This window comes from Myxocyprinus asiaticus, chromosome 48 (genome assembly GCF_019703515.2).
Source record: "Myxocyprinus asiaticus isolate MX2 ecotype Aquarium Trade chromosome 48, UBuf_Myxa_2, whole genome shotgun sequence".
Lineage (NCBI taxonomy): Eukaryota > Metazoa > Chordata > Actinopteri > Cypriniformes > Catostomidae > Myxocyprinus > Myxocyprinus asiaticus.
In genome coordinates, this window is record NC_059391.1 from 23,865,816 (window position 1) to 23,972,863 (window position 107,048).

Consider the following 107,048-nt stretch of genomic DNA (forward strand, 5'->3'; position numbering starts at 1 on the left):
TGTTTTGGATGGAACATACTGTATTGAAACATTATCATTATTAGTCCAGAGACACCCCAAATACAAACAATAGATCTTAGTCATAGCAGTGCCATCTTTGAACTGGAACGAGGCTGTGAGGGATAGATGTACGATCTCTTTAATGGGCTGTACTGCAGTTTAAAGTGTTTTTGGATCGTTCCGCTTACAAAACATTGAAAAATATCTTTCCAAGAACATTCAGGAGACAAAAAATCTAGACAACATTGTGAAAAATCAGAGGGGATCTAGGAGCTTTATACAGATTTGTTCCGTGGCTGCCTCGTTTTTATTTCCGTTCAAATCAAAGATGGCGCTATATTGTGACTATGAGTCTATGGATGATGCATTTATTAATTTAATCATAACTAAAACAATTATGCATTAGATAACTCAGAACCAAAAGTGTCTTGAAGTATAATTACAAGGTTAGTGAAACTAAAATGAAGCTTACTTAACAAAAGTTTGTAATTGAAAATAATATTAGCCTATATGGTGACGTTACAAAAAATTGTTTTAGAGGCAGAGTAAGTTATTACATTTTCATGAGATATGTTATTTTTCCTTTGCAATAACGTGCACCGATCATTTTAACCTCTACAGACCACTAGAGGGAACTATAGAAAAGGACTTCTAATATTGAGCAAGATGAGTCAATAGAAATAAAAAAAAAATATAGAAGATTGCGGCTTCCCTAAGCCAAAACTATAATTCAGAATATATATATATACAGTTGAAGTCAGAAGTTTACATACACCTTAGCCAAATACATTTAAACTCAGTTTTTCACAATTCCTGACACTGAATCGTAGAAAACATTCCCTGTCTTAGGTCAGTTAGGATCACTACTTTATTTTTAAGAATGTGAAATGTCAGAATAATAGTACAGATAATTATTTATTTCAGCTTTATTAATTTCATCACATTCCCAGTGGGTCAGAAGTTCACATACACTTTGTTAGTATTTGGTAGCATTGCCTTTAGATTGTTTAACTTGGGTCAAACTTTTTGGGTAGCATTCCACAAGCTTCTCACAATAAGTTGCTGGAATTTTGTCCCATTCCTCCAGACAGAACTGGTGTAACTGAGACAGGTTTGTAGACCTCCTTGCTCGCACAGGCTTTTTCAGTTCTGCCCACAAATTTTCTATCGGATTGAGATCAGGGCTTTGTGATGGCCACTCCAATACCTTTACTTTGTTGTCCTTAAGCCATTTAGCCACAACTTTGGAGGTATGCTTGGGGTCATCATCCGTTTGCAAGACCCATTTGCGACCGAGATTTAACTTCCTGGCTGATGTCTTGAGATGTTGCTTCAATATATCCACATAAGTTTCCATCCTCATGATGCCATCTATTTTGTGAAGTGCACCAGTCCCTCCTGCAGTAAAGCATCTCCCACAACATGATGCTGCCACCCCCATGCTTCACGGTTGGGATGGTGTTCTTTGGCTTGCAAGCCTCACAATTTTTAACAATGGTCATTGTGGCCAAACAGTTCAATTTTTGTTTCATCAGACCAGAGGACATTTCGCCAGAAAGTAAGATCTTTGTCCCTGTATGCACTTGCAAACTGTAGTCTGTCTTTTTTATGCCGATTTTGGAGCTGTAGCTTCTTCCTTGCTGAGCAGCCTTTCAGGTTATGTCGATATAGGACTCGTTTTACTGTGGATATAGATATTTGTCTACTTGTTTCCTCCAGTATCTTCACAAGGTCCTTTGCTGTTGTTCTGGGATTGATTTGCACTTTTCACACCAAACTACGTTCATCTCTATGTGACAGAACGCGTCTCCTTCCTGAGCGGTATGATGGATGCGTGGTCCCATGGTGTTTATGCTTGCGTACTATTGTTTGTACAGATGAATGTGGTACCTTCAGGCGTTTGGAAATTGCTCCCAAATTGCTGTTTTTTTATGTATTTATTTATTTTTTTGAGGTCTTGGCTGATTTCTTTTGATTTTCCAATGATGTCAAGCAAAGAGGTGCTGAGTTTGAAGGTAGGCCTTAAAATACATCCACAGGTACACCTCTAATTCAGTACACCTCATATCAGAGCTAATTGGCCAATTGTCTAAAGGCTTAACATAATTTTCTGGAATTTTCCAATCTGCTTAAAGGCACAGTTAACTTATGTAAACTTCTGTCCCACTGGAATTGTGATATAGTCAATTAAAAGTGAAACAATCTGTCTGTAAACAATTGTTGGAAAAATTACTTGTGTCATGCACAACGTAAATGTTCTAAATGACTTGCCAAAACTTGGCTAATATGAAATCTGTGGAGTGGTTAAAACATTTGTTTGAATGACTAACCTAAGTGTAAACTTAAACTTCTGACTTCAACTGTATAAAAAATAAGATAAATATCCCCTCAGCATTCTATTGCAAACATGACAGAACGTTTACAGTCAAATACTCTGTTAAATGTTATTTCCAGAAATTGTGATTTCACCAAAGCATTAACATTGGAATGAAAATGCTGAGAAATCTTTGATATTGCTTTCAGTTGCAATTACTTGAGTCCATCACCTGTAGCTCTTCGTTTCTCTGGGTAACTTTGTTGCTTTATGATGTATGAAAACAGAGACAGTATTCTACATCATTGCAGTCTGGCACACTCAAGTGGGGTTGGCAGAACAATTCCCAGCTGGCATGTGCAAGGAGAGGGGACATATGATTTAATTACAAATGTATGAGAGGGAATAACCCATTTTATTTAGGAATATGGAATCTGAACAGCTGTTACTGTGAAAGCTTCTAGAATTGTGAGATTTTATAACCAGTACATGGGTGAAATAAAGCAAGAAGAAAATAACACATCGAGAAAGAGAGTAAAAACAAATTGGAGTCATAACATTTTAATAAACTTTCATAAAATTTTAATACAGTACATTAAATGTTTCAATTTATTTCCCCTAATAATATGTTGGATGATGCATCATGATCCTGTACATACCAAACTCATCTCTAAATATGTTACAATTTATCTGTAAATGAACACTGTTCTTAAGGGGGGCATTTTTCCCTAATCTTTGCAGTGATTCGTTCACAACCTTAGTTATGGAATGGGTAGGGTTGTACTAAGCAATGAAGAAACTAATGAGTAAATGTGTGTGACACTGCACATCACAGTTTTAAAGTACAATATAAATAAAGAATCACAATATTACTGTATTGCGAGTTGCGACCCAGATATCGTATTGTATTACCAGGTCCCTGCTGATTTCCACCTGCTCTAGTGTTAATGTGTTTACCATGTATTGTGTAAGTGGGTTGAAAGCTCTTTCTCCATTTGACATTATCAAAACAGTAAATAAACTAAAGTAAAATAAGAATATTGTTCATTATAAGTTCATATCAGTTATTGCATTAATGTTAACAAATAACCTTCTTGTCTCAGCTAGCACATGGATACCTCTGAGATGTATGTACGTGTGCTATCTGGGGTGTGACCATGAAATTTGATCTTAGTCAAGACTGTCATTGTTTAATAGTAACAGGTTTATCTGGGTGGTAATTTTTACCTTGTGAGGTAAATGAGTGTGTCCCTGTACCAAAACTGTCCTATTTACAGTTCATTGGGGTAGAATATCCCTCCCATATGCCAAATCGAAAATGAAAATGATCAGCATTCTACTGCATGCCCTGGAGGGTCCATCCCAGACAACGTAAAACCACTCTGGCATTGTATAAATGCTTCCTGGGCTTGTGGCCTCAAATACTAATTAATTCCAGGTGATGGTTGCAGTAACTAACACTAACCCGGTCTGAGGAGACCTGTGTCATCTGTTTAACACCACAACAAGATCCCTTGTGTGCATCTTGTATACAGTGCCTTTTATCTGCCATCAAGCCTGGCATCACAAGCTCCAACAGTAAGAACATGTACCATTGCAGGGAAGCATTATACAAATACCAACAGTGTTTGTTGTCAAGAGGATGCATAGTCACAACCTGAAGAGATACATAAGCCATTTAACTTTAATTCATTGATTGTACCTGTTGCTGTTAAGTTAGGCCTAACTAGCATTGGTCATACATTGAGCCATTGTCAACCTCATAATGTGACAGCAATCAATGGGGCAATGATGACTAAACATTCCAGGGACAAATAAGGATGAGATGGCCCTTATAACACTTGCATAAAAATGCCATTGATCAATTCAACTAAAGGCAAGTTTTCAAAACAGATGCATAATGATATGATTCACCTGGACTGAATTCAGTTTTTCAGTATTACAATAAACTCAGTTATACTAAATAAGTTTTGTTGCAGAGCTGTTTAACACCAGTTTTTATCAAAATACTTATATATAAAATCTCAAAGTTCCATTTGAAGGAATATTCCAGCTTCAGTACAAAATAACCTCAATCAGTAGCATTTGTGGCATAATGTTGATTACCACCAAAAAAAATAATAAATAAAAATAAAAAAAAAAACAACTCATCCCTCCTTTTCTCCAAAGAATTGAGGTTACAGTGAGACACTTACAATAAAAGTAAATGGGGCCATTTTTTGGAGGGTTTAAAGGGGCAGAAATGTGAAGCTTAGAATTTTATCAAAACGCTTACAGTAATTTAGCTGTAAATCGTAGTTTTTTTACTGGATTTATGACATTACGGTGTCATGGCAAGTTGTAAAATTGGATGTAACTTTACACAATAAAGGTTAGTAAGCAATTTCATCACACTAAAATCACGTTAATATGCATATTGTTTACATCTTATGGCTATAATTTTTAAAGTATTTTAACTTACAGATTGGCGCCATTCACTTCCATTGTAAGTGCCTCGCTGTAACCATATTTTTTGCTTTTTTTTTTTTTAAAGGAGGGACGAGTCAAAATTATTTGTGTGGTAATCAACATTATGCGACAAATGCTGTAAATTGAACTTAACTTGTACTGAACCCGGAATATCCCTTTAAGATAAATAAGCATTATTTTAAAGGTGCAGGAAGCTATTTTTTTTCATGGAAAAAAATGCAAAAACATGTCCTACTCCCTTAAAGATATTACTTAAATAAGTGTCCTGAGATATCTCACTGGTCTCTGTGACAGCTGTAGACTTTGTAAACAGCAAACAAAAATAAGTCAGCCAAAAGCGGACACTGACACTTTTCACCTGTCAATCATTTTGCTTGTTCTCAAAGAGTTGTATTTGAAGCAGATCATGAGGCTATGAATCGATTCATAAAGTTTGTCAGTTGAGGGAGCTGTTGTGCAACTGTTGAATCTGACAGCCACAGGAACAAACAATGCTGCTCTTTTGCTGGTTTTGGTCTCAAAATTTTCTTTGAAGGGCGGGGTTTTGGAATGAGGGGGCATGGCTAATTCAACGGCTCAGTCAAGTGAAAGATTCAGAACGCTAAAATCGCTTACAGCACCTTTAACTTAAATGTGGTATTAAGCAAGATGTATGTGGTGACACCAACTTTTTTCTTTTTAAAAGTTAACTTTAATTAAAGTCCCTCCGCTTGGCAAGTCAGTGCAGTAGCAGCCATTTTTGTAACACCCCCCGGGCTGCTTTTTTCCATGTAGGTAAGAGGCATAAGTACAGCTCCTGTCTTCTGAATGAGGATAGACCAAAATCTCCAAGACGGTAAGATGACATTCAATAACATTCAAATTAGCAGTCAAATCTGACCAAAATGGCTATATATTTAGCTTCTTCAGCTCACAATACACATAAAAATAGTATTTTTCAGGCTAAATTTTCTTTTTCAGAATGTATCTTTTTTCCATACAATAAAGTGAATGGTGAACTCTCGCTTTAATATCTCCATTTAATATCTAATAAATTGGTAAATGAATTTAGTAAAATAACTATTTCATAAACTAAGTTTCTCTAAGCAATCACCTGAATCCAAACCCAGCCTCTGTCTTTCTGCCTGTGGTAGGTAATGGAGTAAAATACAAAAATCTCTCCCTATCCATAAGCCCTGGACATGGAGGCAGACGGATGGCTCAGCAGAAGAACTCAATCACCCTACGGGCTTCGAAAACTATAAAACAAAAGGATGCAGTCAGAGCAGAAACATGCAACTCTGCAGATCACTAAACATTTATGTAAATGCTCAATGGGGAGAGGAAATAGTCTGATTAAGCAGAATGTGCCCCTCTCCTCACAATGTATTGCCCCTGGGGGTTACACGTTTACCCTTTGTCAAAACCACAGTCAATTACATGGGGAAACGGTGGTGTATATCAAAAGTAGGCAGCAAGTCTACATGCACCTTACAAGAAAAACATTAAATTACAAAATAGCATTGACTAGAAAGTTCTCCATCTCACTCATACAGACAGACACTTGCTCCATCAAATCAATCAGTAACAACAAGTTTATTCAGCCCACTAACATGATGGCCACTGAGTGACGCAAATGCCTAAAGACAGAAAAAAGGTTACCAGAGTGTGACAAATAACATACACAGTACGTAGCACATGTGAGTACACCATGTACCAGTTATTTTACTCAAAACTGGAGGTTTAAACCTCTAGTTGCTTGGAATAATTACCTCCTCCAGCAAAAGCATCAAAATTAACTGTCTCAAAGGGGAAATATACAATGCTAAGGATCACATAGCATTCATGGAAGTACTCAACAGAGAGGGGAAATGGTCGGTTGAAGCTGGGCACAATGTACTGACCCTTGGGAGTTACACCTTCACTTAGTCAAATTTCTTAGTTACTAAAATCAATTACAACGCAAAACAGTAGAAGGTCCACAGTCTCGCTCTTGCATACAGGCACTTAATCTGTCAAATCAATCAGTAACAACGAGACCATTCAGCCCAATAACATCCAGGGTGGCCAGCGTGTCCACAGTGCCAATGCCTGAAGAAAGAAAATGGTTACCAAGCATGACAGACAACTCCAGATCTAAAAATACAATTTATAGCCAGTTTCTCAATATGACACACCTTTTCAGGTTCTCCTGGAAAGTTTCTGCCTCGTAAGTCAACATTCAACATGTGCATGCATTCACTTGATTTCCTTCAGAACAAAATTGGGCAATTTATTCATTTAATTAATGTGTTTTCAAATAACTGAATACATAAATGAAACAGAAAATATATATACACTCATAGCAACTTCTGAGATGCATTTCCCAAGAAATGAAGTAGCTGATCAGCTTGTAGCTGGTTACGTTATTAGATAGCTAGTTAGGCTAGCCCAAGTTTTTTTTTCTTGCAAGCTTAAGAAATATTCTTCGTAAAACGTGCGCAAAATGCATACAAACTCAGTTTTACAGTCAATGTTCACAATTACATCTTAATGGTGAAGTGTGTAACATTTTCCAATGTTAAAATTATTTCTCCATTTCTGTTTGTTTGAGCATCCTGACTAGCTCAACGTAGCAATGTTGGCTAAACCAGTGGCGTGTGTTTGGGGTGGGACTATCTATTTGTTGAGTTGGTCCAATGGGAAACCTGTTTGAAACATTATTTCAAATCAAATCAAATCAAATCAAATCACTTTATTGTCACACAGCCATATACACAAGTGCAATGGTGTGTGAAATTCTTGGGTGCAGTTCCGATCAACATAGCAGTCGTGACAGTGATGAGACATACGCCAATCTACAATAAACATCAAATTAACACAACACAATTTAAACATCTGTTATACATAATTAAACTCGACTTAAAACATCAAATTAACACAGCACAATTTAAACATCTGTTATACATAATTACACAACTTAAAACATCAAATTAACACAACACAATTTAAACATCTGTTATACACAATTACACTCAACAATATACAATAATAACATACATTGCACAGTATACAATATGCTGTTTTTGTTTTTTTTTTGTTTTTTTTTTTTACTATATAGATACTATATAGATACACATTATTCAATAAAAGTTCCATTTGCAGTCTTTTTTCCAATTTTGCAGTTCCATTTGGTGTCGACAGTGTTGCAGAAATATATATATATATATATATATATATATATATATATATATATATATATATATTGCATATCAATGCTTCCGAGCAGTATACTACTGTTAAGAACAGTATACTACAATTTCTGCAGTATATAGTATGTATACTGCACAGCATGTAATTTTTCGTATACATACATGGAATACCTGGATGATCTACCATATTTGCCAAAATGGGAAGTATACAACAGAGCTCATTGTGCGCAATACTCAGGCACCCACACAACCCCCCACCGCAAAGTAGCGGTCAGATTCACCCAGCGCACTTTTACATAAAAAAAAAAATTAAAAAAACGTGGACGGGTGCAAAAATGCATTCAGTGTTAAAGGTCCTTTATGATGCTAAATCGAAACGATGCACTCTTGCTGAACGAAATGTTTATCCGAGTGGCTCAATACACAGGTGCACTGAAATCAAACCCTTTCACCAATCACAGAGCAGCGTCATCAATTAAAACATGCGCCATGATGACTGATAATCCCTTGACACTATTTTGTCGTTAATGGGACCTATTTTCCTGAAAGGGCGAGGAATGGCGTGGCAGACACACCTCCGCGCTCCCGAGGCGCTTAAAAGTGGCACTAATGCGCGTCCACATCTTTTAACAGCATCACTAGGCTACTGTATTGCCAACCTGCAGACATGGGGGGCTGCATGGACTGCATATGGAACAGCTGCAACGGGCCAAAGAATACGAATCTGAAATGGAGTTTACCTGCCGTGTGTTTCGTCTGGCAGTTGGCAATGATCATTCTTTTTGGGGTGTTTGTGCGTTATAACGAGGAGTCAGATACTCACTGGGTTGATGTCAGAAAGAAGCAAAATATCACAAGTGATATTGAGAATGACTTCTACTTCAGATATCCCAGTAAGTGTTTTTTATTTATTTATTTATTTATTTATTTTTTATTTTTTTTATATTTTTTATGTGTACTATAATTTACTTTAACCTACCTAATTTTAATTAAATACTTTTAAGGATGTAACGACATAGTATTTGGTGTAGGGGGTGTACTTACCTACTGTTGAAACGGGATACTGGTACTGTTACTTAATTGCATTTCAAAGAAAAAATAAAAATCATACTTTCTATTCAACTATCTATCTGGGAAGCAGCTCTATTGAAAATGCTGACGCAGTATACTTAAAATCAACTTAAAATATGTTTGAGATGAGAACAATTCTATTGCGTAAAGTCCATGTGAAATTCAAAACAGTCATCAAAAAGTGATTAAATTATGAAATGTTCAAATGGACTCAATGTGCAATGTGATTTTTACTGCTTGCTCAATTAACTCAATTAAAATGGGCTAAGACAACACAATTCTTTAACAATTGGTCTCGACTTAATTTTATTGTGTACAATCTATCTAGGTTTATTTTATCCAATTGTGTTGGGACTATGTGAATACTATTTGTTGCTTCAATGTATTGCTGAAACCAAACAGGGGATTTACATTTCCCAGCATACTTTGCTCTGTACTAATTGAGAGTAAATTTTGAAATGTAAGTGTTATATACATTTCTTATTTAAGTAAAATGAAGTAGCATACTTGATAGTGTTTAATATTTTGTAATGTTAGTATTTAGGAGTTTCTGTTGGATATTCATGTTGAATATTTTTGGAGGTTACCTTTGTGGGAAAAGAGTGGATCTAATGGTTAGGTCTAGGATGTGTAAGTAATTGTCAAATTTTTAGTGTGCATTGCTTTTCTCATGAAGCAAATATTGAGGGAGCATACAAAGTCAATCATTCTGACTGACATATTCTCTACATGGTGTAATGTTATTCTGGTTTTCTCTGTCTTAGAATTATATAACCTTACATCTGTGAGCATCACATTTCTCCTGCTACACATGTAAAAATGCATACACCCTTATACACATGGGACTGAAGTCTTTTTGCTGCAAATATGACAGGTGGAAAGAGGTTGTTTGCTCTTGATTATGTAAGGATCGGTAGCCTTTGTCTGCTTTAGAATCTTCTGAAGGTGTGGTTGAATTCTTCTGTCATACAAAGATCTAGGGTCTTCAGGTCAGACTTCCCTCTGTTCAAGTGTGATCTTAGACCCAAGTCTAAAATGACAGGTGGTGTGTGAACTCCCAAACTATTGTTGGGGGACATATCAAATATCATTGAATGCTGTGCAACTGTCCTGGTTGAGGTGTGACTGTCACCTCCGATATGGCCAGAACAAGTTGGTTGGAGCGCATCTGTTTTTAATTACATCTCTTACTCCTAGTAGTAAGCTAAAGGGACATGGCATAGGGTGACGGGTCATTAGGGTGATTACGGAAATCAAACCCCGATCCAACAAGGGCACTAAAAACAGGGTGGGGTGTTCTATATAAACAGTGAATTGTGTTGATACTGTATGCTTGATGCAGCTCAAAAGCAGTGTTCATTAGCTGTGAGATTTGATACAGCTTAATGTGACCTGAAAACATATGTATCACACTTGATTTCGAGTTACTTGGCACAAAAATTGGCCTTCGTGTAAACATGCTCTATACAACTTTATAAGACTTAATTAATCCAGGCAGCAGGGCATATGGAATGAAGTCTTAGTTGCCTTTTCATACTAGCCTGTACCTGGTCTCTGGAGTTTGGTAACTTCTGTCCTGAATCCTGTAATTTGGTTATGAATGATTTCAAGGTGACTCATCATGTCAGGGCAGTATGAAAGGACAAATTGCTTATGAAGTTGTCAGTTTCTGGAAGAGATTTTATGGTAACAATGGCCATCAGGTCTTTGATGCTGTGCTAATAAGGGCTTGTTCACAAACCACAGCAATGTCTGTTGTCATTTAGCTTTTACGCAAGCAATTTAGTGGTGTCACCAGCATCAAAATGTCCTTGTGTTGTGTTGGTGTTATCTGTTTCCATTATGGGAGAATGCCCAGAACATCTTCACAGTAACCAGCCCAACATATTTCTGTTCTAAAATGTATGTATCATTAATTTTCAGCTCTGTTACATGTTAGTCTACTTTGCTGCTGCTTTGACCTCCATTATGTCACCAAAAGGCTCAGATTACATGTATCATTTGTGATCTACTAGAACGCAACACATTTTTCCATAGATTTGAGGGTGATGCAACTGGACTTTTGTTGTAGAATCATGTTCTTTTTGTCTCCAAACTCCCATGAAAGTAAAAAGACATAAAACTCCCATTTTGATTTCAAGTAATCTAAATGCTACTGCACTCCTAAAGTTGACTGATACATGCATTCAAAATTTGAGTCTTTCTCTTCTGGGAAAACTGAACAAAAAATGATGACTCTTGCACTATACAAATTTTGTCCAATAAAATACTCTCAAGATTGAGAATGTCCCTCCCCCTAATACCACCTGTAACCGATTAGCAAGTAGCAAATCTTGGTTCATGGCTGACTAACTGAAGGCTGTTGTCTTGCCCAAGTGTATGTTTCAATAGGAAGTACATCAACACAGGAAAGAAAATTGTGCTCATCAAGGAATTTGATAGGATTTTAAGGATACTTCCAACAATATTTTGTAATTGTTGGTCTGGTAAAGGTAAAAAAATGCCCTCTACATTCTTCACTATGGTATTTCTTTGAATTGGTAATGAACAGGTTTTCTAAGGGCTTCTCTTCCAATGTGATCAGCAGCCATATCACCCTGCAGCTCTCGCATGGTTTCCCACTGAAGCTAAGCAGGGTTGAGCCTGGTCAGTACCTGGATGGCAGACCTCCTGGGAAAACTAAAGTTGCTGCTGGAAGAGGAGTTAGTGAGGCCAGCAGGGGGTGCTCACCCTGCAGTTTGTGTGGGTCCTAACACCCCAGTATAGTGATGGGGACACTATACTGTAAAAAGCCTCATCTTTTGGATGAGACATTAAACTGAGGTCCTGACTCTGTGGTCATTAAAAAAAATCCCTGAGCACTTCTTGTAAAGAGTAGGGGGTGTAAACCGGTGTCCTGACCAAATTCCCCCATTGGCCCTTACCAATCATGGCCTCCTAATAATCCCTCTCCATTAATTGGCTGTATCGCTGTCCTCTCTCCTCTCCACCAATAGCTGGTGTGTGTGGTGAGTGTACTGGTGCACTATGGCTGCTGTCAATCATCCAGGTGGATGTTGCACACTGGTGGTGGTTGAGGAGAGTCCCCTGTTCACTGTGTAAAGTATAGTGTCAGAAAAGCGCTATATAAATGTAACGTTCATTCATTCATCTAAAAGTCATCTAAATAAACACATTGCCTCTCTGCAAATTGCAATTATATTGAAACTGATCATTTGGATTTTTTTATTTTTTGCTAAATCTGCAGGTTTCCAGGATGTCCATGTCATGATCTTTGTGGGCTTTGGGTTTCTAATGACCTTCTTGAAGCGCTACAGTTTTGGAGCCGTTGGATTCAACTTCCTCATTGCAGCTTTCGGCATCCAATGGGCTCTTCTGATGCAAGGCTGGTTCCATTCGCTGGATTACACTGATGGAAAGATCAAGATTGGTATTGAAAAGTATGTTGACTCTGGAGGTAGACAATATATTGGTTTTACAGATTAATCCATGCCGATAGTTGCTTTCGGAACTAATGGTTATTGGCAAAAATCTTTGCAGGTAGTTGCAGATTGCTTTTTTTTTTATTATTTATATTCCTTTGTGTTCTTCTGTGGTCATCACTGGTGGATTGTTGAAAAAAAATGGAAGTGAGGGCATGCAAAGGATAATGCGACCGTATCTAAACGTACCCTGTCAACACATACATTGTGTCTCCAACTTCATATCTTGTGAATAATAATAATAATAAGCCTTATTCCAAATATATGGGTTAGGATTAACACGTACTGATTACGGTACCCTGCCCGGCCCCCCCGTGAATAAAATCCTGGCACTGCCACTGGTGCCCGGTGTGTTTCGGCCTTGTTTATAAACTCAGCAAAAAAAAGAAACGTCCTCTCACTTTCAATTGCTTTTATTTTCAGCAAACTTAACATGTGTAAATATTTGTATGAACATAAAAAGATTCAATAACTAAAGACATAATCTGAACAAGTTTCACAGACATGTGACTAACAGAAATGGAATAATGTGTCCCTGAACAAAGGAGGGGGGGGGGTCAAGATCAAAAGTAACAGTCAGTATCTGGTGTGGCCACCAGCTGCATTAAATACTGCAGTGCGTCTCCTCCTCATGGACTGCACCATATTTGCCAGTTCTTGCTGTGAGATGTTACCCCACTCTTCCACCAAGGCACTTGCAAGTTCCCGGACATTTCTGGGGGGAATGGCCCTAACCTTCTGGGATTGAGATCCAGGCTCTTCGCTGGCCATGGCAGAACAATGACATTCCTGTCTTGCAGGAAATCATGTACAGAACGAGCAGTATGGCTGGTGGCATTGTCATGCTGGAGGGTCATGTCAGAATGAGCCTGCAGGAAGGGTACCACATGAGGAAGGAGGATGTCTTCCCTGTAACGCAATGACAACAAGCTTGATGATGCTGTGACACACCGCCCCAGACTATGACGGACCCTCCACCTCCAAATCGATCCCGCTCCAGAGTACAGGCCTCGGTGTAACACTCATTCCTTCGATGATAAACGCAAGTCTGACCATCACCCCTGTGAGACAAAACCGTAACTCATCAGTGAAGAGCGCTTTTTGCCAGTCCTGTCTGGTCCAGCGAAGGTGAGTTTGTGCCCATAGGCGACGTTGTTGCCGGTGATGTCTGGTAAGGACCTGCCTTATGACAGGCCTACAAGCCCTCAGTCTAGCCTCTCTCAGCCTATTGCGGACAGTCTGAGCACTGATGGAGGGATTATGCGTTCCTGGTGTAACTCAGGCAGATGTTGTTGCCATCCTGTACCTGTCCTGCAGGTGTGATATTCGGATGTACTGATCCTGTGCAGGTGTTGTTACACGTGATCTGCCACTGCGAGGACGATCAGCTGTCCTTCCTGCCTCACTGCAGTGCTGTCTTAGGCATCTCACAGTATGGACATTGTAATTTATTGCCTTGGCCACATCTGCAGTCCTCATGCCTCCATGCAGCATGCCTAAGGCACGTTCACGCAGATGAGCAGGGACCCTGGGCATCTTTCTTTTGTTTTTCACAGTAGAAAGGTCTTTTCTGATAAATGGCTTCATATGATCCTTAAAAGACTTTGATCATGCAAAAAAAAAAAAAAAAAAAGTCTTAAGGATAGTGATAATATGAAGCCATTTATCATCACATAGTTGTTTGGCTCCTTTTTAAATCATAATGATAACAGAAATCACCCAAATGGCCTGATCAAAAGTTTACATACCCTTGAATGTTTGGCCTTGTTACAGACACACAAGGTGACACATACGTTTAAAATGGCAATTAAAGGTTAATTTCCCACACCTGTGGCTTTTTAAATTGCAATTAGTGTGTGTATATATCGTCAATGAGTTTGTTAGCTCTCACGTGGATGCACTAAGCAGGCTAGATACTGAGCCATGGGGAGGAGAAAAGAACTGTCAAAAGACCTGCGTAACAAGGTAATGGAACTTTATAAAGATGGAAAAGGATATAAAAAAAATATCCAAAGCCTTGAAAATGCCAGTCAGTACTGTTCAATCACTTAAGTGGAAAATTCAGGGATCTCTTGATGCCAAGGTCAGGTAGACCAAGAAAGATTTCAGCCACAACTGCCAGAAGAATTGTTCGGGATCCAAAGAAAAACCCACAGGTATCCTCAGGAGAAATACAGGCTGCTCTGGAAAAAGACGGTGTGGTTGTTTCAAGGAGTAATGATCGGCCCTATTTTCAAAATCAATGTCAAGATTTCACAATTTCTGTCAGGGTATGCAAACTTTTGAGCACAACTGTATATGTAGTCATTATACATAGTAGTTTAAAAAGGTCTTCATTCACAGATGTGACATCCACAACGAGAGTTAAGAAATGTGTGATGCAGCAGTTTCCTTCAGGATCAAAGCACATGTTTAATTATTACAGGCAACATGAAGTGGTGTAGTTCCAAAAATTTACTGTAAACCCTTTAGCCTCATGAAAAATGAACAGAACAACATTTACCAGTATTTAAGAAATTGTTCGTTTTCGGTTTTAGTTTTCGCTCCTTGAACCATTTTTTAGTCCCTGGATTTAGATTGATCAGGTTAGCCTGTACTTTCGCTCTCCTTGAACTTGCTGAGCTACCTCTTAAATCTGTTCTAGATTAAAGCTACAGTACATTTCAAAACATTTTAAATTTCACTGCAGAAAGGCAACAAATTCTGACATAGGTGTAGATCTAGATTATTTCTAGTGCTCCCATTTGTTTTTGCCAACCTGGTCTCATAAAACCACGTTACTATACCTACATTTTTTGAAGAAAAAAAAATTGTGGCTCGTTGTGCGTACAGCATGCATTTCTGCAGTTTCCTGGTAAAAGGAACAGTAGAGGCGCTACAGCAACAATAACTTCTGCTGGTTTACTTGTGTTAGGAAATAGATGATCAGTTTATAAACACATTTCACTCTCTATGTAGATTCCTCTACACAAAGTTAATGCATCTCATTCTGTGTTCAGTCTGATCAATGCAGATTTCTGTGTGGCGGGGTGTCTGATCGCGTACGGCGCTGTGCTGGGGAAGGTCAGCCCAGTTCAGCTGTTGGTGATGACCCTGTTTGGTGTCACGCTGTTTGCTATTGAAGAATACATCATTCTAAACCTCCTTCATGTGAGTCTAATCACTGGTTTACTTTCATCTGGCTTTGGTTATACTCCCAATATGCTCAGTTATAGATAAAGACCACAAAAGCAAGAGCTTGGTTTGCTGGAATAAGTTGGGGGGGGGGGGGGGGTGTGTGCGCGCACGTAAAAATTATATATATCATAATAAATTATGTAGCACTGGCAGCATATTCACTGAAGGCATATTTGTTCAATGACTTAATCCCTGTTAGGCCAAAGATGCTGGTGGCTCCATGGTGATCCACACCTTTGGTGCTTATTATGGTCTGTCCATATCATGGGTTCTGTATCGGCCGAATTTGGATAAAAGCAAACGCATGAACGGATCTGTCTACCACTCCGATCTGTTCGCCATGATCGGTAAGAGTCCTTTACATCTTGCAAATTTAGAGAGCTAGCTTGTTATGGTACGATATAACACTTTGAATGTATAATATTAAGTTAAACTACTAAATGACTACTGTAGAATCCATACAGTTTGCTCCATTATATATGGATAAGGGCACAAAGTAAAACAAAAGATACAAAAATGAATTGTAGTCTCGTTGAAAGTTGCAAAATTGGATGCATAAACTGATAATTTGATTACATCACCTGGATTACATTACATTAAGTTTTTGGTGTGAAATGTTTTTATGCAGGCACCCTGTTCCTGTGGATGTTCTGGCCCAGTTTCAACTCGGCCATTGCTGATCATGGAGACGGTCAGCACAGAGCTGCCATCAACACTTACCTTGCTTTGGCCTCCACCGTCCTGACAACCGTCGCCATATCCAGCATGTTTGAGAAAACAGGGAAACTGGACATGGTAAATGTCCCATCATGTTCATGTCAGATTTCCAAAACCATTTGATGTGGTGTGATCATTGCAAAAAATAGTTTTCATACTGTTTTTTTTTTTTTTCGTTTTCAAGTAAAAATATCAAAACATCCTTAAAATAAATTTACGTGAAGCAGAATTACAAGATATTAAGTATTGTTTTCAGAGAAATCTGAAGAAAAATTCTCATTTACTCACCCGCAATCTCAGATGTGCATGACTTTTTCTTCTGCTGAACACAAATGAAGATTTATTTATTTTTTTTATTATTATTTTTAGAAGAATATCTCAGTGCTGTAAGTCCATACAGTATGATGCAAGTGAATAGTGACAAACTTTGAAGCTCCAAAAAGCACAGAGGCAGCCTAAAAGTAATCCATTAGACTCCAGTGGCTTAATCCATGTCTCTGAGGTGATCCAGTCAGTTTGGGTGAGAACGGACCAAAATGTAACTATTTCATTGTACATGCCGTGATGCTATTGCCATCTTTAGGCATAATCATGATTTCAAGCTCGATTACACTTAGAGTACTTGATGCATGCACAGAGTGCTAGATGGCGCTATAGGAAGCGCATTTGAGCTTGAAATCATGATCGGTAAGGAGACTGCTGATGTTAGATTTATAGTGAAAAGGGATTTGCATTTCGGTCTCGTTTCAGAAAACATGAATAAAAAAAACTGGAGTCTTATTGATTACTTTTATGCTGCCTTTGTGTGTTTTTTTTTTTTTTTTTTTTTTTAAACCATTCACTTGTATGGACCTACAGAGCTAAAATATTCTTCAAAAAAATCTGTGTTCAGAAGAAGAAAGTTAAACACATCTGAGTTGGCATGAGGGTGAGTAAATGAGAGATTTTTCACTTTGGGGAGAAAAAAAAAATCCAATTTAGGTTAATTTAAAATAAACTTGTTTTACCCTTTTGAATTAAGGTTGTTACCCCATTAGCAAATTGTTTTTGTTCTCGTTTTAAGCATAACGCTAAATTTGGTGAGATTTGTCTGAAAACATAGCTTCATATTTTCTCATTTTGCTTCTCAAATCCATTTTATCTGCTTTATTTAATGCAGATAAAATGGATAAAGTATCAGTGTTTGACTGGTCTGTGAAGTTATTTTCAAGCCATATATATATTTTTTTTTTTAGGAGAATTAACTGTATTCAGAAAGCCAATTCAGTTGCAATTTGGACCCATTTTGGAAATGCATGGTTTAATTTGAAACCAATTTCCTTCATTTTAAATGGAATCATCCCAGTCCTACTGGAGGCTGAAGCTTTTGTTAAACCAGTCATTGTTCAATAGTCTAAAACTCTGTTTCTCCTTCCAGGTTCATATCCAGAATTCTACTCTGGCAGGTGGAGTTGCTGTAGGAACAGCAGCTGAATTTATGCTGATGCCATATGGTTCTTTGATCGTGGGTTTCTTTTGTGGAATTGTGTCCACACTGGGCTACATTTATTTATCAGTGAGTCTTTAACTTTCAGAGATTGTTTCAGTTATTTCTCCCAGACAATATTTTTGTTATGCTATCTGTGTTGCTTCAGTAGTGGATAGATCTGGAACATTGTAGTTACAGTAAAAACGTAGTTTCTTTGAGGTGAAGTGTTCAGAAATGTTCTTGTCTATGTCCCTCAGCCATTCTTGGAGGAGAAACTGAAGATTCAAGACACCTGTGGCATCCATAACCTGCACGCCATGCCAGGGGTTATTGGAGGAATTGTAGGCGCCATCTCGGCTGCTGCTGCCAGCAATACAGTTTATGGGGAGTTAGGGTGAGTCCGACAACACTAAAGAGTACAACCTTGATATTATAAGGCATTATACATTTAAGATGGCAGTAGTGTTTAAAGGGATAGTTCACCCAAAAATTAAAATTCACTCATTTACTCACCCTCATGCCATCTCGGATGTGTATGACTGTCTTTCTTCAGCAGAACACAAAAGAAGATTATTAGAAAAAATCTCATCTTTGTAGGTCCATACAATGCAAGTGAATGGTGATTTAGACATTTTGTAGCTCCAAAAAATCACAAAGGAAACCTAGAAGTAATCCATAAGACTCCAGTGTTTAAATCCATATCTTCAGAAGCGATATAATAGGTGTGGGTGAGAAACGGAACAATATTTAAGTCCTTTTTTTACTCAATCTCTACTTCAACTTTCACTTTCAGATGTGAAAGTGAAACTAAACAGGCATCACATGTTACTTTCAGGCATAAAAGTGAAAGTGGATATTTAGAGTTTAAAAAAAAAAGTCCACACTTATTAAATTGCTTTGAAGATATAGTGGTGGCCAAAAATATTGGCACCCTTGGTAAATATGAGCAAAGAAGGCTGTGGAAAAAAAAAAAAATCTGCATGGTTTATCCTTTTGATCTTTCATTCAAAACATTTACAAAAATCGAACCTTTTAATTGAAGTAAAACAATTGAAACAGGAAATCTCATTATTAAATATTTTTCTCAAATGCACTGGCCGTAATTATTGGCACCCTTTTATTCAATACTTTTTGCAACCTCCCTTTGCCAAGACAACAGCTCCGAGTCTTCTCTTATAATGCCTAATGAGGTTGGAGAACACCTGGCAAGGGATCTGAGACCATTCCTCCATACAGAATCTCTCAAGATCCTTTGAATTCAGAGGTCCATGTTGGTGGACTCTCCTTTTCAGTTCACCCCACAGGTTTTCTATGGGGTTCAGGTCAGGGGACTGGGATGGCCATAACAGAACCTTGATTTTGTGGTCAGTGAACCATTTTTGTGTTGATTTTGATGTTTGTTTTGGATCATTGTCCTGCTGGAAGATCCAATCAGGCCCCATTGTAAGCTTTCTGGCAGAGGCAGTCGGGGGTTTTTTTTTATTTTTTTTATCTGTTGGTATTTGATGGTCCATGATGCCATGTATCTGAACAAGATGTCCAGGACCTCTGGCAGAAAAACAGCCCCACAACATTAAAGATCCAGCACCACATTTAACTGTGGGCATTGGGTACTTCATCTCTGTGTGCGCCAAACCCATCTCTGGTGTTTGCTGCCAAAAAGCTCTTTTGTTTAATCTGACCATAGAACCTGGTCGCATTTGAAGTTCCAGTAGTGTCTGGCAAACTGAAGATGCTCGAGTTTGTTGGATTTTTTTTTTTTTTTTTTTTTTTCTTGAAACCCTCCCAAACAACTTGTGATGTCTTTTATTTATTTATTTTTTAGACTTTCTGACCCCAAGACCCAACTAATTTCTGCAATTCTCCAGCTGTGATCCTTGGATATACTTTGGCCACTTGAACCATCCTCGCTGTGCGTGGAGACAATATAGACACATCCTTTTCCAGGCCGATTGGAACTTGTTAATTATTGCCCTGATGGTAGAAATGGGCATTTTCAATGCTTTGGCTATTTTCTTATAGCCACTTTCCATTTTGTGGAGCTCAACAACCTTTTGTGGAACATCAGAACTATATTCTTTAGTCTAACCCACTGTGATTTGATGATTAAGGGAATTTGGCCTGTGTGTTACCTCATATTTAAACCCCTGTGAAACAGGAAGTCATTGCTGAAGAATTTCATGTTCCTAGTCACCCATGTGCACTAAAAAATTTAAAATATGAATGGGAATATACTTCAGATATATTTTACTCAAACATTTCTAGGGGTGCCAGTAATTGTGACCAGTGTGTTTTGGAGAAAAATATTTATTTGATAATGAGATTTCCCCTGTTTTAATTGTTCAATTAGAGGTTACATTTTTGTAAATTGTTTTGAATGAAAGATCAAAAGGATAAACTATGCTAATTTATTTATTTTATTCACAGCCGCCTTTGCTCATATTTACCAAGGGTGCCAATTTTTTTTGCCCACCACTGTATGGATTTAACCACTGGAGTCTTATGGATCACTTATGTTTTCTTTTATGTGTTTTTTTTGGAGCTTCTGAGTTCTGGTCACCATTCACTTGCATTGGATGGACCTACAAAGCTGAGATATTTTTCTAAGAATCTTTACACATCTGGGATGGCATGAGGGTGAGTAAATGAGAGAATTTTTATCTAATTTTACCCTTTAAGTTCTCAAGTGATTAGTTGAAAAGTTCCTTGTATTATTTGGAAACAGGAAAAAAAGATGAAAGAAATATGCTTTAAATTCTTAAAGGACACTGGAATGTTCAGATAAGACTCCTTTAGCCAGATCTTAAATCATCTGCTTTGGGACGAGGATGACAACCAGCTTGCTCACTGCAACATTTCAATGATTTTGTCCATTTGGTAGGTTGCAAAATACATTTGACTTCATGGGGGATTTTTCAAAACGGGTGCCCACCATCCAGGGTGGCTACCAAGCAGCAGGACTATGCGTGGCCTTATGTTTTGGAATCGGAGGTGGCATATTTGTTGGTAAGTAAGTGGAGTGTTTTCAGAGATAAGCATGGCTTAAATATAACATGATGTCTTCCTTTTATGTGCTACATTACACAATACAATAAGCTTGACGATCTAAAGGGCTTTGTTGCAGTTGTTTGTAAATCCATGTTGTTTGGCAGGTGTATCGTTTGTAACCTGAAAACTAGTGGACACAATGTCAGTCCACCTACAAAATTGATTTTCTATTGGCTCGACTTGCACAAATACACCAGATCTGCATCTGTCGCTAATTACCACGATTTCAGTTTGCGCATGTTGGCTCAGTGTGGAAAATGGCACACTTTATCATGTTGCCATAATCGTATTGTTATACCAATAGGCTTGGTTCTGAAGCTTCCCATCTGGGGCGACCCTGCAGATGAAAACTGCTTTGATGACGAGATCTACTGGGAGGTGAGATATGCGATGGTTTATCAAGAGTGTTATTAGACCTTTTTAAAAATAAAAACGCTGTTTTACTTTCAGGGCAAAACTTAATGTAACTTTTTGTAGTGCATTTTTTATTTTCTTGCTTTGAAGTACTATATCCCAATTTTTTTCATGGCTGCCTATACAAATGAGTGGACATGAAACGTTAGCGTAAGTTGAAATTAATTTTAGTATGTGATAGAGACATTAAAGGAATATTCCAGGTTCAATACAAGTTAAGCACAATCGACGGCATTTGTGGTGTAAAATTGATTACCACAGAAAAATTTATTTGACTGGTCCCTCCTTTTCCTTAAAGCAAAAATCTGGGTTACGGCAAGGCTCTTACAATGGAAGTGAATGAGACCAGTCCATTAACATTAAAATGCTCACTGTTTTGAAACTATATTCACAAGGCATAACCAACGTGTGTGAACATAATTTTAGTGTGATTTAAAATTGCTTTAACCTTTTCTGTGTAAAGTTGTCCAGTTTGGCAACTTTGCCATGATAACGTAACATCGTAAACCCTGAAACGACTGTAAAAATGATAATTTAAACAAATGTACAGCTCTGTTAATACCAGAGAGTATTTTGCAGAGATGTGCCACTTCTATTTAAATGAATGGGACAAATTGGAACGGTCAACGGTTGTAGAAGGGAAGTCCCGCCTTACAGTTAAAAGAGCCAATCACCTTACACTTACAATCACCTACAGACATTGCCTGTCAATCAACTCGAGAACACGCATGCGCATTATCTATACAAGCCAGGTTTTTTCTTAGCATAATATGAAGTAAAGAATCGCAATTTATGATACCAGTGAAGTCAGATTTTATTGCTGACTTGAAATTGATCGGAATCTTGACCAACTCTGCTTTTGTCTAGTTAATTTGTATAAATGTTTCTGTCACTAATAACTGCAGGTTCCTGAGGATGAAGAAAGCGTTCCTCCCATTATGTCCTACAACAATCACGTGATCTCCAACAAACACGCAGACATGTGAGTACTGCTACAACACAATGACCCAATAGTTTACAATGGGATGCAGGTCTTGTACGGTTATTTCTGCTCTTAGTGGTTTTATGTAAACTCTCTTGATAACTTAAAATCGTATCTGCAAATTGCTATTTACCATGATAGGAATAAACACCAGGGGGCGCACGGGCACTCAAATGTGAATCCTGCTTTTAAGCCATTAAAGACGTCTGTTGTCTTGAGGCAGGCGTGATAAGTACACTTAAATACGTATTCATTTAAATCTATTAGTTTAAAGTATTGGTACCTGACGAAGAAACGGAAATCCATAAACTGTTGGAAAAAATCATAATCGAGTAATCGTAGATGACTGTGATTGGTCCATCCTGACAAGCGCTGAGAAAAGTTACGACGTGACGCTGCTGATGTGCTGCTTTGGCATACCTGCTTTATACCTGAATAATGACATTTAACAGCTATTTAACTAAATGTATCGTGAAGATTTAAATAGTCGTTATTTAGATCCAAATAACGCCCATTCTGCATCAGAGCACGTTTAAGGTGAGGGTTGTAATACTCCTCTCTGCCACAAGGTGTCGCAAGGGGACCGCGGGGATCTAAATCTAATTGAAAACTGACCGTATCATACGGTTTCTCTTTCTCTAGCAGAGCAGAGACGAGCTTCGTGGAGCAGCGTTAACACAGACGGGAATGGTGTGACGCGTGTCTTTGGGAAGACGTCTGCTTTTGTGTTGCTTTCCCAACAAAATTCACTACCGGCCAAAATTGAAATGAAAATGACATTTTCTTTTTGATTTTCACGAAGCACAAATCCACAACTGGATGACATGGATTTACATTTTATTTTACCCAATTTGAAATGTAAATATCCGTTTAATATATTTGCATATTGCTGACTAACAATCAGTCAGAAGTAGCCTATAAAGGAGGGAAAAGAATGTGATTTTCTCTAAACCTTGAAACGGTTACATTTGTCATTTTTAGCTATAGTATATAGAACAAAATTAATTTTACATGTGTTCATTTAAGCATTTGTTATTCAAGCATTTTGATAATTGTAAACTTTTTATAAACTGTAGAAATTGTTTGTCTTTATATCTTAGGTTAGTAAAAGCACATTGTATCTGCCTTTCATATTGTAGACAAGAAATGTTCACATTGTTTAACAGCAAAATTCTGTAATCTGATGTTTCCCCATAGTTTAATTGCTTCCATGTCAGTCAGCATGTATGCATACATATCTGAGTAAAACGTCGGTCATATTTTATTAGTGTTTTAACATAAATTATTCCAAACAAGAACAATGTGCAATATCTGTATGTAAATGTTCCTACATGCTTTTACCTTTTTCTCCAGTATTGTACCATACTTGTTTTGTTGATCTTTGTGTGTTTTCTTTATTGTAAGATTGTTAAAAATAAGAAACTGCTATTAAGTGCCTTTCTAATGCCAGATTAAATTGTTGAAATTATTCTTACATTTAATTGAAGATGCAATCATTTTTCCTCCCACAACTCTATGCTTATTTGCATCCAATTTAGATTATTATAGCATGAAGATGGAGAAAAAAAAAATACACTTTTTTTTTTTTTTTTTTTTTATAATGGTCATGTAGTCTGTTTAGTGATGCAATAATATAGGTTAGTCAATATATGTTAAGTGCACTTTTATCAGAATTTGCACAGTTACATTTTCCAGCCACCAAAAAAAGCAATTAACATAACAGAGCCCTATATGCAAGAAAGGACAACATCTCTTTTTGCATAACTCATTTTTCCAAACCACATGCTTGAACCTCTTTGGCCGGAGACCATCTTTTTGTCCCTTGTGGGCTCATGGTGGGGTAAAAGGTTGTGACATTTGCTTGTCTGGGATCAATTGGAAGATGTTGGAGGTGACCATGCCACATGTCTGACTCCCTTAACAGCAAGAAAAAACTGATAACTGCTTGTCAGAGGTCAAAGGGTAAATGCATGCTACAGGTGAATGTATTTGACAGTACAAGGCATTTAAAATCTAAACAACATGCAGTATATTTACACATTTGTAAAACCGCAGAAAATGGATTATGCACTTTATGTACTGGTGTACATGTGACATTTAAAGAAAAGTTCACATTTATAGTAAGTAAAACAAATAAATGAAACCTCTACACTGCCAAAAGTTTGGACGCACTTAAAACTAAACCTTGAAGCATAAGCTTTAGATTGCTCAAATCTTTATCAGTTTTGCACAAATAAAAGTTGTGCATGTGTAGCCTATTTAGTTAAATATTTGTAGTAATGGATGAGTTGGACTGCATAGGAAGAGCAGGCAACATGGGAACTCCTTCAACAGTTTAAAATGCATCCCAGGATGCAACTTATGAAGTTGGTCGCTACATAATTCCCATACTTCAATTTGTGTTATTGGTATTACAATTTTGATGACTATAATTTCTATTTACCACATTTTAGACTAATAGAACCGAATGAGTAGAAGTGTCAACTTGTGACACCTAGTCCCAAATGAGGCATAAGATAGTTTTCCTGTCTGCAGCACTGTACACCGGCATTCGCTATGGGAAGTGTGTGACATACTGAAATCTTCTCTCCCTTCTCAGCGAAGAACATAAGGTACAAACAAACGTTCCAATTAACTGCTTTCGGGTTCCTGCAGAGGAACCCGGGAACACCTTCCTTCTATTTGCACTCACACACCCCTTCTCGGCATTCAGATCGCTCGCTCTCCATTGTCCCTTCCCTGCAGGCCTTTCACGGCTAATGTATATTCATTTACCACTTAAAGGACAAACACGGCACCCTGTTAAAACTAAATCAAGCTCCATTCATGACATGATCCTTTTTGCCGGGCTCAAAGGGCCCCAGTCCGAGGGGTGCCCTGACCCTGAAGACACAGAGCAGGGATAGATTGAAGGAGAGGTGGGGTAGACAAAGGGAGTGGGTGGATTTGATCATATAGCCCTCCTAAAAAAAAAAACCAGCACTGTCTGCCTTGTCGGTGATTAAACCAACCAATGGTGGACACAGCGAGGACGACGGCGGGAATTCAGAGGAGGCGTGCTGGAGATTAAAATATGTCACGCCCATTCAGAGAGACTGGGATAAAAGAATAAAGGAGCATTATAGGAGGGAATGAAGGAATAGAGGGAGAAGTCTTTTCATGGCTGATGACTGATTGCCTGTGTTTTGATTGACAGGCAGTGTTGAGCTGAAGGTGGGAAAGTTGGAGAGGGTTTCTTGGTGGGGTTGATGTTGAGCTGTGAGAAATAAAGATTAGGACATTGTGTGTGAGAAGAGAGGCTTCGGTAAGAATATGCACGCCTGTAATTAGCCGTGACCAGTCGTGAGGGCCCTCAAAGCACTTTGAATATTAAAATGCATATGAGAATGTGGAATTACATGTGTGTATTATGCGAATGAGAAATGATGGTCAGTATGATATTCTCATTTAGGCAATATGACAAAAATGTACAGTGTGTATTCATCATTTTATATGTTGACTTTCATTTTCACTGATTTAAATTTAAATCATTGTACAACAGCGGGTTTTCTACTTAGTAAAAAATGACTGCATTACTGTAATGAGAATCATCACTAAAAACAAGGGGAATAGTAAAAGCAAAACGTATTGATGCGTTACGATAATGAGAATTGATGGGTAAAATGTGCTTAAATGTCCTGAAATAATGTCACAATGCAAAACATCTTTATGGTCATAAAAACGGGTTTCGTTTTCTTTGTGCAAAATGTAATTTTTTCCGCATTGATTTACGGTTAAACATGACTGGGACATTTTCTTGACCGGTTTTTAGAGTCACCCAAGCACACTTTCCAAGCAAAACATTGTTTTCAAAAAAAGACATTTGTATGTTTTTGAAACTATAAAACAATAGAGACCAAACAAGCTTTCTTTGGTTGTCAAATGTTAGTGGAACATGCAAAGTGTGGACCATTTTTTTTATTGTGATGAACTACACGTGGTTACTCTGCTAGGACATCTGTGTGAACTTTAAAGGGAAATGGCTTCATACATCCACTAAAAATTACTTTGGGACCAGCTGGTTAAAAGTAATTGCAAAAATGGCTAGAAAAGTTTTAGCATCAAATTGTTTGCAGATGTCACTTGGTTTGAGGTTTTGTTATCTTAATGCAATAAAATGAAATGCATTTTAAGTGTGGCTTAAATATCCAGATACTGTGGGTGATTGTAAATGTGGCATTTACAGTATATAAATACATGACATAAATCTGTCTTTTTTGTTTTTTTGTGATGGTAATATACAAATACCTTTACCTTACATTTACATATATCTTTAAAGGGAAAGTTCATTTACTCACCCTCATGCCATCCCAGATGTGTATGACTTTCTTTCTTCTGCAGAACACAAAGATTTTTAGAAGAATATCTCAGATCTGTAAGTGTATGGTGATCAGACCTTTGTAGCTCCAGAAATCACATATGGATTACTTTTATGTTTCATTTAAGACTCCAGTGGTTAAATCCATATCTACAGAAGCAATATAATAGGTGTGGGTGAGAATGTAAAAATAATGTAAGTCCTTTTTTTTTTTTTTTAACTCTAAATCTCCACTTTCACTTTTATATCTGAAAGTTAAAGTGGAGATTTAGAGTAAATAAGGACTTAAATAGAGTTCTGTTTCTCACCCACACCTATTACATCACTTGTGAAGATATGGATTTAAACATTGGAGTGTTATGTATTACTTTTGTTTCCTTTGTGATTTTTGGAGCTGTAAAGGTCTGATCACCATTCACTTGCACTGTATGGACCTACAGAGCTGAGATATTTTTCTAATAATCTTCATTTGTGTTCTGATGATGAAATAAAGTCATATACACATCTGGGATGGCATGAGGGTGAGTATATGATGAGAATTATTCCTTTAATGTTACATTTAAAACGTTTTCCTACTGTTTTTCTGGTGGTGTCATGTATAGAGTGTAGGAAAGCAATAAACAACCTCACGTTGTGAGGTACAGAGTGTTTCTGTGCTGTACCCTCATAAACCAGCTTTTAAGTACATGCTAAGGTCCATAAACATGTTTACAAAGGGGCCAAACTAATCTTACTCTGTCCCCAGTCTTAAATGAACCAGTTTGTATTGTACAGTTTGCATTGAATAGCCTGTTGTTGTTATTATTATTATTATGGGATGTTGCCATAAAGACAAGTGCTGTAAAACCGTTTACTGACCATTGTGCATGCTTCACATTAAGATGCAGCTCTTCAGGGTTGATTCTGGCCGAAGCACATATGGGTGTGTTTTAACAGAGTATGGATTCCAGGTCATTTACTAGGGTATAGTTGTGTATTATGTTGGCATACTATTATTCAACAGACTTGGGTTAGGGTTTTTTTTTTCGAGGTTTTTTTGTTTTGTTGTTGTTGCTGATTTTAGTTACTATTTACATTTACAGTTACCTAAATGTTTTATGTATAGGCCTACAACAGCATTATATTGGACAATGATCACCCTGTCCTCTAGATATCGGCACTGGCCACAGAAAACAAAAAAAAAAACAATTTTTTTTTTTTTGTCTACTAATTATTTACCTTTACATTTTATTATAATACATATTATTGTTTTATGTATAGGCCTACAGTATGTCAGCATTATATCAGCCATTGGCCACCCTAGCCTCTAGATATCGGTATCAGCATTGGCCATTTGAAAAACCATATTGTTCTACTAATTATTTACATTTAATCTAATACATGCAACTATTTATAGGCCTAGGTCAGGATTATATTGGCCAATGGCCAGCCTGCCCTCTAGATATAGGCAGTGTCCATTGAAAATCCCATACCAGCATATCAACAATTTTTTACATTTAATCTTTTAGCATTTCCTATTTATTTCCCACTATTTCCTACTTTTCGTTTTAGAGAGGATTAACAATTTGAATAACTGGATAGGCCTACTTTACCTTTTTTTTGTGTGTGTGTGTTTTGTGTTGTGAAGTTTCTTAGAAGGCAACCTAAATTTGCTAAACTAGACCCTTTCTTATTTCTTATTGAGTGTGTAAAATATCACAAACCTTTCAGTTAATTTTGTAAACTCAGGATTTGACTGTTTTATTTATTTATTTGTTTAATGGCCTCCTCCAGTCCTTCTCATCTCATTGCTGACACTCCCCCTCCAGCTTGTCATAATTGGTGACCCACTGCCGGCTGTGCGCCTCGCACACTCCAGGTATCCGGTGACTCAAAGGTCGGTAAGTGCCCCTGTCAGCACACCGCGGTGAGGAACAAGAGATTAGCCCTAATCCAATCCACCCAGTGTACCCACCTCCCCTTCTCCTTCTTGCTCAGAGGAGGAGCCGTGGCTTTCAGGTCAGCATTGGAATCCCTACCCTAAAAAGAACCCCTCGGCAACTCACCAGAAGGAAAAAAAAAAACTCTTTAAACCCGTCTGAACTGGCTGGTGGTCTTTTCAATGGCGCTCTCTGTGGACAAAGCTCTTTTCACAGGAAAGGCCGAATAAATGAGGAGGATGCCACCGCAGATGTCTTGAGACGTCTCTGTTTGCGTTTAATTGACGCAAGGCTGCACGCTCGGTTGAGTACAGTGACTTGATGGAACCTGTCTGGTCCAGACCAGAGGCTGTTTACTAAAAGTCTGGTGCATTGTGTGACCTGAAGATGGTGTAGATGACACATTTCCCATTATGCTCCGTCATGCCCACAGACATCCATTTCAGGGTATCCATTTGTCAACAGTCTGGGCACTGCCTCTGTGGCACAGTGTTGTAATACTCTATATGTGGGAAATCTCCAGCCCTCCTGAAATGATACGATTTAAAAGCGTGATGTAAAAGATTCGGTTGAAGGAACCATTTTCAATTTATTTAAATGAATTATAGGCTACAAAGCGGCTAAAAGCATCCCTTATGGAAAATGTGTTTTTCTGGTTGCAAAAGGTGTCAAGACTGAAAAAAGAAAACCATTCTTTTTATTGAATATTGATAAAGCAACAATTTGTGTGAAATGATGATATAAGGTGTTATATATATATATTATTATTTTTATTTTTTTATTTTTTTATTATTATTATTTTAAAGGTGGCAAAGGGGGCCTTTAACCCCATGTAGTGGCAATATAGTTATAGGGCAAAATTTGTCAACTTGTGCAAATTCCTTTGAGACAGCAAGATGTGTTTTTGTGAATTGTCTTTTTTTTTTTTTTTTTTTTTTTGAGTACCAAATTAAGATAATGCTTATTCAAAATAACCGTTACAGAAAAAGGTGCACCATTTTCTGGTCATATTTGGCATTTAATAACATCTCTAGTATTCTATAATCAAGTGAATATCCATTGTGATTGGATCTGCCAATGTGAGCCCACTTTGAGCATTTTTCATAAATCTATTTGCCTCACTTGAGATAAACAATGTGTTTTATGAGGGCCTTTAGCCCCTGCCAAAAGGGAGACATTACACCAAATACTGTTGTCACTTGTTAGTTACTGAAATTTTCAGTTATCAGTTATTGATTGCATCAGCTTGAACAAAACTGAAAATGACCAAGTATTTCGTCTCAAAATAAATTTGATAATCTTATGGATTATCGTTAGCTACGTAAATTTGCAACATTTTCAAAGTTATTAAATGTTAGATCAAATTACCTCAAAATCAACCTTTAGACATTGCCCTCCAAATCTGCAATGGGTCTTCAAAATACAGTCTGTCTGTAGTGCATCATGCTTGTTTACACAGCATTGTGTGTTGCATTAAACAGAGGAGTCTTGACAAAATAAGTATGACTTGATTTTGAGTAATTCAAAGTTTGGTTCCAAACGCTCTTAGTTAGAAACACATGAAGGTATTTAAAAAGATGCTAATTAGACATGTCAAGTAAAAAAGTAAAGGAAAAAAAAACATAAGTACAGCACCTGTTGCAAATGCAAATACTGCATTGAATGGGCACATTTAGTGTGATTGGAATATCTGCAGAATTATCAAGCATTTTAAACTTGTATTTATATATTTAGCACATTTGCAAGTTATAATGAGAGTTTCTGTTGTTTTTTTCAAACAATCTTTTTGTGTGGCATGCAGTTTTAAATTCTCCTCCAAAGCTTTTCCTTGAATTGAATTGCTCCTTTTGAACCTACTAAGAGAACAGCTGTAAAAGTAAATGTAAAATTTGTTCTTAATAAATGATATATAAAAGAAAACCTTAATAAATTTGTTTTACATAATTTTTATCACTTAAAACTGGAAATCTATTGACATGATTAACATTTTAATAGAATTTTGGAAAGCAAAACAGTTAAACTGATTAAAAAATTTTACCAGAATTTATCAGTGTACACATCTGTTTAAAATACTTTGACCATGCAACATGATCATATCAGGAGAAATAATGGAGAAACAAGACCATTTACTGAAACATCAAGCATATTCTTTCTTCAAAATCTACATTGAATATTAAAAAAAGATGTACTGTAAAAGTATTTATAATGAATACATTTGAAGATGGAGGAAAAAACAGTAACAATCATAAAGAAGGTGTGAAACTCAAGTGCATCCAGTAGAGAATCTTATTTTGTAACTTTACATAATTTTGTTACCTTATTTTTCTACACCAGCTAAGAGGTGAGAAGAAATGATTACTGTGTGAGACAGGTCATGCTTAACACATCAATTATTACTCTGTGACCACCCATAAGATGAATGTTTGATAATCTATGAGAAAAACTGTAATATTATGGTTTACCATTTAGAAATATCACTATAGTTATTTTATTTTCAAATGTCATGAATACATTTAGCTCATTTGCCATAGTGTGTCTGTTTTTTTGTATTTGCTTTTCTGTTCCCCATGTGTTTGTGTATGCAGATCACACTCGTTCTGTCTGGCCCCCATGCCCAGGGCCCAGAGTTAGGGCCGTCTCACACAGACTTTGGGATATATGGGTACCGCATTGTCCCAAACATGTCTCTTCTATCCTGCCTACCCAGACGTGTTCTAGGACTGTCTGGATCGGTTTTCCCAGACAGTCACCCTCTCTACAGGGGCTGAGAGATTCATGACCCCCTTTTCCATGACAGCTCTTCAGACAGCAAGGGTCAGAGGTCAAGACCAGCTGTCACTTTACCCCACAGCACAGAGTCAATATTGCATTATAGTCACAAATAAGGGATGAAGGAATGCAGACGTGCATTCCTTGGGATACCTCATCAGAGAGGCACTACATACAAATGTTATTTTCATTTATATTCAGGAAAAAAAGGGTGTGAATTAAAACTAGACAGAAAATCGTCATTATTTTTTTTGGTGCAAATAATCAATGCAATGCATGAATATATATTTTCTACCTTTTATATGATGCATCAAAAAATCTGAATGAATTTTTTGTGTGTGTGTGTTCTTTTAAAAAGTTTCAAATTGGCACATAATTGCATGTAAAAACTATAAATGATGTATATTTAATGCTTAGCCTATTATTATGATTTTAAAGAGTTCTGAAATGACAGAACACTTCCTCTGGGACAGATGTCTCTAAGGTGAAGTTCAAGTCCAAAGTCCTTCAATTGTCTGACACAAACTTTTGTTCAGTGAAAGTGCAAAAGTCTCAGAAAGTGGCATGTAAAATGAACATTTACTGTGATAGCTTTCTTATGCATGACACTAATAAATGAACACATACTGTATACAATTAAATAAATGTATAAACTGGTTTGTAATTGCTTTGAAAGTTTATGATGTAAAAAAAATAAAATAATATTAATTCAGTAAAGTTAAATAATGGGCATTAGGGACAGTATTTGAGGAAAGAAAATGAAAGTGTTTTTAATTTTCTTCACACTAAACTTGACACATATAGGCCAATATGTTTGTGCATGCCCTGCTAAAGTCACATGAGTCTTTGAAAGTAGACATATCAAATCAACACCTGGTATTTTTTTTAATTTTTTTTTGTCTTAATGATATTATGTAGTTATGTATTTCCCTTTTGCATCTTTTCTACATTTTTCTTCTTTTTTCTTTTCATTCTTTTCTTTATAGTTGCCATTAATTATAAGTATTTTATAATTATTCTTCTGAAAAAAGTACTATCATCATTCAAATATGTATGGTTGCCAACTTGCCATAATTTATTTATTTATTTATTTTACATTATTTCTACAAATTACTTCTTGATCAGTCCTGATGTAATTGAATGGGAAAGAATGGTAAGGCTTGAGCTGGAATAATTCTGTATGTGAGGAGATAAACTAAATAATAATAATAATAATAATAATAATACTTGCCTAATAATAATGTGAAGAGAAATATAAAACAGATGAAAATTAAACGGAAAAGGAAATTAAACTTGGAAATCGCTGAAAGTCATTGATTTCGATAGTTCACACTTTTTTTGCATCTTAATTCGTTCGTTTTGATAATTATAAAAATAGTTTAATAATCTGAATGACGTTCTATTGAGTTAAGACAAACTTTACAATGGATCAAGTTTAAATAGAAAATCCCTACACTTTCTGACGACCATTCTTCTCTTTAATAAAACACTTATAGCAGGTAAATAAGTAAAATAAGTAATAATATTAGCCACAATTTATTCAAACATAAATTCACAAATTTGTAAAAAAAATAAATAAAAATAAATAAAAAATAAATAAATAAAAAGCCCATTTAACAGTCACGTTTTGTTGTTTCAAAACAACCTTAATTGTGTCAAAAGATGCAAAAGAATCTGATATGAAATCACACTTCACATTTTGTAAACAATATATTTCTTATTAAAGTTCTATGGGATCATTTGGGTTTTGGATAGCCTTTTCAGAACATTTTATTTTACAGAACATTTTGAATTTATTTGGTGTATTTCTGTGTGCTGTTAATTATAATCCCGCGTAACTATATTATAAAAAGCATGCGAGACTCCGTAAATGAACAAATAAACACATCAAAGCACTGACCTGCGGTCACATCTCTTCATTAAGAAATTTGCCACCGGCGGACCCTCGCGCACATCATCACACCAGCAGCGCACAATAGAGACGTGCGTTCTTGCGCTCTGATTGGTCGCTCCACAACACAGCGCTGAGACGAGGCTCTGATTGGTCACTGTGCAGTCGACGTCACTGCAGGAGAGCACATACTGGGCAGGAAGCTGAGGGCTGGTACCAAACCTGCGCGAGCAGACAGAGTGATCGCGCGTCAGCATCACGAGCATCACCATAATCAATATAATCAATGGTTTGGAGAGTTTACCACCTGTTGTAAATGCATATAGTTTCAAGAAAGAGTAGAACGCGAAATAGAAAGGAGAACAAATTCCAGTAATGTGTGATCTTAAGGGAGCAGATATAGGGAGCAAAGGAGACATTGTGGATTACAGACGTGCTGCATGTTGCAATGCATCGATACATTATGTGAGTTCCATGTGCAGTGCAGGGGGATGCTGATGGTGATCCACGTTGTTTGGATGGAGGGTTTTAAGAGGTAGGTTATACACTCTTACACAACTATAGATATGACATGTCTTTTGTTTCCAGAACAGTCAATTTGAATGAGAAAATTCAGAGGAAAAAAAGAGGTGGATTTATTATAGTCTCTAAAGGCGACCTATTTGAGACCTGTTTCTAAGCATGACTTTTTTTTTATTATTATTATTTATTTATTTATTTTTGTTGTCCTTATAACAATTTAATTAATGCTACTGGACAACCACTATTATAAATATACCTTAAAATATATTATTCGACCTCAAAAAGAGCATATACCCAATGTGTATCGGTCATCGTTGACCGTTTTGCCAATGTGATTTAACCCTCATGTGCCTTATTCTCTCGTACATGAAAGCAATAGGCTATCCTGCATATTGATATTAATCATCATATTTTAGCCTATAAATTAAATAGAACAAAGTAGTGGTATAAGTAAAATAAGTAAAAATAATAAAAGTAGACATATATATATATATATATATATGTCTTATTACAAAGTCATATATAAGTCCATATTCTAAAAATAAGATTTTATAGAAAGTAGGCTAGTTTTATTTATGTATGGTTTGTGCTCTTGACGAAAGCCACACATCAGTAGACAATGAGAATAAAGTTTGCACAGAGTCTTTAGTTTACATTATAGATTACAATATATGTCACTCTAAGACAAAGTGCATCAACTCATGGATTCTATTCAAACTGCACTTTATGCATAATGCAGGAGTCGGTGGTGTATTAAATTATCATTTAAATTTTACTACAATGAGTCATTGTATTTGATGTAATGGTGAGTTGGAGGGAAACGAGTGTATGAGTTTAAAACTTTTGGAAATGTGGGACAGAGTGTGTAGCACACCAAATCAGCTTTTATATATTTAAAAGCAGATTATTTTCAAGACATGTATCTGAAATTATGGTGTCTGTTGCTGTTACATTCGCGGTTTGTTGTGTGGTATTTATTGTATTTTACACTGATTAACAGACGAACTTTATTTCGTATTACAGGAATTGCCAGTATAGCTACATTTCTTTTGAGATTATTTTGTTATAAAAAAGATGAATTTTATTTCATTTTAGAATAATAAAATAATAATCATAATAATAATAGGCCTAATAGTAATAATAATAATAATAATAATAATAAATAATAATTATTATAGTAATAAAAATATTAAAAGCCTAATAATTTAGTTTATTTACATACTATAATAATAATAATAATTATTATTATTATTATTATGATTATTATTATTAGGCCTATTATTATTATTATTAGTAGTAGTAGTAGTAGTATTGTTAGGCCTATTATTATTATTATTATTATTATTAGGCCTATTATTATTATTATTATTATTATTATTATTAGGCCTATTATTATTATTATTATTATTGTAAAAAATAACTTGTTTGAATGACAGTAAGGTAACCGTGGCCTACTATTTAGCAAAGAGGCTATATTAAATTGTTTGAATTCAGATATTACTATTTTCATATTTTATCGGAAGCTTTTTTAAGCTATATGACGCATCTGCAAATTCACCTGCACGTGTTTGTGCGTTTTTTTCTCCCTTTTGCTTGTTATTTTTTTTCTCTTGACTTAATTGTGTTTGTGTTGTTTGTCGATAACTACATTTACGAAGTGTTTGTGATTTATTCATAGATATGTGACGGCAGTTATAACATCAAAAACACATATGTACCCACAATGGGGCCTTATAACGCGTTTATGAGGGTTGGTTTCTCTCTTTGGTTATCTAGCTGTATGAGTTATAACACATTTCATAAAGCTAGATAACCGAAAGTAGAAATAATTCTCAAAATCTGCTGAAATTGTCACTCAAGTCTGAAAGAAGCCAGAACTTTACTTCAGGTAAATTCATTCATTCATTCAGTTTAAATTTTTTATTGTAAAAATCAAGTCACATTCAAACCAAAATGTTTGTTTAGGTTGTGATTCATGTGTCTGAATGTGTGTTAATGCACAAAACATGTTTCTCATGTTGCCATTAGTAACTAGCAGTCAGCATCCTGCTATAGGCGGCTGTTTAAATGCAGAACATAACATTAATATTTATATATTTTTTCTTTTTTCATAATTTGTATTGAGAATGTATTTCTTTTCTCGTGCCAATCAATTTAAAAAAATCAGACTAATACAATTAGTAACAAAATTATGCAGTGCTTTAAAAACATTTTATAACATGTTTTCCTATCTCAAATCCAAAAGAGCCCAATTGTGTTGATTTGCAGTTATGTCCTCAAGTGTATTGTGATCATATTCTCAGGTGAAGGAGATTACATTTTGGCCGATGAGATACTCTCTAGCTCTGCAAACAAAAGAGGCACTTGAGGGCTATTTGTTAGGGTCTGTAGCCCAAAGGGGGGCCTTTGGATTGTCCTGTATTCCTATTTAGACGCTTTGTGCTGGATTTCCCTGTGTGAAAGACAGAAACAATGCTAGCAGTACAAACATTCATTCTCTGTATACAGGGAAGTAGCCTATCATTGCAGGAAACCAGTGGTTCCATGTACAAGGCTACATTTAATTCTTTTGAAAACCCTTGTGATAGGATAGAAACCCATTGTAGTGGGGAAATAGACCCTCGCCGATTGGTTAGATTCAATGAAGTGGATTTATTATTGCTTTAAGACATTTCTGCAGTTTTTCCTGGATTAGACTGGAAGATTTAGCTGTAAAATGGAGACTTGTGCACATAGGCTTCCATAATCTGTCATGCAGACACATGCATCTTCAAAAACATCAGCAAATCAGTAGCTTGTTCTAGCCTCTCAGTTTAAGGATATTCCTTTGAAAAGCACAGCTGATTTACTTTAAAATTGCACTGTAGTGTTGCCAGATTCAGTTTAGATTCAGTCCAAAAGTGAATTAGGAAAATGTTTTAGTGTAAATGTGTTGTCAATATGAATTTGCAGTTACAGAGGAAAGCTACTGGGATAATTTTGTAAAATGTATTCCTATGCTCAAAATCAGATGTTCACATAATATATATATATATATATATTAATAATAATAGTAAATTATAATTCTGTTGAAAATGTTTTCACAGTTACACACAAGAATGAACTGACTAGTATATGAGGGGAAAAAAACTATTCAGTTGAGCTAGCTTGAAACAAACCAAAATTATTAAAAAAAATAATTTTTTGAAATGCTGCTTTTTTCATGTTCATTCATCCTTCTTGCTTCTTGCCATTTATGGTTCTCACTCACTTATTCCCTCTCTCCTTTCTTACAGTGTGCTTATTTCCATCCACAATATGGCACAATAAAGTAACAACAAGGGCACAGCCATCAGAGATCAGAGAGAGAGAGAGAAAGAGACTTGGAGGAACATGGCAGCCTCCATTTGCTACATCTTTCCTTCTCCGCCTACCCAGAAACTCCCAGTGCCATCTGTGCCCCTGTGGGGTGCAGGAGAGAATCCATGCCAGTGCCAGCAGCGACGAAACCCTTGAGTTCCGGCGCCAAGACAGACGACATAGGGAGGCCATCTTGACGGAGATCTTAAACGAGAAGCTAAGATGGCTGGACTGGCACATGAGGTGAGTTGCATCATGTCTTTTTTTATTTGAGTGTGTATGTGTGTGTGTTTATGGGGATATTATGGCTCCCTTAATTTGCCCCCCTTGCTTCTAGTCTATCTGATCTTAGCACACTAATTAGTGAGAGGGTTTTGGCGGGGCTTGGCGAGGAAAGGGAGGAGGGGGGGTAGAGAAAATAAATGAACTAGCAATGACTGTAGCAGCGACTACCATCTTCCTTTGTTAAGGCTGAACTGTGGCTAATATATTAACAGAGATCTCACCATCTTCGTTAAGGGCTAAATTCAGTTGATTCATTGCCAAAAAATTAAGATTGACTCTAAAATCACTGATAAACAATTTTTGTCTCATTGTGCCCCATAAGAGTAGCAGTTTGCAATAAAATTATGAAAAAATTTAATTAGGCATTTTATGACTAAATGAACCCAAAAAAGGACAATTCTGTTATCATTTACTCACCACTCACTCACATTTTCCAAGCACCTTGTTGGTTTTGTGAAGTTGCTCCAGAATTATAATTAATAATTATAATTAATTAATTAATTTTATTTATTTATCACACATTATACATTTGCACATATACAGTGAAATTCTTTTTTTCACATATCCCAGCTAAGCTGGGGTCAGAGTGCAGGGTCAGCCATGATGCGGCGCATCTACATCATTTACTCACCCTCCAAAACCTTTTAATGACTTTTTTATGCAGTGCCTTAGTCACCAGTCACTTTCATTCTATGGAAAAAAAGATGCAATGAGAGTTCATGGTGATTGAGGCTGACAGTCCCTAATAACATGTCCTTTTGTGTTCTATGTTAGAAAGAAGGTCGTACGGGTTTGGAACAACATGAGGGTGAGTAATTGAAGACAGAATTTTCTTTCCCTTTCATTTATTGTGCTAGCTTAATTTGAAGCCTACATCGAAAGTTTTATTTGAGTTTTTTTTTTTTTTTTACAGTGAAAGCATTCATATTAAATCCAGATGATGTGATGAATGTGATGTTTAGGTACCTAGAAAAGAACAGGAGAATGTTAAATGATGATGTGCTCATCTCTTCTTGTTTGTCTCCTCACTATTCCCCACAAACAGAAAATTGCGCTTCTGTACCAGGCTTATTTACAATTCAAATCTTTTCCTTAAAGCAAATTGTTTGTAGCTGAGGATGGATAATGAGGGAGGGAATCAAAAGGGAGAAAATAACGAAACGAGGGCTGCTAATGAGAGGCACTAAGCTAAGATCCTCTTGACACAGTCGCAGTGAATGGGAGTGAGGGCTAGTGGCATGTTTAAAGACACAGGAAGCACTATCCCACTATCTCTTCTTGTGGGCTTCTGCAATGAATCCTGTTGCTTTCTTCAGGAATTATATGTCTTTTCATACATCCAAAAGTTTCAGAATCATAATTCAGAATCAGAATCTGAATTAAAAGTGGATCAAATGGAGGAACTGTTATAAAAAAATGAATAAATGCTTGAAATAATGAGTGCATGCATGAATGAATTAATGCATGAATAGACATCAATAATTTTTTTATTTCTTTAAAAAACATTAATGCATTAGTATGCACTTAAATAATGGATAATCCAACATAGTCACATGACAACTCGGAATAATTTGTACAAGGTGGCGAAATTGTAAGATATCATATGACTTGCATACTGACCAACCAATTAACAAATACAATTACAAATCCATACAATAAAGGCATCACATTTTATCTAACCTCCTATCTAACACTTTATTTTAAGAAATGAAATGTCTGTGAACAAATTTTGTTTTTCATTTCATATTTATTAATAGAATACAAATGATATCGGTAACCTATAAACACTTTCCTTGTCTTGTTCCAAACACCAATGTTTTTGTTTTCTTTCGTCATACACAAAAGTTATTTTCCTATAAAAAAACATGGTTAGGTTTAGCTTTGGGTTAGGGGTTAGGCTTAGGAAAAATCATATTAGTACAGTCAGTTAGTTCTATTAGAGTAAAAGTCATACATTTTTGATTTTGTATGATTTCGCCAACTTGTACTATTATTACGACTTGTCATGAGACAGGGTTGGAAGAAATACATACTGTATATAACTCAGACTACTATCTCTTGCCAAATCCACAAGAATATTCAGTAATTGTGTAGTTGACATCAAAAACGTTGGTAGGTTGACATGTCCTATACAGTACTCCATATAAACAATAGTAAACAGCTTTTCTAACTCTTTTATAAATATTATAGTATGCATCCAGGTTTTATGACCTCATATTAATTGAGAGACTAAATGCAATATTTGTACTTGTAAAAATTCATTTGTCTCACACACACCAACCACAGGACCATTTAAATGAGCTAGTGAAGGCAATTTTAGGTGATTCAAATGGTCAAAACTTTTAAAGTAATGGTAATCAACCAGAACAGTGAAAATATACACTTTCCCTTATAAATTTTAATCTAAAATCTTCATGATAATAATAAAAAAGCACGGACATATTATGCGTCAACAACCCCATTACAAGTAGTTGTCAAATTCACAGTATATTCATGTTGCTGTACGGCTTTCACACAGACACTATGCAGTTTTCCAAACAGCATGGCTCACACCCCCCTCACTCAGGCCCTGGCAAAAACGGCACGGCATACCCCTGGCAATCTGGCTCGAGGTTTTATGAAACGCAGATAGAGAGAGAGGGCGAGGTTGGTAAGTGGGCTGCTGTGGGGCCAGGGACCGGCAGCTGCAGCATGCCTGCCTTTAATGAACAGAACGTGGTGTCGGCCATTAATATTCTGCCCAGCTCGCGGCTGGTCCCTCTCTCTCAATGGAGGCCCCCTCCTTTATAAAGAGCTCCTGCTTTCCCACCATTGTCAGGGGCGCTGCAGCATTAGCAGAGAGGGGGTAGGGTGGGAAACACCGATGCAGACCAGACACCACCAGATGCCAAAGACACAAGACGGTTATGCAGATCTCAGAGCCTTTGTGTGCCAGAGTGTGTGTTTGTGTGTCCAGGGGTGTGTATGTTTATAGACGGAGGCTGTAAGCCACCTGATCATCTTAATTAATACGTGTCTGGGTGAGATGCAGATGTAAACGTGCAAAGTGTGTGATATGATGTCATTTATATGTAGAGCACACAATGTACACTCTACTTTGAAGGTTCTTTTCAATGCTGTACTGCATTGTTTCATTCAGGTCGGGTCTTGCGCTCAGATTTAGTGTAATTAAAAATTTTTCCTTTATTAATGGATTCTAGTTTAAAAGGCACCCTTCAGAGCATCACATTAAATTATAAATTATTAAATAAAACTTAACAGAAAACTATTAAATATTTTCAGCAGATATAAAAAGTTTTAAACTTTTTTGGTAACATTTTACAATAAGGTTTACATTAGTTAACATGAACTTACAATGAACAACACTTTTATGGCACTTATTAATCTTATTAAACATTTACTAGTAAATTTTTTAAATTAAAGGTATATGTTTACATTAATGAATGCATTAGGAACTAGCATGAACTACCAATGAACCACTGTATATAAATAAATTAAAAACATTAACCAAGATTAATAAATGCTGTAAAAATATATTGTTCATTGTTAGTTCATTGTACCTAATGCTTTTACTAATGGAAAATAGAAATACAACCCTATATTATTTTATGTTTTATAGTGTTACCCTTTTTTCTCTCTTTTCTTTCTTAAATATGAAAAAGTGTAAACAGTGGCCCCAAAAAGTCATGAACACTTAAGCCACAATTAAAAATGTATGAATGTCTTTGTATTATAGAACAAAATATCAAACCAAGTGGCATTTGTTTTAAAGAAATATAGCACATGTTCACTTTTCAAAAACACAAAATTACCTAATACAAGAAAAATCATAAATTTGTATGTGTTCAAAAGTATCTAAATAGTGCTTTTTGGGGCCACTGTATATTAGCACTGTATACAGTACCTACATTAAGTAGATACCAAACAATACAAGCAAAGAGCGAAAAGTTGAACTAATTAGAACTCAGCACCCATTCAATTGCAAATGTAACTGCCATACATTAATGTCCAAAATAATTGAGAAATGTTCACAGATGCAAGGCTTTTCAGATACAGTAAAGAGCACCACTGTTTGTTGATGAAATTAAAAGAGCTCTAGGAAACGTACACGGGTTGCATGGGTTGGTGATTTGCATCGGCACCGTGATGAAGGTCATATGACATCAGAGACGGGCATCTCATGCACTGTGAGCTCTGCAGAGTAAAGAAACCGTCAAACAACCGACCCACCTCAGTTTCACCTCATCAAAGAGAGGGCAAAGAGATGGCGAGAGAGACAGAGAGAGATAGAATAGTAAAATAAAAACAGAGGAAAGCCAGCTAGCACCAATAACCCTATTAATACCCAATTACAGTGATAAAGATTTGAAAATTACAAATGAAAGGAAGGAAAAGAGGTAAGCTTAAAAAGGTGGCATAAAAGGGTGTTTAATGGCACATGGCGATAGGATAGATTCAGAGGATGGAAGGAAGGAGGGGTGGACACGTGATAAGGAGCCATGTTTTAGTTTCACATTCCTTAGACTGCTCACAGCTACTGTAAACCGCAGGTCCGCAGTGACTTCTGAGTGGCAAAGACTCACCGTACACCCATCCAGAAGGGCATCAAAAAAATCAAGTGGAGGATGTTATAAACAGTTCATACTGTTTGGATTCAGCAGTCAGCAAAAGCACATACGGACCTGTTATATAATTTTAGACAGACCAGAGAGAGATGGGCGACAAACATTTGTTTGGTTTCTGTAGACTTTATAAAACAAATTCTCGCAATAAATATCAATGAATAAGATATAAATATGTAACGTTATGAACATTCCAGTTATGTACAGTATAATATTTATAAAATGCCATATTTGTAAAATGCCAGTTTGTAAAAACAAAAAACAAATACGTGCACTTACAATTGAGATCTGTGGGGCATCTGTTGTACACATGCCCCATAGCCTTCTATTGTTCTGAGTTTAGAACAAGCTAAGCTCAATCGACAGCATTTTTAACACAGTGTTGATTACCACAGAAAATAATGTAGACTCGTCCCTCATTTATTAAGAAAATAAATACATTTGTGATAACAGTGAGGCACTAAGTCCTCGTGGTGGCGTAGTGCCTCGCCTCAATCCAGGTGGTGGAGGATGAATCTCAGATGCCTCCGTGTCTGAGACAGTCAATCCGTGCATCTTATCACTTGGCTTGTTGAGCACGTTACCGTGGAGACCTAGCGCATGTGGAAGCTCATGCTATTCTCCGTGGCATCCACGCATAACTCACCACACGCCCCACTGAGAGCGAGAACCACATTATAGCGACCACGAGGAGGTTAACCCAATGTGACCCTATCCACCCTAGCAACCGGGCCAATTGGTTGCTTAGGAAGCCTGACTGGAGTCATTCAGCACGCCCTGGATTCGAACTTGTGACTCCAGGTGTGGTAGTCAGCATCTTTATTTGCTGAGCTACCCAGGCCTGGCGAAAAAGTGTGTATTTTAAAGTTTATGGATTGGCCCCATTCACTTCTGTTGTAAGTGCCTCACTGTAATGACAATTTTTGCTGTTTTTTTTTTAATAAAAAGGGGATTGAGCTCAACTTGAATTGAACCTGGAATGTTCCTTTAGGTGCATTTCTGTACACATTTATTTGTAACTTTTCGTATTACAAACTAATTTACAAATAGAAATTCTGTGGTATGCTATTGATAAATTCTAGCTTGTATTTAATCCAGAATGCTTCTTTTTTTTTTTTTATTTGAATCCCCTTTTCGGAATGCCCAATTCCCACTACTTAATAGGTCCTCATGGTGGCGTGGTTACTCACCTCAATCCGGGTGGTGGAGGACAAGTCTCAATTGGCTCTGCTTCTGAGACAGTCTTATCACGTGGCTCTTTGTGCATGACACCGCGGAGACTCACAGCACATGGAGGCTCATGCTACTCTCCGCGATCCTCGCACAATTTACCACACGCCCCATTGAGAGCAAGAACCACTTAATTGTGACCACGAGGAGGTTACCCCATGTGACTCTACCCTCCCTAGCAACCGGGCCAATTTGGTTGCTTAGGAGACCTGGCTGGAGTCACTCAGCACAGCCTGGATTCCAACATGCGACTCCAGGGGTGGTAGTCAGTGTCAATACTCGCTGAGCTACCCAGGCAACCAGAATACTTCTTTAAAAACCATGCATTTTAAAGTTAACATCATTTGCTTGCCAGCATAGAGAGTCATCACACTTTTTGATCATGAGTTGGATTACGAAAAGTGTCTTGCATTATTGGTTAACTTAAAGGAGTCCAGTAAGATTAAATCAAGATCATGTCGGCTTTGTATTTGGGTCAAGAGCCACGAGCACAAGTCTGTCTTGTGTCTGTATGTGACTTTGATTTTGTGCTGTTAATCTGGGATAAAGCTGCATTCAAACAGTTTCTGCTCTAAAACAGTAACTACGGATGCTGGAAATCTTAATATCTATGTGTTCAAGTAAATTTAGGCAGAAACAATTAGATTAGTCACCAGAAAGCAGTAGATGTTGGTAATGAAATCTATATATCTTGTGCAATTCATAGAGTGTACATTTATTTTGTCTTGTTGAGACCCTTTTACACTTACGTACAAAAAAATGACTTTTGATAAAAAAGTAACAGGTCTATTAAATTCAGCACTTATATATGGACGATTACCAATCCTTTATGTGCCATTCAGAGTCCTAAATTACTTTCAATGTAGGTCAAGCGTAATCTTGGTCTCTTAATGCAAGTTTGGCCAAGAACTAATCTATCACAAAGCCAAGATCCTAAGAATCTATAAAGAAACAGACACAGTTCAGACTGCCAAGCTCTGCATCTTCTAGTCAAAGCACAAACAAAAGTAGATGCCTTAAACAAAACAAGCTGTTGATCTACTTGCAACAACAATGCACATGACCTGATTTTGTTCAGTTGTCCAATGTCTTCTGGGACAAAGTCAACCAAAGGCAAATCATCCTCAGATGCCTGTTGGTTTGTTTATGATATAATCGCTGGAAATGTGTGTTAGTGCGTGAGTCAATTAAATTTCCCGAGTGTTGAACAGTTGTTTATAGTTTATTTATTAGGTTGCTCATTAGCTGATGCAAAGCATCTGTAACCCTTGTAGTTCCTGAGTTTAATTGAGCCTCTGGTAAAAAGCAAAAAAAGCCTGATAAAGAGAGATTGACAATAATGCATCGGTAGATGTTTTTATCCAAAGTAACTTATAGTGCATTCAGGATATACATTCTCTCAATATAGTGTGTTCCCTTATTGGGAGTCGAACCCATGACCTTTGTAATGCTCTACTAGTTGAGCTACGTGAGTAGCTACAGCATTTGTGGATGATGACAAACAGATGTGTTTCTCAAGTGATGTATGTGAGCTATTCTAGGACTGAGCTTCTAATTTGGTCACTTCTTTTTTTTGTAATTAATATTTTTTATGAATTTTTACAATAATAAAGAAAAGCAAAAGCATATATACATACAGTCAACATTTAAACCCCACCCCCTCCCAATCCCCAACAAACCTCCCTGTGTCACACATGAGTATATACACACAAAAAAGCAAACAAACACAAACAAATATATATATATATATATATATATATATATATATATATATATATATATATATATATATATATATATATAGATAGATAGATAGATAGATAGATAGATAAATAGATAGATATATAGATAGATAGATAGATAGATAGATATAAAATCATACACAATTAAAACTATACTACTCTCTCCACCGCCCCACCCCGATAGCCCTTCAAAAACTCTAAATAGTTGCCCCATTTCCCGACAAACAAATCCAAGTTACCCCGTCTTCCAAATGACACCTCCTCAAAAGCCGCCACCCTCCCCATCTCCGTGCACCACTCCCGAAATGGGGGCGTCCAGCTGACCTCCAACCCCTCAAAATTATCTGCCTGGTGATCATCACACTGGTCAGAACCCAATTCTCTATGTGACTATTCCCCACATCAATGACCGCCCCATCGCTCAAAACACAGAGTCTAGGGCAAAACGAAACCCAAGTGCCCAACACGTCACACACAAAACTCTGAACCTTCAACCAGAATTCCTGGATCTCAACACACCACCAAAAATGATGGGCTGTGTCTCCATCCTCCGTTTGGCATCACCAGCAGGTGGGTGTGTCTTTAAGACCAAGCCTATACAATCTAGAGGGGGTCCAATCAAATCTATGTAAAATCTTGAATTGCATATGTCGCACCCTTGCATCTCTAGATGCAGACTTGACATTTTTTAGAATCCTTGCCCACACTCCTTCCTCCAATACCAAGTTAAAATTTTTCTCCCATAATCTCTTGATAGGAGTTAAAGCTCCAACCCCAGACTCTGAATTAGCAGGGAGTAGTACACTGATGCCTCATGACCTTTTCCAAAAGCAGTAATCACCATTCCCAGAGTATCTGCCACTTTAGGGGGTGTATGCTACTCCCAAAAATAGTACAGAGCAGGTGGCGCAGTTGTAAATACTTATAAAATTGAGATCTGGGAATCCCAAAATGTTGAACCAAATTTTCAAAAGATCTCAACACTTCACTCTCATATAGATCACCAAGCGTATTAACCTCCCTCACAATCCACTCTGACCAGCAGAAAGGGGACTTATTAATGCATAATTTTGGGTTCTGCCATATGCTTTTATGCATTTAAATAAATGTCTGAATTAAACACTGGACACTTTTGTCCATACCGAGTGCAAACACGAGATAACGGGGTGTAACTTAATTTCTCCGGTTAGTTTGATAGAAAGGCTTTGTAATGGCGAAATAGGAGCAAGAACTTCCTGTTCAATACAAAACCAGGGAGGGGCTCTCTCAGGTGGAAGTGACCAATGAGCCAAATGTCTGAGACTAAATGCATAATAATAAAACAAAATCTTTGGTAGGCCTAGCCCTCCTTTGTCAATCGGCCTATGTAACTTATTGAAATGCAATCTGGGACACTTACCATTCCAAATAAAGGACTTTGCTATACTATCAAATTGCTTGAAATAAGAGAGGGGGACATCTACAGGGAGAGATTGTAGCAAGTAGTTAAATTTTGGAATACAATTCATTTTAATAACATTAACCTTCCCAATCATAGATAAATGTAATGAAGCCCACCTGCCCACATCGCTTGAAAAACTTTTTATTAAGGGGTCAAAATTAACTCAACTAAATCACACAAATTTGCTGGGAATAAAATGCCCAAATACTTAATGCCCTGTCTGGGCCACTGGAAGGCACCCAGATGAAAAGCTGTTACTGGGCAGTACGCTGTCAGAGCCAAAGCTTAGGATTTAGACCAATTAACTCTGTATCCTGAGAACTTAGAAAAGGAATTAATAATTCTGTAGAGGCAAGGCATATATCTAGAAGGTTTGGAGACGAATAACAAAATATCATCTGTGTAAAGCAAAAGCTTATGCGCCACACCTCCCGCCATCACCCCTGGAAAATCATCCTCCTTTCTTACCGCAGCTGCTAATGGTTTCAGGGCAAGACAACCATAGCCGGGTGCCCCTATCCAGAGTAAAATAATCTGAAATTAATACATTTGTTTGTACCGCCACTAACGGGTGTCTATAAAGTAACTTAATCCATCCAATAAACATACTCCCAAACATGTACATTTCCAAAGTCTTAAAAAGATAATCCCATTCTACCATATCAAACAGCCCTTTTGGCATCAAGTGAGATGGCAATAACCGGAGTCTGATCATTTGCCACTGACCAGATGATATTGATGAAACACCTAATGTTATCAGAAGAGCTGCGGCCCCGAATAAACCCCACCTGATCTATATGTATAAGAGATGTCATAACTTTACTTAATCGATTAGCCAATATTTTGGACAATATTTTAACGTCTAGCTTGATCAGTGAAATTGGAAGGTAACTCTTACACTCACTTGGATCTTTGTCCTTTTTAAGAATCAAACTGATCCGGGCTTGCGTCATGGTTGGCAGAAGCTTTCCATTCTTTAATGATTCCATATAAACTTCTTGCAAAAGTGGAGCCAGTTCTGTAGCATAAGATCTAAAAAACTCAACGGCAAAGCCATCTGGCCCCGGAGCCTTGCCTGACAGGCAAGCCTTGCCTAAACAGACCAGGGCATGATTGAGACTAAGATGTTTCCAATAGAGCAATCAACAACAGATGAAATTTAGGTATGTCTAAAAAACATTTTTTTTTAATTATTTATTCTAGAATAAATCTTATGGACTGATGAAAAGAATCTCCAAATATCTGTAAGATCAAGATTGTTACACATCCTATGAAGCATCAGTGTTGCTCTAGGGGGCTTGCACACTTTTGCTTCACTGTGATCAAGGACTGAGTCCATCAATAGATTAAAGTCTCCTCCCAATATTATATCATGAGGAGTGCAGCGGCTTGCAACATCCCTTCAAGATCTATAAAAAAGCCTTGATCATCAGCATCAGGTGCCCCTGAATTTCTGCTAAAATAATAATGACTCTTCCTAATTTATCTTTACTCTGTTTGAGTCATTTGAATTGTAGATGTTTACTTATCAATGTAATGACTACCCTGCTCGTACTTGAGCCAGCTCTAAAGAAAACATGCCCACCCCACATCTTCCCAAATTTTTCAGCTTCCTGCGGGAAAAGATGCATTTCTTGAAGAAACACTATATCATATTTCTTTAGTTTAAAAAAAGAAATAACTTTCCTTCTTTTTATGGGGTGCCCCAACCCATTCACATTCCACATGGAGAGAGACAATCCACTCATATAAACATTTGACATTTTGACATATAAGAAAAAATAGATTGTGTGTCAAAAACAAAATTATAAAGACCACATTCCAACATTAGTGCAATAATCAAACCCTGAACTTCCCCCAAAACAAAACAAACAGAAAAAAGAAAAAACGTGCGCATTAACCCCGCACATGACAGCGACAACCAGCATCCATCCCTCTAAACTCAAACAGTACATGTACGCCTACGAGAGCCCCCGTGACATCTTTGCCTTCAGATTGCTCAAGTCTGGTTTTTCTATACAGATTTTGTGAGACAGAATTACATACCAAAAGAAAATCTATAAAACAAACTCCAGCTAATAGGCAGAATAAACACAAAGAATGTGTAGATTAATCTGCATAACTGTCCCGAAGGTGTATTCCTCCACAATACAAACTCCAGCCGCTAGTGGAACCAGCATAAAAAATAAAAAATAAAAACAAACATTCAGTTTCCTCGGACATTCAGACGAATGTTCAGTGAGTCGGCTGTTACATGAGTGCAGCAGATGACTTAATCCTTCCAATGTCCTGCAAAAAATACTCCACAAAGCAAACTCCAGCCAATAGGAGGCACAAGCACAAAGAACGTGGAGATTCATCCACAAACTGTCCCGAAGGAGTATTACTACACAAAACAAACTCCACTCCAGAACCAGCACAAATAAAAAAAGGTGCCCAGTTTCCTCGAGCAGTCAAGTGATGTTCAGTTAGTCAGTTCCACTCGGCTGCAAGGCGAGCACCACACAATGACTTACACATTCCATTGACTTTATGAAGGACAATGCTGGTTGGGGACAAGTAAATACTTTGCGGTCATCCTTAGCATCAATTTTCAACCTGGCCGGGCACATCTGTGCAAAAGCGACCCTCCGTCGATGCAAGAGTTCTTGAAGGAGTGTTATTCCACAAAACAAACTCCAGCCACTAGGTGGAACCAACCAAAAAAAAAGGTGCCTGGCTTTCTTGGACAGTCAAGTGAATGTTCAGTGAGTCAGGCTCACTTGGCTGTAATGTGAGAAACACACCACGACTTACTCATTCCATTGACTTTATGAAAGACAGTGCTTGCTGTGGGCATGTAAATATTTTGTGGCCATCCTTAGTATCTATTCTCAATTTGGCCGGGAACATCAGTGCAAATGCGACCTTTCTTGCATTCCCTGAATCAATCATGTTTCTCTCTTGTCGAATTCGCAAAGTCTGGGAACAATAAAATGTTGTGGTTCTTCCAAGAAAGACTTCCTTTGCTCCTCGCCTCGCGTAACACGAGATCTTTATTGGATGATCTCAGAAATTTGGCCAGAATTGATCGAGGCCTGTTTCTCTCAGCGGATCTCTGAGCCAGGACCCTGTGAGCTCTCTTGATTTCCAGCTTATGGCCTGTTATGTTGAGTAGACTCGGAAAGAGCTCGTCCAGAAAATCCACCATATTCGGACCCTCTGCTCGCTTAGGAATTCCAACAATTCGGACATTGTTTTGCCGGTTACGATTCTCAAAGTCTTCCAACTTTTCCCAAACATGTTCCAAGTGTGCCTTGGTCCCTAGCGGATTAGCAGCTAATTCCCTCTCTGATGACTCCAGATAATTGATCTGTTTCTCAACATCCGACACTCTTGTAGAACCTCATTGAATTTCATCTCCATGGCAGTGATCAATCGACATATTACAGCAAGATCCTCCAAGTCAGCAACGACCTTCGTCAGCATTGCCGTCATGCTTGACAGTTGACTGAATATTTTCCACCGCACCATCTAAATTGAGTCCCGGGCTTGAGGTCTCCGGAGGGGCTTCAGCTTGAGCATATAAGTGTCTTTTAATGTCTCCGGAGTCGAGGATTTTGAATTCTTTGACATGTTGTCTTCCTAGTACAGTTATGAATCAGGGTGAATCGAATCTCACTGGTTTATGACATAAAAAGTATTAAAACCAGCAAAGTGCGCAGAGCTCGCCGTTCACACGTCTGACTCTCGCATGGCGTCATGTGACCCTCTAATTTGGTCACTTCTAAAGGATGACTGATTTTATGAGAGGTGAAATCACGCCCATATGTTTTTGGTTGAAAACCTTGATTTTGCTACATTTACTCTTCTCATCCACATTGAACAATGCTTTCCTCTACCGAGACTTTAGAAAAAGCTCTCTGGTACTGCATACTTTGGAAAACATTGGCATTAGGAAACAGAAAATGTTCAACCGAAAACGTATTACTGTAGAGTTTCCTTAAGAGGAAGCAAGTTCTTGAAGCAGACTACATTCCAAGCTCAAAGTCTCAAGAACTCTAGGGCCACATCCACAGTAATGTTTTCATTTGAAGACTCATGAATTTCACTGCATTTACGCCTCTTATCCACACTAGAACACACTTTCATTTCAACATACTTTGAAAATTTATGGCGTTAGGAAACTAAACATTTAGTTTTTCAATGAAAACGCATTCATTTCGCTACGCTTACGGCAGGCATTTTCACCTTCCTAGGGTGAGAAAACATTCTCTTTTCCAGGGAGCCCCTTGGTCGTTTCACCATGGAAATGCTCCCCTTGCCCTCCCTTAGACCCGGCCATGGTTTGTTTATGCCTCTCATCCACACCAGAATTGTATTTTACTCCACCATAAACAGGGCATTTCGAAAACGCTCTTCATTACCGCATACTTTTGAAAATTATGACATTAGGAAACTACAAAAGCATCCACACAAATCAAATTTTGTTTGAAAACACATTCATTTTGCTATGTTTATGCCTTTCATACACAGTGGAACTGTGTTTTTCTCCACCGAAAATGGAGCATTTCAAAAATGCTCTCTATTACCCCATTATTTGGAAAACCGTTTTTTTTTTTTTATGAAAACAGACTAGTGTGGATATAGCCACATCCACACTAATCAATTTTTCTTAAACACCTTCATTTAGCAGTTTTCTCATTCACACTAGAATGGGGTTTTACTCCACCGAAAATGGAGCATTTTGAAAACGCTCTCCATTACCTCATACTTTGGAAAATGATTACTTTATGAAACTGAAAAAATGAAAATCGACTAGTGTGGATGTGTCCACGTCCACATGATTCCATTTTTGTTAGAAAACGCATTAATTTTGCTACGTAAATGCCTTTCATCCACACTGGAATGATGTTTTTCTCCACCGAAAATTAAGCGTTTTGAAAACTATGACATTTGGACCTGAAAACTGAGTATTCATTCGAAAACGGACTAGTGTGGATGTGGCCTAATTCAAGTTCAAGTTCACTACACAGATGTCTAGACTGGTCCCGTTTCATACCTTCTTTCTTTATTTCCCTGTTTCTTTGCATTTTGGGGGGCTGTTTGCCCTTTGACCCGGGCGTAAGTTGCTATGGTGAGGGCTCAGTAATGTGGCCGTGAAAATGCTGTGCTGCCAGTGTTGTCTCGTGACGTGCCCCCCTACTGCCTCTTCCCGCAGCTGGGCATGGTCCCGGAGCCTGGGAATCTCGAGCTCTGGATTCATCAGATGTCTCAAACCTGGTGCACCCCCCACCCAGACTCGCCCCCACCCCATCACTCTAGTCTAGTCGTACCACCCACACCCCACCATCTGCAGACTTGTAATCGCAAATGCAGTCTAAGGCCAAATCTATTCTTGACTCTAATAATGCATCTGAAAACCAAAAGCAGATGTGGGTATTTCTTCAACTTCGGGCACTTTTAGCACTTTAGCTTTTTTTTTTTTTTATTTGTCTACTAACAAAGTCCATCAGTGTATATACTGTACATGCATCATAATTTTTTCTAAAAGTGATGGAAATTCCCATCACAGTGTCATTTCCACCACATCTCAAATTCTGTATGGTGTTTTTATTGAATTCTGAGGTGGAAATGACATTTTTAAAGTTTTTGAACTTTAAACCTATGAACCTATCTCTTTGCAAATGCTAATTTTAGAGTTAAGATTTTGTTTATTGTTAAATACACATAATTAAATAATATTTTCAGACTTTTTGCATAATTTGGCAAAATTACAGCTTGATTGTAAATCACGCCCAATAAAAATATTCTGCTCACAAGCAATATTTTTCTTTGTTTTCTTCAAACATCACTTGTCTCATGTTTCATCTCAGGCATGCTCTTCAATGACACCTTTGTCGAGTTGGTTAACAAGAACAGTTACATTTGTAAAACGAAATTATTAAGGGCAAAATTGTCTAAATGATGCCACAATTGTGGGACAGTTGTAACTTTTGAAAAATTGATAGAAATCTTTTCCCCACAATAAATATTGAAATAGTTTATGTTTATTTCACTCTTTGTTTAGATGATCATAGTTTTAAACATGTCATTTGTATTTTTATAATGGATTTCATAGTTTAATTTTGAAAGTCTGGGTCAAGGGACAAGGCTGAAACAGTAAAATCTGTAAAAGGCATTTGAAAAGTCCCAACAATAGATGATGAAAGTGTGGTAAAAAGTTTCCATTTCAGTTTTGAAGTGACCTTAATATAACAAAAAGAAAAAAAGTTGAAATGTGTTGGTTTTAATGAAAATCAACCCTTGGGATATGAAATTGCCCAAAGTTGAAGAAACACACATGTATAGCCTATTTAATGCACATTATTGGCTTGGCTTGAGAATGAGTGCAAAGATTTGGTTGTAATTGTGTCCTCAAGTTGTAATGTATGTGGGTTAACAGCTGGGCTAATGCATGTTCAAAATGTTTAATAAGTATAAATGGGAATGTGTATATGGAGCTCTGCCAAGTAAGATTGCTGCAAAACCGCCATCAGTTGTCCGTCTTAAAACTGGTTGCCAACGCATTGGCTCTGAAGGTGTGTGTTGGAGTCAGAAGAGAATTACAATGTGTAAGAATGTGTGTGTGTGTGTGGTTGTCGGGCAGTAGGATGGTATAATAAAAGGATTCATTTGCATAAGCTGCATGGAGCCTAAAGTGTGGGTGTTCAGAGGAAAACAACAAAAAGGAAAAAAAGGACAAATTCTACATAGCGTGGACACAGAGAGAAAGAGAGAACTTGCATCGAGGAGAGGGTGGAAATTAAACAGAGAACAGAGAAAGATGTGAAGCTGCTCCCCTGTGGTAATGAAAGGAACTAGGAACCTCTATGCACAATATTTGAAAACTGTGACAGAGCTGTTACACTGTTTACAAAGGCTCATGAAGGAGAGAGAAAGAGATTGATTACGGATCATTTATCATGCTTTTGATGAGTACCAAATACGAAATATTAAAATGATATCATCATCACTCTGCTGCCGCTGTAAGTCTCTGTATGAAGCTGTAATGGATTGTGTTTTGAGCAGCAGGTACAAGAAGATGTTTTACTTTGATAATTTGCCTAATTTACCCATAATGCCTGCACAATTAAAAAGTCATCCATTGGGAAGCAAGTCTTCCAGAAGCTAAGATTATGCACCTTGAGGTAAAGTGCTGGTCTTTTCTTTCTTTTTTTTTCTTTTACAGACTGGGCTGTGGACTTGACTCGGATACACACACTTGGCTCGTGAGATGAAATGAATGAAAATCAACTACGTTGCCTGAGAGAACAATGGGAGAGCACCAAGCACCAGAAAGTTTAAGAGGTTTAAGAGGCACATGAAATCATGATGAGGTCATGTGTGTGTGTGTGTGTGTGCACGTGCATTTGTGAAAGCAAGAGTATTTTGTTATTTTGCTATCTGAATATTTCCATTTAACTTAACAACATATGAACCATGTTTACAGAAGATGCCTATTTTCTAATATACACTGCTTAAAAGTGAGTTACTTATACTGATATGCAAAGCCTTTTTAAACCTGCAGTAAATGTAAATTGATCCTTTAGTATTTTGTTATATTTTAGTCTTGTATTATTTGTGCTGTGTCACTTATGTATATTTTTATTACTATTTTTATTATTTTGTAATAAATTGTACAATTTTACATTATATTGATTAATAAAAATATTTCTGCATGTTATTTTATAGTACTGTTCATTCCATTATTATACTGCTCAAATCAGTGATTCTCATTTAAATAAACCAACATGCATTTTAAGCTTTGTATTTGTAAAGATGTACCAATGTATAGTAAGTATTGTTGTCATACCTGGCAAATGAGTAAAGACTTAAGTTAACTGGCTGTTTGTAGACTACATTGTGCTACCTTTGGTCAGCACCTTGGACAGCAGCAAGCAGTGACACTTACAAAGCCTGTGTTTTAGTTATCAACTGCAAAGTTTTGAATAACATAATTATATTTTAGAATTTACATAATAATTATAACTGTCGGAACAGCCCCTCTTTATCTAAAATTTGCTTAAAATATAAAAAGATTGGCAGGGGTACATCTTTAACAACTTTAGCAAACAGTCTGGCTTATTTAATTTGTAAAAAAAATAAAAAATAATAAAAGAAAAAACATTGGTATTCTGTCATCTTAATTTATTATAATAAGATATCTGTATGAGGCCTACTACTTTTCAAAACTATGTATATTTATTATATCACTTTAAAAAAAAAAAAGGCAAAAAGAGTATTTTTCTAATACTTTTATATCAGGTTCTAGTGCTTTATTGATTCCGACAGAGGCCTGTGAGAAAGTCAGTGACCTCAGATGGATCTACCATTAAGTTTTAATTAGCACCGAGTTGCGCCGGGAATCCCGTTCGTGAATTCACCAATCCTACTATGATGAAGGCTTGTCACTTAATATTCGTGAAGCTTTTGTCAAGCCTTCAACATTGGTAGATTACCGAGCAACGTCAGCATGCCCTACTTAATATTCAAAACTAAAACCTTCACCATTGGAAGGATTCCAAGCAACGTTAACTACAAATGATTAATATTCAAGAAACATACGTACGCCATTGGAGGTTTACCAAGCAACGTCACAATTGCGTCATTAATATTGAATAGCTAGGCTTTCGCATTAGTAGGATTCGTGATTTCGCATCCAGTCTAGAAAAGGATTTCCGTAACAGAAAATGCTGCGATAATAAGATGAGCTGGGTATTAGTAGGATTAGTGTGGAAATGCTGTAGGCTTACAACAAAAACATATAGGAAAATAACCTCACAATAATAACGTATGCCTACTTTTACTACGTAATCAACACAAACGCTCGAAAGACGCACTGATATTTCCTTTGAGCTGCCTTAAATAAGCTATACTATTAATAATTAAAATAAAACTGCTGCTCTGTGCGTACTGTTATTTCAAGTGGCTCAGCACACAAAACAGTAAAATAAATAAATAAATAAAAAAAATCTAATAAAAAACAACAAGAACACAGATTCACAATAATTCAGTGAAAACGGTTTTAACAAATTTTAGATTCTAATTCAGGTTGTTGTGGATTGTAGCCTCTATTTTGAGATTAGTTTATTAAAACATTTAATTTAGGACAACATTTAGGCTACTGTAAAGCATTTACAGTAATACAAGTTCGGTGGAAAGTGCAAAGAAAATTGAGACCTAGGCTACTTCATTTTTAACCATATATAAATGTGATAATATGGTCACAGCTCTGAAAATGATTAATTTGCATAGGTTTTGCCTTTGAGAGTGTATTACAATATTTCACTTACAGGGCAGTCGCCATGGGGTGGCAAACCATAATTAGAAATAAGCTCTCCGACAAATAATAAATCATCAAATGGTATCGGTTTGATAGCCTAATTGTTGAAGTAAAAATATGTAAATTTTTCTACACTATAGTTTAATCTAAAAATGATGATTTAGAGATATTTCAAATATCTATAATATATATATATATATATATATATATATATATATATATATATATATATATATAGAAACAATTTAAAATAGAATACAAATAATAATATTATTATTAATAATATATATATATATATATATATATATATATATATATATATATATATATATATATATATATATATATATATTATTAATATTATTATTTGTATTCTATTTTAAATAAATTTTGTTCACAGAAAAATACAATTAGAAAATGACACAAAATAAATAGCAGTAGGCCTTTAGCAGTAATTTTCATTTGTGAACCAAATAAAATGGTTAAATCGGGATTTTATGAAAACCTCATGCTAAATATGAACGTCTTCTTCTCTGATTGTCCCACCACTTTTACGTAAGTGACATTTACGGTAACATTTTAAAGCACTAATAATAATAATAATAATAATAATAATAATAATAATAATAATAAAACACCGGAAAAAAATAAAATAAAATAAAAAAAAAAAACCAATATCAAATATCAGAATGTCAGAAGGACTTTGGTTCTTTGGCTACCATTAAAGACCTTCACTAGACCACTAAATGGACACTTGATGGAGTCCAGATGAATGAAGATCCGATGGACAGGGACTGCTCGTTCCCTGGAGGACAATAAACCGGACCAAAACGACAGAGGTCAAAGTTCAGAGACACAGGTCAAGAACAGCTAATTGACTGGCGATTTCCTTTTTCTCCCCAGTGACCACTGAAGAAGGATGACACTGAGGTCACTAAAAAACATACAGAAGACAATGAATAAACCCTCGGTCATTTACAGAGGTGCAGCCAAAACACGCGATTACGGTATAACTGCAAAAGAAAACTTTGAATTACTGTTCTGTAAAAAATATATTTAGACTGTAACTATATTATTATCACCGTGAATAAATTGTAATTTTCCATCAACTCAAGCGGTTTTACATACATATATTTTCCTTTCATTTCTTTATGTTTTTAATCATTTTACAAATCAGAAGAAAATGTGTGTGCTGATAGATAGACAGACATACAGACAGACAGAGGATATATGTATATTACATGTTTGCATACCAATAGAACCATAGCCTGTGAACCCCCCTGCCCCTTCAACCTCTCTCCCCCAAACACGAATAGCATCACTCAAGGCCTGGACAGGCTTTTCAGCCGGCCTGAGTCGTGCCTAAGCTCATAAACATGATGATTTAATGTATCCTCAGCCCCCCGGGTTGCTTTTGCAAGGACAAACAGAAGTTTGTTTAAGACACAACCCCCTATAAAGACATACCTCCCCATCTAACCCTCTCTCTCAGTTACACACTCACTCAGTTCCCTCCCATCACTTCTTCAAGCCCCACACTTGGCTAAATTAAGGGTCTGATCTAACAAGGCCCTTTCATCCAGTGAGAGAAGCAGTTTCTTTTCAAATGGCTTCTGGGGCTTCACAGGCAAAGAAAGAACAATTAACCATCCAACCATAATAATCTACACATTAAATCAACAGAGAACGTGTCCATTTCTTGGGCTATGTTACAGTAACTTGTTTAGTACAGATTTAATATAATCAAAAATTCTATAGGCACCTGCCTGTATACAGTATATTACTATTAAAGACAAAAGGGTAAAAAATATCATGAGATGAAAAAAGACTAGCCGAAAACTTTGGATTCATTTTTGTTTAATGGTCTATAATTTCATATTTATCTTGATATTAATTTGAATTTAATGTTAATTTTCTTTAATTAAAGAGACAGCTGAATTTGCTTAATTATGCAGTTCCTCCTTAAACATATTCTAATGTGATAAACAAAAATGATGCACAAGCTGGTGTCGAAGGTAAACCTTTTACATCCTCTGTACTTAAAATGCTGTTGTTTATTCATTTGTTGTTAACATAAAAAAAATATATATTGAGATTGGAAAAATTATGCTTTATTATCTTTCAAAATGCTTCAAAGTTTCTGAGTGGAGAGTACAATTATTTCCTGCATCATAATCTATTTTTTTTTTTTTTTTTTTTTTTTTTTGTGCAGAGCTTTCTTTTAACAAAGGACATGGCAGAAATGACTTTTATCCATTAGCTTAGGCTGACATTAAAATACATTTTTGTGAGCTAAACATGATGAGTTATTCTTTCAGACACTTTAAATGTTTGATATCTCTATTACAGTAACATATACAAAGTAATTTATTGCCATCCGTATGAGTGTTGATATCTAGAGAATATATTTTAAACACTGATGACGTTTTATAAGGAGCTTGATTGTTGATATATCACAATGTTTTTTTAAAAAGTTGCATTTTAAGTCTTAGATGTGCTCATACTGTTGCCTAAGAAGTTATCGCCTCCTTGTGGTCATCATAAGAAGACGAGCTGGAAATTTAAATTTTAAATATAATTTTTAAAGGGATTTAGAAGACAGCTTTGTTTGCTTTGGACATTTAGTGTCTTGTCGATAATCGTCTTTTGTCATACAGCATTAGAAACAATTGATCATCAAAAAAAGCTTAAAAGTGACAATTTAATCTTTAAATTTAATACATTAGGCGATTTTTACATATTTCATAGTTATATGTAGCTTGTGATTATGTGTATTTTACTCGTACACATTTAGAGCATACCACTTCTGTAAAGAGTCTTTTTTGAAATAGAAAAAAACTCGACCCCGGCAGGACTCGAACCTGCAATCTTCTGATCCGAAGTCAGACGCCTTATCCATTAGGCCACGAGGCCAACTTATCTTAACCTTTGCCTGTGTTGGTATATATTTTGTTTTTACTTCTTAAAAAATCCAGGTATTCCATCAATAAATATGATAGATTGTATATATTACATTTTGTCACATGCGTATTCTTTAATGCATAATTTATACTATTTACAAGTATTTACTTTGATTTGTAGAACGTGTTAAAAATCGGTACTGTCTCTTTAAGAAAACTGGCAGTTCTGTAAAGAGTATCTGTAAATGAGCGCAAATTAACAAGAGAGGACTCGAATGGCTTCTTGAACTTAACTATGCTATTCGTGATTAGAATTAAATGTTTATGTTTTGTTGTTTTTGATCAACAACTTCCTTAAAAAACCGAAAGGGTATTAAAGAGCACCTATTACGGTTTTTCAAATATTACCTTTCATGTAGTGTGTAATATAGCTGTATGTGAATGTAAAAAAAGTCTGCAAAGTTTCACAAATCAAAACGCATGACAAATGGAGTTACTGACTCCCAAAAGAAAGAACCGATTCTGAACACCTGAAACGAATCGTTAGTAATTCCAGACTTACTTCCTGTACTAACCTACGTAATTTGGTAACAAAAAACCCGCCTCTGGTCTTCATTGGCTGCTCGCGAACAGCTTTGACCCGCCCTCAAACACTACACTAAGCTGTAGACCAATCACAACAGACTGGGACATCTGACCAATCAGAGCAGAGTAGGCTTCCTGAAAGGAGGAGTTTAGAATGGTGCAATTTTCTGATTCATTGAAGTTTTTGTATTTTCAAAACGTTTGTCAGTACGAACAAAATTTACACCTGCTCCCGACCATGTGTAAATCGTGTGGAAGACATCCAAACGTGTTGTTCTTTCAGACAAATTGCCATGACTACATTTTGATAGAAGTAAAAATAATTAATAATTAAATGAGTGAAATTAACCTTAAAAAATAACTAATAATAAATAAAAAAAATAAAATAAAAAAAAATCTTTTATTTAGAAACGTTTCTTTGCTGCTTGCATTTATTATTTCAAGTATATTTGTATATCACAACTCTGGTTATTTCAAGTATATTTGTATATCACAACTCTGGTTATTTCCAGCAGAAGTTCTTGATATGGGTTTGCGTGTGATTTTCTCGAGGAAAAACAAAAATAATGCCCTCTAACGTGACTGGATGGACTGTTTTTTTTATTTGTTACAAGCTCTATTATTTAGATTTCATAATTTAGTATAGGCATCAGTAAATCATGCTCAGCTGACATATGGTCAGTGGTAAAACCATAAAATAACACAAGGCAGGCAGGTGCGTAAACAATGGGGAAATATCCCGCACACTGTCGTGTAGCTTTTAAATCTGTAATATCTTACAGCCTTTCAGTCAAAGACCTTCTTCAGGCATTCTGTCAATTTATTACTGTTCGCATACATGTTCAAAGCTTCCTATTCTCATTTACTTGTGAGTCTGAAGCCTTGTTTATATGGCATTTTCATGGGCGTGGATTAGATAATTGTGAATGAATGTGCACGCATGCTCTATTTCAGAATGTTTGTAATTCACTAATATGCACAAGTTGTACTAACAAATCTGGGGAATACGAAGCATTCGTGAATCCGGCGGAAAGTTTTCGGGAAGCTCCATTTTAAGTGGAAATTACTCCCAATTCTTTTGTATATTTACGAAATTGTCGTGAATGAGACACATTACACGGAACAAGGCAAATCAAACTTTTATGCTCAACATGCAGTGAAAAGATGCTGAACTTCTTGACCAATAATCTACTCAATCACTGGCGAGTGAAATCAGAACATTTATCAGCCAGTGGCTAAACACAGACATTTTTAGTCGCATAGCGCAAAATTTGGTCTTATATGCTAGTGATTTACTCTAATTGTATTGAGTTGTGCAGAGAGTACAAGATCAATCTTGGGATTTAAGAAGCGATAAGAAGCAATATCGAGATGCTTCGGAAAATCCACTGCAAATGTCCTGCATGTCACCTGGGATAACAGTGTCTGCAAAATGCATAAATGTGAATTCAATGGGTCTTTTGTTGCAGATAGGCTCATGGGAATGGGTTGATTTCAGCAGTATTAATAATCTTGCTGATGTTCACGCTCTGTGTGTTGGAGGAGAACCGCTCAAGAAAGAAGCAAGAGATGTGTTTGTGAAGGGCAGCATGTCTGATGTTAGGACCAACTTCCATGTAAGCAGAGAAGTCTGAGGTGCTACAAAGTACAGTATTTAGATCCTGCAATGTCCTTATTCTGTTACAACAAGCAACTCTAAGGTCGTAAATAACGAAAGTAAATTAATGAATGCACGAATATTTAAAAAAGCAGAGTAAACCTATGAGTAACTTATGCTATTATCTCTATTCTTTGGTTTGCTTCTTTGACACTGTAGGAGCTGATGCAGTATTGTGCTATTGATTGTCTGGCCACACATGAGGTCTTCACACAGCAGCTGCATCTCATTATGGAAAGGTATGAATATCTACAAAATTTACAAATCCTTTATTTATTTTTTTTCCCCCTTTTTCACCCAATTTGGAATGCCCAATTCCCAGTGCGCTTTTTTTTTAAAGTTCTTGTGGTCACATAGTGATTCGCCTCAATCCGGGTGGCGGAGGACAAATCCCAGTTGCCTCCGCATCTGAGACCATCAACCCATGCACCTTATCACGTGGCTTGTTGAGCGCATTGCCACAGAGACATAGCACATGTGGAGGCTTCACGCCATCCACCACAGCATCCGCGCTCAACTCACCACGCTCCCCACCGAGAACGAACCACATTATAGCAACCATGAGGAGGTTACCCCATGTGACTCAACCCTCCTAGCAACAGGGCCAATTTGGTTGCTTAGGAGACCTGACTGGAGTCACTCAGCACACCCTGGGATTCGAACTAGCAAACTCCAGGGGTGGTAGCCAGCATCTTTTACCACTGAGCTACCCAGGCCCCACAGCCCCTTCTAACCATAACTCAACACATAAAATCTTGTACTTAAGCACTTAAACTTTTCTGCATCTTTGTAGGTGTCTTCACCCAGTGACACTTGCAGGTATGCTGGAAATGGATGTCTGCTACCTTCCTGTCAATCAGAACTGGGGGCAGTACTTGGAAGATTCACAGGACACTTATGAGGAGCTGCAGAGAGAGAGATGAAGAAGTCGTTGATGATTCTGGCTGACGTTGCCTGTCAGTTATTGCAGGATGATCGGTAATGTCCCGACAGATTTTATACAGCACTTAACCAAGTATGCAAATTATATTTGGAGTTTTTTATGAGTGAAGTGAAACAGGGGTTAGGGTTTGATAATCACATGTTTGGTGTTGATCTTGTTCTCCAGGTACAAAGAGGATACCTGGCTCTGGGATTTGGAGTGGGACGTTCAAGTTTTCAAACAGAAGAAAATGCCTGTAAGCAAGAAGAAAGCCAAACAGGAGGCAGAAGCAGCAGCAGCTGCAACCGATAAAAATGTACCCAAAGACTGGGACAAGGGTGTGTCTTTCATTCTACATTCTGTCTTCTTCATGATGTTGAAGTGTTTATGCCTGGCCATCCTTAACCCTTTTGGTGCTGATTTTTGGATTGCATACTGGTGGTATAAAATAGATTTGAAAAAATTTTGAAATTGCTTTTTGTGTATGGAATCACTATAAAGTGATTTTAAGGAGTGGGAACCCTGAATTTATTAGAAGAAGAGGAACTATAGCATTGTTTACCTGCTGTTTCAGACCCTGGTCCTCCTTTAGATGAGGAGGAGGATGGTCCAAACCCCAGAAGAGAACTATTACAGAGACTGAAGGAGACCGTAAGCTGCCTGCCGAAGCAGAGACAACATTTACCTGCCCACCCAGCCCTCTGATGGGTCATTTGATTCTAAATTGCAAGGGAGCACATTTTGCATAAATACCTAGTTATATAGCATTACTCTAATCTTATTCCTCCTTTTATGTATGCTGGTACTGTAAACTGTATGTGAAGATGTCTGTGGCAGAGGACTGGTTTCCTGGATCCAGTCTCATCAGTCTACAAATGAGGGTCATGCCCAAGCTGATGGGCCTCACATGGGATGGCTTTCCCCTGCATTACACTGACCAGCACGGCTGGGGTTACCTGGTGCCAGGCCACAGATAACCTAGAGATATCAGAAGACACTGAGGGACCTGTATGCCCTATTAAGTAGAATAAAGTGTCAATGAAGAGTGTGTTTGGAACCATACCATTTGTTCATTATGAAATATAAAGTGGATTATCTCTGTGTATTAAAAAGTCAGCTTTTTCCCTTTAAATCTATGGCATCCAAGACTGCTGAAACTTTTGATTGTTATTTTCTAGGGTGATTGAGAGCATCTATAAGAAGTACTGTGAGCGAAAGGGGAAGGAACAGCCTGTGTCTGGACAGATCGCCTTCTGATGACCTCATGTTGATGGACAGTGCTGTGTGGCAGAGTAAGAGCCTGGATAGAACATTCTTCACAAAAACCATGGTGGTAGATAACATGTTTACAAATGCTCTTGTTTTGATATACTTGGCCCATATCTGGATTTTGTGAGAGATTTAGAACGGGTTTGTGTTCATGTGTGTGTAGGTTGAAGAAGTGAGTCGTCTGGAGGTGTTCGATGACGACGTACTGAGTGCATCAGTCTCATGCAAGAGGACCAAGGTTAGATTCATTACAGTAGCCAAAAAGAAATCACAAAATTAAGCAGCATTTTTAATAACATCTTATTTATATAAATATTAAACATCATTTTAAAAATTGTAATATTTTAATTTCAAAATATTTTAAATATGAAAACATATTTAAATATTACATTTTTATAATAAATGTAAAGCAACAATACAGTATATAACAATTTTCAAATATTTAACCTATTTTAAATATTAAATAGTATTTAATTAAATGCTAATTTATTACATTAAAACAGAGCAAAAATATATTGACACCTTTTAAAAATATTTAAATATAAAAATAGTATTTAATTAAATTATTGTATAGAGCAAAAATATATTAACATATTTTTGAAATATTTAAATATAAAAATTAGTATATAAATTATTATAAAATATTAGAGCTAAAATATATTAATAAAATTGTAAAATATTTTAAATAAAATAGAGAATTTATTACTTTAGGTTATTTCAAAAGATGAAAATATGAAGTTTCATCAATTAAATTTTTCATGTTTGTGACAATAACAAAGACAATAGTTTTGTTTTTGTTCTTTTGAAAGTAAAAAACGGGAAACGTGACTGTCCTTATCACCATGGAAATAGACCATACAATGATGTTAGCATCCCTGGGTGTTGGTTCTTCAAACTGCCTCATAATATGCACTTGTATTGTGGCTTCGGAAAGGAGAACTGCCACGTACTGTTAGCAGGTATGCTGGTGGCGCATCTTCTAATAGGTCTAGCTCTTATGCTTCTAAACACCATATGTCATGTGACCTCTTTGCTCCACCATCAGACATGATGACTATAATGAGGAAGGACAGTATGGAGCCATTTTACCCCAAGTCATCTCTGCTGGAACAGTGACTCATCGAGTTGTAGAGCCGACATGGCTGACTGCAAGTAACACTCGTAAGGCAAATACAATGATTCATACGTTTTTTTTTTTCTTTACCAATAATAAAGAGACCATTTATTTGGAAAGGCAAATTGAGTGAAGGTCATAAATTCACACAACGTTTTGTCTTTTTAAGCAAAAGTATGATGTAATAATTACAGTAAGAGATCATGTCATACATGAACATTCCGAGGTCTTGAGAGGACTTAGTTTTTGATAGAAGGTACTAGAAAACTGTCCCATCTGTCTCAGTGTGGAGTGGCATTTAAAATCGTTGTGTGTGTATTTTCAGAGAAATTGTGCTGGCAGTTAACGGAAGGCCATGGTGCAGGTTCCTCCTGGTTATCATCTGGTGGGAGCAGATGTGGACACAAGAGCTGTGGATCGCTGCTGTGCTGGGAGAAGCACACTTTGCTGGGATGCATGGTATTTCAGATGTCAGTTGTCCCCTGCCAGTACATGCCCAATACAGAAATGGGCATCAAAGTAGAAAATTCAGAAGACAAATGTTAAAGGTCAATATAATGTCACTCTCACTTTCCAATTGCAGGATGCACAGCATTTGGTTGGATGACACTCTAGGGAAAGAAAAGTCAGGGTACAGACCTGCACAGTCGGACAGCAGACGCAGTGGGCATCAGCCGTGAGCATGCCAAAGTCTTCAACTATGGACGGATTTATGGAGCCGGCCAACCATTTTCGGAATGACTGCTCATGCAGTTCAACTGAGGCAAAAAGCAGCAGCTAGTATAGCCAGACAGATGTTCGCACTTAACAAAGGCCTGCGCAGGTAGGCTGAAAAACCTCTTAGGTATTCTGATTTATTTCTACCAGAACTGAAATTTGAGAAATTCTCAAATCTGCTAATTTCAGTGTTTCTTTTCATTAGCTTAACTCAGGAGTCTCAAATTACTGAGCTCTGGGCCAAATTGGGTTTGGTTTCATATGGCCCCTAATGTTATTTTTCCCCACATAGCTCATTACAAATGTAAAATGTGTAATTGTAGCCTAATTGATGACCAGAAACAAGCCTCTGTGCTTAAATACATCAAAAAAAGTTTGGCTGCGCATGTGTGCTAAATTGTATGCAAACTGAACAGCAATAACTATACACTGATCAGCCACAACATTAAAACCACTGACAGGTGCAGTGACTAACATTTATTATCTCATTACAATGGCACCTGTCAAGGGTTGGGATATATTAGGCAGCAAGTGAACAGTCAGTTCTTGAATTTCATGTGTTGGAAGCAGGAAAAATGGGCAAGCGTAAGGATCTGAGCGACTTTGACAAGGGCCAAATTGTGATGGCTAGACAACTGGGTCAAAGGATTTCCAAAATGGCAGGTCTTGTGGGATGTTCCCATTATGCAGTGGTTAGTACCTAGCAAAAGTGGTCCAAGGAAAGACAACCGGTGACAGGGTCATGGGTGCCCAAGTTTCATTGATATGCGTGGGGAGTGAAGGCTAGCCCATCTGGTCCGATCCCACAGAAGAGCTGCTGTAGCACAAATTGCTGAAAAACTTAATGCTGGCCATGATAAAAAGGTGTCAGAACACACAATGCATTGCAGCTTGCTGCGTATGGGGCTGCGTAGCCACAGACTGGTCAGAGTGCCCATGCTGACCCCTGTCCACCGCCGAAAGTGCCTACAATGGGCGCGTGAGCATCAGAACTGGACCATGGAGCAATGGAAGAAGGTGGTCTGGTCTGATGAATCACGTTTTCTTTTAGATCATGTGGAAGGCCGGGTGCGTGTGCATCGTTTACCTGGGGAAGAGATGGCAGCAGGATGCACCGTGGAAAAAAGGCAGGCCAGCAGAGGCAGTGTGATGCTCTGGGCAATGTTCTGCTGGGAAACCTTGGGTCCTGGCATTCATGTGGATGTTACTTTGATACGTACCACCTATCTAAAGATACTTGCAGACCACGTACACCCCTTCATGGCAACGGTATTCCCTGATGGCAGTGGCCTCTTTCAGCAGGATAATGCGCCCTGCCACACTGCAAAAATTGTTAAGGAATGGTTTGAGGAACATGACAAAGAGTTCAAGGTGTTGACTTGGCCTCTGAATTCCCCAGATCTCAATCCGATTGAGCATCTATGGGATGTGCTGTACCAACAAGTCCGATCCATGGAGGCCCCACCTCACAACTTAGACTTAAAGGATCTGCTGCTAACATCCTGGTGTCAGATACCACAGGACACCTTCAGAGGTCTTGTGGAGTGCATGCCTCAACGTGTCAGAGCTGTTTTGGCGGCATGAGGGGGACCAACACGATATTAGGCAGGTGGTTTTAATGTTGTGGCTGATCAGCGTATATAGCTCAAATTCATGGTTGTAAAAATGCTTGTATTTGTTCAACTGACACTGACCTTACTAGTGGCCCCTTGGTAGTTTTAAAGGAATAGTTCACCCGTAAATTCTCTCATCATTTACTCACCCTCCTAGCATCCCAGATGTGTATGACTTTGTCTTCTGCAGAACACAAATGAAGATTTTTAGAAGAATATTTCAGCTCTGTAGGTCCATACAATGCAAGCGAATGGGTGGCAATTTTTTAAACTCAAAAATCCAAATAAGGGCAACAAAAAAAGTGCTCCTGACGACTGGGTGGTTAAATCCATATCTTCAGAAGTGATATGATAGGTGTGAGTGAGAAACAGATCTATATTTAAGTTATTTTCCTTCACTTTCACCTTCTGTTTTTGGTGATTCACATTCTTCATGCATATCACCCCCTATTGAGAAGGGACAAGAATTTCCAATAATAAAAAAAATTACTTAAATATTGATGTTTCTCACCCACACCTATCATATTGTGTCTGATCACATGGATTACTTTTATGATGCCTTTGTGGATTTTGGAACTTCAAAATTTTGGCACCCATTCACTTTCATTGTATGGACCTACAGAGCTGAAATATTCTTCTAAAAATCTTCAATTGAGTTCTGCAGAATAAAAAGTCATACACATCTGGGATGCCAGGAGGGTGAGTAAATCATGAGAGAATTTTCATTTTTGGGTGAACTATTCTATACGAAGTTGAAGACCTCTGGTTAATGTAACTGATAACTATTGTTTGGGCAGGTGAATGGAGAGAGATGAGGACAGCACCATATCACTGCAGGAGTTACGCAAGATCTTAAAACTGGCAGCTCAAAGGTCAGCTGACTACCTTGAAATACAAACCGTTTTATGTGTTTTTTTCTGTAATGCTTATCAGAACTGTTAAGTGGCTTTAAATCTTAGTCAAAGAGTTGCTAGTCCAGGAACTTTAAAGCATTTCTAGGCCTGGAAAAGTAAATGGAAATTAGTAAAATCTTAAACTCCTAGGGAAAAGACATGGAATGAGTTAAATCAAATCTTTTTTTTTTTTTTTTTTTTTAAATAAGGGGAAAGTCAAGGAAATTAGTTAAATCTAAAAAAAATCTGGGAAAAGTCACGGAAATTAGTTAAATCTAAAGCAAATTTGGGAAGTCATGGAAATTAGTTAAATCTAAAATAATAAGGGAAAAGTCATGGAAATGAGAAGTAAAAAAAATAAATAAATAATAATGTTGTGGAAATGAATTAAAGCTGAAGTGTGTAACTTTTTCTGTGTTAAAATATTTTCTTATTTCTTATAAAATATTTCTTATCCTAGCTTAATATGCGGAAACAACTGTAATTCATTTGTAGGTTAATTTTCTCAAACTGTAAACACGGCTTCTGTGGTGCTATAAAAATTTCTGTTTTTATTTTTTTGCGACCCCATCTATAACGACAAATTAATATTGACTCAACCAATAGTGGGAGTAGGGGTCAGCGTATTTAGAAAGCTATTTGAAAACAAACATTTAATTTTCCGTTCAGTGGTGCAGAAATGACACACTTCAGCTTTATATCTAAAAAAATTAGGGTAAAGTCAGGAAAACATTTCTATAGTTAATATAGACTTTAGTTATGATCTCTTTTTGTGCAAAAATCATAAAAATTCATTGGTTGAAAGGTGTGGGAACCTTGTAGTGGCCATGTTTGCTACCTTTATCTCTCCGTAAAATTGAGCAGATGCCTTACTTTTATCATCAATTATGGCTAAAATATGTCACTGACGGGTGCTTCTGCATCAGTTTTCACGATGAGGTACGTTACCTGGTGTGGAGCGAGGATCGATACAGAGCTGCTTTGGCCTTACAGATCACAAACCTGCTTACAAGGTGAAGACCACTCTCTAATTTCTGCCTTAAATTTGATTTGATATTATTCTGTAAAATCAATGTCTGAATACAACCGCATGTCCACAGGTGTACGTTTGCTTATAAACTGGGAATGAAGGATCTGCCACAGTCATTAGCTTTCTTCAGTGGGGTAGACATTGATCAGTGCTTACGGAAGGAGGTGACCATGGACTGCATGACTCCAAATCCCACTGGAGTGGATGGAGATATGGACTACCACAAGGTAAGGTTAGTGCTGGGCATTAGGACAATATAATCAGATATCGATGATATCTTACTATGATTCCGATTGCGACACTCAATTGACAGACAATGATTGACAATATCGGGAAATGGCAAAACCATGGATCTGGGAAGTCAGCAAATATATTAAACAGTAGCCCAGGGTGTGAAACTAGCACCTGCCAGATGTGACGAGACTGAATCCAGTTTGTGAGCTCCTCGTCCAAATGTATTTCTTGCGTGGGTCATTGTGCTCATCTTCCCGCAAAAGGCGGGCAACCTGAAAGACATCTCAGAGTGACACATGACAAGAAATGCTGATAGTCTTGAAGAAACACACTATTATATTTTTAAGAACAGACAAAAGAAAAGCCATCAATGCTTGTGTCTGATTCGCTGTTTGTTTATAGGTGTGCAGCGCGAGCCTGTCTCATGGAACAGGCACATGTAAAGAGTTATCAGTTTTTTTCTTTGTTTCATTCATCTGAAAACTGTTTGCAAGAATAATGTCATTTGTGAGAATGCTGCAAATGATCTCCGATCATCTCAGGAGGTGCTGTGAGTTTAATTTGCTTTATTTCCACAGACCAGTTTGCGGTTAACATGCATTGTGAACGCAACTCTGCAGGTTCAGTAACATATCTTTGTATTAAAGAAACAAAGACGAAAGTAATTAAATCATAAAATAATACGACACGTTCGCCTTGAACCTAAAATTCAGTTCTATTTTTTTTTCCCTTTAGGCATCATTAACTATTACCAAAACGCAATACAAACACACATTTGATAAGAACACATGGGAATTTATTAGTCTTTATTATCATGATTATTATTATTATATATATATATATAACATCTTTACATTTATAATTGTCTTTAGTTCTTAATCTGTAGGCTATTAGTAATTTTCCACCTGTTGTTGCTGACTGATGCTTGCGTGATGGCAAGTGGGGCCATTGGAGACGGTAAATGTTTGGATTTGGGGAAGTGGTTAAATACGATTTTTTGATCACTTCGTTTTTTTAATAGCTTTTTTCGTTTATTTAAAAGTGCAATTTGAATTTAGAAATGTATTACGTTTTTTCATGTTTAAACAAATTTGAAATGAAAGCAAAATCAATAAAGAAAAAATATTCACCGACCCTTGGAGGGGGGTTGATGATGTAATCGTATAGCACAATATTTATTAAGGCAATTATCGATACAATATTTTTTACATATCCCCCAGCCCTAGTGAGGTTAAGTATAAACTGAGTGACACAATACTGTAACTGCCAATCTAAGACATTTATGTTTATTAAGATTATATAGCAGCAGTGGTTTGAATATCAAGACTCCTTATTTAGGACTAAAACTATCTTCACAAACTCGTGTAAAATATAAGACACAAAGTATTAGTTAAACAAGAAATGGGCATATAATTACATATGTTTTTCCCAAAACAAATATATTGGTATGAACATAAAATCTGTTGTTTTTACATCAACAGGTGAAGCCTTGGATATTTACCAGATTCTAGAGATCATCAAAGGATCTGTGGCCAAAGTAAAATAATATCTGTGGTATAAAACAAAGGATAACACTCTGAATGGCCGCCCCTTGTGTGAACTTAGAAAAGGGCAGTGCTCTGCATACAGGTGAAGAACGAACTAGGTGAAAAAGTTCAAAAGAAGGCACAGAAGCTCACTGCTTCCGCCTCTTCTTCTTGGGTGCCTGATTTTCCTCTGAAGGCTGAGAATGTTCAGTCTAAAGTGAGAAAGTATACCATGTTAATGAGGAAAATCCAAACCAACAGCTGTCTCACATAATTGACAGTTTAAATGGACACAAACCTGCTGGCTTTCATCCTGCTGTTGTTCCTGTTCCTGCAGTGCCGCATCCAGAGTGGCGGCATTGATTCTGAAGTCTCTCGAAGTGCTCAGCTTCATGTACTGCATCAGATTGACCTGCAGAGGGTGCCGTAGTGTAAATATATTTAAAGATGTGCCTTGTTTTTTTGTTGTTTTTTTTATCTTTGTGTATAGCAAAGAAAAAAAAGAAAAAAAAAACCTTAAACAGACTTTACCTTTGACTTCTTGGAGAGAAGAATGAGAAACTTCTCATACTGTTCAATGTTGAAAATGAGGTTGGGGATGGCTTTAGTCTCCCGAAGAACTTTAGCCTTTGAATATAAAAAGAGAAAAATCAAAACTGATTCTACTCAGAGCTTTTGAGTACATTTCACACTCTGACACACTAGCATTATATTTAATCTCAAAGCATTATTACTAGTAAAAATGGTTCTTACTGAAGCAGCTGCGACAGCCTCATCATCTTTTTTCTTCTTCTTCGTCTTTTCTGGGCCTCCTGCCGTCAGCTCTCCACTCTGAACAAGAGGATCATTTAACAGTGCATTAGGCTCATTAGAAGGAGTTTGAAAATGGCAAACAATGCATACAGACACATACCTGTACATATGTGATGAAACTGTAACACTGAGGAGTCAAGTGAGACCCAGACAGCTTTACCTGGTTAAACACACAAGATGAAAAATTTCAGGCATTCGCGAAATAAAACGAGAAGAAATATTGGTGCAATCCATGACCACAAGTTGAATAAACCATACACCTGACATTTTAATCAAAAGCGATTGATTCGTTTCTGAAAATGTTTGAAGGGATACTTAACCCAAAAATGAACACTCATCATTTACTCACCCTCATGTCATCCCAGATGTGTATGACTTTCTTTCTTCAGCAGAACACAAAAGAACACACACTCACTTGCATTGTATGGACCTACACAGCTGAGATATTCTTCTAAAAATCTTTGTTTGTGTTCTACTGAAGAAATAAAGTCATACTCATCTGGGATGGCATGAGGGTGAGTAAATGATAAAATAACTTATTTTTAGGTTGAACTATCCCTTAAATCTGGATCCATGAAGTCAGTGTCAGTAACTACATTTCCATTCAAGGATTTATTTTTTAGTGCATCAAAATGTTTACCAGTATAGCTGATGGAAACGCAAATTATGATAAAATTTCACAAGTGTCGACAAAGTCAGCGCATAAATTTTATGTGGATACTTCAAAAGTCGTGAAAAACTAGTTTGGATACACTTTGTGTGAGGTTTTAATTAATTGTCACACTCTCCATTTTACAAAGATTTGGGTACATCTGGGACGTGAAAGGTACACAATTTGCAATATACAGTTGTGCTCAAAAGTTTGCATACCCTTGCAGAAATTGTGGCATTGATTTTGAAAATATGACTGATCATGCAAAAAAACCTGTCTTTTATTTAAGGATAGTGATCATATGAAGCCATTTATCATCACATAGTTGTTTGGCTCCTTTTTAAATCATATTGATAAAAGAAATCACCCAAATGGCCCTGATCAAAAGTTTACATACCCTTGAATGTTTGGCCTTATTACAGACACACAAGGTGACACACACAGGTTTAAAAGGTTAATTTCCCACACCTGTGACTTTTTCAATTGCAATAGTGTCTGTGTATAAATAGTCAATGAGTTTGTTAGCTCTCACGTGGATGCACTGAGCAGGCTAGATACTGAGCCATGGGGAGCTGAAAAGAACTGTCAAAAGACCTGCGTAACAAGGTAATGGAACTTTATAAAGATGGAAAAGAATATAAAAAGATATCCAAAGCCTTGAAAATGCCAGTCAGTACTGTTCAATCACTTATTAAGGAGTGGAAAATTCAGGGATCTCTTGATACCAAGCCAAGGTCAGATAGACCAAGAAAGATTTCAGCCACAACTGCCAGAAGAATTGTTCGGGATACAAATAAAAACCCACAGGTACCCTCAGGAGAAATACAGGCTGCTCTGGAAAAAGATGGTGTGGTTGTTACAAGGAGCACAATACAATGATACCTGAACAAAAATGAGCTGCATGGTCGAGTTGCCAGAAAGAAGCCTTTACTGCGCAAATGCCACAAAAAAGCCCGGTTACAATATGCCGGACCACACCTTAACACGCCTCACAGCTTCTGGCACACTGTAATTTGGAGTGACGAGACCAAAATAGAGCTTTATGGTCACAACCATAAGCGCTATGTTTGGAGAGGGGTCAACAAGTATTGTGCTCCTTGAAACAACCACAACGTCTTTTTCCAGAGCAGCCTGTATTTCTCCTGAGGTTACCTGTGGGTTTTCTTTGTATCCCAAACAATTCTTCTGGCAGTTGTGGCTGAAATCTTTCTTGGTCTACCTGTCCTTGGCTTGGTATCAAGAGATCCCCGAATCTTAAGTGAACAGTACTGACTGGCATTTTCAAGGCTTTGGATATCTTTTTATATTCTTTTCCATCTTTATAAAGTTCCATTACCTTGTTACGCAGGTCTTTTGACAGTTCTTTTCTGCTCCCATGGCTCAGTGCATCCACGTGAGAGCTAACAAACTCATTGACTATATATACACAGACACTAATTGCAATTTAAAAAGACACAGGTGTGGGAAATTAACCTTTAATTGCCATTTAAACCTGTGTGTGTCACCTTGTGTGTCTGTAACAAGGCCAAACATTCAAGGGTATGTAAACATTTGATCAGGGCCATTTGGGTGATTTCTGTTAACATTATGATTTAAAAAGGAGCCAAACAACTATGTGATGATAAATGGCTTCATTTGATCACTATCCTTAAATAAAAGACAGTTTTTTGTTTTTGCATGATCAGTCATATTTTCAAAATCAATGGCAAAATTTCACAATTTCTGCCAGGGTATGCAAACATTTGAGCACAACTGTACACAAAATTCTGTATGGAAACGGCTCAAGAGCAGATTTCTTTTGCGATAAACCAAAACATATGCGACTGCATTTTTTTTATTGGTAGGATGACGTTATCACGTATACCATTTTGTCGGTAAAAGGCCAATTGGATGGAAATGAGCAGGAGACGGCAAATTTGCTAACATTTTTTTATGCAATATCAATTTGTCGATAACAGAACAGCAAAAAAAGTGGATGGAATCTTGGCTAGTGTGATCTACACAGATATTATATATCATCTACAATATTGCTCAGCCATTTTTATTGATTTTTAAGATGTTAAGGCTTGTTATCCACTCAGACTGAATCAAAGTAAAGTTATTCTTTTTGAACTGATTCAAATAGCCACATGAAATATCTCTTAAGTTACTACGGTGGTCCCACAGAGTGCAAAAACTAATGTTTAACAGTCAACTTTAAACAAATAAGATTGGAGTGATTCATTCATATCTGTAGCATAAATAATTCGATTTAGTAAATAGTGCTCACCAGTTTCTCCAGTCGTGCAGGGAGTTGACCAGGCTGAGTTGCACACAGCTGAATATACTAGGAGAAAAACAAAACATGAACTTTGAGGACTCTGATATTATATACAGAGCTTCTAGAAACTACCAGGGGTGTCGCTAGACTTTAGTGACATCCGGGGCTTAGCCCACAAGAATCCTTCCATCCATGACAGGGATTCTATCAAAACAAGCAAGTACAACACCCCCAATATTTATACCATGATCAATGGAAACCTGTAAATGCTTCACACTGCAACCCCCCCAATGTTCAAGCCAAATATACTCCCTTGGTTCCACCCAAGCATGGAAATTAATGGGGACTATGGGCAAACAAGCCCCCGCAAAGACATCCTGTTGTTTTATTGATAACATCTGATGAAGTACTAGTTTTTTGACAAATGTAATACCTTAAACATTACATTACCTGCTAAGAATATATGCCTATGCGAGTGAAAACACTGGAGACCGGAAACTGAAAACAGTCGAATAGTGTTAACACTTCCACGTTCAGGAAAAAGGTGGATAAGTTGCAGAAAAACAAACAGCCACTAAGTTCGAAGTTAAGTGTGAATTTTAAATGGTTAACATTAGACAAGACAAAACTATCACATGCATTTAAATAAGTTGTTTACTGCTTTGTCGATTAATATTATAATGGGGACGAAGTAATATCGCAGCTTCCAGCGTATGAACATGTGTTTTTACTCTTCTACACAACTGATAGACCTGTTACCTATTCAGAATATTCCATACAGCTCAATATACGATATGTAACTACATTTGTCACTTCTTTTCTATAACTTCAGAATATTGTTTAATGAAGCAATATGATAGATGTGGGTGAAAAACAGATCAATATTTAAATATTTTTTTACTTAAGTGAAAGTCAATGTTAAGATTTACAGTAGCAAAAGGACTTAAATATTTATCTGCTTCTAGGAATATCGTGAGAAATAATTGAAGATTTTATATACCTTGGCTTACAGAAAAGTGGGAAATACACTGTCAACTGTGAATTAAAAATGTTGTTTTCCAACCTTCGTGCCTTATAATTATAATGCATCTAACTCCATATATTATTCAATCAATTCAAGTTCTGCTTTAAATTGAATAAAATTACCTTACAATATTTTCAGTTCTAAGGGTGTCTATGTGCTTACCATCAATTGCTATGTGCTTAACTGATCAATTACATTTCCACAGCACTCTCAGAAAAGTCTGAAATAGTTAATTTAAAAAAAAACATTCTCTCATAGGAAGTGATGGTGACCTTGATATTTTTTGTATTCTTATATTTGGCATACAGTGAAACCATAAATGTGGGAGCCAGGCAAAATCGGTTTGTCATAAAAAATAAAAATCTCATTCATATCACTCATTGTTCAGGACAAATGTGTCACATATAACTAATTATTTTCTTTCCAGTACATTTATTCAGCATTTACTGTTAATACAAATAAAAACACAAACAGTTTTAGTTTTTCTACTGTCGAAACGGCAAAGTGTCAGAAGATACAGAATTACCTATGCCTTATCTTGTGGGTGGATAACCATCCAATCAGTTGGTGTCGTCAAACTGGTGACAACTTTCATCCAATCATTTGATGTCTAATTATATCAATAACGGGAGTTGTTGGAATCCAGGTGGGAAAAAAAAAAAAATAACGTGTCTGATGAACCTGAGCACGAACGGCAGGTAAAAAAATTCAAAATGCATACTGTTAATGAATGAAAGTGGGGCTTACTGATCGGAATTAATTTACATTTGAAGCCAGAATTGCAGCCTGACTTGTTGCTTTTGAACCCTGATGTAATGAACTTGGGCTAAGCCTTATTTATTTTTTTCGTGACAAAAATCTATTAACAAAAGATCCGGGGCTTCAGCCCTATCAGCCAGGGTCTAGCTACACACCTGAAGACTACCATTCAAAAAGTATTCCAAAATAAGTTAGTAGCAAAGTTTGGGGGAAAAAAACAAAGAGCAGAGGTTCTAGAAAAAATTAATGTTTAACTTTTGGAAAAGTAGATCACTTTGTTAAATCCTTAACGTGGATGTGATATTCTGTAGGCCTAAAACTGGTCCTACATTACACCGCTGAATCATAGAAATCTGTGGTAGAATAATTGGAGTAATTCTTCATGCGTGAAAACGTCAGGTCCAGATTCATTTGTATTCAGGACAGTACTTACATATTTGGTGAGTGTTGTGAGGATGCTGTAGGTTCGACTAAGTTCCCTCATCAGTGTGTCTGAGCAGGGTCCCGGGGGCAGGGCGGTCTGAACCAGCTCATGTAAAGCTGTTAACAACGTCCCCAACTGAATCGTGATGGCCTTTTCAATCGGGTCCTGCTGGCCAAGTGGCTGTTGTGTACTTCCTAATACATGTACACACAGGAAGTTCTCAGTGTTGTTTGTCTAAGAGAATAAAGCTTGACCCACCTTGTTTTGGGGTGTGTACATGTGTGTTACCTGAGGTTGTTCTATCTGAGCTTATCTGGCCTTTTTTCTTGGCAATCAGCCAGTCAACTTCATCCAGCACCTTTCCAACCTGAGACAAGACTAAAAGCTGGACAGGAGTAGAGGCAGACAGCATGCTGTTATAGATGATTCAAAACTACAAAGTTATTGTGACAAAATGTCTGTACAGTGTTCTTACAGTAGTGGAAGCAGCTGTCTTCATGCTGACGATAGCAAAGTGAGACTGTTTCTCCACTTCTACATCCTGCTCAGAGATGGACATGGTTCAGATCAAATGTGAAGTCTTCAAGTTACTTATATATATATATATATATATATATATATAAATCAGCCCCTTTAAAGGAACAGTTAACACAAAATGATCTTATCATTTACTCACCCTCGTGTCATCCCAGATGTTTGATTTTCTTCTGCTGAACACAAAGGATTTTAGAAGAATATCTCAGCTCTGTAGGTTAATAAAATGCAAGTAAATGGTGACCAAAAATGTGAAGCTCCTAACAGCATATAAAGGCAGCACAAAATAAATCCATTAGACTCCAATAATTTAATCAATGTCTTCGGAAGTAATCCAATCGGTTTTGGGTGAGAACAGACTAAAATGGAACTCCTTTTTCACTGTGCATCTTGCCATTGCAGTCTGTAGGCACAATCATGATTTCAAGCTTGATTATACTGCCTAGTGCTTGATGCATGCGCAAAATGCTAGATGCTGCTAGGAAGTGTAATTGAGCTTAAAATCATAATCGCCAATGAGACTGTTGATGTCAAGATTTATAGTAAAAAAGGAGTTATATTTTAGTCTGTTCTCACCCAAAAACAATTTCTTCAATTCAGAAGACCACTGGAGTCTAATTAATTACTTTTATGCTGCCTTTATGTGTTTTTTGGAGCTTCAAAGTTTTAATCACCATTCACTTGCATTGTATGGACCTACAGAGCGGAGATATTTTTCTGAAAATCTTTGTTTGTGTCCTGCAGAAGAAAGTCACACATCTGGGATGGCATGAGTAAATGATGTACTTCACATTTTCGGGTAAACTATTCCTTTAATAACCTCAACATTTTAAGTCTTTAAAGCAAACTTGAGACAATTTTGCTACCTTAAGACAACCAGTGGATAAGTTTTTCTCTTTTTCTGAGCACACTTGAGAGAATCCATCAGTGTTAAAAGGACAGTTCACCAAGAAATACAAATTCTGTCCTTATATTCTCACCCTCATGTTGTCCTTTTAAATCCCACAATACCTGGTCGATGTCTCCCAGCTGGCTGTGTATGTCCTGGCACATCTCCCAGAGCAGAGACACTGGACTTTTATAGAGGACATGTAGGCTGAACAGCAGAGACAGCAAGCCCTTACTGAAAGAAATGTCCTCTGAGAGAGAGACGATGTGTGTGTATCAGACTGGTCAGTAGTCATATGAAAGAATACAGTATACTATAGGTTTCTCTAAATATACATTTACGATTCCATCATGGTTTAAATACATCCCAGCTGTCTGTAATAATAATTTTAAAAAAAATCTACTTGGCAATGGTCTCTGCTGATCAAGAATCACTTACCGAAATTTGTTTCTTTACAGATTTTCACGGTCCAGGTGATCATTTGCACAAACTGCATGCAAGAACAGAAGTATATTGAGATACATGGCAGCCACGAATACAAATATACTGCTTTAACATTAGTGTTTAAAAGAGCTACCTGCGTGGAAGAAGAGTTGAGCTGCCGCGAGAGGACACTGAGAATGCTGACCAATAATTGAGCTTCCTTACTGTTGAACTCCTCCTCTCCACCACTGAGCTGGGTCATCAGTGCTCGCTGTACAAACCAAAAGACCAAATGCACAGACCTAAAATGCACAGATGTTTTCTGTCTAATTTTATCGTAATGTTAAGAGTGACTTATGTTGGAATCAATAAAAACAAAGCTGGCACCTGAAACTGGCGGATGTAGAAAGCGGTCTGCTCTGTAGTATCAGACCTATCGCCCTCTCCTTCTCCTGAAACGTCAAGACACCACAAAATTTTCAGCATATTAATGTATTATTTTATTATCTAGAAGTCGTAGAGACATTTCAAGCAGACAAGCAGTGTGAAGTCACTCACCTAGACAGGACAGGAAGTTGTCCACACGTGTCGGGTATCGCTGCACAACGAGGGTGAAAACCCTCAGCAGACCCTCTAGACACAGCAGAGACACACTCTGGCCCTTCTCCTTTTTCCCAGCATCCTCCACAGTCGACGGCACGTTTGTGTAGCGCCACATGAGCACACTATACACATAAGGAAACTGGAAGTTAAGAATCCCAGCCTTGCTTCAGGAAATGTACCCCTTAAAATAACACATGCCATGCTCAGTCTGTACTGTTTTCTGCTAAGAAAAGTGTGTTTTAACGCACTTAGAAGCATGTCATCGATCCAAAACCACATTTTTATTAAACAACTGGGTTAAGTACAAACTGAATAAAAACATCTTTTCCATGAGCACTTAACCAGTCACTACAAAAAAAAAAAAAAAAAAAAATATTCTGAGGCTAGTGAAACTTTGTAATATGGCACTTTTCATACCACTGTCTCCTTAAGATGATTCGCTTATGTTTTCCTCTTTTGTAAGTCGCTTTGGATAAAAGTAAATGTAAATAAATGTGAATAACACAATGAAGGCGTGACCTGGTGATGTCACAGATGTGGTTGAAGGTCTTGTCAGGGCTTTGTCCCTCTGGCCCATCTGTGTTTCCGGTCTCCTCCAGCTGCTGAATCTTCTGCAGGGCCACGCTCACACAGTACCGCAAGAACTCTCCACTTGAACGCAACACTGACAGGCTCTCCTCATGACTCTGAGTGCTGTCTCTGAAGACAATTTAAAAGGTATTCCGGTTACATTTAAGCTCAATCGACAGCTTTTTCTGCATAATGTTGATTAACACAAAAATGTATTTCGACTTGTCCCACATTTTCTTCAAAAAAAAAAAAAAAAAAAAAAAAAGCTAAAATCTGAGTCACAGTGAGGCACTTACAATGGAAGTGAATGGGGAGGCCAATCTCTAAACATTAAAATATCCACCATTTCAAAAGTATAGCCACAAAACAATATGCGTGTTAACATGATTTTAGTGATAAAATCACTCACTAATCTTTACAGTGTAGTTATATCCAAATTAAAAATTCATTGCCATGTCGATGTAGTGCCGTAAACCATAAAACAACTGTAAAAACGTCAATTTATAAAATGTATAAAATAATAAGCTTCACATTTATGCCTTAAATTGGCTTACAGTGCCTCACTGTAACCTTGATTTTTGCCTCTTAATTTTTTTATGAAAAGGAGGGACAAGACGAAATTATTTTGCGTGGTAATAAACTTAATGCCACAAATGCTGTCGATTGAGCTTAACTTGTATTGAACCCAGAATATTCCTTTAATGCCCATCATACTAATGTTAATTGAGACATTTGGGTTGAGATTTTTTATTTAAATGCTTAAATTACAAATTTAAGAATATAAAAGGTGCTTCAAGCTACTCTGCTCGTCAGTCATTTTGCTTTTGGGTTTGCTGACATGTCTTGGAAGGTAGGAAGGTAATTCAGTGGCTAAGTCTGGTGGAAGTTAGGGTTAGAAATTGCTTACATCATCTTTAAAGGGATAGTTCACCCAAAAATGAAAATTCTTTCATTATTTACTCAACCTCATGATATCCCAGGTGTGTATGACTTTCTTTCTTCACCAGAACACATTTGAAGAAAAATAGAAAACATATCTTAGCTCAGTAGGTCCTAAAAATGAATGGAGATTTCTCTTTTGAAGCTCCATTAATTACAGACAGTCAGCATAAACGTCACCCATACGACTCCAGCTGTTAAATTAATGTCTTCTAAAGCGATACAATCACTTTTGGTGCAAAAAAAGATACATTTTAAGTACTTAACTGTAATCCAACACTTCATGAGAGGGTGGAGTACAAGCAGTCTCTTGTGTGACGTATTCATGTTGCCATGATACAAACGTAATCGCACACAAATTCCCACAAATTTACATTTACATTTATGCATTTGGCAGACGCTTTTATCCAAATCCCCCTGGAGAAAACCTGGAGTTAAGTGCCTTGCTCAAGGACACAATGGTGGTGGCTGTGGGGATTGAACCGGCAGCCTTCTGATTACCAGTTATGTGCTTTAGTCCACTACGCCACCACCACTCCAACAAATGCACCATTGTGAGTAAAGAAACAGATAAATACAGATCTAAACCAAAACCAACAAAGCTTCTGTACAGCGTTCCTCCAACTCACTTGTAAACAGCGCTGCACTTCCGGCTGTGATGCACGTGCCTCAGTTCTCGCATGTCTCACGTGCCAACGTGATTATGTCACGTGCATACCGCTGCTGACCAGAAGCATGATTTAGAGTTAAAAAAAAAAAAAAAGTACATAATATTTATCTTTTTCGCACCAAAAGTGATCGTATCACTTTAGAAGACCTTAATTTAACAGCTGGTGTCGTATGGATGACATTTATGCTGACTGTTTGTGATTTTTGGAGCTTCAAAAAAGAAATCACCATCCACTTGCATTTTAAGGACCTTATAAAAAGACCATATTTTTCTATAAATGTGTTCTGGTGAAGAAAGAAAATCATACACACCTGGGATATCATTAGGGTGAGTAACTCATGAGAGAATTTTCATTTTTGCGTAAACTATCCCTTTAAAATAATTGAAAGATTTTTTTTTTTTTTCTGCGGGTAAAATGCTTTGGCCTGAATAGTTGTGAATTGGGTGTGTTTTAGCCAAACAGTAAATTCCAATTCAGGTGCATGCATCACAGTATGTACGTGCATACTCAAACTGTACCTGAAGAGAGCAGTGAGTAGAGTGGAGACAAAGCCTAGAGACAGCAGACTGCGAGGGGTTTTGCCTGATGGGGTGCGGCCCTTCCCTGCCCGTTCCCTCAGGATCTCAGACACTTTATGATATCGCTTGAACAGCTCCAGGACATCCTCAAAACGGTTCTTACTGTACAGCACATGAAACACACAGAATAACATGTTAAACACAAACTAGCATGTCATGCCTGTTTTAGAAGTTTTTTGAAATGCTGTTTACACAGGAATACACACATATGTATAGCATCAATATATAAACACCTGTAATTGGCAGTGATGAAGTAGTACTCCATCAGAACCTCATTCACGCCCAACACTAGCACAGCGTAGATGCTGTTCTTCACGCCAACACTGGAACTCGTGGAGAATTCTGCACACTTATCCTGAGACAAACACATATACACAATAAAACTACATCTCCTTGTCCTGAGATAAAAAAGCAGCTGTTTTTGCACTGTAGTACTGTACTGCAATGTGCTATCCACCACACCTCAGCACACCAACCGCATACCAACACCTTGGCAACAAGCTCACATTTTCTTCAGAAACTGTAAAATAGTTTTAATCCTTCCAATCTAACCAAAGGGATATTATCTGATCTAAGAAAACAACAAACTGTCAGATTTGCTAACTATCTAAAGATTTTCTCTTTAGAAGTTTTAAATCTGCTGATCAATTTTACCAGCAAACGTGGGATTTACAACGTACCAATTCAAAATCCTCCAGTTCACTTTTAATCATTCGTTTCGTTATGCTCTCCAGTATCACGTGCAGTTCACTCTGGACTCCACCCTCTTCGTCTTCATCATCCTCATCATCGCTCACACTCCCTCCTGACCGTATGTTCTGGTACCACAGCAGACAGTGAACTGTGCAGCACAGCAGGTGACCCTATATGATAAATACACATCTATGATCCCTCACCAGCAGGTTCAAATGCAGAACGTCAATTCTGATTACGAGACATTGCATCATTCAGTACCAGAGGCTCCTGGAGGAAGACTTGATCTCCATGTGCACTGATGCAGGACTCCAGCTTCAGTGGAGGAAGCAGATCCTGCTTGGGTTCAAAGTACCGTTTCAGCTGGCAAATACAAATAGTAATTGGTTCAGTACCAACAGATTGGCAAAACGGCAGGGTTCCAACACTTTTTGAGCAATGAGTTTCCATGAACTTTTCATTCTTACATGTATGTGATTACTGGATCACAGGATTTATAAATTATTTGAAATTATTCAAACCGATTCATGAACTGGTTCATACAATTGAACAAAAAGACTCAAAAGAACAATTTGTCCAAAAATCAGCCATTACTATGGCTTGTTTTTAATGGCATTACTAAGTTTTACTCTACGCAAGAGCAATATTTAGACAATGAAATTTTGTAGGGTTATTCCATGTAAAATGAACCAGATTTCCAAAACTTTCCCAGTTGAATTTTTATATTTTGTTTATACTTTTTCTGAAGATGATGGTGAAAGCCAAAATATTAAATGCCATCCATGTTTACGGAGTACTTTGTAAGGGGCAAAATGACAATTTTCTCTTATAATTTGGAAGAAAACATTTAAAGGTTGTGGTGATGCAGTTTCATTATTTTATTTTCACAAAGATAGGTAGGTCTGTTACTAAAATAATTTGTAGTGTCGATTTGCACCCCAGTGTAAATAGCATCTGCCACACAGTGCAGCTATTTACACCCCAATAGTCTGGTGAAACCACAGGAATATACGACAGCCTCAATAATAGGTGTCGCTGCAGTGGTATGGGGTGTAAAGACAATGTGAATGTGTACTGTTGTCCTAGTGACCCCGGTTCGAATCCGCCTTTTATCCCACCCAATTTCCTTTAATACCATTTTAAATAATAGATACAAAAGAATATAAATGTTGATTCAAAAACCAAATGTGGATCACATGGTATGAAGCTAGTTTTTCTTGTCCAATAAAACAATGATCTGAAGTACAAATAATGTTGAAACTAAAAATTTATCTTAAATTATTCAAATATAAACAGTGTCAAAATCTCCATTTCGAGAGACCAAAACTACACTATTATTAAGAATAAGTGACACGAGGGGGCCTAGGTAGCTCAGCGAGTATTGATGCTGACTACCACCCCTGGAGGGGTGTTCAAATCCAGGGCGAGTTCGAATCCAGGGCATGCTGAGTGACTCCAGCCAGGTCTCCTAAGCAAACAAATTGGCCCGGTGGCTAGGGAGGGTAGAGTCACATGTGGTAACCTGCTCGTGGTTGCGATTAGTGGTTCTCGCTCTCAGTGGGGCACATGGTAAGTTGTGTGTGGATTGCGGAGGGTAGCATGAGCCTCCACATGCTGGGAGTCTCCACAGTGTCATGCACAATGAGCCACGTGATAAGATGGTGTATTGAATGTCTCAGAAGCGGAGGCAACTGAGACTTGTCCTCCACCACCCGGATTGAGGTGAGTAACCGTGCCACCACGAGGACCTACTAAGTAGTGGGAATTGGGCATTCCAAATTAGGGAGAAAAGGGAATAAAAAGAAAATGAAAAAAAAAAAAGAAAAGAAATAAGTGACATGTCGGTCATACCTGTGACAAGAGAGTCTGCATGATGGAACTCGCCAGCTGAGAGTTACGACGAAGGACTTCATGGAAACCCTTTGAAAACACAATAAATCACTTTTTCAGTACAGTAAAGTTAGCTGAATGAAATAAGAGAGGACTAGTGATATAAGGCTGTAATCTTTCACTCCCTTTTCTCTCCAAGGGGCAATAAGAGGGTCAGACCTCATAGAGCATGAGCCGCACGTCAGCCTGTTGGTTAAGGCAGCGCCGTAGACTGCTCAGGATCTCCAGACAGAAGGCTTCATTAGCTGCTGCATTATAGCGTGAGTGGATGTCTGCTTGGACCTGGAAAAAGATTCAGTCATGTTCACTAACGCACAAATAAAGGCTCTAACTGGCTAGTATTGTGGTCTGATGTCATGATGTAGAAACATTTCTTTGATTGATAGTCAGTTACTGATCTTGTAACAGCAAGATCTAATTTGTCCAAAATCCCACTGTATATTAAACAAAGTATGTTCCGATTGGCTGTAATTTTGTTTCTTCGACACAGCATTTCGCATTTAGTGAGGACAGATAAAATTAACTGAAACCTGTTGCACCATGCATGGTTAGAACACTGTGTAATACTCTGCCTACAGCAGCATTTTACCTGGCTGGATGTAATGGCCTGACTGGCCTGGCTGGAAGCTAAGCTCCCCAGAACTCGAAAGTTCTTGAGTAGCAACAGGAAGCCCGCCACAGCTGCCTTCCGTCCATCTAAATGACTACAGAGAGGAGAAAGCTCATTGGGACACAACTTATTTAAATATGTGCACCTGGCATTTCACCAAACCCTTTCTCACTCTACCTGGAGAACATGGCTTTTCGGAGAACCAGGATGAGGGCATCTTTCATGGACATGCTGACTTTGAGCAGTGGCTGAGCAGAGACAAACATTTAGCGTGTCATATACTTGATTTATTCAAGTTAATATGGTGTGTGTACACTTAAAGAGACACTCAACACTCAAGTGTGTAGAGTTATTTTACCTGCACGGCCTTGAGGAGCCCCTGTACAGTGCTGAGAGGCAAGTACGAGAGCTGGTCAAATGTTTCTGTCACCTTGGAAGAAGACTCCAATAGGATCATTGGAGTAGACATCACAATGCTGGAGAGAAGGCCTGTGGTAGCACAGTGGAAATTCAGGAGGAAAAATAAAGGTAAAACTATCAACAATCAGAAGTGAAAAGCATTCAAGAGAATAAAAATCGGACAAAAATTGGACTCATCCTAACCAATGAAATGGGTGACTGGTGAGGCAGTTTTAGTCACCAATCGGTTTAAGACTTGTTCTAGGATCTCCCCTCTGATTGGCTCATGCATCTGTACAAAATAAATAAAACACAAAGATCTGTATTCTTGAAGCAATATTTGTAGCACTAATTGTGTATTTCAAGAGTAAGAACATCAGATGAGCACTAGACTGTACCTTGAAGCTCTCTAGCAGAACTTGTCCACCAAGTCGACATGCCTGTTGGTTTGGCGTTTTAGCAGTGCTGGATGTTCCCTCCGTCTTTCCAAATGGTCCAGCTTTAGGCCCAAAGGAGTCCATAAGCATAAAACCCAGTTGGACCAGCCCCTGAGTGATGTGGTCCCAGCCAAACACACTACAAATAAAGATGCACAAAAAAACTACATAACAGATAAAGAAGAAATAAAACCTGTAAACACACAATACCATAAGTGCAAATTAGAGCAAAGCCTTGCGGTTTCACCTGTTTTTGACAGTGTCTAGAATCATGTCAGAGATGCTGTTGCACTGAGGCAGCAGTTCCTGCAAAAACTTAGAGCCCTGCTGGATCTGATCATCCTTGAAGTTCTTGTTGATGGCACCCTTCAAGAACTCAAATACCTAAGAATTATGGGAAATAATAAGAGAAACAAATTTATCAGGTTTGAGCCAGTGGCTTTGTCTCACAGAATTACCACACCTTTTGACCAATGAATTTCCATGACTTGTCTAGTTGCTTGTAATTATTACTGCTTTAGGATTTAAAAAAATTATTTGTAATACTTTACAATAAGATTCACAAAAATGTATTTCGAATCGTCACACCAAAAAAAAAGCAATAAAAGAGGTTACAGTGAGGCATTTACAATATAAGTGAATGGGGACAATTTTTCGAAGGTTTAAAAAGGCAGAAATTAGAAGTTTTTGATTTTATAAAAGCACTTACATTAATTCTTCTTTTAAAACTCGTGTATTATTTGAGCTGTAAAGTTGTTTAAATAATAATTTTTACAGTCATTTTAGGGTTTCAGGGTTTGTTGACATCACATCTTCATGGCGACGAAGTTGTAAAATTGGCTATAACTTTACACAGATGCAGTTAGTAAGTGATTTTATCACATTAAAATGCATGTCAACATGCATATTGTTTATGTCTTGTGGCTACACTTTTGAAAAAGTGAGTATTTTAATGTTCAAAAATTGGCCCCATTCACTTCCATTGTAAGTGCCTCACTGGAACCCAGATTTTTGCTTTTTTTTTTTTTTTTTTTTTAAAGGAGGGGCAAGACAAAATAAATTTTTGTGGTAATCAATATTACGCCACAAATACTGTCGATTGAGCTTAACTTGTATTAAATCTGGAAAATTCCTTTAACATAAACTAACAATGAACAATACTTTTACAGCATTTATTAATAATAATTAATGTTAATTTCAACATATGCCTTTTTAAAATCAAAAGTTGTATTTGTTAACATTAGTTAATGCACTAAGAACTAACAATGAACAGTTGTATTTTATTTTAACAAACATTAACAAAGATTAATAAATGCTGTAAAAAAAAAAAGGTATTGTTAATTATTTGTTCATGATATCTAATGCATTAACTAATGTTTACGAAAGGAAACTTTGTGTAAAATGTTACCAAAATAATTTCATAACGATTGCACTCACAAGGAGCAATACCTAGCTAACGAAATATTAGTGGAGCATAACTAGAAAAATTAATATAAATGTCAAATTTCCATTCCATTTATTAATTTCACAATTTTTAAATCCCCTGATATTTCCACGTTTTTTTTATGACCGTGGGAACCCTAAACAGCATTTTGGGGTCATTAAATGTTCAAACATGCTTATGATGACCTAAATGCTATCTAGGTAGACAGTTCACTAGCTTTTGAGAGAAAAATATAAACTGAGATAACATACTTGCTCTTCGTATCGTTGAATGCGAGCTACAGAGAGCAGTAGGGCAATACTGAAGGGACACAAGGGCTGCCCCTGAGATGCCTACAGAGAAACACAACCATCAGACTTGCAACCACTCAAAAAGAAAGTCGGAAGTGACATCAGTGAGGTAAACAAGCAGACGTTCACCTTGAGGCTTTTAAAAAACTCCCTGCCAAGCTCATGATCAAGACGAATGGCAAAGACGATGTGGAGGATGACGGTTCCCTCTACATGCCGCAGCTGATCCTGTGGGATGGTCTGTATCTCCACATCCTCACTCCTAACAACAATTAGAGAAAGTTACTCACACTCTCTATATGAATTTGAAGAGTATGTCGATCTTACCGATTAATCGGTGCCAATAGATAACTTTTTGTAACTATCAGTTATCTGCAAAAATCTATGCTGATAGTTGCATTTATTTTATTATTATTATTTCTCCATGTTCCTCTGTGGCAGGTGCAACAGCTGGAACGCATTGCTTCTACAGTAAAACAGCGGCCTCTAGAGGTGAAAAAAACAATCACAAGGGGATTTGCTGCATCCAAGTCTTCTATCATTAACAATATTCATTCATATTTTTATTTTCAATGCATTTTTTAAAATTTTGCTTAGATAATCAAGTGTTCTAACTTGAAGCGAGAGCATGCAAAGAAAAATGCGACTGTACAGTAACGTGCCCTGTCATGACATACATCGTAACTTCCAACTTCATATCTTGTGAACATGAATAAATCTTTTTCCTCATTAAACCTCATCTGATGAAAAATTTAAAATATAGGCTATAAAAAGCTTAATTCGGTTAATTCTTAAATATAGAGCATTGTAATGGAGCCAAGTCTCTGTCATTTCAAAATAAGAGTCCCCGGTGTATTTCGGGCTTGTTTATAGTTAAAAGTCCCGTGTTATGCACCAAATCGTAATTTATTCCTGGTTATTATTGGGATTTTGATTTAACCATAAACTTAATAAGGGATTTTACTGATTTTTGACTCCTGTAGCCTCTGTGTCTGTGCCCATCATACTAAGGAACTTTTATTTTGCATTCTATAAATCGATTTTTGAAACTATCTGTCGATTAATCGGTTTTCAGCCTTTTCCACCACCTTAGCTATCGGTATCGGCAAAATCCACTATCGGTTGACCTCTAATATGAAAGATGAGTTTAATTCTATTCCTGTGAGAAAAATGTAATAATTTCATCCATCAAGTAAGCTATAGTGTATGACAAGAAATGCTCCTTATACAAAGTCAAATTCAAAATCCACTTGAACAACTAAGAAACTCACTCTCCATTTCTTTGCTCCTCTTTCTGAAGCTGATCCTGCTTTTGGAAGTAACTGGTAATTCCTTCTAGAACCAGCTTCTTGCAGCCCTATTTAAAAAAACAGTTGTAAAATGTAAGAACCTCACCACACCCGCAAAATGCACAATTAGTGTACTCTTTTCAGAAAAAGACTTATATGGTCAGAGAAAACATTAATTTTACAATTGGTGTTGAAAGCTATTGTTCAGTAAACTATGGACTGATGGCAGACCTTTGCAGACAGCAGCAGAAGCTGATAGACCAGAGGTGGAATCTCCTGTAGATCCAACTTCAGGAACATCCGCAGAACCTTCTCGATCAAAAACTGAAGCTCCTCGGCAGATAACGGAACATCCCTGAGACAAAAAGACATGGTGTTTTATTTCTTGTTTAAAAACTGAGTTACAATGTAGAAGCCAGTAAACAGGTTTTAATATACCTGAACATGGTGGTGAGGTGGATTACACACTGAGGATCCCATCTGCAGGCATTAGAGATATCGGTTACTAAAACAACACCTATTCTACGTCACAGCAGTCTCTACTTAACACAAATCCCTCCTTTTTGTGCTATGAACTGCTAGAACTAGAGCAACTCTAGTTAAATATGCAATGTCACGTTCTTTATTAAGTTAGATTCTTATGTCTTTTTTTGATTACTTACTGAAAGCTAGTATTAAAGCCCTTTAAATGAGATCTCACCTGCTGGAGCAAAGACTATTGATCAGCTGTTTCTTGTACTCATCTCCACTCAGCTCACCTTAAAAAACAATTTAAATGCTATATTGTTATTTCATACACTGAATATTCAGTGCAATCATATATTTGTTATTCTATGCATTTGTAGTTGATTGTGAATACAAAAAGCACACCCCTAAGTTTTCTTTATATTAAGCATGCATGCATATTTGTGGTTTCTTTGTTTTTGGTGAAAAGTCAAAAATGTAAACAAAATAAATCATTTTCGCTGAAAACATCGCCTGACCACCTTGCATTTATCATCTTTAATCAGTAAAACCAGGAGTATTTTATAACCCCAAAATCACTTAACATTTATGAACAGATGTAATTTGTTGTTCATATCGGAATGTAAATGTAGTAATCTACAGGGCTATATGTTGCTTTAACAGAAAAACTGTGATTTAATGAACATCATCTTACCTTTGCCATAAGCCAAAGCTTCGGTAGCAGCGAGAGCTGTTAGGATTGTGGGGAAGAGTTCCAGTGATCTGCCACTGTTCATCTCACCAACCTTAATGGCCTCCACATATAGAGACGCTAATGTGGCCAATGCAGCACCAGGTAGACTGTGCGTCTGTGCAACAAGCACGGCAAGTTTAACATTGATACAAAGCACAAATCAGGTGGTTTATCATCAATAACTGATTATCATTTCAAAATGAATGTGTGTGTGTGTGTGTGTGTGTGTGTGTGTGGTCTATTAATATGCATACATTTAGTAGATGCTTTTATTACAGGTTCAGTCCCTCTAGTGTAACCTGGGATTAGGCGGATCACACTTTGTGGGGTTTGAACCTCCAACCTACCAGTTACTAGTCAAGATCTTGTCCTTTGTGCAGATCAAGGTGAGGTAACTCACCTCCAACATCAGAAGTCCAATGATATCCGATGCCACTTCAGTCTGCAAATCCCCAGATTCACAGAGTGGAATACAGTGCTTGTAAACAAGCAGCCTGCGGTTTGCGCCATTCGAGACACTCACCGGTGACCCTAACATCACAAACCCACTTTGATCATCTGGTCTAATGAGATGAGTTAAAATACTTGTCATTAACAAACATCGAATTCACATATTCATTACCTTTAAATATGGATTTGATCAGGGCACCTGTATCCTTGCCTTTCAGTGCACTATTAGTAATCATTGTTGTGAGCTGGAGAGGGCCAGAAATAAAACAAAAATATACTTTTAAAAGTTATCTGCACATCATTTACGGGAGCTGCCTTCTTCACAACATGGTTTGAGAGCATATGCATCAACAATACACTCTCTAAACACAAACCTGATCGTCAGACAGCAAGGTGAGATGCTTTTGAAGCTCATCTATTGCATCTCCTTCGGATAAGGATAGTATCTTATCGACCGTAACCTTCATCTTAGACATTTATGCACGTAGACCTGTATATATAAGAAAAGCAAAGCAAACATTAAGCAAAATATTATTTTAGAGGATCACAGTGTCTAAATGGGAAAATCTGACCCTTCTTTGATAGCTAACCTAGAAAAATATGTTGGTGTCTTAACTATTCTCTGCTTTCTAAGGCTACATGACAGCTCAGGGATGTGAGTTAAATGTTGACATGTTAAAATATACCAATAAATAACCAATTGGAATGTGTTAAGATCAAATATACAACCAAATGCCTCCAAAAACCGGATCATAAATGAAGCAGCACATGTATTTTGCATGAATTAAAATGTATTATTTACATAATAAATATGAATACTGAAAAAGAATAATGAGTATAACATTATAATGAATAATAAGAATTAATTAATAAGTAACAATTAATTCTGATACAAGCGATATTTGGGGCACCCTAATAAGAAAATTAGTAAGTAAACAGACTTTTAAACAAACAAAACAGAACGGGAGCTCTCAGATTTGTACACATTTCCATATAAAAAGAGAGACTTGCAGAAATGTGTAATGTTTAATATTTAATATTTGCAGAGACAAATAGTTGTTTAGAAATGCCCCTTTTCACAAGAACTGTTCTCTTATATAGCTTACCTTTAGCTCTCTGCTAACCCGTTACGACGTTTCATAACAAGTGAAAACTCCCGCCTTTGCGTCCACGAGACACTTCCTATAACGTCATCGCACTTCTGTACATTTGATTGGCCCGTGTTTTCAGCACAGAAATAAATGGGAAGAATGGCAAGCAGCATTTAAAACTAGAGAAATGGGCGTCTCTGACGGGACTCAGCAGCCCAGTTATGATAGATCTACAAACATTTTTCCTTATTTTAAATCTTCACTATGTATTTTTTATAGCAATTTACCTGCTATTAAAATGCTTCAGTTTAGTTATTCAGGATATATTAAATTATTAAATACTATTATTAGATATTATAGTTAGTTAATGTGGTCATGTGGTATATGTGACTTTTCTCAGCGTTCGGGGTGGACAATTTGGAATAGTTTGTGATTGCTGGATGAAGATATTTAAAAAATAATTTTATGGCGATGTGGTGGATTTGGAATGAGTTCATGTAACAAATAGGTGGGCTGGAAACGCGGAAGGACGGAACCAGGGAGTGAATTTAGAGGGGGAACGCAGTACCAGTTCAAACTAACATGATCACACGGGAAGTCAATATGTTGTAACCGAATGTTCTTCTAGTACTCTGATATCGACCCCATTCTGCCGAGTTAGTGGCAAGCACTATTTCCCATTATACCTTTTCAAAATGAGCCACACAGCGAGGCTATTTGCACTGTGCAATCTGGTAGAAACATAAAAAACAAAGACATATTGCATCCTCAAGTGTTGCTGGCATAGTGTGTAAGTATGGTGTGTGTGTGTGTGTGTGTGTGTGTGTGTGTGTGTGTGTGTGTATGTATGTATGTATGTATATATATATATATATATATATATATATATATATATATATATATATATATATATATATATATTTATTTTATTTTATTTTTTTCGTCAAGAAGGACTTGGGTTCGATTCCCCCATTTCATTTTTCCCCATAATTTTTCCTTTCTCCACTCTTAATATTTCCTTTAATACTACTTATAATAATAAATACAAATTAATAGAAAGTTTGATTGCCTCGCAGTGATTTGGTCACGGTGACGGTCAAGGAGTTGAGAGAAAGATTTGACTGAAAAAGCCATAGTTTTAATGCAAGTAACCACTATGTTACTACACCAATATGCAGTGTTGGGTAAGTTACTCTAAAAAATGAATGACTAACTACTAATTACATCTTCTACAGTGTTACAGATTTACCAATTACTCTGTCTAAAAAGTAATTGCATTACTTATAACTAATTACTTTCTAAAACTCTTATCATCCTCGACCAGATGAAAAATACAAGGATAGACATGAAACTGTTCTTTCAAATAAACCATATAAAAATCAAATAAATTATTCATGAACTGGCCAAAGAATTTAAGGGGGCAGAGTTAAATTAGAAAACATATTTTAACATTAGATGTTAAATTTCGATTTTAAATTCACTATTGTTTTATATAGAATTGTTCTATAGTCTATACAGTATTTAACACAATTACGTCAGAAGTAACTGTAATTAAACTACTGAAAAATTAAGAGTAATCCCTTACTTTACTTTTTTAATGAAAAAGTAATTTAAATACAGCAATTAATTACTTAGTAAAGCATTACACCCAACACTGGTAATATGGTGTTAATACAGTATCCATGTTTAATTTTGTGGTTACTATGATTTTACTACAAAATACATTGTAAAACTATGCACATTATGTCACTAAAATTCTCTCACCAGTATACCCGACTCCTGATGCTCAGAACAATTTCACTCACTCTCTGACCTGGTGCCTTGTGATTGTAATAATATTGTCTAGATATTAATATGCTGAATACACAACTCATGTAAAATAATGTATATAACTACGTTTTTTTTTTTTTATCTGTAAATTAATATAAATTTAAGTGTTACTTTAAATATGCTTTACTTGCAAACACAAAGTTATATATTACTTCCTCCCATGGCGAATGATTTTGAGGAAAAATACTTCCCTGGAGGCACAGTGTGCACTGTGCAGGATCTTTTGCTATATATTTTCATCACATGATTCACCTGCTTGCTTGCTGGTGTTTTGAATCCAGCTTTGCAAAGAAACACTCACTTTAGCAGCCTCCCTTTGCCCTTTCTCTTTCTGTCTCATCTTCTTTTCTTTCTTTCTTTTTTTAAATTAATGTATTTATTTTATTTGTTTATTTTTATTTTTTGAAATGTGGTACTATAAACAGCGTGCAACACACAATTTGAACATATACAATATGCACAGCATAATGTGATGCCTGATATGCAGACCTTGTGTTATTTAACATTATGGAATTAAATTCCAAGATTACTTAAGTGTTATTATCACTTTTATCAACTGTATAGGACTGGCATAGGCTTTATATATGCATGTATACTTTAAAATGGTAGAAAACAGCCTGCTTCATATATTCAGTTCAGCAACAGTTTAAGGGCTCACTTTATTGTTCTTTATCATATACTGTAAATTATAACTTTATGATTTAGCTGTGCAGCAATTGTAGTATTGCATAAATTAAATGCATTACCACATTTAATTTAAAATGACAACAAAAGGAAAGAAGTATATATTTTTTTAGGAACTTACATTAGCTCTGCGATCTGTTTGTTCACCTTATGAACTAATGCACATTTTTAACGCATTTTGGCCCGCTCAAGCAAGATCAGTACTAATTCGTGCACATTTTTGACGCATTTAGACCCTCTCAAGCAAGGTCAATACTAATTCATGCTAATTTTTTGATGCATTAGGACCCGCTCAAGTGTCAAGGGCCCCTCCACCTGTCGCTCCTGATCCGCTGCCTTGCAAAACAAGAGATGTGACGGAACAGTCAAAGACGGTCATCTATCACATGTTTATATAAACAAACAATACAAAAAGTACATAGAGAGTGTTTTACTATTCATCATGTCTTAATCGCTTTGACGCTGTGGACAAAAAGCGTCTACAAAATGAATATTGCACGTATAATTTCTTTCTCCAGAGGGGCACCTCAGCTCAGGAGGGCAAAGGGGCCTGATACTATGGTTACTGTAGTAAAACCATGGTTCATTTAGTAAGATAAGGTTAGGGTTAGGTTTAGGGGTAGGGGTGGGTGTAGGATGTCTGTGGGACTCTAAATAAACACAATAAACAATAAACACACTGCTATTCAATTAGGAGTGCAAATAGTATCTGCCACTATTTGCACCAGGGTGCAAATCTCTTCTTACACTATTTGCACTTAGTGCAAAGTAGATGCATTTTGCTGCTGTTTACTACTTAGTGCAAATAGCCTCTGCCATTTTTAAATGAGCAGTACATTTACCTTCTCATGTGGTGCAACAGAGTGTGTGTTGGGTCAGTAGCATCACATACCTGAGTTCATGTACCATGTTGAAACCATAAAGTAATCACATTCACATAATCAATGATGAACTTCTCTGTTCCTATCAGTTTTGGTGTAACAATTATAGGCCTAGGAGTAGTTGAAGATGTTTCTGTCACAGTAGGTTTTGATGTTATTGTAAATGGGGTTGAAGCAGTGGTGGTAGAAGTTTCTGTTGTTGTAGAATTTGGTGTACCAATAGTTGTAGTACTTGTTGATGGTGTTTCTGTTGATGGTGTTTCTGTTCCTATTGGTGTTGGTGTAATAATAGTAGGCCTAGTAGTTGTTGAAGATGTTTCTCTCACAGTAGGGATGTGATTGTTGGTGGTACCATTTGAGGCGTAGTTGTGGCAGTGGAAGTTTTAGTGATAATGGTTCTTGTGTTAGTAGTTTCAGTTGTGAAAATGATAGTTGTAACTGTTGTGGTGCATTTAGCAATCTTTCTAAATATTTCAGTATTTGACCCACACACAGCAGTGAAACATGTGCCACCCACATCTGTGGTGTAGTACACTAATTCTCCAATATGAAATGTTTTCCCGTCATAGAAACATATCTGTTCAGGAACACACTCTGCCTCAGTAACACATTTCCTGGTGCCTCTCTCAATAATGGCCTCTCTGGAGGGCACTGAGGAAAACAACCTAGATGAATAATAAAAGGCCAGAAGGAAAAGAAGGCAGGAGTCAAACACTGACAAAATATTTGTCTCTGGGGTACCATTCAGGCAATAAAGCAATCACATTTTGGGATCACGTTTTAATCCACTGCTTGTGTATACAACCTAATGAGAGTATACTGATTCATTGATATCACTTTACCTGCAGATTTTGCCTTATTTTACTCTGTAGTGCCAATTCATTTGTTTTCAGATGAACAACAAAATAAGAGTAAAATACAATGTAAACTCATTTACCATTTGTATAGTCTCAAAAGTCTACATGCTATGGGAAAGCTCTGAACAGAAGCATGGTCTTCAAAGGTTTAAAAATGAAATCATACCCTCAAGGAGAGGAATTTGATTGGAAGTCATGTCATTTTTATATGTATAGCGCTTTTCACAACACACATCGTTTCAAAGCAGCTTTACAGGAAATCATGCATTAAAAAAAAATGAAACTGTAATATCTATAAAGTCTAAGAGTGATCATTGTGTAGTTTGATTAAATATGATTGTAAATTGTGTATAAAAATTAAAGAATTAAATAATAACTGTATTTAGAACCCATGTGAGCAAGCTGAAGGCGACTGTGGCAAGGAACGAAAAACTCCATATGATGTTGGTTAAAGGTGCAGTATGTAACAATTTTCATGTACTATTCGCCTTTTTTTTTTTTTTTTTTGCCAATGTGTGAACGGCTTGTAATGCATCTTAAAAAATGAGCACTTCTAGGTTGCCTATTAAAGCCTGTAGACTGATTTTCATGCGAAGGGAGCGGGTCAGTTTTGCCGGGAAAATCCAAAGGATTTGAAGTTTATGCGCACTCCCGAGAGCCTTGCCTTAGCAGAAGCTGCTCTTCCGCTATTCAACAGTGAAAACAAACTGCAACACTAGGTAACGTTGTCTTAGAGATGGAATCCAGCAAACGTTCGGCTCCAAACACAACACCGACTCATACACAAACTCTGAGTAAGCCAAAAAAAAAAAAAAACATTTATCTACTGAATCCCATCTGGGTAAGCGGGAATGTGAACATGGTCGAGCAAAAACTAGAGTGAACATTGGCAGGGCATTTGATTCCTGGAGGGAACTTCGTTCGGTTTGGAGATCAAAACCGACCCTGAATTGGCGTTCTTCTTATTGGACAAGTAAGCTTACATAACTGCAAAGCATGTGAAATATAGTGCCATAAGGATTGATCTGTGTAATTTTAGCTAACTTGATTTTGCCTGCTAACGCTGACGAATTGCAAGCCACCTTGCTTCGTAACTTTCAATAATTTCAACGATCTTCTCTTTATACTAAAGTCAGGTATACAGGATAAATTTAAGCAAATACGCTGGTTTCTTGATCGTAGTACAACATATGACATACAAAACATACAATAGTGCAACATAACAGTACAGTGCAACAGTAATCTGTCTGGTATAGTTCGGTAGTATGTAGCTGTATGTGTGTATCAGTATGCTATGTTAGCTGATAAGTAGTTTTAGTTTAGTCTCAAAGTTTGTAGTAAAACAATCATAACTGTGTAATTTTAATTATGCTACCTCATCCGTCAGCATAATGCCAGTGAATCACGTTCAGTCTCTTTGTACGTTATGTCATTGTTTTGGCCGATGCTTGCGTCCCTATGGAGTGTGTGCACTAGCACGAGCAACAGGTAGCTGGTGGCAGTTCACTTAATGGCCACAGGTGTCATTAATAACAAGGGTTTCTGAATCTTACATACTGCACCTTTAATGGAGAAATATAACCTTGGGAGAAATCAGGCTCACTGTGGAGGCCAGTTCCCCACTGGCTAAACAATATGAATATAATGGCAATATTAGTTATGTGTGTGCAGTATAAGTCATGGTTTAAAATTTGTAAACTATGTAAGTGTTAAGGTCCATGTAACACTTAAACAAAAAGACACAAACACAAATGCACACACGGCAGCTGTGTGTGGCTCTCTCTCTCCCGAACTGCCACATCCAGCTCGGCTTTATCCCTCTCCTCGGCTGATTAGCCCAATTGGCCTCCTCCTCGTCACACTCCTCCTTCCTTTGCCTCAGGCCGTGGAACCCCTGGCATGACATACATCCCCCCCTTTTTAATTAGTACCTCTGTTTTGTCAAAATTGAGTAGAAGGAAATTTCTGGCCATCCAATCTTTGATTTCATTGATACACTCTGCTAATTTGTAAAATTGTGAATTTTCGTTGGGTTTAGAAGAAATATAAAGTTGGGTATCATTGGCATAACAGTGGAAACTTATTCCATGATTCCTGATAATATCTCCCAGGGGAAGCATGTATAAGGAGAAAAGCAGAGGCCCTAAAACTGATCCCTGTGGCACTCCATACTTAACTTTTGTTTGATTTGACAATTCCTCGTTTACACATACAAAGTGATAGCAGTCTGATAAATAGGACCTAAACCATGCTAATGCAAGTCCACTAATGCCAACATAATTCTCCAGCATATTCAAGAGAATGTTGTGATCTAACGTGTAGAAGGAAGCACTAAGATCTAAAAGCACTAGAAGAGAAATGCAGCCACGATCAGATGATAAGGGCAAGTCATTTGTAACTGATAAGTGCAGTCTATGTACTGTGATGGGGCCTAAATCCTAACTGAAATTGTTTATATATATCATTTCTCTGTAGAAATGAACATAGTTGGGTGGACACTACCTTTTCTAGTATTTTCGACATAAATGGTAGTTTTGAAATCGGTCTGTAATTAGCCAATTCTCCAGGATCAAGCTGTGGCTTCTTTTTTTTATGATTAACATTTTTTATTTGAACACAGAAAAGCAAAACATAAATACACAAAATCAACATTTAACTCCCACTACCACCCCTCCCCCTCCCCAACCCGACCCCCAACAAACACTCCTGTGGTCACACATGAGCACATACAAAAGAAAGAAAAAACAAGACAAATAAAAAAATATAAAAATCACACACATCAACAACTACCCCTCTCTCTCCACTGTTCCACCCCGAGAACCCTCCAAGAATGCCAAGTATCTGCCCCATTTCCCAACAAACAAATCCAAATTCCCCAGTCTTCTATATGACCCTTCTTCGAGAGCCACCACCCTCCCCATCTCCGAGCACCACTCCTGAAATAGCGGTGCTCCAGCTGACTTCCAATCATAACACTGGTTAGGACCCAATCCTCCACATGTTTATTCCCCACATTGATGACCGCCCCATCTCCCAAAATACAGAGTCTGGGGGAAAACGAAACCCGAGTGCCCAAGACATCACATACAAAACTCTGAACCCTCAACCAAAACCCCTGGATCAAAACACACCCCCAAAAAACATGGGTTGTGTCTCCATCCTCCGATTGGCATCGCCAGCAGGTGGGTGTGTCTTTAAGACCAAGCATATACAATCTAGAGGGGGTCCAATAGAATCTATGTAAAATCTTGAATTGCATAAGGCGAACCCTTGCATCTCTAGATACAGACTTGACATTTTTTAGAATCCTAGCCCACACTCCTTCCTCCAATACCAAGTTTAAATCTATCTCCCATAATCTTTTGATAGAAGTTAGAGCGCTGTCCCCCCGACTCTGAATTAACAGGGAGTAATACACTGATGCCTTATGACTTTTTCCAAAAGCAGTAATCACCACTCCCAGAGTATCTGCCGCTTTAGGGGGGTGTATGCTACTCCCGAAAACAATACAGAGCAGGTGGCGCAGCTGTAAATACCTATAGAACTGAGATCTGGGAATCCCAAATTGTTGAACCAAATTTTCAAAAGATCTCAACACTGTGTAGAAACCCCCCTCACAATCCAATCTGACCAGCAGAAAGGGGACTTATCAATACATAATTTTGGGTTCAGCCATATGCTTGAGGCAACATTTAAATAAATGTCTGAATTAAACACTCTGGACACTTTTGTCCATACCGAGAGCAAATGCGAGATAACGTGGTATAACTTAACTTCTCCAATTAGTTTGATAGAAAGGCTTTGCAATGGCAAAATTGGGGCAAGAACTTACTGTTCAATACAAAACCAGGGAGGGGCTCTCTCAGGTGGAAGCAACCAATGAACCAAATGTCTGAGATTGAATGCATTATAATAAAACAAAATCTTGGGTAGGTCTAGCCCACCCAGTCGGTCAGTCGGCCTATGTAACTTATTAAAATGTAATCTAGGATGCTTTCCATTCCAAATGGTTTTTGCTATGCTATCAAATTCCTTGAAATAAGAGAGGGGGACATCTACAGGGAGAGATTGTAGCAGGTAGTAAAGTTTTGTAAACATTTTAATAACATTAACCTTCCCAATCATAGATAAATGTAATGAAGCCCACCTGTCCACATCACTCGATTTTATTAAGGGATCAAAATGAACTTTAACTAAATCAGACAAATTTGCTGGAAATAAAATGCCCAAATACTTAATGCCCTGTTTGTGCCACTGGAAGGCACCCATCTGGAAAGCCGTTACTGGGCAATACGCTGTCAGAGCCAAAGCTTCGGATTTAGACCAAGTGACTCTGTATCCTGAGAACTTAGAAAAGGAATGAATAATTCTGTGGAGGCAAGGCATAGATCTAGTGGGGTCGGAGACAAATAATAAAATATCATCTGCGTAAAGCAAAAGCTTATGCGACACATCTCCCGCCACCACTTCTGGAAAATCCTCTTCCCTTCTTATCACGGCTGCTAATGGTTCCAGGGCAAGACAGAACAATAATGGGGAAAGAGGGCAACCCTGCCAGGTGCCCCTATCCAGAGTAAAATAGTTAATCCAGTTTGTACCGCCGCTACCGGGTGTCTATAAAGTAACTTAATCCATCCAATAAAAGTATTCCTGAACCTGTATATTTCCAAAATCTTAAAAAGATAATCCCATTCTACCATATCAAATGCCTTTTCAGCATCCAGTGAGATGGCCGCAACTGGAGTCTGATCATTCGCCACTGACCACATAATATTGATGAGACGGCTAATGTTATCAGAAGAGCTGCAGCCCCGAATAAACCCCACCTGATCTATATGTATAAGAGATGTCATAACTTTACTTAATCGGTTAGCCAATATTTTTTACAATATTTTAATGTCTAGCTGGATCAGGGAAATTGGACGATAACTCTTACACTCGCTTGGATCATTGTCTTTTTTAAGAATCAGACTCATCCGGAAAAAGAAAAGAAAAGAATAAAGACTTGACATGTTTCCTTGAAGTTTAACACAGCAAGACTTTAACACCTAAAAATATAAAAAGTAAATTTTCTATTTTTTCCAATGCAATGTTTATGAAATTAATGCATACTGCAACCTTGTTTCAAATACTCGTATATTCTCTCATAATTCCTTTCATGCCTATTTGTATTTGTTTTTTTTTTTTGTTTTTGTTTGTTTTTTTACCAATGGAATGTTTGTAAAGCTCTTCAGTACTTGTGTCCATGCTCAGGCTACAAGGGTTTGCAAATGTGTTGTCAAGATCTGGACAACTGTATGGGTTTCTTTTCCAAAAGTTGACAAAAGTTGTTGGTGTCCCCTCTGTAATACCTGATTTGGTTTTAAAGTCATCTCTTTGGACATCATTATAGTTTCCACACAGACCTGAGAGAAGCATTATATATAAAATTTAAAAAATGTTAACAGGGACACACAATGCTTATAATTCATTGACAGTCCTATGTGTTCTTCTGTCTAGGTAATCTGTTGTTAATAGGTTAAATAAGAGGAATAGCTCACCCAAAAGAGACTTTACTGAACATATAAATAACGATTGATTTTTCATTTTTGGCTGAACTATTTCTTTAAAATATGGGTGGATTAGGTAGGGTCTTTCCTTTAAAAATAAAATAAGTAAAAAAAATAATAAAAAAGAATAGAGTGGTCTCAAGCACATATTTTGAGAACCATTCGAATGACAAAACTCACCACTCAATTTCCCTTTCTCTTCAGGGCTGGCTACAGTATACAACTGCATGATTGGAGCCAACTGGATCTCTAGATGAAGACTCTTCAAATCTTTTGATTTGAAGGCATATGCTTAAATGTTTGAAATTAGTTTTGTAGACAAAAATATAATTGTTTGAAATAAATATAATTGTGCCACCATATTAATTTTTTTCATTATAAAACTAAAATTTAATAATAATAATAATAAACAAAAAAAAAAAAGGTTGGCTTGGACCAAATAATAAAGAAAATCAGCCAATAAGTGCCCAACATAGATGGGAACTCCTTCAATACTGTTTAAAAAGCATCCCAGGGTGATACCTCAAGAAGTTGGTTGAGAAAATGTCAAGAGTACATGTCTGCAAATTCTAGGCAAAGGGTGACTACTCTGAAGATGCTAAAATATAACACAGTTTTGATTTATTTTGGATTTTGTTTAGTCACAACATAATTCCCATAGTTCCATTTAAGTTATTCCATAGTTTTGATGACATTCTAAAATGTGAAAAAAAGAAAGAAAGAAAAAATTATAATAAAAAATGTTTTTTTTTTGTTTCAAAAAAATGTCTATCAAGTGTTTCAAAACTTTTGACCGGTTGTGTGTGTGTGTGTGTGAGTGTATATATATATATATATATATATATATATATATATATATATATATATATATATATATATCACCCAAACAAAAGCTCAAGGACAGTGTTATAACCTTATGAATAATATTTATAATTTTCATCATATAATTTTACATGAATACACAAAAATATTTTGTGTATTCAAAAATACACAAAATTATATCTCCAAAATCCAAGTCATGTAAGATGTGTGTCAGGTGTGTGTGAAAGCATTACAGTTGGTCTGACATCACTAGGTCACATGACCAGGAAATTGTATGGATTTGAAAATGTCAGACATTCATAAAAAATACACTAAATTGTCAGAGGGTGAGGGGAGACAAAGGGACCCAAATGCAGAGGGAAACAGTCACTGAGTTTATTAACAACAACATTTGTGAACAAGGACAGGTGCACCCAGCCATCAACCAGACATGGGGGGGTTGGGTTATGGGAGTGACGGGGTGCAAATTAGAACACAAAACGGGTTTAATTTTGGAAACGTAAAAGACCAGTGTCGGTCCGCTGACCTCTTAACAGGAGCACCAGTCCGTAAGAGGGCTTCTCTGGTGGCTTTCCAGGTGCGTTGGCACCTCTGTAAAAACACGTGAACAGATGGGACCTGAGTATCGGGCTCTTGGGTGGGAAACAGAGGGGGCTGGTAGCCAAGGCTACACTGAAAGGGTGACAACCCCATAGACAACGGCAATGAGTTATGGGCATACTCGACCCAAACTAAACTTTCGCTCCAAGAAGAAGGGTTAAGGGAGGCCATACATCACAGGGCCTTTTCCAGTTCGTGGTTAGCTCGCTCTGCTTGCCCATTTGTCTGGGGGTGAAACCCAGAGGACAAACTCACTGTAGCCCCCAGCTGTCGACAGAACTCTGCCCAAAAACGTGACACAAACTGCGGGCCTTTGTCAGAAACCACGTCGACCGGGAGGCCATGGATGCGGAAGACATGATTAATGACCACTACCGCTCTCTCCCTCGCTGAGGGTAATTTGGGGAGGGGAATAAAATGAGCTGCCTTCGAGAACTGGTTCACTACAGTCAAAACGACTGTGTTGCCATGGGAGGGGGGAGACCAGTTACAAAATCCATGGCTATGTGTGACCAGGGTCTCAAAGGGACTGAGAGCAGTTGTAGGAGCCCACCCGGGGGGTTAAAGGAAGTCTTATTAGTCGCACAAACTGGACAAGCGGTATCGAACTGGTGAACGTCCCGCACAAGTGATGGCCACCAGAAACGCTGTCTAATGAGCATCTGGGTATGAGTAGCCCCCGGATGGCAGGCGACATTAGACAAGTGACCCCACTGAAGGACGTGCATTCGAACTGATCATGGAACAAACAGCTTACCCGCTGGGCATGTGGCGGGGGAGCGGTGTTACATAGCACAGTGCAGACATTAGCCTCCACCTCCCAGGATACCATGCCCACCACTCGAGGGGCGGGAAGGATGGTATCCACTGGGGCAGTGGAAGTCTAGATTTCGAAACATCGAAATAAGTAATCGGGCTTGACATTTTTGGAGCCTGGGGTGATACGACAGGGTGAAATCAAAACATGTGAAATGCAATGCCCAGTGAGCCTGCCTAGAGTTAAGACATTTAGCACTACGGATGTAGTACGGATGTAGGTTCTTGTGATCAGTCCAAATCACGAAAGGTATCTCCGAACCCTCTAACCAATGACGCCACTCGCCCAAGGCCAACCGGACAGCCAGTAATTCCTGGTTACCGACGTCGTAATTCCGTTCTGCTGGTGTTAAACAGTGTGAAAAGAACACACACGGATGCACAGGTATCTTTCCATCCGAGGGAGTATACTGGGAGAGGACCGCTCCAACACTGACCTCGGACGCATTCACCTCCACCACGAACTGACCAGCAGGGTCGGGTGTAATTAAAATAAGTGTGGTGGAAAACCGTTCTTAAGTTTAGAAAACACCACTTCAGCCCACGGAGACCAACAAAAGTCAGTGCGTGTGGAGGTGAGATCCGTCAGGGGTGCGGCGAGCTGGCTATAATTTTCTTATAAACCTCTGATAAAAGTTGGCGAACCCCAGAAACCTCTGCAATGCCTTGCAAGAATCTGGGGTTGGCCACTGGGAGACGGCTTTAACCTTGGCCGGGTCCATACACACTCCCTCGGATGAAACGATGAACCCCAAGAACGGAAATGACTTTGCATGAAAAGTGCACTTCTCCACCTTGTCAAAAAGCCGATTCTACAACAGTCACTGAAGCATCTGCCTGACGTGCCGCATATGGTCCTGCATATTCTGAAAGAAGATCAGAATATCGTCAAGATTAAAAACTAAACGATCGACCATGTCTCTAAGCACGTTATTCATGAGCCCCTGGAAGACAGCTGGGGCACTGTCCAATCCGAAATGCATGACCAAATATTCAAAGTGCCCCCTATGGGTGTTAAATGCCATCTTTCACTCATCCCCCTTCCTGATACGGACCAGGTGATAAGCATTGCGTAGGTCCAAATTTGTAAAGATGGACGCCCCCTGCAAGAGTTCGAAGGCTGAGGACATCAACGGCAAAGGTTAACGGTTGTAAACAAGGACAGTGAAGAGCAAAGTCAAAAGCTATAGCTGTTCAGCAGGCTAAGGAATGTGTGTGTTAGTATGACGAGTGCATGCGCTGTGGAAGTCAGGAGCAATCCGAAGAGTCATTTGAAGCTGGCATGGTGTAAAGCAAAGCCCAGGCGAATTTTCTCCCGACGCGGGCAGAGACTGAGGAATCCTCCTCCAAGGGAACTGGGCGACAATAGTGGAGTCGGCGAAGTCAATGGCATACAGGAAGGTAACCACACCTCTAGAGACAGGCAACAAACAGACACATGAGCAATCTCCAGCTAAACAAGAGAATAAGTAGGGAGTGCAATCAGTGAGAAGCAGGTAGAACGGGCGAATAAATCATTGCCATGATCAGCGCCTCCTCGGGAACGATCCCATGGAAACGCTGATCACGCGTGCCAGCTCCACCTGTGAGACACGAGGGAGAGAGAAAAACAAACAACAAATGCCAGAACCGTGACACAAAATCAGTCGTGTAAGATGTGTGTCAGGTGTTTGTAAATATATAACAGGTGGTGTGACATCATCAGGTCACACACAGGTTTTATTTTTGAAAATAAAATGTAAAAATCATAAAAAAATTATAAAATTACTATTCCAAAATAAAAGTCACGTAAGGTGGAAAGGTGTTGTATATACATGTGCTATAGGAGATCTGACATTCATCTATTTCTGTTATCTATAAGTTAAATGCAATTTCAGTTACATAACATAAACTACGTTTCCATCCAAGGATTTTTTGCGAAAAAAGTTTTAGTGCATCAAAATAAAGCTGATGGAAATGCAAATTATCGCTAAATGTGTCAACATAATATTTTTCCGTTTAACTCTAGCGTGTCGATGCTTCAAATGTCGCGAAAAACTGTTTTGGAAACGCTTTTTGTCGAGAAAATTAGCATTAATGAAAAAATGTGGTGTCACATGACAGAATTTACCCCAATCGTTAGCCTGTGTTAATCATCAAGACGGTATACATCCTTGAAAGCCAGTTCAGTGTACGTGATTATGGATTGATCTTAATGGCATATCACAGATCTGATGCTGCAAACATGACACTTCCAAGAGTGCCAGCACAAATATCTCATATCATGCACATTGACAAGTGCACGGAGAACAAATGAATGGCCACTCTTTGTGATTAATTTAATCACATTAGACATCTGATTATAATAGATGGCAATCATGGAATTAAACCATAGAATCCAATCTATGTTATATGTCCTATTATTTGTAAGTCTGTTTATACTCTTACCTTGTTTTATATTCTGTGTCTCACTGTAATGTTCTGTGTGCACTTGTTTCTCCTTTCACCAAAAAAAATTCCTTGTGTACTTGAGAACACTTGGCAATAAAGCTCATTCTGATTCTGATTATTAGAAATGACAATTGGGTTCCAAAAATTACTGTGTGATTGAAAAGTGGATTGATATACTAATAAAATGAAATAAATAAATACATAACAGAGAGAGAGAGAGAGAGAGAGAGAGAGAGAGAGAGAGAGAGAGAGAGAGAGAGAGAGAGAGAGAGAGATCTGAAACCATTTACAAGTCCAGATACAAGTTAAAATGTGTAAAGAGAACTGTCTTCTTTTCTACTGAAGACTTTTGTCAGTGTTTTGCTTGTGTTTATGTTTTGGCCTCTAGAGATCCTCCTGGTGCTCTTATACCTAGCTTCTGTATTTGTAATCAGTGTAATTAAGTTCACATGTATGTCATTTAGCCCCGTGTATTTAAGTTACTCTGTCTCCTAGTTTCTTTGCTTGGTGTTTAGTTGTCCTGAAGCCAGTTGCTTGAGTAAGTGTTCTCTCAAGATGATTAACTCTGCCCTAGGATTTTCCCCCTTCACTGTTTTATTTCTTGTGGACTTTCTCCTCTGGAGTTTTTTGCTTTAACTTTTTGGTGTTTTTTGAATGCATTTGGGGAATGCCCTTTTTGGGCTGGTTTTGTTTTCTGAGGATTACTTTTGCTGTTTTTTGTTTCAGCTGTGGATTTTTGTTGTTTGAACCATTTTTTTTTTATTTTTTTTTTAATGAAAATATTTTCTGTACCTCAACTTTTAAGTGCGTCTTGCTATTGGGTTCACCATCCTCAAGGGTTGAGAGTTAGACTCTCACGCCGGAGACTCACTGGAATTACTGTTATTTTCGCCGCTGCGTCCTGCAGACTATTTAACAATCAAGTGTTGCACATGCTCTTATGTAATTGTTTTTTGTTTTCCTATTTTATAATGAAATGTATTGTTAGAGGTTTTTGTTTCTTTACAGAGTACTTCCAATCAGTTCCACACAGTGAATTATAGATGTTCTAAACTCGTACCGAAAATAATAGTTCAGGAATCGGATCGGAAGAGAATTTTTTTTATTGTTCCATCCCTAGCTTAAACTAGATTCAACAAGGATGTGACTCTTGCACAATCTGAGTTTTATTTCATTCTGTACAATTCCAAAAAGTCCCTAGCACACTAAACACACACATATATATATATATATAAATTTTTTTTTTTACCATTTAGGAATAAAATATAGAATACTGGAATTGTTTCAGTTTATTTTGCTTTATTGTATCAATTAAATCTTATTTAATGATGTCACTTACTAAAGATTGTCATTGTCATCTAAATTTGGTTCAATAAACAATGTGTTTGGACACTTATGATCTAACTAGATTCAATAACTTCTCATTGCTACTAGGTAATCCCAACACATACGTATA

The 107,048-nt window shown here is 37.3% G+C and overlaps 2 protein-coding genes, 1 non-coding gene and 1 pseudogene across 4 annotated transcripts; 2 read left to right on the forward strand and 2 right to left on the reverse strand.

Moving 5' to 3' along the window:
* The first annotated feature begins 8,611 nt into the window (after nt 1-8,611).
* On the forward strand, nt 8,612-23,756 carry LOC127437492 (ammonium transporter Rh type C-like). Of its 2 annotated transcripts, none has more exons than XM_051692439.1 (11): nt 8,612-8,846; nt 12,272-12,464; nt 15,506-15,656; nt 15,883-16,030; nt 16,312-16,478; nt 17,818-17,955; nt 18,126-18,262; nt 20,750-20,874; nt 21,221-21,294; nt 22,236-22,312; nt 22,955-23,756. In XM_051692439.1, exons 1-11 carry the CDS (start codon nt 8,621-8,623, stop codon nt 22,986-22,988), a joined length of 1,470 nt encoding a protein of 489 aa, XP_051548399.1. In that variant the 5' UTR covers nt 8,612-8,620; the 3' UTR covers nt 22,989-23,756. The 2 variants fall into 2 exon arrangements, with proteins under 2 accessions (XP_051548399.1, XP_051548400.1); XM_051692440.1 differs by having other exon boundaries at nt 22,958-23,756.
* Nucleotides 23,757-57,724: 33,968 nt separating this feature from the next.
* Nucleotides 57,725-70,213, forward strand: LOC127437366 (DNA polymerase subunit gamma-1-like; annotated as a pseudogene).
* trnar-ucg (transfer RNA arginine (anticodon UCG)) lies at nt 58,574-58,646 on the reverse strand. Its single transcript has one exon. It is a non-coding gene; the product is annotated as a tRNA-Arg (tRNA).
* Nucleotides 69,232-91,189, reverse strand: LOC127437693 (Fanconi anemia group I protein-like). Its single transcript, XM_051692770.1, has 38 exons — nt 91,139-91,189; nt 90,407-90,522; nt 90,205-90,277; nt 89,983-90,113; nt 89,544-89,697; nt 89,085-89,142; nt 88,823-88,864; nt 88,616-88,739; nt 88,367-88,452; nt 87,225-87,357; nt 87,057-87,137; nt 85,609-85,745; nt 85,323-85,500; nt 85,129-85,216; nt 84,884-85,014; nt 84,703-84,773; nt 84,505-84,619; nt 84,075-84,197; nt 83,877-83,945; nt 82,287-82,388; nt 82,013-82,195; nt 81,566-81,687; nt 81,273-81,434; nt 79,094-79,273; nt 78,530-78,696; nt 78,359-78,423; nt 78,126-78,242; nt 77,987-78,038; nt 77,671-77,798; nt 76,601-76,666; nt 76,414-76,510; nt 76,135-76,319; nt 73,928-73,984; nt 71,107-71,166; nt 70,947-71,024; nt 70,725-70,820; nt 70,492-70,605; nt 69,232-70,405 (listed from the first exon to the last, which is right to left on the reverse strand). Exons 2-38 carry the CDS (start codon nt 90,506-90,508, stop codon nt 70,343-70,345), a joined length of 3,990 nt encoding a protein of 1,329 aa, XP_051548730.1. The 5' UTR covers nt 90,509-90,522; nt 91,139-91,189; the 3' UTR covers nt 69,232-70,342.
* Between the last annotated feature and the right edge of the window lie 15,859 nt (nt 91,190-107,048).

Excerpts from the sequence above, each read along its gene's own strand:
- LOC127437693 (XM_051692770.1), bottom strand. The coding sequence starts at position 90,508 with ATGTCTAAGATGAAGGTTACGGTCGATAAGATACTATCCTTATCCGAA. Across the intron at positions 90,278-90,406 it reads CCTTGCTGTCTGACGATCAG|CTCACAACAATGATTACTAA; the intron begins GTTTGTGTTTAG and ends GGCCCTCTCCAG. Across the intron at positions 85,015-85,128 it reads ACCAGTCACCCATTTCATTG|GCCTTCTCTCCAGCATTGTG; the intron begins GTTAGGATGAGT and ends GTGCTACCACAG.
- LOC127437492 (XM_051692439.1), top strand. The coding sequence starts at position 8,621 with ATGGGGGGCTGCATGGACTGCATATGGAACAGCTGCAACGGGCCAAAG. Across the intron at positions 8,847-12,271 it reads CTTCTACTTCAGATATCCCA|GTTTCCAGGATGTCCATGTC; the intron begins GTAAGTGTTTTT and ends CTAAATCTGCAG. Across the intron at positions 20,875-21,220 it reads CGGAGGTGGCATATTTGTTG|GCTTGGTTCTGAAGCTTCCC; the intron begins GTAAGTAAGTGG and ends TTATACCAATAG.